General features: G+C 39.0%; 2 protein-coding genes across 2 annotated transcripts; one reads left to right on the forward strand and one right to left on the reverse strand.

Annotated features, from left to right (window-relative positions):
- Positions 1 to 1964: 1964 nt before the first annotated feature.
- Positions 1965 to 83112, reverse strand: fat2 (FAT atypical cadherin 2). Its single transcript, XM_063000612.1, has 24 exons — positions 83077 to 83112; positions 71150 to 74440; positions 69744 to 70055; positions 63252 to 63310; positions 61464 to 61775; positions 61099 to 61309; positions 54247 to 54386; positions 53624 to 53899; positions 50291 to 50501; positions 46037 to 50074; positions 44482 to 44678; positions 42913 to 43066; positions 41241 to 41474; positions 36545 to 36934; positions 25093 to 25304; positions 23004 to 23141; positions 22605 to 22748; positions 19518 to 19715; positions 17564 to 18353; positions 15171 to 15325; positions 8520 to 8943; positions 5625 to 5745; positions 4001 to 4440; positions 1965 to 2952 (listed from the first exon to the last, which is right to left on the reverse strand). Exons 2-24 carry the CDS (start codon positions 74409 to 74411, stop codon positions 2477 to 2479), a joined length of 12894 nt encoding a protein of 4297 aa, XP_062856682.1. The 5' UTR covers positions 74412 to 74440; positions 83077 to 83112; the 3' UTR covers positions 1965 to 2476.
- Positions 83113 to 117467: 34355 nt separating this feature from the next.
- gm2a (ganglioside GM2 activator) lies at positions 117468 to 122520 on the forward strand. Its single transcript, XM_062999964.1, has 4 exons — positions 117468 to 117685; positions 117766 to 117918; positions 120316 to 120498; positions 121905 to 122520. The coding sequence occupies exons 1-4, from the start codon at positions 117584 to 117586 to the stop codon at positions 122058 to 122060; spliced, it is 594 nt and encodes a 197-aa protein (XP_062856034.1). The 5' UTR covers positions 117468 to 117583; the 3' UTR covers positions 122061 to 122520.
- Positions 122521 to 131367: the final 8847 nt, after the last annotated feature.

A 131367-nucleotide genomic window follows, 5' to 3' on the forward strand; every position in this document is an offset into this window, starting at 1 on the left:
CGGTCTGTCTGAAATATGACTTTACACATAGGAGAAGCACTGAGCTCTTAATTCAGATTGGTTCTCCTGCTTAGGGATTTAAGCTGTGCAGTTTAAAAAAAAATATTAACATCCTTTTGCTAAACAGAATGCATGCTAAATCATCCATTCATTCTCTCCACAGAGCTTTAAATATACAGTTTCAAGTGTCAAATGAAACAAACCAGCTACTAGACATACATGACCTTAAAACTATTGGATTAAGAAGGAAACGGGTAGAAATAAAAATGTACAGATTATTTGAAGATCTAAAAAGAACTACAAAATCCCATAATGCATTGTGATTGATGTCAGAATCATGCTTCCTCTCCACCAATGCCGATCCCTGCTCTGATTGAGGAGAACAAAGCTAACCCACGCCCCCTCTGACACGTAGGCAGCATGCCATATGCATCTTATCACCTACACTTTGACGAATGCAGTGCAGCTCAGCACTGTGTACGGAGAGACACACCCTGACAGCACTCTTTTCTCATCTCTGTGCAGGCGCCATCAGTCAGCCAGCAGAGGTCGTAATTGCACTAGTTATGAGAGAGACCCTATCCGGGTTAATCCCACCCATTTCTGAACAACAGGCCAATTGTTGTTCATGTGGCCGCTCAGCCTAGTCGGCAGGCAGAGGTGAGATTCGATACGACGTATTCGAGATCCCAGCTCTTGTTCCAGCATGTGTTGTTACCGCTGCTCCACCTGAGCGGCCCAACAAATGGCTTTTTGATGTATTTTACTGTTTTGTAAATCTAGTTTACTGTGCAGTTTGCTGGATCTTGGTGAAATTCTGTGACGTTTTGTGATCATCGGAACTAAACTGGAGTGTAAGTTAGACAAGAATGTAAGCATAGAGTAAATATATGAAAAAAGATGTATGTAGAGGCCACACTACAATTTTAAAAAGAAAACTAGCTTGCAAGCTTGCATTTCCACTACAGCTGCTCTTAAGTCACATGACACACATCTACTCCACCCTCATATAGAAAATATTGGGACAAAAATACTGGCCTTAATGCTTTACCCTGTCTAATTTGCTTGCCAATTTGCTAGACAGCTAAGTAGCAAAATACTATTTGTTGTAAAATTTTAAAATCAAATGATTACAGCATTATATCTAACTGGTAGTGTAACATAGTGTCATTCATTTTTTCATATAGTGCAAAGTTCACACTACACGACTTTCCAGTTGTTCAGATCGCTGTACAGTTCACACTACACAACTGAATCTCTTGTAATCGGGAGTCTTTTAAGTCAGTGTGGATTTCACACTACACGACTGATCGGCGATAGGGGGTCACACACTACACAATCTACCATCAGGAGACTACGTTTTGTCATGAAAACACACACGAGAAGTCACGAGGGGTTTAATGATACCATGTCCAAAAATGCATGCCAGCAAGAAGCGAGCGATCAAAGTTGTTTGTGCTGATGTGCAGCGTTAAAGCAAGTAGGAAAAATAATTGAATACGAGTGGATTGGGCTACGCGACCAGCAGGGATCATCTGTTCTGTACTGAGTTGGAGGTTAATAAATATTTTTGCAATGCAGCGTGGGTATTGTGGTTTGGCGTGGACGATAAGGTCACAAATACTGTAAAGCTTGTGTGTGTGCCGATGTATTCTGATCTGATAGAACTATATTATGCCCCGTCCCACGTTTTTTACAACTCCTCCCCCGGGTTTGCCCTCACCCCGTATCTTGCGTTCTCATTGGCTGCCACTCGCAACCTGCCTTTTACACTACAGGATTTTGAGTCGCAGACTGGTCCAGATATTTAACATGCTAGATATTTTTCTTCAGTCGGCGAGTTGCTCGGATCGAATCGTTGAACGGTTCACACGTAACGATTGAGAGCCGAGTTTCCATCACCGAGCGAATGCAGAGTTGCTTCCGAGCTGCCACATCTAGCGACGAGCTGTCAGTGAGCGAGAAATCAGGGCAAAAATCGTGTAGTGTGAACTAGGCATAAGGTCAAATTATAGGTCGTATAAGGAGTGTAAACCATTTGAATAATTTGCTAACTCATGGTCAGTTGGTTTTTAAACAATATCACAGAAAACTACGTTTGGGATGAAAATAAATGGCAATAAAGTGGCATGAAATGTGTGTTTAGTTCCAGAACCTCACTAAACAGCTCTAGAGAGCGTCAATGCTACAACGTTAATGTGTAGCATGCAACAAATACTAAAGATGTAAACATGATGAAATGCTTCAGGTGGTAAATACACTGCCGCTTAGGTTGCGTGTTCTTAAAAATGACAGGTAGGACGACACAAGTGGTCAAATATTCCATGTTCATCTTCATACCAGAAAGAAAAGATAATACTGTTCAGTGTAGACAGTCTAGTTCTGGGTTTCCTCAACCATTAAACCCACTGAAATTCATACATGTCCTCATCCTGTTAAATCCAGATGGAAAAGTCTGAATGAGCAGTGTTAGGGACTAGAACATGACCTCCTCACAGCTCCCATAGTCACTTTCCACCATATCAGAGCCAGCACACCCCCGGGTAGCACGAGTACCCGGGGCAGAATGCGTAGACGACCCACAGTCCGCGTATGAAGGCTGGGCCACGCTCAGACGCACGCTCAGCCGTTTATACCCCGCCGATACGTCGTTCATACTGCGAGCGTGATGCGTAGGGTAATAGCTGATGGCCGTGTACTCGTTGGGACACTGAGCGCTGGGTAGTGGCATCCCGTCTGGCCCCAGGAAGTCATCCAGGTTCTGGTGGCTGTAGCAGGGTGGTAGCGGGGCACGACGCTCACTGCGCTCCAGAGGAAAAGGGAAACCCCCGAATCGAGAGTTCCTTCGGGAGTCTGTGGGCAGCATGGTGGGGTAAGTGCTCTCAACAATGTCGAACTGTGGGAACTCCTGGACGGAGGGGCGCCCAAAGTAGTCTGGATCAGCGGGGTACACTGTAAAGAGAGGGAAAAGGAAGTTGAAGGCATTTTTTTCGGAGTAAATTAGATTGTAGCATTTGCAGTCACCGGTGTTATAAACCTGTTTGGACACATGTGGAAGATTTTACTTCAGAGACTTTCAGAATCTATGTTAAGGTATATTAAAGCTATTTTTGGATGTCAGGCGACCTAAAACCTTAAATAAAGCAGTTATACACCAATCAGCCATAACATTAAAACCACCTCCTTGTTTCTACACACACTTGTCCATTCTATCAGCTCCACTTACCATATAGAAGCACTTTGTAGTTCTACAATTACTGACTGTAGTCCATCTGTTTCTCTGCATGCTTTGTTTGCCCCCTTTCATGCTGTTCTTTAATGGTCAGGACCCCCACAGGACCACTACACAGTAGGTATTATTTGGATGGTGGATCATTCTCAGCACTGCAGTGTAGTGTTGTGCTGGTATGAGTGGATCAGACACAGCAGCGCTGCTGGAGTTTTTAAACACCTCACTGTCACTGCTGGACTGAGAATAGTCCACCAACCAAAAATATCCAGCCAACAGCGCCCCGTGGGCAGCGTCCTGTGACCACTGATAGGGTCTAGAAGATGACCAACTCAAACAGCAGCAATAGATCAAATAGAGCGATCGTCTCTGACTTTACATCTACAGGGTGGACCAATTAGGTAGGAGTGTCTAATAGAGTGGACAGTGAGTGGACACGGTATTTAAAAACTCCAGCAGCGCTGCTGTGTCTGGTCCACTCATACCAGCACAACACACACTAACACACCACCACCAAGTCATTGTCACTGCAGTGCTGAGAATGATCCGCCGCCTAAATAATACATGCTCTGTGGTGGTCCTGTGGGGGTCCTGACCACTGAAGAACAGAGTAAAAGCAGGTTTGTAGAGAAACAAATGGACCACAGTCAGTAATTGTAGAACTACAAAGCTTCTATATGGTAAGTGGAGCTGATAAAATGGACAGTGAGTGTAGAAACAAGGAGGTGGTGTATCTTTACTTGCCTACAAATGGGTAAAAAATAAACTCACCCTCATAAGCAGGATCCCAGTTACTCTTCCTAAGTGACTCATTATCAGAGTTGGATGACGGAGGGTGAGGAAGGTTAGGGGCCACGCTGCAAACCACAGGACCCTGAGTCCTCTGGTACCTGGAGCTCACCTCTCGCTGATCGCTGGGCTTTAGAGAACGGAAAGGGCTGTGGTCCAGGTTATTCCCATTGATCAGCGTGTTCATCTCCATGGGCGCCGTGTCTCCTCCATCCTGCAGCATGCTCTTGGTCAGGCCCGTTGGGAAGTAGCCGTTGGAGTCTTGCACACAAACTGGCTTGTGTTTTTTGTGACTGACGTAGCGTTTTCGTATGCACACAAATATTGCACAGAGAGCAATAAGGCAGAGCAGGCCTGCGCAGATCTCTGCAATCTCTATGTATCCGATGGGTGCCATCACGTTCTTGTTCTCCACAATACATCTGCACAGTGAACACAGGACAGAATATAACTGAGAGATTTTTATTTACTATTGTATGAATTTACTTTCATATTTTAAATCATTTTAATTCAAGCATGGAAGTTGGGAACTACTAACCACATTTCCAGAAAAAGTTGGGACAGTTTGTAAAATGCAATTAAAGAAGAAGCTGTGGTTTATTAATTCTTATGAATCTTTATTTAATCGATAAAAGTAAAAAGAAAAATTTCTCAGTGTTTTTACTGATCAACTTCAATGTAATTTGATGCCGACACACTCAACACACAAGTTTGGACAGAGGCAAAATAAGACTGAGAAGTTTATAGAATATTTAAGCTACAGTGTTTCACAAAAAGCAGGTAAATTGGTAAAAGGTGAGGAAATCAAGATTGGGTATAAAAGGAGGTATAAAACACTTCTTTTTTTTTTTTTTTTTGTTTATGCATTTTTCTCCCCTTTTCTCTCTATTAGTGTGTCCAATTGCCCGATTGTGTCATGCTTCCTCTCCACCAATGCTGATCCCCGCTCTAATTGAGGAAAACAAAGCTAACCCACGCCCCCTCCGACACGTGGGCAGCAGCCGTATGCATTTTATCACCCACACTTTGACGAGTGCAATGCAGATCAGCACTGTGTATGGAGAGACACACCCTGACCACCATCAAGCAACCAGCAGAGGTCATAATTGCATTAGTTAAGAGAGAGTCCCTATCCGGCTTTTTTAATACCCCACCCCTATATGAACAACAGGCCAATCGTTGTTCATGTGGCTGCTCAGCCCAGCTGACAGGCAGAGCTGAGATTCGATACAATGTATTCAAATCCCAGCTCTGGTGTTCAGCGTGTGTTTTACCGCTGCGCCACCTGAGCAGCATAAAACACACTTCTGTCCCAACTTTTTTGGAGTGTATTGCTAAAATACAATAAAGCTGATCAGTGAAAACAATGGAAATCTTTCTCTGAAGAAGCCACTGGAGTTCCCCACATCAAACTCTTCAAACCATGTCTGTATGTACAGAAAACAGGACAGGGTTGCCACACAGAGAAATAAATTGACATGTAATGTGTTGATTTTATAAACTTTTTAGCAATGAGTGTGACTGAAACACCTAAATTTAGAATTTTCAACAGAAGTGTCCACAAACCTTTAGTTTTATAAAGAATTAGTGTACGTGTGGCTCATACCTGTAACCTTGACCGCTGGGTACACACGAGCTGTTTTGTCCACACGGCTGAGATGCACAGGGATTGTCATTCTGCTGACAGTACATGCCGAAGAACTGAGGCGGACAGCTACAGTGGACGGCTGCAGTGAAGCAAATTAATAAACATCAGTGACTTTTTGCTGGCTTTAGGGCACGGGAACAAAGATCTACGAGACGTCTCTTCATACTAAAGATCAAAGAGTAGGATATACAGTACATTGCTATACGTTGGGGGTTATTATCTCACTAGTTTCATTTCCATAAATGTGTTGCAGTAAATAGGTCTGCTGCATACAAATGAACATAGCAATATTAAATTGGGGTTGTTATTATGGCACAAATTAGAAAAGCAGCCAAAGAAAGGCACACTACTTGTACTATAAAGTGTTTACTTTCTGGATATACAAATAACGAGTGTTGCATAATTGTTTTTTGCCTACTTTATCATTTTTCTCTATTCCATCTATTAAGGGTAAGAGTATCAATTCAGAAGTGTTAATGGAATTTTTAAACCAGCAACTCCTTTGATCATAAACAAACTTAAACTCTCAATAAAAAGAAAAAAAACCCGAAAACACAGCACTAAGGTCCACAAAAGTGCTAAACATGCTCATAAGAGACTAATGAATTATTGAATTTAGTAAAATGAACAATGTAAATATGTAGTGTAAAACCTGTAAATAAATATTAAAATTGGTGTACTGTACTACTGGGAAGACATTTCATTTACCTTGTGTGGTGAAGGAGAGGTTTTTTGCCATGGTCGTATAGTGGGGACTCAGAGTATCTATTATTCTGAGTCTAAAGCACTTCTGGTGGCTATTGGAGCAGTGCTGGTGCATAATAAGCACTAAAGGCGAGAGCAAAGTGAGCCTCCTTACAAAATTAAGCCTATTACTCATGTAAACGGGCAGCACGGTGGCTCAGTGGGTAGCACTCTCGCCTCTCAGCAAGAAGGTCCTGGGTTCGATCCCCAGGTGGGGCGGTCCGGGTCCTTTCTGTGTGGAGTTTGCATGTTCTCCCCGTGTCTGCGTGGGTTTCCTCCAGGAGATCCGATTCCTCCCACAGTCCAAAGACATGCAAGTGCGGTGAATTGGAGATACAAAATTGTCCAAGACTGTGTTTGATATTAAAGTTGTGAACTGATGAAACTTGTGTAATGAGAAACTATCGTTCCTGTCATGAATGTAACCAAAGTGTAAAACATGACATTACAATCCTAATAAACAAACAAACAAAGCATATCTTTGGACTGTGGGAGAAAACTGGAACTCCCTGAAAAAAACCCACGCAGCAGACATGGGGAGAACATGCAACATGACCTTGTATTCTGTTTTGCGAACATTGTTCTATTTTCTATTACTTAGTTATAGAGATGGGACGATCGGGGTTTTTGGCACCGATTCCGATCTCCGATCTCCTTTCAGGGACATAGCCGATAGCCGACTGCGACCGGGATGGGGGGGGGGGGGTTTAGCAGTAAATAAAATAACGCTTTGTTCACAGTATCGCTATAAGTGATTCATTGATTCACGAGTCATTTTTCGCGAAGCGTAAGTTTCTCTTCTCAGTTATCTCTCCGTGTTTACTGTTATTAATTAAATGTCATGGTTTTAAATAAACACCAACTACTACAGAACATTTTGTGTGACTCTCTTACATTAAAAAGCTTCATTAAAAAGCTTAATTAAACTGTTATTACCACAGATCTGTAACCGACCGTCAGACTCGTTCCGTCTAAGGAGCTAAAAGTTCAGCAGATGATCCTGAACTAACGAATTTGGTAATGAATAAATTTTTGCCTCTGATTGGCTCTGTAACGTTTTCTGTTCTCATCTACATCACAAGTAAGAACCGCTTACGATTTACCAAAGTGAACCAGGAGTTTATATAACGTGCTGATAGAATCGACTCAGATGTGACCGGGTTGAATTATCTTTTTAAAGTAAATATTACAATCAGCAAAATTACATCGTATGTATGATGCACAATGTTAATGATGTTATTTTAGGTCATGAAGAGCTTTCACGATGGTTTCTGTACGATTGTTGATGAATGGTGATGTGATGGTTGGCGCGTCGTAGCTCAAAGTCTGGATCAATCCACTGAGCTGTTAACTTAACGTGATCTTTATATATCACACGATCGGATCGGCTACTTTTAGGAAATATCGCCGATCGCCGATAGCATATTTTTATTAAAAATCGGCCGATACCGATTCATAGCCGATCGATCGTCTCATCTCTACTTAGTTAATAAAGCAGTAAGCCACGAGAGGCCGTGCATTACTGTGATTTTAGCACGGGGATGACGTTTTTGGCACGACGCGAAGCGGAGTGCCTAAAACTTCTTTCCCCGTGCTAAAATCATAACAGTAACGTACGGTCTCGAGTGGCTTATTGCTTTTATAAAACGGCGGTCAACATAAAATATAATAAATACAACAATGTTTAATTCATAAATGTATTTATTGTGTATAAACTTACAATAAAGCATTCTTCCGCGACGCAAAATAGTTCGATTAACAGTGTTGCTAGGCAACATGAGGGCGAAAATAACATTAACTTTTTCTATTCAGTGGCGTATTAATATGGAATGATGTGAGGTGGTCCTAGGTGTGCGTTTATCGGGGATTTTACAACGGCTTCGAACGCAGCTCAGCCAATCAGATTTTAGGACCGGAACTATCCGTTTTATAACACTGATTTTACACTTTTTCCACTAATAGACTTGGATTATTAAGCAATCTTTAAGCTGAGTGGGAAAACGTTGCTTCGAGCGCCCAAACAGTAAGAAACAGCCCTATACACAATAATTCTAACTGAACAGAGCTAATATTCAGAACATAACATCTACACACAAAATCAATGCTCACCTCCATTAAAGTCCTCTCCACATGTGCCTCCATTCTCACAAGGATTACTGGCACATCCATCCAATTCACAGCACTGATACTGTCCAAATAAACGACTTCTCTCTGATCCCAGACCCTCATGGCTTCTCACCGGCTGACCATTAAAATGAATAGTGTTCAAACAGCCCCTAAGGTCTGGCTTTTGGGCTCTGTGGCTGGTACTGGCGAGCATCAGGATTCCATTGGCCTGAGTCAGCCTGCACGGCTCCGACAAGGGCTTGAAGGTGGAGTGTGTGTGGTCTACAGTTAGCTTCACCATGGTTTTGTTGACCTCCAGGGAGATGTGGTGCCAACGACCATCAGCCAGCGAGTAATCCCTAATTGGAAGAACACCAACCGGCCCGTTCCCACAGCCATAATGGAGCACGAGCTCCTGCTCCACCAGCTGTACAGGTTAAAAAAAATAGTAAATATGATTATTACAACATTGTTTTGACTAAATAAATTATGTAAATTGGTTAAAACCGCCCGATCACTACCCATACACGGCCTAAAATGATTACATTTGTATTAAAATAGCTTGGCTATAACTCCACAGCTAACTAAATAAAGATTAGTCATGAAATACCTTCTTAAAAAATAAATGATTTATCACCACATATACATTTGTTGCATTTAGCAGACTCGTTTATCCACAGCATCTTCAGTCAAACAAATTCAGAGTTGTAGTGATGCTGGATACTTCAGTTAACATATCAAATACTGCCACAACATAGCCTGAAACCCAACCCGGCAACCATACTTCATTTTAACATAAAACCACAAATGTATTTTATACATGCTAACTTTGAAAATGCGTCTTACAATTGTGAGCATATATAATTCAAGCAACTAAGGGTTGAGGACCTTGCTCAGAGGGGCCCAACAGTGGGAGCCTGGAGGTGGTGGGGCTTCCTTCAAGTCCCACTAAATGCTAGACCTTATGTCCTTAAAACTAATACATATTACAGTAAATGGACAATGAGCTTTCAGTTTATTACTATGGGCCTAAAGGAAACAACAATACCCCTACACCCTAGTGTTCCATTAGCCATACTAATTTTAAGCCACAACTGATAGGATTATTTGCAGTATTAAATATGAACTGATGCAGACAGTTTAGACAGCTAGACCTTGAGGGGAAAAAATGCAAGCTATCATGATGCTGAATATGTGCAAAAATGCTTTGAGTGTTCACACCAACCTTCCTGGAGGCATAAACAAAGACAGAGACAAAATCCTCCATGACAATGTGTGTACTGTTTTATATAAAAGTATATCACAGTGAAGTACTTTTGTGAACGAGTGCCTGGAACAGCTTTTTAACTTCACAAACCATATTTTTGTTAAAGTTAGAGCTCCGTATGGATAATATTTCTTTGATCTGTGCATAATACGAGGGATCTTCAAAAAGTTTCCACACTTTTATATAGGGATGTCCCGATCACGTTTTTTTGTTCCCAATCCCGATCATTAATTTTGATCCCGATCTGATACCGAGTCTTAAACCGATACTTGTATTTTCTAGATATTGTTTAGATAAGAACTAGATAATACTGTTCACACAGTGCACACTTCAAGTACATTACAGTTATTCAAATTAATCCAATGTTTATGTTTAACAACTGAATAGCTCTGCAGTGCTGTAGGAAAAAAAATGCCTGCATCCAAGCTATTGCTTAATGTTCTTTTATTTTTACAAAATAAAAGTAAACAAACTTAGTGCAGCATTGTAGTAGTAAAACTAGAGCACTCAAAATGAAGTGAAGGTTCTTTTTGAGGAAAATCAGCATCTCTGCCGTGTTAGCGGACAGCCGGTTCCTCTTCTCATCATATAATAATAAACTCGCTGTATTCGGCTGAGTGTTTATTTTTTAGGTGCCGTATCAAATTGGTTGTAATTGTAGATCGTTTCGTTAAATGATATCTGGTTTGTTTCTTATGAGCCACCGTACTTGTATGCGTGTTGTAACTGTAACAAACTTTTCTGTGGTTGTATTGTGACAGTGGTTTGACGGACGTTTCTACGCGAAGTGAGTGTGTTTTGACCCTTTGGGGCTTCCATAGTGCATGGAATAGCATGCTTGGCTAACGCTAGCTGTCCACTATTCGGTACCGTAACAGAAGAAGTTAATAAAGTGTTATGCTCCTGACAATTTGTGAATATACCGTGTATTTATTTCTTTATTAAGCAAGTGCATCACTACGACGCTCGGTTACATAACTAAGCCAAAAGCTGTATGTTATGGTCCTGAAGTTTTCATACTCGGATTAAAAGTTATTGTTTTGTAAACCGGGGTGATCCTTGACTCACACACCATATAAATAGTAAAATTCTACATTAATGAACGCAGCTCTGCTCCTACCGCCTCGTGAAAAGCTTGCATTGCTTCCACTTCACTGTTGGACTCTCCGTTTACGACACCTGCTTGACCGCTGACGTAAACGAAGGATCGGCGCAGGATCGGGCTTAGTAAAGCCGATACCAATCAGTTAAAAAATGCCTTGATCAGGCCCGATTCCGATCTTTGAGATCGGATCGGGACATCCCTACTTTTATATTTTGGTTGGAAAAGGTAAGGGGGGGGGTAGTAATTGGTCATGTCTGAAAGATTGAGAGAGAGCTTATAGTATGGATTTAGTGCCATCTGATTTCCACCTTTTTGGACCATTCAAAGAAGCTTTAAGGGGAAGAAGATTTTCATGTGTTGATGAGGAGAAAGCAGTGGTGCATCAGTGGCTATGCACTCCACCTAAAACTTTTTTGCTGATGGCATTAAAAGGTTGGTACGATGCTGGGAAAAATGCATTGGAAGGTGATTGTGTAGAAAAGTGATGTCATTTGTTTTTGAAATTTTTAATAAATAAAGTTTTTTTAAAGTGTGGAAACTTTTTGAGGTTTCCATGTGTTTTTAACTCAAATTATATGAAGCAGGGCTGTATAGTAAAGCTCTGATCATGTATCAATAACACACATCTCTCACGCTTTCTACTGACACTTTTATTTTTAAACAATATAGACTCAGCAGATGACTCGGCTCTAGTTACAAGCAACTAAGGATGTACAGGAGACATATTGGATTGGAATGGGTCAGGGCCTAGTTCACTACCAACAAAACAAAGCTGGCAAAATACATACATACAAACTGTGAGTAAACTTTTCTCCCCAAGAGCTCACTTCAAAAAAAATTATTTTTTTTATATATTTACATAATTCTGACAAAGGTTGCCAGGTTTCAGTCAAGTTGTAATAAGGCTGGATGCTTCCATTGACTTTAAATGTCAAATACTATCACAACATAGTCTGAAACCCACTTGGCAACCTTACTTTATTTAAAAAATAAAACCACAAATGTATTTTATACATGAAAATTAAAACGCAGTAGACATTTATAGAGGAAAGGTGTATAAAAATGCATCAACCCGAATGAAATATTAAAAACACATTCCCTTTTGCTGTTGTTTTTTTTTTCAGTTTGAACCAGCCCAGCTTTATTTCGAATTAGTTTCACTGTGCTGAGAGAACACAGCCGTCATGCGCCAATCAGAACAAGTATCGGCATGCATGCTGACTTCTTGTTTTCTCTTAAACTATTCACACAATGAAAAATGAAATCATTCAGCTTTCTATTTTTCCAAGCAACACATCAGCTCATTTCCCTTAAATGAAAGTGAAAACTTTGTAAACCTGTCTAAACTCTGTAAGCACAACGCTGATGTAGTTGCTAACCCGTGTATTATTAATGGCGATCATGTTTGATCAGCAGTGTAACCGCTACGGTAGACTTCTGAAGTGTGTGCCCTGTGCTTTGATGTACGAGTGCTGAACCTCGTGGGATTTTTACTCGCTCGCTTTCGATAGACAGGGCTGCTGGGTTTCAGTTTTGTTGTGCTGGGCTGGACGGAGTTTGAAGAGGCAAATTTGCCCCAGAGGCCTTGTGAAGGAGGAGGCATGTTTGATCAGGGTTTAAGCTTTTGTGGGTGCTGCAAAGTCGACAAGTAAGAAGGTATGCTTTCTCTGTAGAGTCTGCATCAACAACAACAACAAAAAAAAGAGAAAGGACTAGTCTTCAGATAAATTGTCGTATGACTACAGAAACACCCTACAGCTAAAACTTTACAAGTTGGGACAGAGAAAGCTTTCGGTAAATACGAAGAGAAAAATCTACTGTTACATAATAATTAACAGAAAATAAAAGAAAAACTGGCTGGTTTTTTTTCTAAAAATAACTCATTAATTGAATGATAGATTTAACTGAAGCTACAATACACAGTACAGCCCACCTTAACATATCCGTAAATACTCGTCCGCGTTTTGACACCCCCCCCCCTGCGTCCCCAGAATTGTTGGAAGTTTTCCAAACTAAGTTTTAACCGAGTTTATTGAGTTTATAAAGAAAGAAAGAAACTACATATACAAACTATCAAGAACAAAATACTTTACAGTCTTGTTTTTTTAGCACACACCACAAAGAGATGATCACATGTGTAAAGAAGCGCACTTTTTTACTGGCTATGGAATCCCCAAAGGAACAAAATTCACTCAATATGTAAACACGTACATAAAACATTGTCAGCACACTACACCACAGAAAAGTCTGTTACATTAACTTAATTATAATGCCCTATGATTGCTAGGAGCGCCTCATATTGCATATTGCACCCCATATGTCATATGCTACGGCAATGAAAAATTTTCAATCGCTAAACACAAACTGGGAAACGGCTCATTTCACGAGACACGGCTCATGTGCTATTCTGGCACTGGTGCTATTCTTCTCACCTGGTTGACTGCACTTCACAAAGTTGCCAGGTGGGGGATTTTCCAGCCAAATTCATGTGAGGATACTTTCTTTATTTGCATTATTTATTTATTTATATAATGTTGTATTTGTTTTAAAATGTCATTTGTTTTTTACACAATAAGCATTATTGGCAAAGTTTGTACCTACCTGAAATAAAAGGGCGTTCATTATTTAGATAAATAAAAGATAAGCACAAATAGAGTATTATTTCATTTTTTAAGAGAAATAATAAAAAGAAACTTTTTTTAAACATTTTGTTTAAAAAAATCGGGGAAAAATCGTATTGTGAACCCAGTATCGTGAATCGTAGTTTGTAGAGTGTATCGTTACATCCCTAATAATGATAATATATTGCATAAATGTAAGATTTACTTAAACCAATTCCAATCGAAGGTTAAGGACCTAAAATTAGAGTGTCATTATTATGGTGTAAGTGTGGTGGTATTAAGACTTTAACTGTAAACCCTCTAATTAAGAGTCCATTCAATAGTCATGTTTTTTAGTTTGGGGGAAGTAGTTTTTTTTTTTTTTTTTGATGCATTTTCTCCCCATTTTCCTCCCGATTTAGCGCACTCAGTTGTGTCTTCCGCTGCTGAGAGATACCAGATACACGTGCACAGCTCTCCTCTTCTCACCCCTGCATTCTGCACAGGCGTCTCTTCCACCAATCAGGGTCCTTACACAGCATATGAAGAACCACCCACCCACACATAGTCCGGCCCCCACCCTGCAGATACGGTGGGCAGTTAGTATCTGCTGCAGGCACTGCCAATTATGCCCACCAAATGGCGCCCAGCCGACCGGTGACAACACCGAGTTTCGAACCGGGGAGTTCAGAAACTCGGTGCTGGTGTGCAAGCGGAATATCCCGTAGTTCTAAAATCTGTTTAATAATTTAACAATGAAGATAAACTTCTTTTGATGATTTGAGATTCTTGCTGTCAGGTTTCAGAGATATTACATCAGCTGAACTGACATCATATTTTCCTTGTTTTTTTACAATTTTCACTATTTTTACATTTGAAAAGTGATTGCAAACACAATTGGAAACAACTAGAAATGATTTACTTTCTAACTCTGGATGTTTCTGAAGTATAAACTTGAAACTTTTAAGGTTTGCTGGTAACTAGTGTGCTGATCTAACACATGTGCATTACCCAATTCTGTATGAAGAAGGTGTAAATGATTAATGATTCCTTTTGAAGGCTTGCTCTTGCTTCTAGTGGAGAGATGCATACATGCATGAGTTAAACCTTGGAAATACCGAGATGATGTTTCAGAGCCGCTGGCAACTTGGATTAAATATTCCATGATAATGTATAAATGAGACCCCTCTACGATAGGTCACATACACTGAATTTGATTGATGCTTCATTAGCAAGATGTGATCTTGATCTTTTCTACCATGTCATCAACCTGACTTTGTACATGCAGTTCAAACCTGTAACACTGGGAGCAATTAGATACGTCTTGTTTGGTTATGAAGTGGGTTCTTACTGAGAATGAAATGAAAAATGAATTCAGTGTAAATAACTCATAACACCTAGTCAGTCAATCATCTACTTAGAACTAAATCGACTTATCCACCTGAAGCCTAAATCCACCAATAAAGTCATGAGCAGTTTAAGCTGTACTGATTGTTTAAAAAGATCTACATGCTCTACAAGCATTCAATTAAGAGCAGACAAACAGAACACATACCCAGACTACATTAAACAGACGTGCCTGCAGTATGTATTGATTTTCTTCCAGCCAAACTGTCTTTCAGCCTCCTAATATACAGCTAAATAAATATCCCAGATGATTGCTGAATCATAAGATGTAATACCTCTAGTGTTGCCCAATCAGAAGCATTCGTTGTCATCAGAGTCCCTTCAGCATCAGACGTCTTTATCTGAAGCGACAGCTGGAAGTTCTGTTCTTCCTCGTTTGTCCAATAAAGATATTTTAGATAACCGTGTCCATCAAATCTCATAGCTGACTCTAAAATGAACAAAAGATTATTTGTTAGTGCAATCATAGCTGTGAGCAGCAAGAAGTATTTACTGTCTTGAGCCTGATCTCAAAATTTGTAAAGATTGGAAACACGAACCACTGCTGGTACAACAATCACATGGGACAGAGTGTCAGTAAATAGAGTAGTTTGACAAACTATTTTCAACAAACGTTCAGACTTAAGCTCTCCAGAAATTTACTGATTTTATTTTTTGCATTTCCCCCCAATTTTCCTTCCAATCTAGTCTTACAGGTCAGTTGTAGCATAGTGGTTAATGTACTGGACTAGTAATTAAAAGGTCGCAGGTTCAAGCCCCACCACTGTCAGGTTGCCACTGTTGGGCCCTTGAGCAAGACCTGTAATTCTCAGTTGCTTAAACAATATACTGTCACAGTACTGTAAGTCGCTTTGGATAAAAGCATTTGCTAAATGCCGAAAATGTAAATGTACCCAATCACCCTATTGCATTACGCTTCCTCTCTACTGATGTTCACCTCCACCCTGGTTGAGGAGAGCCGTGACTAAAACACGCCCCCTCCGCAGTAGCCGACTGCATCTTTTCACACACAGGAGGCGAGTTCATATTTGGATCAGTACAGAGAGACACACACTGTCCACATTATCCCTCGACTCTGTACAGGCGCCGTCAATCAGTCAGCATCAGTTCATTTACATTTTCAGCATTTAGCAGACGCTTTTATCCAAAGCGACTTACACAATGAGCAATTGAGGGTTAAGGGCCTTGCTCAGGGACCCAACAGTGGCAACTTGGTGGTGGTGGGGCTTGAACCGACAACCTTCTGTTTACTAGTCCAGTACCTTAACCATTGAGCTATCACTGGCCCTATGTTCAGTTTTAGTTCAGTTCAGTTTTAAATAATTAAAGAGACTGTTGGTAATAACTACCAGTGCTTCATTTTTAAATAATTAGTGTTATTACCAACGGTCTCTTCTATTATTTAAAACTAAAGCACTGGTATTTAGTAGGGATGTAACGATTCACCACAATACAGTTAATAACCGATTCAAATCGATTTGACATGTAAAATTAACTGATATTCACTTTAAACAGCAGAAGGCACTGGCGCTATTCACCTCGCCTTGTTGAACGTCACTGGCGCTATACGCCTGGTTGCCAAATCGGGGTTTTTCAGCCGAATTGGGCTTAATTCAAAATTGTTTTGCATAGTTTGTACCTACCTCAGAAATAAAAGGGCATTAATTAATTAGATAAATAAAAGATAATCACAAATACAGTATTTTATTTAAATTTTTAAGAGAAATAATAAAAGGAAACTTTGTCATAATTTGTCATCGCATCGCGGGTAGAGTGTATTGTTACATCCCTAGTAGTTAGTGTTATTACCAACAGTCTCTTCTATTATATAAAACTAAAGCACTGAGGAGAGCTGTTACTGACACATGCCCCCTCTGACACGTGTTCAGTAGCCCACTGCATCTTTTTACCCATACAAGGCGTGTTCATATGTGGATCAGCTTTGTGTATGGAGAGCCACACCCTTTCCACATTATCCCTCAACCCTCGATGTGCGGGTGCCATCAATCAGCCAGCATCAGTTATGAGGTACCATCCGGCACCCTGCCCTTGAACAACAGCCTGCCGACGAGTTTGAAATGTCAGCTCTGGTGTGCTAGTGTGTTTTACCGCTGCGCCACCTGAGTGCCCAACCATTCACATTTTAAAGGAAATAATGCTGTGTTATCAAGGTCAAAACAGAAAAGGACCACCGCGATTCATACCAGGCACATATTCTCGATAGAGTTGATGTTGGAAGTCTGGGAAGGCCATACCAAAGACTTAATTTTAGCCTGAATTTGTGGCTTGGCTTCCTTATTCTTTACTAGTCATTATGATTTACCATAGTAATTTTGGTGTCAGTATTAACAGATTTAGTGCAACTGTACCAGTTTAAAACAACATAACATAATAACAGTTTTATAAGGAAATATGTCCAGATCATCAGTTGCAATTCAAGAACTACCGATAAAACAATGATGTCATGAATTACAAACATGAATCAACACTGTCGACAGTCAAAAGAGCTTTAAATCGACAATCAAATTGGCACATTAAAATGAAACTGAATGTTGGCCATTGTATATTTTTGACTCTCCAGATTATGTAATATACAAAAAACACAATAAATGAATATAACGTAACTCAATACACACAAAGTATTAAAACTGTTCTACATTTTGCTTACCATTACAGCTGCAGACGCTCTCCCAGCTGTGTTGTGGAGTGATGAAGCTGGCCCGGGCTGTGCTGTAATGGCTCACTCTCTCCTCACTCATCAACACAGAGCTTTTACAGCCCGGTGGAGAACAGCCATCCCCAGTACATCCATCGTGCTTCACACTAAGCATACTCAGTCCCAGGGTAGCCTTAACATGCTCCAGTGTGGTACTTATGAACTGAGGGTTAAAGGTCCGAGCCGAGCCATGCTGAGCCCTGTGCACTAACAGGACCTGAACCTCCTGGCCTTGATCCTGCTGCAGGCTGGCCACATGAAGCTCCTGCGTAGAAACTCCCAACCTAGTGCTCAGGCTGCGCTGGAGCGTCCGCCAGTGATCAGCCAGAAACTCCTCGGCACTCAGGTTGGCCAGGCGCAGGGTGAAGCCTCTATCTAAATCCCGCTGGGATGCAGCCCACACATCAACCCGAACGCCAGAATGGATGGTAAATTTGCCATCGGATACTGTCACGTTAAGAGAGTACTGGCCTGGATGGAGGGCTTCGGCTACGATTTTTCCATCTGAAGAGTCAATAGAGAAGAGGCCACCGGTTGGGGATTCCAGCTTGTAACTCAGGATGTCTTGGGGGTCTTGGTCAGAGGCATGCAGCTTTCCAATGACCTGTCTGGGGAAGGTCTGCTCAGTCATGGTTATAAATATATCCAGTGGGGTGGCTGTAGGGGGGTACTTGCTTTCCTCAGAGACATTGATTTTAACCACACATATAGAGGAAAGAGGTGGGTGTCCACTGTCAGTGACCTATTGAGATATTCAAACAAAAATAGCCAAGCTATTAAAACCATTGAGTCAATATACACCGATCAGCCATAACATTAAAACCACCTCCTTGTTTCCACACTCACTGTCCATTTTATCAGCTCCACTTACCATCTAGAAGCACTTTGCAGTTCTACAATTACTGGCTGTAGTCCATCTGTTTCTCTACATACTTTTTCATACCCTGTTCTTCAATGGTCAGGACCCCCACAAGACCACCACAGAGCAGGTATTATTTAGGTGCTGGATCATTCTCAGCACTGCAGTGACACTGACATGGTGGTGGTGGGTTAGTGTGTGTTGTGCTGGTATGAGTGGATCAGACACAGCAGCGCTGCTGGAGTTTTTAAATACCATGTCCACTCACTGTCCAGTCTACTAGACACTCATGCCTAGGTGGTCCACCTTGTAGATGTAAAGTCAGAGATGATCACTCATCTATTGCTGCTGTTTGAGTTGGTCATCTTTGAGACCTTCATCAATGGTCACAGGATGCTGCCCATGTGGCACTGTTGGCTGGATGTTTTTGGTTGGTGGACTATTCTCAGTCCAGCAGTGACAGTGAGGTGTTTAAAAACTCCATCAGCGCTGCTGTGTCTGATCCACTCATACCAGCACAACACTACACTAATACACCACCACCATGTCAGTGTCACTGCAGTGCTGAGAATGATCCACCACCTAAATAATACCTACTCTGTAGTGGTCCTGTGGGGGTCCTGACCATTGAAGAACAGCATGAAAGGGGGCTAACAAAGCATGCAGAAAAACAGATGGACTACAGTCAGTAATTGTAAAACTACAAAGTGCTTCTATATGGTATGTGGAGCTGATAAAATGGACAATGAGTGTAGAAACAAGAAGGGGTAGTTTTAATGTTATGGCTGATCGGTGTATACATTAATAGAATACAAAACTTCAGGACATTTAACCCATGAACCAGATCTAATTTAGCATTATTAAAACTGGTACACCCATTTCTACAATCTAAAAAACTGTAATTAATCATCTAGTCACAGTTCAATTAAAAAAAAATTTTAATTCCAAAGCCGTCATGAGATACAGAATGTGTTGCTTGGATATATGTAAACATGTGACCTTAAACATATACAGCACGCTGCAGTTTATCACTTCATAAACCTTTACCTGAATTTTAAGCAGATGCTGAGGCTTTCCTCTCTTTGTGAGTGGAGAGGCGATGGACAGAAGCCCCCCCTGGTCGATGTGAAAGCGTTTGCCTTCATTTCCAGACACAATGTGGTAAGTGAATGGAGGGCCGTTTTGAGGTGTGTCTCTGTCGCTAACCGAAAGCTGCATAATGCTACTCCCGACAGCCTCCCCTTCCTGTCACAGAGCAGAAAATTGGGATTGAAAACAACATGAAAACAAACCATTGTATTTTACTTTTTCATTCCCATACCAGAGCTTCAGTTTTAAATAATAGAAGAGACTGTTGGTAATAACACTACCTACCAGAGCTTCAGTTTTAAATAATAGAAGAGACTGTTGGTAATAACACTAACTACCAGAGCTTCAGTTTTAAATAATAGAAGAGACTGTTGGTAATAACACTAACTACCAGAGCTTCAGTTTTAAATAATAGAAGAGACTGTTGGTAATAACACTAACTACCAGAGCTTCAGTTTTAAATAATAGAAGAGACTGTTGGTAATAACACTAAACTACCAGAGCTTCAGTTTTAAATAATAGAAGAGACTGTTGGTAATAACACTAACTACCATATTTAAAACTGAAGCACTGGTAGTGTTATTACCAACAGTCTCTACTATTATTTAAAACTGAAGCACTGGTAGTGTTATTACCAACAGTCTCTACTATTATTTAAAACTGAAGCACTGGTAGTGTTATTACCAACAGTCTCTACTATTATTTAAAACTGAAGCACTGGTAGTGTTATTACCAACAGTCTCTACTATTATTTAAAACTGAAGCACTGGTAGTGTTATTACCAACAGTCTCTACTATTATTTAAAACTGAAGCACTGGTAGTGTTATTACCAACAGTCTCTACTATTATTTAAAACTGAAGCACTGGTAGTGTTATTACCAACAGTCTCTTCTATTATTTAAAACTGAAGCACTGGTAGTTAGTCTTATTACCAAGAGTAAAACAAGTGAGTGTGGCAGTGATCAATATGTTTAGAGCATTTCATTGTTTTTTTTACATTTTAACTCACATCTGTAAGACCATATTATGATACTGAGAGCCTTGTTGATGAATTAAAGGAAAATCCCACAAGCTGTCAGAACAGTCCTAATGCAGTTTAGCAAGTCTCTACAAGGTCTGGAACACCCCTGTACAGGGCAGAAGTCTAGCACAGGGTACCACACGCTAACCCATTCACTCACTCAGTCACACTCAGCGACAATTTACAATAGCCAACCCTCATATTTCACCAACCCACCTAGCACACCCCATCAGTTTTTGGGATGGTGAGAGTAACCTGACACATGCTGGATTTCTAACAGACAGTGGAGAGTTGACTTAAGAGGTCAAAACATTTAATCACAACATTTTCATACTCTTTAGACCATTATAGAATAACTATGTATTGATTTCCTATAATGATTTCTGCTTCCCAGAAAGCCTCCTGATTTGCTTACTGTAAAGAACAGGCTTTCAGGCCGTGCAGTTGTCATGATGGACACATTATATGCCATGACATGTAGAATAGTTTAGCATTTATTGCTTCTATCATTCAGGCCCCAATTATTAAGCCTCTTTTCATGTATGCAGTTTCTATATTCATTTTGATCCAAACTGGTCCTGATTTAAATTTTTAATAAAAGAAAAAAAATAGCATATGATTTTGCAAATTGCATATTTGTATATGCAAGCACCTGTGCCTGTTTTGTTAATCACTAATTTGTTTATTTGTCATTAGTTTAATCTGAGATCTGTCTAAAAAACTGGTCATTGAAATTGAGTGCTCAGTTGGAGACAGTGGTAGCCTAGTGGGTAAAGCTTTGGGCTATCAATTGGAAGATTGTCAGCCACCATTGGACTGGCCCTTAAGTCTGCCTGTTTTAGGGGTGCTGTACAATGGCTGACCCTGCACTCTGACCCCAGTTTCCAAACAAGCAGATACACAGCACACCAATCAGCAATAACATTAAATCCACCTCCTTGTTTCTACACACACTGTCCATTTTATCGGCTTCACTGACCATATAGAGGCACTTTGTAGTTCTACAGTTACTGATTGTAGTCCATCTGTTTCTCTGCATGCTTTGTTAGCCCCCTTTCATGCTGTTCTTCAATGGTCAGGACTCTCACAGGACCACTGCAGAGTAGGTATTATTTGGGTAGTGGGTCATTTTCAGCACTGCAGTGACACTGACATGGTGGTGGTGTGTTAGTGTGTGTTGTGCTGGTATGAGTGGATAAAAGTGGATGTCACTGCTGGACTGAGAATAGTCCACCAACCAACAATATCCAGCCAACAGCACCCTTTGGGCAGCATCCTGTGACCACTGATGAAGGTCTAGAAGATGACCAACTCAAACAGCAGCAACAGATGAGCGATCGTCTCTGACTTACTAGGTAGGAGCGTCTAATAGAGTGGACAGTGAGTGGACACTGTATTTAAAAACTCCAGCTGTGCTGCTGTGTCTGATCCACTCACACCAGCACAACACACACTAACACACCACCACCATGTCATTGTCACTACAGTGCTGAGAATGATCCACCACCTAAATAATACCTGCTCTGTGCTGGTCCTGGGAGAGTCCTGACTATTGAAGAACAGAGTGAAAGCAGGTACAAAAAAGTATGTAGAGAAACATGGACTACAGTCAGTAATTGTAGAACTTCAAAGTGCTTCTATATGATAAGTGGAGCTGATAAAATGTACAGTGAGTGTAGAAACAAGGAGGTGGTTTTAATGTTATGGCTGATTGGTGTATAAGCCCAAACATGTGACCATCTCAACTGGGTAAAATAATTTAGGTCCTCTGTTGATAGACAAAGTGGGTGGAGGCAAACAGCTGTCAAAAGGTTTTCCAAGTAAGCAAAGCTAGCTCTGTACTTAAAAAAGATTAATGATGCTGCATCCAAGAAGGTTAATAGCAAGGGGTAAATACCACTGTGAAATAAATGCCAAATGAGCAAATCCCTTGATTTATTAAGCATGACTGAACAGGTCCTCAGGCTGCCATCTATTATGTGGGATTGTATTATCTCAGGATGAAGATGGATTTCCCCAATACCTGCAGAACGAGGCTGTGACTGGTCTGAGAGAAGACAGGTGGGTTGTCGTTGACGTCTGACACCGTCAGCGTCACCTGGACAGCCGAAGACAGAGAAGGCTTGCCCTCATCAGCGGCTTGAACAGTTAACGAATAGTGTGTGATCTGAAACAGAAATGTCACCGGGATTAACTCAGCTCGTTTTGAACACTGCACTCACACGGATTCGTGTGAGTATGGTGAATTACATAAGCCACCTTAAGTTGAAAAATGAGCAATCTATTGTCCTATCATGAATCAGACAACTGAAACCACGAGCAGAAGAAAACAAGTCCGAGCCTGTCGGGAGGAGACGCAGTAGGTACACGGCAGTAGGTACTCGCCTCCTGCTTCTCGTACCCGTGGATTAAACGTGCTCACCTCTTCCCTGTCCAACTCAGAGCGCACTTTGATGTGTCCGCTCCGAGGATCGATACTGAACTGCTGTCTCGAGTCGCCACTCACGATGGAGTAGTGGATGAGATTGTTTAGTGGTCCATCAAGGTCGATTGCCGTCACCTGAGAGAGGGTGGAATAGGGAGGAGGGAAGGGCAGTTAGGAATAAAATCCGCTTTTAGCACACATGACCAAAACTTCTATGATAGATTACATTATAGCCTAGTTTACACTGTGTCACATGGCCTATTAATTCCTTGTCAGCAAGGTGGAGCTTGTTTGTCTGCACTCCAATATCGTTACAATGTGGAATCTTATTTATATTTCACTCAGGTCAGGAATGTCACTGGGAGCCACATCTAATCACATTCAGGTACCAAGATCAACTGGACATAAGTACAAAGTACATGTTTCACCATGTGTCATGTTCTTATACTTGGAACCACCAAAGAACCACCAAATCTGGTCTGCAATTAATAAGCTCATGAAACATGTTACACTGTCAATCATGCTTTACAATGTTTTGGGTGTGTAACGATGCGACGATTTTCTAGATTTTCAGGGACCTATTTCTTGTCTGACCGCATGTGATTTAAGCTTGCTTGACATTGAGATGGCGGCAAAGTACTAATATTATTTGCTTTGGTTTCATGATGGCTCATTGGGTAGCACTATCGCCTCACATCGGCACGTACAGGTCCTGGGCTCAATTCCCAGGTGGAGCGGTCCGGGTCCTTTCTGTCTGGAGTTTGCATGATTTCCCCGCGTCTGTGTGGGTTTCCTCCAGGTGTTCGGGTTTCCTCCCACAGTTTGAAGACATGCAGACAGGTTACTTGGAGCTACTAGAAATTGCCCAAAGTGTGAGTGTGTGGGCCCTGTGATATACACCGATCAGCCATAACATTTAAACCACCTCCTTGTTTCTACACTCACTGTGCATTTTATCAGCTTCACTTCTTATATAGGAGCACTTTGTAGTTCTACAATTACTGACTGTAGTCCATCTGTTTCTCTGCATGCTTTGTTAGCCCCCTTTCATGCTGTTCTTCAATGGTCAGGACTCTTCAGAGTAGGAACTACAGAGCAGGTATTATTTGGGTGGTGGGTCATTCTCAGCACTGCAGTGACACTGACATGGTGGTGGTGTGTTAGTGTGTGTTGTGCTGGTATGAGTGGATCAGACACAGCAGCGCTGATGGAGTTTTTAAACACCTCACTGTCACTGCTGGACTGAGAATAGTCCACCAATCAAAAATATCCAGCCAACAGCGCCCCGTAGGTAGCGTCCTGTGACCACTGATGAAGGTCTAGAAGATGACCAACTCAAACCGCAGCAATAGATGAGCGATCGTCTCTGACTTTACATCTACAAGGTGGACCAACTAGGTAGGAGTGTCTAATAGAGTGGACAGTGAGTGGAGACAGTATTTAAAAACTCCAGCAGTGCTGCTGTGTCTGATCCACTCATACCAGCACAACACACACTAACACACCACCACCATGTCAGTGTAACTGCAGTGCTGAGAATGCTCTAGAACCTAAATAATACCTGCTCTATGGGGGTCCTGACCATTGAAGAACAGGGTGAAAGCAGGTTAAAAAAGTATGTAAAGAAATAGATGGACTACAGTCAGTAATTGTAGAACTACAAAGTGCTTCTATATGGTAAGTGGAGCTGATAAAATGGACAGTGAGCGTAGAAACAAGGAGGTGGTTTTAATGTCATGGTTAATTTTATGTATATTTCTATAGATAGTGGAGTAGGTACCACAGAATGTTGCCTTTTATTTAATTACCATATAGTTGGCTGTACTGCCCGTGCTTCACAGAACACAAACAGATTCTGTAAATGTATTCAATAAGTTCATTTCGCATGATAAACGTTAGTGCTGTAGTGAACATTAGGGATTAAGTTGTTCAATGACTGGCTGAGCGTGTTTGGCTGAATGTAACTGTCACTGTGACCAGAGGCGTGGGAAAAGGGCAGGTTGGATCAGAAAGCAGTTTACTTGGCTCTCATTGATAGTGTTATCGTCATGCAGAGAGGACAGTTAAGTGAAAATCTTCATGATACCTGCATCACTGTGGTTCCAGGAGAGATATCTTCACTGATCTCAGCGCTGTAGTCTCCACGGCTAAAGGCGGGCGGGTTGTCGTTGATGTCTGTGATGTTAACTATAACCATGGCGATGTCGGTGAATGAGGGTTTGCCTCGTGCACCCTCCACTGATAGCTGGTACTCGTGACACAGCTCGAAGTCCAGCGCTTCTTTCAACCATAATTCACCTGCAGGAAACACCAAGTATATCAGAGCTTACACACTTTTCTCTGGAGGAAAGAGAAGCGTACATCTGCATCAACATCAAACGCCCAAAATGTAATCATTTTCTATCTTGGATGAACGCCTCTGTGTTATATAGTATGGTCGTTAATGTTCCTACAAAAGTTAACACACCAGAAAAGCAACTAAGCTAAAAGAGCGTAGTTAGCAATTCCCTAGCAATGCCACCCAATTAAAAAAGTGCAAAGCTTGAGAAAGATCTAAGGAAAGAAAGAAATGGGTGATAAACTCAGCTTGAATAACCATGAAAAATATGCAAGATCTGGATATGACTTTTGCAGACTTTGATTTGTTCCCAGGCGAGTCAGCAATAACGTGTACTATTTAAATTAGTCGTAAGTTCGATCTAGAGTTTGATCATTTCTCTGATCAAAGGCGTACAAAACTTGATAATGAACTGGCTACTTCATTTATGGTATCACCAAGCTGTACTGTGCTGTTTGGGTTTTTTGACTCAGCGCCTTGTTTTATTGTTACTTCATTTAACATATTAATATTATATATAATTGAAGGTGTGCGCACTTTATTCGTTAAATGTAGGGATGTAACAAAGCACCACAAGAGGGGTGCACGTGTGCCACGATTCGAATCGGTTATTCATTTAAGATGAATCGATATTCACTTTACACAGCAGAAGGCACTGGCGCTATTCACCTCGCCTGGTTGACGTCGCTACAGGGTTGCCAGGTTCGGAATTTTCCAGTCAAATTTATTTATGTAAGGATACTTTCTTTATTTGTATTATTCATTTATCAGTTGGATGTTTTAAAATTTCATTGCAGCTTTTTTTTTTTCCCTTTTTTCTCCCACTTTAGCGCATCCAATTTCTTGCCCGTCAATCATCCTCTCACTAATGCTGGTCCCTGCTCCTGATTGGGGAGGACAAGGCTGCTCCACACCCCCTCTGACACGTGCACAGCAATCGAACATCTTACCACCTACACTTGACGAGTGCAATGCAGCTCAGCGCTGTGTACATTTACATTACATTTACATTTTAGGCATTTAGCAGACGCTTTTATCCAAAGCGACTTACAATTATGACTGAACGCGATTTTGAGCAGTTGAGGGTTAAGGGCCTTGCTCAGGGGCCCAACAGTGGCAACTTGGCAGTGGTGGCGCTTGAACCGGCAACCTTCTGATTACTAGCGCAGTACCTTAACCACTGAGCTATCACTGCCCGGAGCGCCACACCCTCTAACGCACTCCTTTCCCATCTCCGTGCAGGCGCCACCAACCAGCCAGCAGAGGTCGTAATCGAACTAGTCTGAGAGAGAGTCCCCATCCGGCTTAATCCCGCCCCTTATCTGAACAACAGGCCAATCGTTGTTCATGTGGCCACTCAGCCTCAGCCGGCAAGGCAGAGTCGAGATTCGATACGATGTATTCGAGATCTCAGCTCTGGTGAACAGCATGTGTTTTACCGCTCACCACCTGAGCGGCTCCATTTCAGCTTTTTTTTACACAATAAGCATTATTTGGAATAGTTTGTATCTACCGCAGAAATAAAAGGGCATTCATTATTTAGATAAATAAAAGCTAATCACAAATACAGTTTTTTTTTTCTAAAGAGAAATAATAAAAGGAAACTTTGTCATCATTTGTCTTCAATTTCATTTTGTTTAAAAAAAATTGGGAAAAAATCGTATCGTGAACCCAGAATCGTAAAACATATTGCATCGTGGGTAGAGTGTATCGTTACATCCCTAGTTAAATGATGTATGACAATAAAATTAGGCAGCTACAGAAAAAAAAAAAAATCCACACTATATGGCCAAAAGTATATGGACACCCGTTCCAGTTATCAGCCTCACCCATTGCTAACATGTATATTAAATTAACTCAGTGGGTGGCACTGTCACATTACAACAAGAAGGTCCTGGGTTTGATCTCCAGGTGGGGCGGTCCAGGTTCTTTCTGTGTGGAGTTTGCATGTTCTCCCCATGTCCACGTGGGTTTCCTCAGGGAGCTCCGGTTTCCTCCCACAGGACGATGGAGATACTAAATTGCACCAGGTGTGAATGTGTTTGCCTTGTGATGGACTGGCGACCTTTTACCTGGTGAATTGTACCCACCAGGGCGGCACAGTGACTTAGTGGGTAGCACTGTCACATTACAGCAAGAAGTTCCTGGGTTTGATTTCCAGGTGCAGTGGACCAGGTTCTTTCTGTGTGGAGTTTCCATGTCTGTGTGGGTTTCCTCCGGGTGCTCCGGTTTCCTCCCACAGTCCAAAGACATGCAAGTGAGGTGAATTGGAGATACAAAATTGTCTATGATGGTGTTTGACATTAAACTTGTGATCAACTACTGTTTCTGTCATGAAAGTAACCAAAGTGTGTAAAACATGATGTTAAAACCCTAATAAATAAATCAATTGTACCCAGCACGACCCCAAATTTGTTAAAGCGGCATTAAAAAAAATCAATCAATAAATAAATTATATTCTTTTAATTCATGGAAATACTTTAGGAAAGGCAGTTTTCTGTTCCAACATCACTGTGTGTGTTTGGTGAGAGGAAACTCCAGTGTCATAGACAGATCCTTGACCTCAACACCAATTCAACACCCTCAGGATGAATAGGAACGTTTACTAAAAGTTTGGCCTTCTCATCCAATGTCAGTGCCTTAACTCACGTTGCTTTTTTTATTTAATGGGCACAAATTCCAAGCAACACACTCCAAAATCCTTTCCTCCCTATATTAATGCTCTTGGTTTTGGCTGTATAGTATATCAAAAAAATGGTTGAATGTAGAAATGGAGTCTGAACACAACCTACATTTATTGAACTGATGACTATATGCTGCTCTGTAGACGTACAAACAAAGTTTACCACGTTTTTAGTAATTTTCAGTTTTTAGTAACTTCTACACAAAGCCTCAGACTGAATCATCAAGTAAAAACTGGGTCAGTTTTACAACAGCTTTCTATGGTTGAGTGTTAAAATGTAATGACTTCTCAGAACTTTTCTGTGTTAGGCATACATTTATAAAAAAGGATATATTTAAGTGTAAATGCAAGCCATTAAACTAAACCACACAGACAACACAATTATATATGGTTACAGCCTGTTGTCACGCTTTCTCACATTAGCGCTTATGCTATTGTTAAACTCACACCCACTTCGTGTCAGGCTCCGAGCACAAAACATGAAAGCATGCAGTGGGTATTAGTGAGAAGAACAAAAACCTTTAGTGTAAGATATCATCTCTTTCAACAGGCTTAATCCTAATATGTGCATTTACATGCAAGATGTGGACACCTGTAATAGTCACGTATGTTTTCTTTACATATTCAATTACATTCTGTTATTTTGATGTTACATAAAAGTGAAAGTCAATTAACCTATAAATGATACAGTTGATTTGGCACAGTTTCTGATGCAACCCACCTTATTTTTATCTGGGTTTGGGACTAGCACCAAAAGTGCAATGAGAAGTGCAACCAGTGGACTGGCTGCTCGGCCATCAAACCACCCTAGCTCTCTCTCTCTCCAGCATAGCCAATCATGTTTCTGTAGATGCCTGACCAGTAAATAGCACCGCTGGGATTCAAACCTGAGTCTCTGTGGTAGTGGGTTAGGAATATGTGCTAAGTTCTCCTCTCTGAGTAGGTTTATTGATTATAAGTTACACCTGAATTACAGGGGCATTGGGAGTAATGGCTCTCCTAATTAATACCCCAGTTCGGGAGGGTAGAATATATATATATATATATATATATATATATATATATATATATATATATATATATATATATCAGTGGCGGCTGCTGGTCTTTCAAAGAGGGGAAGCTCATTGTCGGCTTACATCATAAAATTTGTCAATTTATTTACACATAAATTCTGCCCTCCGTTCCTTTTACAAGAAAATGGCCTGAAATGGGTTGCATTTTGTCTTTCGACTTCACTCGCAAAATCCACGATGGGACTGAAGCGCCTAGTGATTAAGTGACTAATGAAGTGTATTGCTTTGGCAATACGAATGTCCCTATTTGTCATGCCAATAAAGCTTCTTTTGAGTTTGAGTTTGAGAAGTGACGGTGTAGCGCTCAAACTAGCTGTCAATCAAAACGGGATTCAGCCTTTCCACTGATCCTCCAATCATCTTGCAGAAGCTCCGCGTCCACACCCGCCTACAGCTACATTCACCCCCAGAGACGCTCAGCGTCCGGGGGCGGGACAAAATCGAGGCATTTATCCAATGACCGGTGAGTTTCGGAGCATAAAAAAAATACCTCAACGCAGTCCCATAGGAATGAAGAGACGCTCAGTTTCTGCGAGCAAATGCATTGACGCTACGGGAATGTATGAGTTAAGTTAAGAAAATCGAGTCGATTTGTGATAAGTAGCTGATTCTGAACGAACTCGTCTTCGAGATGAACGTGTTCTAACGCATTTGTAGTCAATGAAATGTTAACACAACTGTACATATTTGACCATTCAATTTTGGACATTTTAGGGGAAGCTGAGCTTCCCTTGCAGTCTTAGAGAAATCGCCACTGATATATATATATATATATATATAAGGTCGTTAGTTAGCCCACCAGTTGTCACTGTATAATTCACACTCTTGCCATACAGAGAAACAGAGAAACTACCTATCAACTTTAGCACATCGGCAGCTCTTTAGATCCCCAGGTGGGGCAGTCCGGGTCCTCTCTGCGTGGAGTTTGCATGTTCTCCCCGTGTCTGTGTGGGTTTCCTCAGGGAGCACCGGTTTCCTCCCACAGTCCAAAGACATGCAGTCAGGTGATTTGGAGATACTAAACAGTCCATGACTGTGCTTAATATTAAACTTGTGAACTGATGAATCTTGTGTAACGAGTAACTACCTTTGTCATGAATGTGAAACATGACGTTAAAAATAAAATAAAATAAATCAATATTATAATGTTGTCAAAATTTTGGTCCATAGATTAAAAAATGAATGCAATTATAAATATTTTACAATTAAGTTTGCATGGGAACATAAGAAGTCATCAAGCTGTTAGATATAGAAATTTATTAGATATTCTAGATGCAGAATATCCTAAAATATAGGTGTAAATGTAAATTGCAGCCTGCATCCAACTTACATTTATTAAACTCAAATGCTGCTTTTTAAACATACGTTTCTTTTAATATATCAAAGATATATTTATACATTCAACAATGGCTTCATGATTTTTTTCCAGAACGTCACTCACAGTTTGTATACAAGGCTTGTTTTTTCCCACACTTATGGACAATGTCACTCCTACACAAAACCTCAGAGAGAACCATTAAGTGAAAAACCAGGTCAGTGTCACAGCAACTTTCTATGGTTGGGGGTGAAAATGTATCGACCTTTAAGAGCAGATATGTAAGACCTGGAAGCTATTGAAAAAAAATAGTCCACATTTATAAAAAAGACAGATACGTCAAAGCCATAAATTATATAAGTTGTTATCCTTTGTTATAATAAGGTTTATATTAGGGTTTATAGCTATTGTCTGACTTATACCTACTTTCTCCCAGGCTCTGAGCAAAAATTCCATGAGTATTAGCAAAAGAAATGGATAAAACAAAGTAAAACTGTGACATCTACTGGAAAATACCATCTTAACAAGCTTAGGCTAAATATTTGGCTTTGAAATGTACTATTCATTTGAGTTGAAATATGTGGACACATTATGTAATTGTGTTGTTGATACATGTTCTAAATGTAAAAGTCAATTAATGCATAAATGATTCAGTGTCACACCAGTATGACTCATATCATCGATACATGAGTCATTCTATGAAATAGTCCTACATATATAACTATATAATTGAAAAAATAGTGATGAACATTAAATATTTTTAAATTAATTCATGTATTCGTCTTGGGGTTTGTACCTCAAGTTCAAAAGCTGGTTAGTTTTGGATTTAGCTGGTTACTGTTTTTACCTCCTTAACAATGTCAGTTAGGCACACCTTATTTACCACATCTAGCTTACGAGTTCTTTTTTTAACAACATTTATAATGCTCAAAAAAAGTCTTGGTATATTGGTAAATGCTGATGGCAACAGGCCAGAATTTTAACAGGGCGGATTAAACACCTCACCACTGAAGCTCCAGATGGAGCCTCGAACCTGCAATAATTTAAAATGAACCCAACTCGTCCAGGTAGGTTCCATCGTGACAGCCAAAAAGAGCTGCGATGCGAGCTGAATTCCCAGAAAAGACAAAGGGTGTGTTCAAAAACCTAGTGAGCTACCTTGCTGTCTACTGCTTACGTAGGCAGCTGCCTAAGTAGGAGAGGATTCTAATAAGTCATTGACTTATAAGTGAGGTTATTCGGATGCGCTACTTAGACAGCGATTACAGTGATTCCATTAGTTTTTCGCTTACTAAGCTGACACAGTTAGCCTCATGCTATTTAAACCAATGGGATGAAGTGGGACAATGTGCTAGTATTTTAACTAACATCTCCATCCCTGTACTGAAAATGGTAAAATTGACGCGGACAAGCCCGAATTTGCAAATGAATGACATTTGTGCATGTGTATACAAATAGGAAATTAATGATAATTAATTTTGCTTAAAAATAACTCAGTTTGTTGCTCCATATTCGTCCGCCATATTTGTAATTTTTTGTGAGAAAAGTTGTGCCGCATTGAATGCTGGGTTTGCCTTCACCGCTAAGGCAGCATCGGATGCTCCCTTGTTATTCAGTCAGAATATCGTTCAAATTTAAGGTACCTTACTAGACAGCATCTTAGGGCATCTAAGAATTTGAACAGCCTTCTTCTCGGGAGCACACATAAGATGACGTAAAATGCTGTCTATGTAGAGCTCACTAGGTTTTTGAACACACTCAGTGTGCTGGGATCAGGCACCAGCAGAAAACCAGATCAGATTAAACTGTGATGCCGGGTCGAGTTTTCTGTGCCAAAGACAAAAAGAAAACCAGGACCATCCTGACTGTTTTCAGTGAAAGGTGCAAACGCCAAATTATGTCACTGAATAGAGGTGCATCAGGGCCTACAACATGGATGACTTGCATGTGTGAAGGTACCACTGACTCAGAGGTGTATATTAGGATTTTGGAGAGACACAGGGTGTGTTCGAAAAGCTAGGGGGCTGTCTACATAGACAGCATTTTACGTCATCCTGTGCGCGCTCCCGAGAATGAGGCTGTTCGAAATCCTAGATGCCTTAAAATCCTCACTACTGAGGTATTTTATTATTTCAATGTTATTTTGGCTCAAGAACGAGTGAGCATCCGACGCTTCGAATTCATTGCGGGTCGGGTGCTCTTCTCTCACAGAAAAATAAACATGGCTGACGGGGCGGAGAAACGAATGGAGTTATTTTCAAACGTAAATAAAATATTACTGATTTTTAACTTGTATAAACTTGTACTGAGTGTTTTTATTTGCAAGTTCGGGCTTGTCAGGAAATTTAACCGTTATCGGTACATGAAGGAAGATGTTATATTGACGTTAGCATGCTGTGCTACCTCAGTTTATTGGTTTTATTGGCAAGATGCTAAATGCTAAACGCGAAATGCTAAACCCGATGGAATCGCTATCTAAGTAGTGCGTTTGAATAACCTGCCTTATAAGTCATTGACTTATTAGAATCCTCTCTACTAAGGCAGCTGCCTATGTAGACAGTAAGACAGCAAGGCAGCTCCCTAGGTTTTTGAACACACCCACATACTGCCATCAAGGTGACATTTTTCCTGGGAAGTTTACAGGAAATAGAATAGAACACAATTCCATTTATTTGTCATTTATACATGTACAGGTGTACAGTACAATGTAATTCTTCACATATTCCAACTTGTTTGGAAGCTGGGGTCAGAGTGCAGGGTCAGCCATTGTACAGCGCCCCTGGAGCAGAGAGGGTTAAGGGCCTTGCTCAAGAGCCCAGCAGTGGTGGGTAAGCTGTTTAAAAGGCAAAGGTTTAAAAACAAATGTGTTTTTGAGATTCATTCATTCATTTTGTTAAGATAAGACTAATGAAAGACTCATGAATAGTCTAACAGAGAATCAGTTTTATTAATCATATTTAATAGTTAGTTTTGAAGCCCTGTCACACCTAAAACTTGCTATTCCAGTTGTTTTCCAAAGTGGCTGTTGTATGGGCGATTTCTGCCATTGGAGTTCTGCCATGGTGCATTGACCATGACTGTGCTCTTTGCCTATACCCAACGTTCAGGTTTGCCTGCTTCAGAAATGCATTTTATCCTCATGAAATTAATTTGGGAGACCAAATCAGGACCTATATGTTCTCAAGGTTTTGTAAACCTGGTCCCAGTAAACAACAAAAGAAGTAAACAACACAGTTTCTTATTAAGCCTCCTAAATTACTACATTTTTATTGGACAATTTGTAGTTTCGTAAATTCTGACCAGCGTTATTTTCTGTTATTATCTGTTACTGTCTTTAAAGAGTTTTGTATGTTCCCTCAATGTCTCCACGGATTTCCTCTGTGTTTTTCATGGTGAGAACACCATGCAGAATGTCGCCTAGGCTTATTTTAGACACACAATTTCCTTTTCATAAAGCATGTCATTTTTATAAAGAAATCCTGGCAGTAAGCAGGATTTGCTGAACCAGCTATAGAAAAGTGGTGTAGAATAAAGGCTCTTAGAGGGTAAAGATAAGAAAGCAGGTTTGGAGAAAGGGGGATGTAAGAGATGGTAAACAAAGGAGAAGGAACAAATATGAGTCTGTGCTGTTCAAAAGCGTGTTGGTACAGGTTCTCCAGCTCTGCCCTTACTAATCCTCACGAGAAAAGCTTGGCAGACAGAGCAATGTACCTATGAGGGCACATACAGACAAGAGTCTGCACGGCAAATACGCATTTAGCATTCATGCCATTCTTTGGCACAAGGTCACCAATTAAATTTAATTATGCTCACGTCTGTTACATGTATAAAAATACAGAAAACACTTAAATGTGTGTAAACCTGTTAGAATTACCTGGGTTTCAGCTTTAATGAGATGCTTATTAAAATTAGAGAAACACGTTCTGTCTAAACATGTAAGATAAAAGCTGTTGTGTTTTTATTTGTATTTAAACATCTAAACATATTTCTTAGTATTTTACAGTGTAAGCTGAGTTTATACAACTACTACTAACAAGTTAGTAGTTAATGATAACACTTCAACAAATTTGTAGCAATCAAAGTAGCCAAATGTGCCTTTGCTTGTTGCTAGGGTGGTACGAATAAGCCTTCTGTACCTTACTTTTTAATTAAGAACATAGTGTGCATGTTGGGCACCTTACTGTACCGTATTAGGGCAGTTGTAGCCTAGTCGTTAAGGTACTAGACTAGCAATCAAAAGGTCGCTGGTTTAAGCCCCACCACTGCCAGGTTGTCACTGTTGGGCTCTTGAGCAAAGCCCTTAACCCTCAATTGCTTAGCCTGTATACTGTCACAGTACTGTAAGTCACTTTGGATGAAAAAGCGTGTGCTAAATGCGGTAAATGTAAATATAAATATGTTCCAGGTATAGAAAACACTGTATTGCCTAAAATGACATGTACATACTTTTCAAGGTAAGCACTGTCACAGGTATAAATGAATCAAAAAAGGGAACTGAAGGTACCACCTTAATAACAAGCAAAAGTACGTTTTACTACCTCCATTTTTACAGTGCAGGAATGTTCCTGTGTTTGATAATCTGACTTGCACAATGGTGACAGTGATAGTGGTGAAATTTGCTTCCAACAGTACGGCTGAATGCAAGGCTGGGGGCAAAATCACTCAAATAGGAGCAAAATAGATTTAAACCACCTTGTTCCTGTGTGTTTTTGAAAATGTAAGCATTCTAAAAGATGAAACAGAAATGTCTAGGAAAAGCCATTAAGGGGGCCTGGAATAAGATTGAGAGCAAACACTATTTTCTGCTGACCATGCTCTGTGTTTCTAGGTATAAGTAGGTCACACAGACATGGTGCTTTTAGTATTTTTATATTTTAAGGTATGCACTGCCTTTGTCCACTAGTGTTGCATTCCATTCCAGATCATCCCCTTCTGATTAAACCATTTTAAAAATAATTCTTTTGTTTGTTTGTTTGAATATGAATGAATAAATATAGACTTTAGGAAGTTTCAGGGATTTCTAAAGGTCTTTAGTTATTACTCTTATCTCTGTTCAAATGCATGCTGTGCTCTTAGTGTGATCTTTGCAGGACAGAAATTCCTAATTGTCTTGAATTACCCCCTAAATCAGTGGTCCCCGACCACCGGGCCGCAGACCAGTACCGGTCCGTGGGCCATTTAGAACAGAAAGAATAAATAATTAGAGACCACTACTTTTTTATGGGTGTTATTGTCTCCAATCACCCCTAGGTGGGAGCAGCGTCTCGTTGCAGCGATAAAAGCTCATTTGTGAGTAAAACAGTTATTCTGTTTTAAATCCCCCCCGCCCCTGCCAATTTGTAAAATTATATCTTATATAAAACCGGTCCGTGGTGCAAAAACGGTTGGGGACCGCTGCCTTAAATGGTTTGCTCAATCATTTGGTTGAGCTTACTTTGAGTCTAAATACTTGGGGATATCTTGTTTGGGTCATATCTACTCCTTGGTTGACGTGTGTTTATCTGAAAAATATTGGTAGATGGTTTCAAGAAAACAGCATTTCTAACCTATATGTCAACTTAAAGCTAGAAGCTGAAAAATCCATAAAAGCTGCATCATTTTGTGATCATCTCAACGTTTGGTAGAGGCTCATAAGAAATACTGTGTGCACTAGTAAAAAATATGAATAGTTTGTTGTTGGTATAGTCCCAAGAAACTAAGAAATGCAAAGAAATAATTTTTTAAACATTATTTTCTTGGTGAGACCATTAAATAGTTAAGGTCATTGTATTGCCTTGGTAAAGTTTAAGGCCCTTAGAACTACTTTTGCAGCCCTTAGGGTCTTTATTAGAGGTAAGAGCATGTCTACAATCTTTTACTCTTTGATAAGTTTCTACCATAGAGTTCACAAACTTTTTTGAAGCTGCACAGTGACCGGTGAATCAAGAAATGTGTTTAACAAGGCCAAAACAATTATAATTTTAAGTGTTATTAGTTTAGTTTAGGCAGAATAAGGCAGAACATCATATGCAATTACTGCAGAAATCCAGGTAATTCAAACAGGTTCACAAACTTTTTCTCTCACTCTTCTGTTCTTCAGCTCATATGGATGAAAGCCAAACGTTTATGAAATATAATCTGTCTCACCTGTCTCTGAATTAATCTGGAATCTCCTGTCCTCATTGCCCGAGATGATGGAGTATCGGACAGGCTCACTTCCAGTACCGTCTCTGGTGAGGGCAGACACGCTGAGCACCTCTGTCCCAACAGCGGTGGACTCTGGGATGCTGACCGTGTATTCCGAGCTCAAGAATACAGGCTTGTATTCACTTAGGTCGACCACTTGCACTGTGACCCTGGCTGTGGAGTGGAGGTGGCGAGGAAGACCTCGATCTGTAGCTTTAACAGTCAGATTAAAGACAGACTGAGCCTTGTCCTCCAGAGATCGCTCCAGTCGCAGCACTCCTGAAATCTCATCCAGAGAAAAGAACTCGCTGCTTAAGCTGTGCAGTGAGTACCTCACCTCCGAGTTGATACCTAGCAGAAAGAGAGGGTAGAATGCAAAATAGCATTATTATTTTTTTTATTTCTTCATTAATTTTGAGCAATTGCTTTGGCATGAATAGAGGCTACTTGCAAACACTGGTCACTTTTATGCATTTCCCCCCAATTTTCTCCCCTAATCTAGTCGTATCCAATTACCCTGGTTGCGTTATGCTTCATCACCTCTACCGATACAACCCTCCACTGCTGATTGAGTAGCTTCGCAACTGACACCCCACCCCTCCAACATGTGAGCAGTACCGACTGCCTCTTTTCCACCTGCACGAGGCGAGGTCATATGCAGACCAGCTTTGTGCACGGAGAGCCACACCCTGATCAATGCATTATTCCTCAACTCTGCGCAGGCGCCATCAATCAGCCAGCAGAGGTCGTAATTGCACCAGTTATAAGGAACCCTGGTCCGGCTTTCCCATCCCTGAACAACAGCTAATCGTTCTTCATATAGCTGCCCAGCCCAGTCGGATGGCAGAGCTGAGATTCGATACGGTGTATTCGAAATCCCAGCTCTGGTGTGCTAGCGTGTTTTACCACTGCACCACCTGAGTGGCTTGACTATTTTTTATGCATTTTTTCACAACTATGTTCCCAATCTAGTCATATCCAGTTACCCAGTCACAGTTCTTTTCCTTTACTGCTGCTAACCTCCTCACTCCTGAAATCCTGTGTAATACATAAAACTATAACTAATGCATCATCATTATTATTTTATTATTGTTATTATAGCATTGATATCAGTCGGCCTGCATCTACATACAGACATTATTGCCTATGTCTGTGGTTAGTGACTAAGGCCCCGCAATGGACTGGAGACTGGTCTACAGTGTATAAACTGCATTGCACCCAGTGATTCTGGGGGGACCAGAATCTTAAGACTAAATTCTGAAATTAACCTCTGATTTCTGGATTAAACAATGTTAAAAAGCTCAGATTGTTCACTTCAGATTATACAAAGGTCTAAAAGATAAACATTTTTCTATAGTAAATTATTTAATTAAAAGGAAATACTCCAAGAAATGCTGAGATTGTACTTAAAAAAGTTACTTTGAGTTCATTTTGAATAATTAGCAATTGTTGTTATTATTATTATTATTTTAGGTTTATGGTTATTATTATTTTAGGTTTATTATTTTTTTATTTTGGGTTTATTATTTTTATTATTTTGGGTTTATTATTTTTTATTATTTTTAGGTTTATTATTATTATTGTAGGTTTATTGTTATTTTAATTATTTTAGGTTTATTATTATTATTTAGGTTTATTGTTCTTTTTATTATTTTAGGTTTATTATTATTATTTTAGGTTTATTATTATTTTCATTATTTTAGGTTTATTATTATTATTTTAGGTTTTTTATTATTATTATTTTAGGTTTATTATTATTATTTTAGGTTTATTATTATTTTTATTATTTTAGGTTGATTATTATTATTTTAGGTTGATTGTTATTTTAATTATTTTAGGTTTATTATTATTATTTTAGATTTATTGTTATTTTTATTATTTTAGGTTTATTATTATTATTTTAGGTTTATTATTATGTTTATTATTTTAGGTTTATTATTATTATTTTAGGTTTTTTATTATTATTATTTTAGGTTTATTATTATTTTTATTATTTTAGGTTTATTATTATTATTTTAGGTTGATTGTTATTTTTTTTATTTTAGGTTTATTATTATTATTGTAGGTTTATTATTATTTTTATTATTTTAGATTTATTATTATTATTTTAGGTTTATTATTATTATTTTAGGCTTATTATTATTTTAGGTTTCTTGTTATTTTTATTATTTTAGTTTATTATTATTATTTAAAAAGTTTTAAAAGCTAAACAATGAGTAAAGTTTTGTTGAATTTTGTATGTGGAATTAACTGTATGGTAATCAGATTTTAAAAATTCTGTTGAAAAAGCTGCAATTTTTTTAAGTGAGAGTGCATAACTTCTTTGGTATTTTAATGCTTTAAATAGGGTCAGAGCAACTAGCCACTCTGGGCTGGTAGCCGCAGCTGATACATGATGAAACGGAGAGGACTGAATGCAAAATAGCAACATTATTTATTTATTTAATTAGTTATTTTCACTGCTTTGCCTTGATTAGAAGGTTCCTGGAAACAAGACATGGCAGAAATAGAAATAGTCTGTGTGTGTGTTTGTCTGTCTATCTGCCTGGCTGGCTGAAAGGCATCAGATGGCTGTGTTATTGCAGGTGGTTTTTAAACATAATGTGTAAAAAAAAAAAAAGTGAGTCCTGTCTAATACTAGTGTCAGGTTACAAATATCACTAAAATAGTCACCCAAAACATCTCAGAACTTGTGGGTTAAAGTGTTGTTTGTGGTATTTGGTGAAAGGCCTACCTCAGAATGTTTTTGTAAATGGAAAGATCTTTTGTATGATTTGCAAAACTTGTCTGGTTTGAGGCCCAGCAAATTGCAACAGTAATTTAACCCTTTTATGCACAAGCTAAGCAAATCCCTTCTAATGCACAACATGGGTCAAAAATGACCCATATTCATCCATTGAAGAATATTTATATATGCACATGTGTCAGTTATTCATGTATTTGCTGTCTTAGCTAATAAAAGCTATCTATACTAGAATATGTAAACAGCTAGCAAGCAAATAGTATTGGACATATTCAAGATTCAAGAGCCTAATCTTTGGTTGTCTTTCAAAAGATCAGTAAATATGTTTTTGACTACAAACACTTACAAATGTCAGTAGTTTCTGTCAAATTCCATAGTAAATACATAAGGGTCCTTTTTGACCCATGTTGTGCATTAGAAGGGTAGTGATACAAAAATGATTTTTATTAAAAAAGTAAAAAATGTAAAACTGAAATAAGGATTTGTGATGATCAAAAACAAGTTAATTGAGGAATTCATGGAAGCTTGAATGACGAAATTAATTTATTGCAAAGATGTAGAAAATAAAAACTCAGTTGGGTCACTTTTGACCCAGGTTGTGCATCAAAGGGTTAACAAATGACAACAATTATTTGGGTTGATCAGGATTTAAGCCAAGCTCAGTTTTTTTTCCACAGTGGTGAGAATGTAATGTTCTTGTAGCACTGAACATGATTAACCTTTAAAATAAAGCAAGCTGAACACTAAACACTAACTATTTTGTATCTAAAAGTCTCAAAGACAACTCTGTTGATGAAAATATTACTTTGAGTTCATTTTGAATAATTAGCAATTGTTATTATTTATTATTATTATTTTAGGTTTATTGTTATTTTATTATTTTAGGTTTATTTTTATTTTAATTATTTTATATTCATTCTTATTATTTTAGGTTTATTATTATAATTTTTTCATTATTATTATTTTAGGTTTATTGTTATTTGTATAATTTTAGGTTTATTGTTATTTTTATTATTTTAGGTTTATTATTATTATTTTAGGTTTATTGTTATTTTTATTATTTTAGATTTATTGTTATTTTTATTATTTTAGGTTTATTGTTATTATTATTATTTTAGGTTTATTGTTATTATTATTTTAGGTTTATTGTTATTTTTATTATTTTAAGTTCATTATTATTATTATTTTAGGTTTATTATTATTATTATTTTAGGTTTATTGTTATTTTTATTATTTTAGGTTCATTATTTTAGGTTTATTATTATTATTATTATTACTATTATTATTACTATTATTACTATTATCCTCCCTGTTCCAAATGTCCAATATACTGGACACTGAATAACTCACAGTCCCCATGCAAAATGTATTTATTTTTTTGTATAATGTCGTTTAAAAGGCTGAAATGAACAAGTGTTGTTACAGGATATTGTTTGTTTTTAAAGTGTTTAATCTCGGGAGTGAGGAGGTTATTATTATTATTATTAATATTATTAATATTATTATTATTGCGATTTCTGAATATAACAGTCTTAAAAAAACTTAAATTGTTCTCCTAAATCCTAGACTTTTTATTCACTGTATATGAGAACATCAGCTCTGGGCCAGCAGCTACAGTTGATCCTAAACCCTGTACATGTTCCCACACATCTGACGGTGTGGCCTGACACTCCCTTGCAGTTCTCTGTACAAATCTCAATCCCAGATCAAACACAGCACACCTTCGTTTTGCTGCTTTTTACTCTGGAATGAGATCCTTAAATGCGTTTAGCTGAAGATGATCCTCAGTGATCTTCTCATTCAGTACCATTGCTAAAGATGATACTACATGATCCTGACATGGGATAAATCACTGGGTTCAGTAATTACTGTTCTTTCTAGGTTTTTTCCCATGAATATGTGTACAGTGCGTACCTGTGTCTGGGTCTTTGGCGTAAATGACGGTAATAGGGGTTCGAACGGTGGTGTTGTCGAACACGGTGATCTCGTAGTGGTTGGTGGAGAAGCGAGGTGGATTGTCATTTATATCCTGCACCATGAGCATAACATCTGCCTGACACGAGCGTCCACCTCCATCTGTTGCCTTGACGACCAGGTCGTATTCTGTTTCCTTCTCCCGGTCCAAGATGGCAAGGGTAAACAGCTCCCCTGTTTAAAACACAAGCATATGTGACACGAGACCTGACACATTTAAAAATGAAGTTGAAGTGAAGTTATTGTTTTTAATGTTTAAATCAATGTTAACTTTATCTAAATGCTACATCTATACACTGTAAGATGTTTTAATAGTTTTAAAAGTTTCAAAAGTTTTATAAATATTTAATATTTATTTTAATACAAGTTTGTTCATTTATGTGTGTTTTAATTTTTGGCACCATTCTGTTTGCATCTGCTTTTCTATTTTATTTGCATTACCTTTAGATACAATTTCTTTGTATTTCTACAATTACTGACCATCTGTTTCTCAGCATGCTTTGTTAGCCCCTTTTCATGCTGTTCTTCAATGGTTAGGACTCTCCCAGGACCAGCACAGAGCAGGTATTATTAAGGTGGTGGATCATTCTCAGCACTGCAGTGACACTGACATGGTGGTGGTGTGTTAGTGTGTGTTGTGCTGGTATGAGTGGATAAGACACAGCAATGCTGATGGAGTTTGTAAACACCTCAGTGTCACTGCTGGACTAAGAATAGTCCACCAACCAAAACATCCAGCCAACAGCACCCTGTGGGCAGCGTCCTGTGACCACTGATGAAGATCAACAAGATGACCAACTCAAACAGCAGCAATAGATGAGCGATCGTCTCTGACTTTACATCTACAAGGTGGACCAACTAGGTAGGAGTGTCTAATACAGTGGACAGTGAGTGGACACGGTATTTAAAAACTCCAGCAGCGCTGCTGTGTCTGATCCACTCATACCAGCACAACACACACTAACATATCACCACCATGTCAGTGTCACTGCAGTGCTGAGAATGATCCACCACCTAAATAATACCTGCTCTGTAGTGGTCCTGTGGGGGTCCTGACCATTGAAGAACAGGGTGAAAGCAGGCTAAAAAAAGTATGTAGTAATTGTAGAACTACAAAGTGCTTCTATATGGTAAGTGGAGCTGATTAAATGGACAGTGAATGTAGAAAGAAGGAGGTGGTTTTAATGTTATGGCTGATCGGTGTACTGTATATAAAAGCACCAAACAGACCTCACTTCTCTGGATTACATTTAACGTAATTACAACATTTTGTCTTGATCTTGAGAAGCTGATACAGCACTGTAGTAACATTTAGGGCTTAGACCGGAGAGCTAAATAGATCTCTGAAAATCCTCTATCGTACAGTGTTCCTTTGTTTCCGGCTCTGCTTACATGAACCGTGTAAAAGTTAATTCAACAGGATTTTGATTCAAACTAGTCCAGGCAGATGAGGAAAGCCATATATTTAATTTCAGATGAGTTAGCAGAGAAGTGTTTTTTTAGTAGAGCTTGTATTAGTAGAACAATATAATATCTATTCTATTAATCTAACTAACACAATGCACTACTAAAAGGTTTCAAACCAGGTAAAATAACTAGATGGCGGTTTTACCAGTTTTTGGATCAAGATGAAACTTGTCTGCATTTGGTCCATGCAGAGTGAAAGAAACTTGTCCGTTTGTGCCAATGTCTGGATCTGATGCAGAGACTTTCAGAATGAATCTTCCTGTTGGGGAATTCTCCATAACTGCTTCTGTGTAAAGCAACTAAAAGAGAAAACAATACCAAGAAAATATAATACCTATAATTTATACCTTTTTATGGCACGAATATAAAGGCTGTGTTTCATTCCAAAATGATGAGCCCTACAAATAGGGACCAGTGATCGGTAAAAGTTAAAGCATTCCTTTAAAAGGGCTGTAAGAAGTGAACCACTGAAAATATTGCACTTTTTACTGGACTGTACCACCTCTATATGCATCTGTCCACAAAGCTCTGCCTTCCAGATTTCATCTTATACACCGTAAGTCCAATATCTTTATCCAGCTCTCAGATTCATCCTTGATTTATTCTGTTTGTTGTCATTATATTTTGCAGTTGTCTTCCAACAGTAAGTGGCTTTCCTATTTACTACAACCCCAAATCAGTTGGGACAGTATGGCAGTGTTCCTTACATTTACTTTGACTTTTATCTGATTGCAGACAGAATGAACCCAAGATATTTCATGTTTTATCTGCTCAACTTCATTTCATTTGTTAATATACCTCCATTCCTGCATTTTATGCTTGCAACACATTCCAAAAAAGTTAGGACGGGGGAAACTTAGGGCTAGTAATGAGGTGAAAAACTAAATAATGATGTGATTCTAAACAGGTGATTGTAATCATGGTTTGGTACAAAAGCAGCATCCAGGAAAGGCTGAGTCTCTGATGAGCAAAGATGATCAGAGGATCTCCAGTTTAGCCAATCATGTCTTTGTAGACACCTGACCAGCTGATAGCACCATTTAGCAAGGAAATCTGCCATGTTTCCATTTGTGAGCAGTACATTAAAAGTGGAGCGAAAGACTCTTAGGAGTCTATGACTGGCAGGAAAGATGTAAACAAACATTTTAAATGGGACAGTGGTAGCCTAGTGGGTAGAGCTTTGGGCTAGCAACTGAAAGGTTGGGAGTTTGAATCCCAGCTCTGCCACGCAGCCACTGTTGGGCCCTTGAGCAAGGCCCTTAACCCTCCCTGCTCCAGGGGCGCCGTATGATGGCTGAACCTGCGCTTTGACCCCAGCTTCCAAAATAAGCTGGGATACACAAAGAAAGAATGTCATTGTACTGTGCGTCTGTATATGTATATATGACAAATAAAGGCATTCTATGTTATCAGGTGTCTTGATACAGTTGCTTTAATCACAGTTATTTAACTATTTTGTTTAAATGTATTTCCCAGATACCTCTGCACCTTTAATAAAATGAGGGTAAGTAAACTGTGGTTAATAACTACAATATTTACAGTTTAGTCTGCTTTGGTGACTGTTAAACACTTACATTGAAAAGCATTCCGAATTGCTATTACATTCAGAGTGTTCCAGTACACTTCAGAATTCTATCTCAGAAGAATTAGGGCTCAGTCGTGATCATTATTTTTACATTGAAATTATCATGAGGTGAAATACTGAATAACTTACTTGTTCGCACAGTGGGCTGTTGTCATTGATGTCAAGGACGTGAATTTCTGCTGTAGCAGCAGTTTGAAATTTTCCATCTGTGGCTATTATCTTAAGGGTGTGTTTGTCTCTGACTTCTCTATCTAAAGAACCTTTTGTGATGAGCCGCCACTCTTCTCCCACTGCAGAGACAGAGAATTCTCCAAGGGGATCTCCATCTTCAGAGAAATGTACAAAGATCAACAGTTAGAATACAAACTGTGCCTTGAAATGATCTGCATGTAATTTGAGGTCTGCACTGTGTAATCTGTTTAACACAGCACGTCAAAAAATACAATAACAATACCAGATTTGATCGCTTTGGAATTGTCCAATAATTACTTTTTCAGGTTGTTACAGTTTTCTTGGTTTACAGAAACCTTTATTTCACTGTTTTTATTGATATTTTGCTCTCTGCAATACTGCAAAACAATCCTGTATTGATTGCTTGCTTCATTTAAAAGTGGTTGTTATTAGAACTTTTATTATCAGCCTTAACATTAAAACCACCTCTTTGTTTCTACACTCACTGTCCATTTTATCAGCTCCACTTACCATATAGAAGCACTTTGTAGTTCTACAATTACTGAATGTAGTCCATCTGTTTCTCTGCATGCTTTGTTAGCCCCCTTTCATGCTGTTCTTCAATGGTCAGGACTCTCCCAGGACCACCACAGAGCAGGTATTATTTAGGTGGTGGATCATTCTTAGCACTGCAGTGACACTGACATGGTGGTGGTGTGTTAGTGTGTGTTGCACAGCAATTCTGATGGAGTTTTTAAACACCTTACTGTCACTGCTGGACTGTGAATAGTCCAACCAAAAATATCTAGCCAACAGTGCCCCATGGGCAGCGTCCTGTGACCACTGATGAAAGTCTAGAAGATGACCAACTCAAACAGCAGCAATAGATGAGCGATCGTCTCTGACTTTACATCTACAAGGTGGACCAACTAGGTAGGAGTGTCTAACAGAGTGGACATTGAGTGGACACGGTATTTAAAAACTCCAGCAGCGCTGCTGTGTCTGATCCACTCATACCAGCACAACACACACTAACACACCACCACCAGGTCAGTGTCACTGCAGTGCTGTGAATGACCCACCACCCAAATAATACCTGCTCTGTGGTGGTCCTGGGAGAGTCCTGACCATTGAAGAACAGCATGAAAGGGGGCTAACAAAGCATGCAGAGAAACAGATGGACAACATTCAGTAATTGTAGAACTACAAAGTGCTTCTATATGGTAAGTGGAGCTGATAAAATGGACAGGAGGTGGTTTTAATGTTATGGCTGATCGGTGTATGATGTAGAAATTAGAATGATATACATACTGTATATCACACTTATGGGTAACTAAGGAAGAGGTTAATTTCAATGTATTTATTAACTTATTTGCATCTGTATAGTTAAATAGCTTAATAAACAGCTTTTCAATTAAGTTGAGAATGTAAATATAAATTTAAAATGGTAAACTTTATCCTCAGAAAATTGCAATAGCTGTGTGTAATTTCTCTAGATCATGACTGCACTCACCTGTAATATACAACGTGACTTGTCTGTTGTCTGATGACATATCATTATCTATAGTAGTCAGAGCAACTATCACCTCCCCTGGTCTGCTGTTTTCAATTATGGACCCGTGATAGATCTCCTCTGTGAACTGTGGTGGGTTATCATTTTCATCAGTGACCGTCACCTCCACAAGAGCTGAGGAGGAAAGCTTGACTTTGCCCCCGTGATCAGTGGCCACAACATAGAACCTGTACGACTGCTTGGCCTCACAGTCTGTCTCCTTCAGCGAGGTTATCCACCCCGTCTGTGGGTCAATTGTGAAAATCTCACTGACATCGTCTGCCTCTTGCTCCAAAATGTATGTCACTTCTCCATTAGCATCCCTGTCCAAATCATTAGCTGTGACCTGGATGACGGTGGTGCCAGCAGGCAAGTTTTCAGCCAGTATGGCCTGGTAAGGGTCGGCATCAAACATGGGCTGGTTGTCATTGACGTCCTGGACTTGGACAGTAACGGAGACTAGAGATGCAACGTCTGTGCCATTGTGATTGCCTTGAGCAATCACATCAATCTGATACCACTTGGTCTTCTCATAGTCAATATTTTTCTGCACCACAAGAGATCCACTTTCTTTATCCAGAGCGAACACTTGATCGCTGTTGCCTTCCACAGTGTTGCCATCTACTAGGCTGTAAATTAGTGGCATGTCGGAATCTGCTTTGACCGTACCTATTTCATAGCCGATGGGCAAATCTTCAGACACTGAGAATGTGTAAAGTGGTTCGGTAAACCTTGGTAGAGGAACCTCCGGTGGGACGACTTTAACCTGGACTGGGACTGTAGAGTTGTAAAATGGAAGTCCTCCATCTCGGGCCTGGACTTTAAAATTGAAGATCTTGTTGTCCATGCCAACCAGGCTTTCCTTGACGCTAACCACACCAGTAAAGGGGTTGATCTCAATTACGTCCTCTGTCACTTCCTCTGTTTCATCAATGGCGTAAGTAACATCAGCGTTTTTGCCATCGTCTGCATCGTAAGCCATTATTTGAATAACTGGAGCACCTTTATTGATTGTGGACTGAATGGAAACCTGATACTGAGAGGCTTTAAATTGAGGAGGATTGTCATTCTCATCTGTAAGGATGATCTTAACAGTGCAAAAAGCAACTCTACCACCTCCGTCCTTTGCCATGACCTTGATGGCGATCACTCTCTGTGAGGGATCCTCTCTGTCCAAAGGCTGAGTGGTAACAATTTGTCCTTTACGGTCAATGGAGAATTTTTCATCTGCAAGCTTGTTGATAATGGTGTAGTCCACGCTTCCATATGGTCCGTCATCAGGATCGATAGCAGCCAGCCGAATCACACGCGTTCCCGCGTCTGAGTTTTCAGCCAGTTCGGCTTCGTAAACATCCTGTTGAAAGTGAGGGCTATGCTTGTTGCTGCTGCTCATGTCTATGTTTACGGGAGCGGTCTTTTGGAACACACCATCCGAGACAGCAACTGTAAGATTGTAGAATGGATCCAGATTCCTCTTGCAGACATTGGAAAATGAGATAAGACCTGAGGATTCATTCATTGCGAAATACCTTCCTTCATTGCCTGAGAGAATTTTATATTGGAGATTGTCCTTGCTGTCAGGATCTGAGGCCTGGACTTTAATCACAACATGACCACAAGTGGCCATTTCATCCAAAGAAGCCCGATATTGAGAATCGCTGAAGTTTGGAGGGTTGTCATTGACATCTGTTACCATCACTGTAATCTGGGCCTCGCTGCTCAGAGGTGGTGTACCACTATCTGTAGCTTTGATTTTCAAGTGGAACTCCGTTGTGGTCTCGTAGTCCAAGATCTGGGATGTTAATAAAATGCCACTCAGTGGATCAATTTTAAAAAAGGCTGTCTCTTTTTTCTCAGTTTCAACAATGTCATAGGTTATGTCTTTGTTTTTGCCTGAGTCTTTGTCTAAGGCTGAGACCTGGATTACAGATGTCCCAATGGGAAGACCTTCCAAGACATTTGCTACGTAAGAAGGCTTTTCAAAAACTGGCGCATTATCATTGATATCATCAACATCTATTTCCACCTTGGCTTGAGAAAAAGTGCCAGTCACGGAATCAGTTGCCCGAACGGTCAATATGTGCTTTGATTGGGTCTCATAGTCTAAGACATCCGTGACACTTAACATTCCAGTTTTGTAGTCGATGTGGAAATATAATGAGGCGTTTTCTTCTTCGAGATTGTAGATAAGACGGTAGCCCTCTGGGTTTTTTGCTTGTACATGCAGGATGGTTGTATACAAAGGAATGTTTTCAGGTATCCTTAAAGGGTAATAGAGACTTTGAAAGATTGGATGGGTACGGTTTTGCACTTGAACGTATAATGTTCCTGATGTTGACAAACTAGGCTCGCCCTCATCGGAAGCTTTCACGGTGAGCTCATACTTATTTAGGGATTCAAAGTCTAGGGGTCGTTGAAGGGACACGTCTCCTAGATACGGATCAATTCTGAAGAGATTAAAATTCTCCTCTAGGGTGAATATTATAGATCCATTTTCCCCTGTGTCTTTATCGGTGGCAAGTACTTGAAACAGAACATCTCCTGGTTCTGCCTCATCGGATATCATTAGTGTACGAGGGAGGTTTGATATGACAGGTGCGTTGTCATTGATATCATCTACGTAGACTTTGACATACGTAACAGCTATACGCGGTGGATCTCTCATGTCCCGGACCTCTACGGCTACATCATACTCATTCTGTTTTTCCTGATCGAAGGGTACACCAGTCGTCTGCAGCACCCCTGATGACTGAATGATTGAAAATTTATCCCTTGGGTTGAGAACTGAATAAATCAAGGGTTCATTGAGGTAGCTACCCATAGCTCTGAGTACTGTCAAAGTCTTTATAGATGTAGTGTTTTCCAGAACTGAGCCCACATGCGTCCTTTCTTCAAACTTCAGCCCGGTATTTTCAGATGTAGTCACGTTTACTTGCACTAGAGCAGTGTCTTTGTATAAACCATCTGAGGCGGTAACTGTGAGCTCATAATAGGACTGTAAGTCTGACACATCATTCAACAAAATTTCTCCAGATGATGTGTGTATTTTGAATGCCTCACTTTGACTCATTTCATAAGAGACGGTCGAATCTAAATCATGGGCAGTTACCTGAATGACATTCATGTCTTTAAAAACAGGGGTCGTGATTGAAGCTGTATACACAGGAAGCGTAAATTTAGGAGGGCAGTCATTAAAATCGAGGACGCGAATGATCACTTTGCATGGTTTGACAGCACCTAATGAGGGCTCTCCAGAATCCCGGACTTGAACGGTGAAGACGAATTCAGGACTTGTTTCAAAGTCTACTTCAGATATCAGAAAGATGGTGCCCATGCTTGGATCTATTTTAAATATTTGTTTAGCCTCAGGCTCTTGTATTTGGAAGATAAGCAGAGAGTTGATGTCCTTGTCAGCATCCGAGGCTTTGATTACCAGAGGGGTGTTGTTCTCGCCCATAACCATGCTGTTCTTAGGTGCAGACTCACTGATCTGACCATAATAACTGTCTTGAATCAAAACCGGGGCATTATCATTTTCATCTATGATGTACACATATACAAGAGCATCTGAAGACACTCCTGCTGTATTAGTGGCGCTTATTTGGAGCCGATACGAGCGGATTTCTTCAAAATCGAGGGCTTTTTGGACAGATATGAATCCAGAGTTTGGATTGATGTGGAAAGTTCCATTAGGGTTACCATCTTTGATCTTGTAATTCACAGCCGATGGACAACTAGCTGAGACGGAGAGCACTGGAAAGCCTAAAGGACTGGCCTCACTTATTTCAGTAAAGTATTCATTTTGGTTGAACTTGGGTGCTGTGTGTTCTGAAAGATTTATATGGATATTGATGGGGCAGAGGTCACTCAGCTGGGGAAAACCCTGGTCAGTCGCCTTTACCACAAGGTGGTATTGTTCTTGGGGGAGTGTATCCAATGATTTAGCCACATGGATGCTTCCTGTGTCCTGGTCAATGTCAAACACTCCTTTTGAGTCTCCTGGTGGAAGAAAAATTTAAATCGTTTACTTTAACTAAGTAACCCTAATACAAAAAAATAATCACATGATATTGCTCTGCTTAAATATAAGCAACAAGCAACTATAAAACTGTGAGGTTAAATATATGCATTGATTTACCATAGTTGTAACTATGCATAAGCAATAACTTATGCAAGATGAAATCAAAACACTCTTAACAGCTTTTATAATCTTACCTGAATTAATAGAATAGACAATCTTAGCGTTACTGCCCGCGTCCTTATCCAAAGCTTTGACTTGAAGCACCTCTGTCCCAACTGGCGCCAAGTTGCTAACACCTCCTTCATAATGAGTACTCATAAAATTAGGTATGTGGTCGTTACAGTCCTCTACGTGCACCACAGCCTTTACAAAGTTCCTCTTTACTGGGATCTCCTGATCACGGACCTGCATAAAGATTAAAGGCTTATTAATTGTCCTTTATTTATATATATATACAGTATATACAGTATATATATATATATATATATATATATATATATATATATATATATATATATATATATATATATATATATATATATATATAAAATGCACAAAGAAAAAATATATATATATATATACACAGTGGGGGAAATAGGTATTTGATCCCCTGCTGATACCCCCTTACAAAGACTTGAACAGTCTATAATTTTTATGGAAGGTTTATTTTAACAGAGAGACACAGAATATTAACAAAAAATCCAGAAAAAAAACATTAAATAAAAGTTATAAATTAATTTGTATTTAATTAAGGGAAATAAGTATTTGATCCCCTACCAACCAGCAACAATTCGGACCCCCACAGACCGGTTATGTGCCCATGAGGCACACAAATTAGTCCTGTCCCTGTATAAAAGACTCCTGTCACAGAATCAGTTTCTTCCGTTCAAATCTCTCAACCACCATGGGCAAGACCAAAGAGCTATCAAAGGACGTCAGGGACAAGATTGTAGACCTGCACAAGGCTGGAATGGGCTACAAGACCATCAGCAAGAAGCTTGGTGAGAAAGAGACCACTGTTGGTGCGATAATTTGAAAATGGAAGAAATACAAGATCACAGTCAATCACCCTCACTCTGGAGCTCCATGCAAGATCTCACCTGGTGGGGTAAGAATGATTCTGAGAAAGGTGAGGTCAGCCCAGAATTACACGGGAGGAGCTTGTCAATAATCTCAAGGGAGCTGGGAGCACAGTCACCAAGAAAACCATTAGTAACACACTTCGCCGTAATGGATTGAGATCCTGCAGTGCCCGCAAAGTCCCTCTGCTCAAGAAGGTTCATGTACAGGCCCGTCTGAAGTTTGCCAATGAACACCTGAATGATTCAGAGAAAGCTTGGGAGAATGTGATATGGTCAGATGAGACCAAAATTGAGCTCTTTGGCATCAACTCCACTCGCCGTGTTTGGAGGCAGAGAAATGCCCAGTGGGGATGGTGTTCTTGGGGTCATATCCAGCATTTCTCTGCTCCCAGCTCCCTTGAGATCATTGACAAGTTCCTCCCGTGTAATTCTGGACTGACCTCACCTTTCTCAGAATCATTCTTACATATACAGTATACAGTATATATATTATTTTTTATTTTTTTTTTTTTTGTGCATTTTCTCCCCTTTTTCTCCCCTTTTTTAGTGTACCCAGTTATAGCGGGTCATGCTTCCTCTCCACCAATGCCTGCTCTGATTGATGATAACGAAGCTAACCCCTGCCCCCTCCGTTGGCAGCATGCCGTATGCATCTTATCACCTACACTTTGACGAGTGCAGTGCAGCTCTGCGTTGTGTACGGAGAGACACACCCTGAGAGCACTCTTTTCTCATCTCTGTGCAGGTGCCATCAATCAGCCAGCAGAGGTCGTAATTGCACCAGTCATGAGAGAGAGAGTGACCCCATCCGGCTTAGTCCCGCCCATCTGAACAACAGGCCAATCGTTGTTCATGTGGCGATACGATCTATTCGAGATCCCAGCTCTGGTGTTTTAGAGTAATACCTAGATCACACTACACAATTTTTGCCCTGATTTTCGCTCGCCGACTGGTCGGCGCTAGATTTGCCGGCTCGGTAGCAACTCTGCGTTTGCTCGGCTTTCAATCGCTATGTGTAAACTACTCAACAACTCGATCCAAGCGAATCGAAGAGAAATATCTAGCATGTCAAATATCTGGATCTGAGTCACCCAACTGGCAATGAGTGTGGTGTCGAACAGCCAATGAGAACGCAAGACACGGTGTGATACAGAGTTGTAAAAAGGTGAGACAGGGGCACACACACAAGTTTTACAGTATTTCTGACCTTTTCGTTCTCTACAAAACATAACACCAACGTTGCATTGCAAAAAATACTCACTATAGAACAATCCACACTGTTCTTGTAGCCAAATCCACTCGGATTCATTTGTTTTCACTCCTTGATTTTACGCTGCACATCAGCGCACAAACTTTGTTCGCTCGCTACTTGTTGACGTGCATTTTTGGACGTGGTATCATTAAACCCCTCGTCACTTCTTGCGTTTGTTTTTGTGACAAAACGTAGTTTGGGAGACCAGAGAAGCTCGTCTGCGTTTCCAGTTGGTGATAGATTGTGTAGAGAGAAACCCCCTATCGCCAATCAGTCATGTAGTGTGAAAGTCACACCGACTTGAAAGACTCAGGATTACAAGAGATCCAGTCATGTAGTGTGAACTGTACAGTGACCTGACGACTTGGAAAGTCGTGTAGTGTGATCTTGGCATAAACAACAGACCTTCATTAAAATCTGGTTTGGCCAGTTTACAATACAATGCAAAGAAGCTTGTTTTAAATTCAAAAATATGCACTATAGTTTGTTTAAAAATGCTGTTCCAGAATAGACATCATGTAAATCATTGCTTTCCCTGATTCAGACTACTGGATATGGCATTTTTTAAATATGCCTTTGTAAAGAGAAAGAAAAAGCTTATTATTAGTTATTCAGGTTTGATTACATGGTTTTACAGTTTAAAAAAAAAGCCTTTTTATTAAAACCAATGGCACACAACAATGCAACTAAATGAGATCAGAAAAGCAAAAGATGAAGATGATAAACAGAAGATTTTTTTTTTAATCAATAATTTTTCCCACTCCCCCCCCCCCCCATTTTCTCCCCTAATCTAGTCGTGTCCAATTACCCTGAATGCGTCCTCTATACTGATTCGACCCTTCACCGCTGACTGAGGACGCCTCTCAACTGACATACACCCCTCCGGCACGTACAGTCAGTACAGACTGCATTTTTCACCTGCATGAGTCGAGTTCATACACCAACGAGCACTGTGTACGGAGGGCCACACCCCCATCAGCATTATTCCTCAGCCCTGTGCAGGTGCCATCAGTCAGCCAGCAGGGGGACCTATGATCCAACTTTTTAGCCCTAACCCTGAACAATAGCCAATCGTTGTTCATGCTGCCGCCCAGCCCAGACGGAACAGAAGAAGTTTTTATGTATTAATGTGTACAAGGTCTTGATTTAACCAGTAGTTTAGTAGTCAGTAGTGTTGTAGTTTAGTAAATTACCATCACAGTGAGACTGTGAGTGGAGATAGCTTCGTAGTCCAGCTGCTCGGTTAGAACCAGGACTCCGCTCTTTGGATCCAGGTGGAAATATTTAAGACTTTCTGGGTTCAGACTGCTGTGAATGGAGTAGATTATCCTGCTGTTGGTGTCTGCATCCCGGGCACTAAACTGCAGGATCTCTTTCCATGTAGCTGTGTCTTCTGGAACTCTGACTTCATACATACTCTTTAAGAACATAGGTCGATGTTCGTTCATGTCAAGCACTCGGATGTATGCCTGGGTGAAAAGAAAAAAAAACCCTTAGCAACGCATTGATTTGTTTAAAGAATCCATGATACATTCAATCAATGGCATTTAACAGCCTTCAAGTGGGAGGTTTCAGGACCTGGAAGTTTTCAGCATATAGTCCTTCCCTGTAAAGATTGATTTAGCTATGTTCACATGCTTTGATGTGCTTTTAAATGACTAGGAAAGGCATAAAGTTCATGTAACAAATTTCTGCTGCCTAAGGCAAATTTACATGTTGACTTTCTGAAATCCCTTTACGCTCCCGTTTTGGAAAGAATGTATGTTCAAGTCAATCATCTTTAAAGCATCGAAGCATACTGTACACAGGATCTTACCTGGGTGGTTATAGTCTGAGATCCGTCCATTACACTGATGGTCAGATTGTAATTGGATCTTCTGCCAGCATCCAGGCGTCTGGCGATTACAATGCTACCTGTGTTCTTCTCTAAGTCAAAGTCCTGGTCTTTATCACCGCCTTAAAGAAGACACCAGCTTTAGTTAGCACCTGTGTGTAAATGAAGTCATCTAAAGTGGAACTGTCAAAATCTCTCATGGGTTCAATGCATGAACATACCGTATATCTAAGTGGATAGCATAAAATATCCTGACAAGGTGCAGGTGGTATTCCAACCAAACAAAACCTTTTCAACTGACTTATAGGCCTACGTATTGTCCACAACCAACTCCTTTAACTGGCAGCAACTCTTGCATGAAGAGTGCAAATATTTGTAACAAAAGGCAAAGGTGAACATTCCATTGGCATGTAAAAGCACATGATCCAACATGTAGATTTAATCCACCAAAAGTGATGACTTAGCACTGTTATACAATTCTTAGAACATCCTATACCCATTTAAATGACCAAAAATTCTCCAATGATTTTTATATGCCATGGTCAGATCTTGTCTTTAACACTTACAGTTGCAATCTACAGAACAGCTGTATTAACATCCACAGTATAGGCTTAAAAGTGTATGTTAAATACCATCAGTAGAGATAATTTTCTGTTGCTACTGATCAGACTTGCACATTAGGGGTGCATGATCAGAATGATTCACTTCATTCTATTTTCATGTTTTATAATTGCTGTATTCTGGTCATGGTCACGAAGGTCCAGCTTGCCTGGAATCACTGGGCACAATCCAGTAACACACCCCAGACAGGACGGCAATCCATCCCTGTTCCGCAGACATAGCTAATCATGTCTGCATGTAGACACATGAGTGTACAACATTGCTCGGGATTCAAACCCTAGAGCCCAGCAGTATAGGGCTAATATTATTTACTGCTGTGCCACCCTATTAGATTAACTATGTTTTGCAATTTTTCTGATACAAATACAATGAAAGGTATTCATATCATATGTATGCACCAATGTTGCATTAAAATATTACAGCCATTAGTAAAAATGTGCTTTTAAAGTTTTGTTACTTTAAAAAATGCTGTGGCCAAATTGGCTGTATAGAAATCTTAGTTGGCCATGTACACAATTCTGGAATTCAGGGCAGCCAAGCATAATCTTCTCTTTACAGCTAGTATGAATTATTATTCTTGGAGTAATATGGTGTTTCTTTTCTTACTAAAAAAAAGGTATAATGCAAGTCTGCTAAAAATTAGTTTATCTATCCACATGATAATGAAATACTGCTATCGGTCAACTGGGTGTCCCTAGCAGGCACAGTTGACAGTGCCTGCAGCAGACAAAATTAGCCACTAGTCTGCTGTGTGGGAAAAGACCAGACTAAAAAGGGAGGTGGGGTGTTTAACACTGTGTAAGAACCGTGGTTAGTAGCCCGAGGTGCCTGTAACAGAAGTTGAGGAACAAGGAGATCAGTGCACGACTATCCGTGTGCGAGACTGGCCTAACGTGCAAAGCTATCAAAGTACAGCTGAATAAGAGGGGGTCGGTGGACTGTCGGGCAAATATATCTTCCTTGGACATGTTGTCCCTAGCAGCGGAAGACTAACTGGTTATTATATATTAAAGAAAAAGGGGGAAATGCATAAATTAAATAATTGAATAAATAAAGAAAATTAATTCAATATAAATAAAAATATATTAAAATAGTAGTTTTTACAGTGTTATGCTTGTTCTTAAAGAAAGTGCTCATTTTACTCCAAAAAATAAAAATTTGTAAAATTGATAGGCAATTAAAGCAATTCTTAAATCAGCTCTATAAATATTGTCATTGGTGCAACATAACCATTAAGAACAGGCTGTAGAGTAAATAGAAACAATGCAATTGTTTTAAAGGACATTTTTGGCATGTGCACACTCAGAACAGACACCTCAGTCAGTAGGGGTAAACTCATGCTTGCTTGGCAGATGGTATTTATTAAGAAATCCACCTTCTGAAGGCTCCCTGATTTAATTTTAGAAAAGCTACACCTGAAGCTTCTGTCTATTAATTCTACTGTTATCAGTTTAGAGCATTTTAATGTGTTTATGCATAGAAATTTTATTTAATAAAATAAAATTATTCATTTATTGATCCATCACCTGTGAGAAGCTGTATCTAATGCTAACTGATACTGATTACAGATTTAAGAGATTTTCTAAAGAAACACAGAGTTTCAAATTATTAGATTGGCGCCTTCAAATGTTTACCAATCTAAGCTCCTACAGTGAAGACACAGTAGTTTTTCAAAAAATAAATATGATCAATATGGCTTTCTAATCATCAGTTCATTTTGATGTAGGTGCTAAGTGAAAGTTCTGCCACTCAGTGACTCAGTATTACTCTGAGTGATTAATGTATTTAGCTTTGGGGAACTGGCAAGGACAATAAATTATATTTAAACATAATAGTATGCTGCATGCTGAATCATTTTCACAACATAGGAAAATATTACTATGTGGAATCATATTGAGAAATATTTTATTCTTACTTCCTCTTATCAACTGAAGCCTTGTATCATTTTGCAATCAATCAAGAGTTTACCATAGGCAGCAATCTTTCATGCTTTACTACATCCCACATTTCCATACCCGATCAACAGGTCAACCTTGATCATACCAGTTTACTCTTACTATCTGCTCACAAGGCTTATCTCAACCTGTAAGCTGTAGTTGGTTGTAGGGAAATGCTGCTTTAGGCAGTGGACAAGGGTCAGCATGGGTACACTCTAGGGTTGGGCGGTATGACGGTATTACGGTATACCGCAGTATTTAAAAATAGTGACGGTATTCAAAAATGGTGACGGTATTTTTTAAATGTGAAGCGCCAAATTTCTGCTTCAGGTTTACCTTGAACCCTGAGACTTTAGGACATGCGCGCATCCACAGTAAGGGAGGGGTGGGAGGGGTAGGCGGTTGGAGCTCGCTGATTGGCTGTGGGGTGCTCACTGGTGATAACACAGAGAGACGAGTGAAGAGCCCAGTGTTGCCAACTTAGCGACTTTGTCGCTATATTTAGTGAGTTTTCAGACCCCTCTAGCGACTTTTTTTTCAAGAAAGCGACTAGCGACAAATCTAGCGACTTTTTCTGGTGTTATTGGAGACTTTTGGAGACTCGAACGTGAAAACACATTGTTCTGCAGTTACTGTCCTCAACGAGCAGCGGGTCCTGCCGTGAGTCCCTCCACCGTCCCAAAGCACTCACGGGCGGTCAGTATCACAGTCAGTGTTGCCAGATTGGGCGGTTTTCCACCAAAAGGGGCGGATTTTGTTGAAAATTGGCAGGGAAAAACACTTTGGCAGGTGGACAAAATTTGGGCTGGTTTGTATCATTTTGGCGGCTTAAAATGTAAATTAAAAAAAACTATTGCTTTCTAAAGCAGGTGGAATATAAATAGGTCTACCTTCTCCCACCACATCCAACCCGTTGTCAAAAGTTTGATTGACAGGTTATTCTTTCCAGTCCAAGACATTGTTGCCACGCCCATCAATACACTGATTCATATGTAAGACAAGTGATTTGAGTTGAATATGAAGGAAAGCAAGTCTCGTACATATAACCTCTCATATGTACGAGAGGTTAAACTTTCATTGCTTGCAAGTTTACTCTCATTTACTTCCAAAGGTTTGTGTGTCCTATCATAAATAATACATTTTACAAACATGGTAGGCTACTTCAAAGACATGCAAGCAAAAATAATTTGTCCTTTATAATGTATAATTACTGATCTGTGCATTTTAAGATATTAATTTGTAGGTCATGATGGTTTAACTGGTTTATTATTTGTGAAATGCTAAACATCATCTGCTTATCCTGTGTTTTGGGTGGTTTTTCATGCATTTTGGCAGAAAATTACTGTCGCAATCTGGCAACCCTCCCCAGCGTAGCTCAGTGTTGTCTTAAAAAAGAAAAACAAACCACGAATCAACAGAAGAACGTTTATTTGTAGTTCTAAACATATTTAGGGTGTTTCTTTTTTACCCACTTTATTCCTCTCTTCTACAGCGTCGATTACACGCAAATGGACCTTATGCAAATTAGGCGATGACGTCATTTAGCGACTTCTAGCGACTTTTAGGACAGCCAATAGCTACTTTCCTTACTGAGGAGTTGGCAACACTGGAAGAGCCACACTGGCTAGCGTTAGCTGTGTGCTAACAAGCAGAAACTGATAAACGGCTCGTCTTTTAATTTTTCAAAATCAACATTTTTTATCAGTTCAACCGGAAATGAACACAAGCGCGTGCATGCGCGGACATGTAGTTATTTACTAAATATATCTTCAGTGTAAATCGAGCACAAGTGTTGAGAAAAAGGAGCAAACAGTAATAATAACGTTACGCCCAATCCGCTGTTCTGACTCTTGTCTGCCATAGATTTTCCTGCCTATGTAAGAACAATTTTTCCTAAATAATAGCGCTATATTAAGAAAAAAGAATGTCTCACCTGTCGTGTAATGTGAATTATAAAATATATTGTCTGGCCCTTTAAGAAAGTTAAGCGCACTATAGGGCGTAGGGAGCGAGTGTGTAGGGAATAGATCGGATTTGTACCGTTTCCGTGCTCGTGTTTTGCACGGCGGTTGTGTGACATTTAAAGTAGCGTCCTCGTTAACCACTCAAATGTTTGGACTTTGAATTATTTTAACATTACTTTACATCACCGTCATCGCAACATGAACATTTAAATTCATATTTTTTGTTACGGTATAGAACTTAATTCTGGATTACAGGCATAACTAATCGTACACGTTCATACACTTTTAAGAAATATCTGTAACTATAAACTAAGCAGTTAACTTTTGAAATATATTGAAGTGTTTAGCCTGCTATTATTCTGTTTTGTGTGGGCAGAGAGAGAGAGTACAATGCCAAAATGTTGTGTTAATGTTTGTGTTAAAGTGTAATTGATACACATGCATTTATACTTATGCGTATTTATTATAGATCAGACAAGATAAGCAATGTTTGACGTTCAGATTGTTAAATCTTTTTATAATAAAACATTGAAATATTGTAATTACACTCGTGTGTACACTGTAAAGTTTGTCCCCCCCCCCCCCCCCCCCCCCAATGCACTATGTGTTCTGACACCTTTCTATCATAGCCAATGAATGATCCTGCATGTGAACCTTCTCATTAATTTAGCACCAGAATTCTGTGTAAACAGTGCCAACTCCCGTATAGAGGCTAGATCTAAAGCCCCTGAAACATGTAGTTTGTATAGAACTAGTGCTTGTTGACCTGTGTTTCCCTCCACTGGCAGCACAGTGTGTAACAGGCAGATTTGGTACACATTGTACATCCTTTAGGCAGTGGACAAGGGTCAGCATGGGTACTCTAACTGGTCTGTGACTATGCAGCCCCATACACAGAATGCTGTAATGCACTATGTGTTCTGACACCAATCGTCTATCCATCACAATTTGGTTCTTGTCAAAATTGCTCAGATTCCTATGCTCACCCATTTTTCCAACACATCAACATAAAAACGAAAAAGGAAAGATGTGGCACTAAAATAACTTGTATATCTGCCCTGCATCCAGTGTTTCAGAGTGGCACCTGACACACAGTAACCCTTATCAGGATTAAATTTACAATTATAAATAAAAATATATAATTTATCCCAGGTGGCGCAGCGGGATATTCTGCTAGCACATCAGCACCAAGATTCTGAACTCCTCGGTTCAAAGCTAGGTGTTGCCACCGGTCGGCTGGGCGACATCTGGCGGGCATAATTGTCAGTACCTGCAGCAGATACTAATTGGCTATCTTATCTGCAGGGTGGGGGCTGGACTATGTGTGGGTGGGTGGGTCTTCATACGCTGTATAATGACCCTGATTGGGGGAAGAGATGCAGAATGCAGGGGCGAGAAGAGGAGGGCTGTACACGTGTCGGAAGAGGTGTGTACAGCGACGTGCTCTACTTGGATGCAATCTGGTATCTCTCAGCAGTGGAAGACAAAATTGAGTGTGCTAAATCAGGAGGAAAATGGGGAGAAAATGCATTTAAAAAAAATATATATATATATATACGTATATATATATATAATTTATAAATAAAATTAATAATCTAATTAAGAGGACTAATTGTGAATATTTTTAAAAGCTTCTTTTACATTTATTAACTTTTAGTAATCACTTTATTCTGGTCAGGGCCAGGATGAATCCAGAGCTCTTCTTGAGAACAGCCATCACAGGGCACTATGTACTTAATTTATGTTATTTCACATTTAGAGCCCATTTAGAGTAGTAAATCCACCTGCTTGCATGCTTTTAGGAATTGGAAGGAAAACAATGTCTAACAAATTACACACAGTGATCAGTAGCCAAGTAATTAATCCTGTGCAGCAACTGCACAACCTGTTGATGTACCATCGTGTCACTCAACTCAGCCATTTAATGGACTTTGTGATGCAGATTATTCATGATCGGACTGAAAGAATTAATAATTGCTAGATCAAATTACAATTCCTCTTACTGCCTTACATTGTCCTGCTTTACATGTCACACCTGTGTTAAATCCTCTCCAATGTAGTATAAACAAGAAAGTGATTCCCACCCTTACTGAATACCGTAAGCCGTAAAAAGCATTGCATTATTATTTTCTGGGTAAAGTAAATACTTCTTAAGCACTTTTATTTATCTTTGCTTTGCCAGTGTTGGCATGTTCACAGATACAGGATTATAGTGAATAAAACACTGTACTGTGTTCATGCCAAGCTCTTTTGTTTATGGTAACCGAGTCATCCTGCAAGCAAAGGCAGGATGATCATCGCAGTGTACTCACCGATGATGTTAAACCAGAGGAGGCTCTGAGGGATCTCGGTGCTGATGATTCCTACCATGTGAGTGACAGGGTCTGTCTCCATGACTGCAAAGGTAAAATGTTCCTCGTCAAAAGCCAGTGGCACCGAACTGGGCTCCAGTGTTGGCAACCATTCTACATCCAGACGTGACTTGGACGTTTTGGGGGGACTGCCATGGTCTGTGGCTTTTATCTGGAACAGAACAGAAATGGTGCATATTTTAAATTTAAATAAAGTGAATTTTCAAGAAATATTTCTATAATTCTATGGACGGAATTATGTTTAATAAGTAAACTTTTAAGAATATCAGCTCTAAGAGCAGCATCAAATCAGCATTCTTATTTACCGTTAGGATGCTGTAGTTTCCAGATCTAAACTCTCCCCTGGCAGTCACTACCCCAGTTTCAGAGTGGATTTCGAACTGTCCCTCTTTGTTGTCGTCCAGGGTGTAGGTAATCATGCCGTTAGGCCCCTCGTCATCATCACGAGCAATCATCCTGTAGACCTCCTGAGGCTGTGCTGTGTCAAGTTGTTCAATCAGTTTCACCTGAAGGAGTTTGTGACTGAACTGAGGCCTGTTATCGTTCTCATCTAGCACCTGAATGACCACGGTGGCCGTAGAACGCAGCGCAGGAGCACCGTTATCAGATACGATCACCTACAAAACAGGGTTTACAAAGGTAATAAAGTTTAATAATACATATGCATGCTTTTTCTTTATATATGTAATCTGTAGCTACAATCCATGATTTGCCACTTATGATTACATGAAGTACAATAGTTCAATAATGATCAAAGACTTTAGTTGGGGGGAAAAGTATGCATACATAAGTATAAACAGATTGAGACCTAATTACATTTTTACTAGATGAAATAAGGAAGGCTGTCATTTAAATATTCAATAGTCAATTAAATTATATTTTTGTGTCTGATTGCTTTAGCATTCAGAATTTGTGTATGTATTATACACCGATCAGCCATAACATTAAAACCACCTCCTTGTTTCTACACTCACTGTTCATTTTATCAGCTCCACTTACCATATAGAAGCACTTTGTAGTTCTACAATTACTGACTGTAGTCCATCTGTTTCTCTGCATGCTTTGTTGGCCCCCTTTCATGCTGTTCTTCAATGGTCAGGACCCCCACAGGACCACTACAGAGTAGGTATTATTTGGGTGGTGGATCATTCTCAGCACTGCTGTGACACTGACATGGTGGTGGTGTGTTAGTGTGTGTTGTGCTGGTATGAGTGGATAAGACACAGCAGCGCTGCTTGAGTTTTTAAACACCTACTGTCATTGCTGGACTAAGAATAGTCCACCAACCAAAAACAGCCAACAGCACCCCGTGAGCAGCGTCCTGTGACCACTGATGAAGGTCTAGACGATGACCAACTTAAACCGCAGCAACAGATGAGCGATCGTCTCTGACTTTACATCTACAAGGTGGACCAACTAGGTAGGAGTGTCTAATAGAGTGGACAGTGAGTGGACACGGTATTTAAAAACTTCAGCAGTGCTGCTGTGTCTGATCCACTCATACCAGCACAACACACACTAACACACCACCACCATGTCATTGTCACTACAGTGCTGAGAATGATCCACCACCTAAATAATACCTGCTCTGTGGGAGAACAGACCATTGAAGAACAGTGTGAAAGCAGGCTAAAACAGTATGTAGAGAAATAAATGGACTACAGTCAGTAATTGTAGAAGTACAAAGTGCTTCTATATGGTCAGTGGAGCTGATAAAATGGACAGTGAGTGTAGAAACAAGGAGGTGGTTTTAATGTTATGGCTCATCTGTGTATTTGCACTTAAAGTTACTTTAATTAAAGTCTGATGACAGTTACCAAGGCATATAAGCCAGAAACTTGGGATATATTGGGAAAAGTGTATATTATTAAATGGTAAAGCTGTAAACTTTAACTGTAAACTATCTAAAATTACTTATTATAAAAGGTTGAAGATGTTAGCATATTTAAATGTAATTTAAATGTATGTAAATGAATATTTTAATTTTAAGTTTAGAACTTGGCCATGTAAATCTTTTAAAGCATACAAAACATTCAACAATCAATAAAAAAGGTGTTTGGACTTTTCCAAGCTAAAAAACAGGGTGGGCTCACCTCAATAATGTGCTCTGGTTTTTGTTCTCGGTCCAGGGCTGAGAGAGTGCTGATCACACCTAAGCAAACACAGATAGAGTGAAAGGGTAATCAATAGCATGACACTCAGATGGACGGCACACCTGTTTGTGTACTACTGAATGAAGTTTTACTCTCGCTTCCCACAGTTTTACTTTCAGTGTTTATCTAGCTCGGTTGTTTACACAAGGTCAGCTTCTCGGACGTAGTTACTCTTCACCCTCTTTATTATGGTCAGTATTTGACCACTTTTGCAGTTGTCAATAAAAGCTAGTTGTAAAGATCTAACTGTACATAAGCTGAGAGCTCAATGGAGGCTGAGATGTGTGAACAAATAACTCGCCCTAAATAACTGTATTTTAAGTAAGAAAGCCTTTTATAGCTGAGTGTGAAGTGACAGGTTAGGTGAGTCTTCAATTGCAATAGCAGATTCTTGGCTGAGGGAAGATAAAATACGACAGCAGTTTACAACCACGGTTATAAATGTTTAAGCTGTCGTTTCTGCAGAAATAGTGGGAGGGAGATATCTGTGGGGGGGCTTCTGTTTTTACAGCACTCAAACTCAGCCGGGATTTGACAACTCTGTGTTTAGGCAGATGTCATTTTGGAAAGACTAGTTTTAGCACTGATGTTTTTTGTATGATATAACAACATCCAGAAGTATACAGTAGTATACAGTTTTCCCTACAGTCAAAAGTAAAGCTGTACATATTCTTGCAAATGACATGTATGTTATGAAAGTAAGGAGATGTCAATGATTAAATTGTCCTTTTTAAGTTACAGAATAATAAAAAATATATACTTCTTTGTTGTAAAAATGATAACCACTGTTTACTGTGTTCTTTGTGGACCTTAGTTTATTAATTTGGCGCAGTAATAAGTACTATATCATTGTAGCCTAGTTGGTAGAGCTTTGGGCTATCAGTAGGAACATTGTCAGGTCAAATCCAGGCTCTGCTACACAGGCACTGTTGGCCTCCTGAGCAAGGCCCTTAACCCTGTCTGCTCCAGGGCCGCCATACAGTGACTGACCCTGTGCTCTGACCCAAGCTTCCAAACAAGCTGGGATATGCAGAAAAAATTATTCCATTGTACTATACAAGTGTATATGTATAAATGACAAATAAAGGGATTCTTCTTTTTCTTTACCTATGTAAATACAGATGCTGACTTCTCTGTTCCCATATAAATAAGGTTAGTTTGATTGTTGGTTGGTTAGTCTTGTTGGTCTTGTTTTAATCATTCTGCACAGGACAAGACTATTATGACATACACTGATCAGCCATAGCCTTAAAACCACCTCCTTGTTTCTAAGTACACTGTCTATTTTATCAGCTCCATTTACCATATAGAAGCACTTTGTAGTTCTACAATTACTGACAGTAATGACTCTGACTCTGCATGCTTTGTTAGCCCCCTTTTATGCTGTTCTTCAATGGTCAGGACTCTCCCAGGACCACTACGGAGCAGGTATTATTTGGGTGGCAGGTCATTCTCAGCACTGCAGTGACACTGACATGGTGGTGGTGTGTTAGTGTGTGTTGTGCTGGTATGAGTGGATAAGGCACAGCACCTGTGACCACTGATGAAGGTCTAGAAGATGACCAACTCAAACAGCAGCAATAGATGAGCGATTGTCTCTGACTTAACATCTACAAGGTGGACCAACTAGGTAGGAGTGTCTAATAGAGTGGACAGTGAGTGGACACGGTATTTTAAAACTCTGTGTCTGATCCACTCATACCAGCACAACACACTCTAACACACCACCACCATGTCAGTGTCACTGCAGTGCTGAGAATGATCCACCACCTAAATAATACCTGCTCTGTGGGGGTCCTGACCATTGAAGAACAGGGTGAAAGCAGGTTTAAAAAGTATGTAGAGAAATAAATGGACTACAGTCCATTACATATGGTAAGTGGAGCTGATAAAATGGACAGTGAGTGTAGAAACAAGGAGGTGGTTTTAATGTTATAGCTGATCAGTGTACGACATTTATGTGCCAAGTATTCTTTGGAATTTTACACATTAAACCACCCTTTTCTTTTGCCTTTTGCAGTTGTACGTATTAATCTTATCTTAAATCACACAGAATAGCTACACCAAGTTGTGAAAGCCGTTATCCTAGTCAGAGTGCTCTCTGTGGAAATGAGTCATGTTCATCATGGCTCTGTTCTAACATGGAGGTATAAAGATCTCGGGCTCATTTTGCCTGAGGAACAGATCTGAGCAAGCACAGTAAAATGTCTTGACGATTGACACATGCTGTAGATTCTACTTTGAAGCAAGCATGTTTCATCAACCATTTAATATCCTTGATGCTTTGATGGTCTTTGTAGTCTTTACCAGAAGTCTGTCTTTTTCTCTTAATTATTTTAACGTGTGGGCTTAAAACAGTCGTTGTGAAACACAGTTTTTTGGTTTATGATATATACAACAATTTATCATAAAGCATAGATTGTTACCTACATGGCATAATTAAATCAGTGTTATTTTCTGTACTTCAATGTAAAGAAGTGCACATTTTAGAGATCGTTAGCTAAACAATTTTCTTTTTTTTTAAAGTTTTTTTTCCCCCTAATCTAGTCGTGTCCAATTACCCTGATTGCGTCCTCTATACTGATTCGTCTCTCAACTGACATACACGTTGTCAGTACAGACTGCATTTTTCACCTGCACGCGTCGAGTTCATACACTGACGGGCACTGTGTATGGAGAGCCACACCCCGATCAGCATTATTCCTCAGCCCTGTGCAGGCGCCATCAGTCAGCCAGCAGGGGCCGCAGTTGCACCAGTTATGAGGACCTCTGATTCGACTTTCTTACCCTATAACCATGAACAACAGCCAATCGTTGTTCATGCTGCTGCCCAGCCCAGTCGGAAAGGCAGAGCTGAGATTCGATACAATGTATTCGAAACCCCAACTCTGATGCGCTAGCGTACTTTACCGCTGCGCCACCTGAGCGGCTAAAGTTTATTATTTTTACTAGGGATGTAACGATACACTCTACCCATGATGCGATACGACTCACAATACTGGGTTCACAATACGTTTTTTACAGTTGTAGAAGTGCTATTTCTGTTTTTTTATATCTATCAACAACCAACCAACCAGGTGCAAACTACTTAATAGATGAGCCTTGTAATTCAGAATAACTCGAGCAATGTATTTAAATTTTTGGCATAAAGCGGACGCCAAAGCAACTTACAGTCTAAGCAATTTAGGGTTAAGGGCCTTGCTCAAGGGCCCAACAGTGGCAACCTGGCAGTGGTAGGGTTTAAACCAGTGACCTTCTGCTTACTAGTCCAGTACGTTAACCACTAGGCTACAACTGCCAATGCAAGCTTAATATAAACTGTGCAGCATTATGTGACTAAAAAAATGGACATGTAATGAATTAAAATATGATATGCAAAAAGTTTTTTAATAATACTTATAGACAGTGGGTGTGTTCGAAAAGCTAGTGAGCTCTCTACATAGACAGCATTTAACGTCATCCTACGCACGCTCCAGAGAAGGAGGCTGTTCGAAATCCTTGATGCCTTAATAAGCTGTCTAGTTAGGCATCTAAAAAATTCTACGTTATTTTGACTCAAGACTGAGTGAGCATTGAAAGCATCCTTAGTGATCAAGGCAATCCCGGCATTCAGCATTTTTCTCACAGAAACATAACTTGAAGGGAGATGTTAGTTGACATGCTAGCGCGCTGTGCCACCTCATCCAACTGGTTTGAATGGCAAGAACTGTGTTAGCTTAGTAAGCGAAACCCGATGGAATCGCTGTCTAAGTAGTGCGTTCGAATAACCTGCCTTATAAGTCGATGACTTATTAGAATCCTCTCTACTGAGTCAGCTGCCTATGTAGGCAGTAAGACAGCAAGGCAGCTCACTAGGTTTTCGAACACACCCAATAAGTATAGACAAAGTTCTGTATTGTTTTAATACAAAAATAAAAATGCAAATTTTAGAATCATAATTATTAATTTTATATTAATGTACATTTTATAGACTAGGGATAGTGGTAGCCTAATGGGTAGAGCTTTGAGCTATCAACTGAAAGGTTGAGAATTTGAATCCCAGCTCTGCCATTCAGCCTCTGTTGGGTCCTTGAGCAATGCCCTTAACCCTCTTTGCTCCAGGGGTGCCGTACAATGGCTGACCCTGTGCTCTGACCCCAGCTTTTTAACAAGCTGGCATATGTGAAGAAAAAATTTAGTTGTACTGTACATTTGTATATATAACAAATAAAGGCATTTTACATTTTATAGATTATATATGACAGGATTATATTGTTTTGCTATTACCGTATATGACAGAATTTGACTGATAGTTCAATTGATTTTTCAAAGACTCAGTGTTGAGGAATGATCTTTCAACTGAACACATTAGCATTACAAAGAGAGCAATCAGCACTGTGCAGCGTTCATACTACAATGCAAACAGCACTTAACATTATCACCTCAACAAGGCAGTCATAACATGACCAGTACTTTTATCTTAAAGCTGCACATCACAGACGCTTGTTGGTCTGAGGTAAAGCTAATGAAGCAATAACAAATTAAGAAGCTGTGAAGTGACAAGTGCAAGCTTGTGATGCATGCTAATGTCATTCTAATTTACTGAGACACACTTCAAAGATTTTGACTAACCTGCATTGTAGTCACTGGTTTAAAATAAGCCCTTTTAAAGCTTTTGTGTTCAGGGGTCTTACATTAAAGGTTTGACAGATATTTTCAAGCAGTTAGTATTTAGCATCTGTTCCTTTTGCAACACACCTCGGTTACACCTAGTTTGTGCCTGAACTTGTTTGAATTGTCATTTGCTGCAGGTTATTTCTCTGCCTGCTGCCAAGACCTGTCATTATGAAGGTTTGTACCACATCAAATGAAGAACACAATTGCAAGAAAAACTTGGTGAACAGTTTGGAATTAACTGTATTTCTGAATTCATTACTCGTTAAATGTGATCTGATCTTCATTTAAGTCACAACAACAGACAAAACATTTTAACTATTAACCGTATTTTTCAGGTATTTTGAGAATACATGTAATCATACAGTATTTAGCTTGTGAGGTGGCAAGGTGGCTAAGTGGGTAGCGCTGTCACCTCAGCAAGAAGGTCCTGGGTTTGATCCCCAGGTGGGGCGGTCTAGGTCCTTTCTGTGTGGAGTTTGCATGTTCTCCCCCGTCTGTGTGGGTTTACTCCGGGTGCTCCGGTTTTCTTCCCACAGTCCAAAGACATGCAAGTGAGGTGAATTGGAGATACTAAACTGTCCATGACTGGGTTTGATATAACCTTGTGAACTGATGAATCTTGTGTAATGAGTAACTATCGTTCCTGTCATGAATGTAACCAAAAGTGTAAAACATGACGTTAAAATCCTAATAAACAAACAAACAAACTATGCACCCTGTGAAAGATGTGTGAACCATGGTATTTAATTGGCAAGAACCTTTCCTGTAGCTGCTGATTTGTGTGTGCAATGAACAGTCTTCTTTAAGTAATGCATTTACATCTGAATTGGGTTAATATTCTAAATTGTTACCTGATCCCGTCCAAACACAACCCTCTTTTTTATCTGGGCTTGTGATAGGCACTGAGAGTGTACCTCCCAATGGCTGGGCTGTTTGACAATGCCCTCCTCAGACATAGCCGTTCATGTCTATGTAGATGCCTGAGCAGCCAACAGCCCTTATGCGATTCGAATCCCTGTGCCACCCGAGCATTCGCTTCCCATCGTTGATGAAACTAATTTATTTTTTGGGTTCTACAAAAGCCATCACAAACCATAAAGTGCAATTTTCAGAACATTTAGATTAGGGATGTAACGATGCACCACAAGACGGTAAAAAATCGATTCACACATGTAACGATTCAAAACATGTATAATGAATCAATATTTACTTTAAACAGCAGAGGGCACTGGTGCTATTCACCTCGCCTGGTTGACGTCACTACAAGGTTGCCAGGTTCGGAATTTTTCGGCCAGATTTATTTATATTTATATGTATTATTCATTTATTTATTTAATGTGGGATTTATTTCATATCAGGTTTTTTTTACACAAAAAAGGAAATGTGCAGCATTGTTTGGCATAGTTTGTACCTACCTCAGAAATAAAAGGTCATTCATTATTTAGATAAATAAAACATAAGCACAAATACAGTATTTTATAATTCTTTTTTAGTGAAATAATAAAAACTTTGTCATTTGTCTTCAATTTCATTTTGTTTAAAAAATCGGGAAAAAATCATATCGTGAGTCACATTGCATCGTGGGTAGAGTGTATCATTACATTCCTAATTTAGATGCTTTCTGTCTAGATGCAGATTTGTTTGTCCAATAATATAACCTGGATAAAGATCAGACCACACTCTATGAGTAATTACAAATCTGGGTAATTTGGGAGGTTTTATCTACTTTTTACCTATAACAGTAAGACACAAAGCAAAAAGAAATATTCAAAATACCTGTTTTTGAGTTGATGTTAAAATACGTGCGTTGAGAATCCAAGATCTGAAAAGTTAACTTCCCCTTAGAGGATTTGTCCTGGTCAGTAGCGTCCACTTTTAAAACAGATGTGCCTTTGGGCAGATTTTCTTGGACTGAAGCAAAGTAGATAGGTTGAGACGGCTCAGGGGGGTTGTCATTAATGTCCAAAACCTCAATATACACTTCGGTCCGGGACATCATGGGGACAGTGCCCAGATCAGTGGCATACACGGTCAGCCAGTAGTGTGGTACAGCCTCCCTGTCCAAAGTGTCTGCCACCTTAATAACTCCTGAAATAGAGAACAATGCAGTTTTAAATACATATATTATCAATATTATATATTATTATTATATTATACACCGATCAGCCATAACATTAAAACCACCTTATTGTTTCCACACACACACTGTCCATTATCAGCTCCACTTACCATATAGAAGCACTGTGTAGTTCTACAGTTACTGACTGTAGTCCATCTGTTTCTCTGCCTACTTTGTTAGCCCCCTTTCATGCTGTTCTTCAATGGTCAGGACCCCCACATGACCACCACAGAGCAGGTATTATTTAGGTGGTGGATCATTCTCAGCACAGCAGTGACACTGACATGGTGGGGGTGTGTTAGTGTGTGTTGTGCTGGTATGAGTGGATCAGACACAGCAGCGCTGCTGGAGTTTTTAATCACCTCACTGTCACTGCTGGACTGAGAATAGTCCACCAACCAAAAATATCCAGTTAACAGCGCCCCGTGGGCAGCGTCCTGTGACTACTGATGAAGGTCTAGAAGACGACCAACTCAAACAGCAGCAATAGATGAGCGATCGTCTCTGACTTTACATCTACAAGGTGAACCAACTAGGTAGGAGTGTCTAATAGAGTGGACAGTGAGTGGACACTATATTCAAAAACTCCAGCACAACACACACTAACACACAACCACCATGTCAGTGTCACTGCAGTGCTGAGAATGATCCACCACACAAATAATACCTGCTCTGTAGTGGTCCTAGGAGAGTTCTGACCATTGAAGAACAGCATGAAAGGGGGCTAACAAAGCATGCAGAGAAACAGATGGACTACAGTCAGTAATTGTAGAACTACAAAGTGCTTCTATATGGTAAGTAGAGCTAATAAAATGAACAGTGAGTGTAGAAACAAGGAGGTGGTTTTAATGTTATGGCTGATCAGTGTATTTCTTATTGAAATGTACATTAACATTTATACATTGGATAGATACTTTTATTCAAAGCATCTCACAGTTGATACAATTTCAGACACTGAGAGTGTCTGCCACACAGAAGCAGTTAGCATGCAGTAGGTAAATATTTGATGGTTCTTTTAACCAACTGGGAATATTTGGGTAGAGTATTTGAGTATTAAACCTACCTGTCTCTTCATCTATGACAAAGACACCAAGTCCTGTTCCATCATGAATGTAGTATCTGACCACTCCATCTCTCCCCAAATCTTTATCCAGTGCAGTCAGGGTCAATACTGGAGTGTCAACTTTGGCATCTTCCTGAACGGTAGCATTGTATACAAAGTTGCTAAACAGTGGTTTATTTAGATTTTCATTCACATCCAGCACTTCCACCTCTACGAAACAAGAGGATGACAGGGACCTTGGGCTTCCATGGTCTACAGCTCGAACAGTTAGGTTATAAAACTTCTTATTTTCAAAGTCCAGTTCCTTCTCAAGAGTGAGTAATCCTGTAGACGAGTCTAACAAAAAGGTCCCCGACACACTGTTTTTCAGATTATAGCTTATGAGGCCGCCACTGCCCAAATCTAAGTCATAGCTTTCAACCCATAATAACACTGTGCCTGCAGGGGCATCTTCAGGGACTTTAATCTTGTAGACTTTGGGCACAAATACAGGTGGATTGTCATTTATATCTTCTAGGACAACCACTAGATCTGCTGTTGAGATAAGCTGAGGGTCCTCTTTAGCTTGATCCCTGGCTTCAATCTTTAAGTCGTATCTGGGGAAAGCCTCTCTGTCCAAACGTCCAGCCACCCTTACTTCTCCAGAGGTTTCATCTACTTTGAATAGGTTTGTAAAAGTTAACAAGGTATACCTGACGATTCCGTTGTCATCCTGGTCATAATCTACAGAATGGACTTTAAATATGCTTTTGTCAATGGCCGTGTTTTCAGAAATTCTCAAAACGTATCTAGGTTGAGAAAATAGTGGTGGATTGTCATTAGCATCCAGAATATTGACGGCAAGAAATTTCCATGCAGATATTTGTGGAATGCCTAAATCATACACAGTTATGTTGAGAATATAGAATGCTTTTGTTTCTCTATCCAGCGCACATATTATTTTTAATTCTCCTGTGTTCATGTCTATCGAAAAGCATCCGTCTTCATTCCCACTTGAAATTGCGTAGACAAGTTTGCCGTTAAATGAACTGTCATTATCAGTGGCCTTAAAGTGTAGAATGGACTTGTGAAAAGCGAAGTCCTCCCTGATGTCGATGGTGCTCGGAATGTCCTGAGCAAACTTTGGAGAGTGACGATTGATTATGTAGACATCAGAGAAGGTCTCATCCTCTGAGGCAGTAAGGACAGGCTTCATTGATTCAATAAGCTTCTCTCTTAACTGCTTGAACACCCCAGTTTCCTGACAGTCTGCTATGACTTTCTTTCCCTGACCTGTAACATGCACAGTGACGGTAGTTTCCTCAGCACTATATTTTCCATCAGTTACTTTTATTTTCAGGGTATACCAGAGACTTCCTCTCTTCAAGGTGGCTAGGGGAAAAGGACGAGCGAGAGTAATGCTTCCCGAGACAGGGTGAATGGCAAATAATTTATCTTCATTTCCTGACACGATTGCATACCGTATTTGCTCCAGCTCATCCAAATCGACCGCAGAAATATCAACAATGCTGCTTCCGGCTTTGAAGTCTTGAGGTATTGAGACGTTGCATGCTCCTTTATCAAAAACTGGAGCATTGTCATTGACGTTGGTCATCGTAATGATGGCTTCACACTCACTGACACGGCTAAAAGGACTGCCACTATCAGAAGCCCAGATCCTAAGGTGGTACCTCCTTTTCATTAGCTCATAGTCCAACTCTTCAGAGGTTGAGATGATCCCTGTCAGTGCATCTATGACGAAAGGTATTGGGGCTGTGTTTGCAAGTGCGTAGGTCACAAAACCATTGTTGTCCTTGTCCGGATCAACGGCAGAAATGCTTAAGATGCTGGTTCCTATCGGGGCATTCTCAGGCACAACGGTCTGGTATGAGGGTGAAGTAAATCTAGGAGCATTGTCATTCTCATCAATGATGGTAACTATGAGATGAGCTTCAGCTTCACCAGGAGTTACCCCAACATCAAACTCATAATGAGACTGTTTTTCAAAGTCAAACTTCTCTGAAGTAATAATAATGCCAGTTTTTGGATTGATTTTAAAGTTTTGACTGTCTGAATTACTTCTGATGTGGTAGGTGACATTTGCTGAAGTATGATCCAGAGACACTTTAACAACATGGGTTTTTGGAGGGGAAAATTCACTAAGGTTAACTTGATATAAATTCTGCTCAAATTTCAGGGACGTAAATTGTGCAGGGATATGGATGTTCTTAAGTGGTGATAGCAAAGGGGGGCTGCTTTTATCCTTTGCTTGAAGAGAGATATTCAATCCGAATGTGTTGTGTGACCAGTTAATCCATTTTGTTGAGACCACTTGAAAGTCATTACTCCCGAAGCCTGACGGAATAATGTCAAAATTCTTCTCTGGATCCCCGGCAACTATACTTACAGAGGAAACCCGTGTCTTCACGTTAGGCTCAACATTGACACCAATACTCATTCTTTCTCTGTCTGTTTGAAGGGGTTCCAGAGTGATCAGTGAGGTCAGATTAAAATTATCAATCACCTTTTCGATAGTTACAACAACAGTTGCGACGTTTCCAAACTTCCGCACTCCGGAAATTTTCTTGGTCCTGTCTTCTGCCAGAATGGTCAGGTCATACCTGTCTCTCAGGCTGGCATTAAGCCTTTTAACCAGTGAGACGGTACCCGTGCAAGGATCCACTGCAAACGGATGCGATCTAGTGGTAAAGGAGTAATAAAACTCAGCATTGCTGCCAATATCAGCATCCGTCGCGCTCACTCTTACCACACTTGTTTTAATCGGGGTGTCCTCTCTGAGAACCACATTGTAAGACGCAGGGTAGAAAAGAGGTTTCAGGTCGTTTTTATCGAGCACTTGAATCAAGACTTTTGTTTTGGCTTGGTACTCGTACGTGCTTTCTGTAGCTTCGACGGTAAGCGTGTAGGTATCTCGAACCTCCCGGTTGAGCAGGACAGGAGAGAGCGAGCTCCCGCTGCCGGTTGCTATTCTCAGGAAGCTAAAGTCCCCTATGTGTACTTCTTCTGCTTTGAAAAGGCCATCTTCATTACCAGCGACAACTTTGTACTTGATGTTCCAGAGGGGATCGGTAACTGTAATGCCCATTCGAATGAGGCTGTCAACGTAGGTCCTGGGGGCAGAATTCTCATATATAGTGGCATTATATAGGTGATGGGTGAATCTCAGAGGAGAACTGTCCTTTTCCAGGCTCTTCTGGCATCTGGCTACGTGCAGAAGAACTGTTATGATGCCAAGCAGTTTAGCCCCGTATGTCAAGGCCATTCTTATTGGCTCCACATGGACCCTCAGTTCTAGAAAAAAGGTATAGAGAGATGATTGTGTGAGTGTTGAATCATGGCTTCAAATACATTGATTTTGTTATTAAATATGTAATTTATATTTATTTATTATTTAATATGATAAATTCAGTTAATTATTAGTAAATGTATTACAATGTGCAGAATTGTGTTCCCTACACAGATCAGCCATAACATTAAAACCACCTCCTTGTTTCTACACTCACTGTCCATTTTATCAGCTCCACTTACCATATAGAATCACTTTGTAGTTCTACAATTACTGACTGTAGTCCATCTGTTTTTTTGCATGCTTTGTTAGCCCCCTTTCATGCTGTTCTTCAACGGTCAGGACTCTCCCAGGACCACCTCTGTTAGTGTGTGTTGTGCTGTTATGACTGGATGACACAACAATGCTGATGGAGTTTTTAAACACCTCACTGTCACTGCTGGACTGAGAATAGTCCACCAACCAAAAATATATCCACCCAACAGCACCCTGTGGGCAGCGTCCTGTGACCACTGATGAAGGTCTAGAAGATGACCAACTCAAACAGCAGCAATAGATGAGCGATCGTCTCTGACTTTACATCTACAAGGTGGACTAAAAAGATATGTAGAGAAATAGTCTTAATAATTGTAGAACTTAGTGCTTCTGTATGGTAAGTGGAGCTGATAAAATAGACAGTGAGTGTAGAAAGAAGGGGGCGGTGTTAATGTTATGGCTGATCAGTGTATGTTTAAAGTATTTAACATAGTTTACAATACTTATTTCACACACACACACGCACACACACACACACACGTTCAGTTTGCGTTGCCCACTAAGTGAAAGCCCACTGGCAAATATGTGATCTCCTGTTCTAACATGTCTTGACAAAAGCAAATTTTATTGTGCAACTTTGCAAAGCACCTTTACACTCTTTCAGACACACCGGTTCTTTTTAAGTCTGCTTTTCACATGGTGAATTAAGTTAAAAAACCTGTTGTTGTTTTTGTCTGCATTTTCCAAGGAAATCAACCAGTATTCAGCGCCTGAATTTACTCTGCCTTAGGTTAACTTGCACTATTTGGTTATGGTACCTTTATAGTGTCTGAACAGCATGAACAGCTGACAATTCTATTTAATTATTAGATTATTTTTTATATAAAATATGTGACATTAAGAAACCTATTCAACAAGTAAATCATCTACAATATTTAATTTTTGTTTCTAGTCGATCTATATGCATTGTTTCAAATAAAATAATACAGTTTATTACCATTTGAAAAAGGGAATTGTGACATTTAAATATATACATATATACACGCCCTGTAACTGTAAGAATAGATCTGATCTCATGCTACACCTGCCAGCTTACTGAATCTGTTCATAGTCAATGCCTGTTTAAGAAATGTGTGGCTGAAGTGTTTCAACTACTTCATAAGGATTACCATATCATTTTCTAGTGAGGTCTGTTAGTACTGTAATAACTAGTCTAAAACAAGCTTTTGAAATAAGCCAATCATAGACAAAACATATCTGGAGACAAAACATATCTGGAGAAGGATAATGATCTTCTCAGAGGCACTGAACATTCAATCAATGCACCAAATTAGTCAATTCACCCCTCAAAATCTATTACTGTGTTACTCTGACTGAATTGCAAATGTCAATGGCTGCAATTGAAAAGATGGTCATGGATTAACTATGTACAATATGGTGCAATCACATGCCTTCATGGAAGAGTTGTAAGGAATCAAACCCTCAAAAAAGCATATCCATGCTCACAAAGTATTGCGAAATACAATTTGAATGTCTTCCCAATAAAATGGCAGAATGCTCTGTGCTTTAATGTGACATTGGAGCCTGAAAATTAAGCTTTATGTATAGGATCAGGCAGAAAACACCACACCCAGTAAATTATGGTGCTGCTGACGCATCTTTTTAAAAGCAAGAAATGGATAGAAAAATAGTTCTTAATTCAGGGAGAAAACTTAAGATAAAGCTGCCAATGCAACACTGTAATACTCCTACATTTAATTTGAATTGCCTGTAACATCATCCAGCATGACCGGTTTGGCGGTGGGTCATTGGCGGTCTGCGGAGGCATATCCTTGGAAGGTTGCACAAACCTCCATGTGATAACCAATTGTACCCTGACTGCTGTTTGGTACCAGGATTTAATCCTCAGAGCCACTGTCAGACCTTAGGCTGGTGCTGTGGGCCTGGGGTTCTTCCTGGTGCAGGATAATGCCCGGCCGCTTGTGGCCAGAGTGTGTAGGCAGTTCCTGGAAGACGAAGACATTGATACCATTGACTTGCCCTCATGTTCCCCAGACCTGAATCCAATTAAGAACCTCTGCGATGTTATGTATCAGACTGTCCGACACCGGCAAGTAGCGCCACGTGTCTGGGAAAAGCTCCCCCAGGGCACCGTCCTCTGTTTTATAAGGAGCATGCCTAGATGTTGTCGGGAGTGCATACAGTCAACGTGGGGGCCCTACACACCACTAAGTCACAATATGAGTTGCCATGATAAATTTGATGCTATTTTGATTAGCCTGCGATTTCAGAATTTTAATTCAGGCGTCAATGGGTTGATGATTCCATTCACAGTTGTTACTCTATTTTGTTCTCAACAAATAACACAATTCAATATCAGTAAAGATTTTTAACTTGAATCTTTTGTTAATTGAGATCCAATGTGTGATTTGAGTGTTCCCCTAAATAGGACAGGTCAGGGCTGGTCTATTTATGTTGGATTTGTAGTAGCAAAACCCTAAAATCGCTGTCCAGGATGGCTCAACCAAGTACAAGAAAGGTAGGTTATTATTTGTTAATTGTTCACATAACATTTTACATTAACTGCTACAAATACCAAAATGTGGCAAGTGAAAGGGGTTCAAAACTATAAAAACATGAACAAAAAAGTGAAGTTTTCCTCAACTGAAGTTTCTCATGTGACCCATCTTATATACCATTTGTAACTATGTGTGTAATTTATGGAAATGCAATTCAAATTCCATCTCAAGGTGAAGTTTGTTTCCTTGAGACTTTTACCTGTATAATGGTAAAATAAACAACAGTTGAGGTTAAAAGATGTGAACCCCCACAGGGAAAAAAGCTGGTTAGAAAAGTGGGAGAGCAGGTGATCGTATCTGTGACTAACAGGATGTGTCAGAGTCTACAGTATCGCCTACCTGTAGCCACATGCTTAAGCCAGCAGCGTAACCTCACAGATTGGGTTTCACCATGTGGGCAGAAACGCATAAAAAAATTAGCTGCTGATCCTAAATCTGCTTCCTCTTATTTATATAATGCTGCTATTTTGTACAAGTTGGGACATTTGTAAAATGCGGTTACAAAATAATCTGTGATTTGTTTTTTATCTTACTAAAATTGAAAGTAAAGATTTCCAATGTTTTCACTGATTAACTGATTGTATTTTCTAAATAAAAACACATTTAGAATTTTATGCCTGCAACACTCAAAGTTGGGACAGGGGCACGTTTAGCACTGTGTTCCATCAGACCTTTAAATGGTTTGGGAACCGAGGACTCTAATTGTTGCAATTTTGCAAGTGGAATTTTTCTTCATTCTTGCTTGATATGAGACTTAAACTGCTTAGCAGTCCATGGTCACCATTGTCTGATTCTCCACTTAAAGATGCAATATACGTTTTCATCAGAAGACAGATCGAGCATACGCATGTTGTGTCTCTGAAACCACACTGTTGTAGTGCATACAGAATTAGACCTGGCATTGTGTCGCTAAAATAACCACAAGAAAAGATGTAATCTTGTCATCTTTTAGTCCATCTGAGATGAGCTCAAGCCAAGAGAACTCTTGACTTTGTCTTAGTGTAATAGAGTTAAATGTTGCATTTTTTTTTGAAGAAGTGGCAGACTGTGTTAAGTGACAACAGTATTAAAGTACTCGCGAGCCCATACGGCTGTATTTATCACAGTAGCATGAGTTTCTAACAGAATATTGTCTCAGGGCTCAAAGCTTACGCACGTTCGGAAGTAGTTTCCATTCTTTCTTTACATGGACTGAGATTTCTCCAGATTCCCTGAATGTTTTTACAATGTTATATAAATAAAATAGACAGTGATAAATATTTTTAACTAATTGATTTTTTGTCATTAAGTTTGGAACACAGTTATGAGCCATGGCCCATCAGTACAGACTGAGCCTTTCATGGATCCTCCTTTTATACCAAATCGTGATTCCCTCAACGATTACCAGTTCATCTGCTTATTGCGGGATGTTTTAACACTGTTTCTTTATTATTCTATCAACCTGTTCATTTTATTTTGCCTTTGTCCCATTTTTTTAGTCCTGTATCAGTATTCTCCCACCATTGGCTTTTGGTGAAATACATTTAAATACAATTAAAAATGTTGCATGGTATATAAAATAAATAAAATGTTGCATGGTATATAAAATGAATGGTATATAAAACATTTTTAATTGACATGTCACAATTTAGTCTGGACTAATGACTTCTACAAGCTACTGGGGTAATACATTTACATAAATTAGATGTTTCTCAATTAATAAGATCAATTAAAAAGATCAGACTGAAGGAGTTGTAAATGTGACCTGAACTATAAAAAAAGAGTACACACAGTCTAAATCTGCAATTTTTGGACTAGATCTATTCATTCAGACCAAGTTCATAGCCATGAATCAAACATTGTGGGGGACCAGTTTTTGTTTTTTGGCAAAAAAATACTGTATACTGAAATCAAAAACAAAAAAAGAACATTATGGGTTAGTTTTGGCCTATTTTTAATGCATATTTCTAATTTCCCTCAGAATAAATTATCTATCTATCTATCTATCTATCTATCTATCTATCTATCTATCTATCTATCTATCTATCTAAGTCAAATTATCTCTAAATCCTTAAATTTACAAGGATCTTTTTAATACATAAGCAATTATACACAATTTATAAATGTTTAGTAGGATTTAAGTCAATATATTGGATAGACAATGCAAGTACGTATATTTACGTTCTTAGCCAACAAGATTAAATTTTTTTGTAATATGTTATATGTCCTGGTACATTTGCTTATTCATGTCTTTGACGATAATGTGTTTTACCCCAGTATATATGCAGAAAGCTGCCCCATGTCATGATGCTCCAACCTTCATACTTTATGAAGTATGAAGGATATGTTGTTCTTAGGCTAATACACACGAACAATTTTTGTCCAGTTATGATAGGATAGACCAAATAAGTACAGAAAAATCTCTTTTTGTTTTACTCAAACATTGTTCTGATTTGCTCCAGATTTTTAGACATGCTACTTTTTATGACCCCAAATCAGTACGGAAAATGCATACATTTCTTTTGTTACTTTTATTTCATTGCAGACAGTATGAACCCAAGAGAAATTTTTTCAGTTTGTTCAGTCAACTTCAGACAATTTCATTTTAACACTCTCCAAAAAGACAGGATGGGGTAATTAACGGCTAGTAATAAGTTAAAAAAAAAATAATGATGATGTGATGAATCAGGTCAGGTCAACAAAAACAAAAGCAGTATCTAAGTAAGGCTGAGACTTTGAGAATCAAAGATGGGCAGATGATCTCCAGTTTCTTAAAAAAAGGGATTCACAAATTGCCCCTTATACAGTACATAATATCACTAAACAATTCAAGAAATCTAAAGGAATTTCAGTGCATAAAGGTCAAGGATAAAACCTAAGCTGAACACCTGTGATCTCTGTTCCCTCAGACAGCACTGCATTAAGAACCGCCATTCATCAGTAATGAACTGCTGAAAAATGTGGCGACACCTGCACACCTTAGGACATGTGTGCAGGAAGAATGGGACAAACACCTGAAACACTTCATCGCTTGGTGTCCTCGGGGCCAAAATGTCTGTCAAGTGTTATGGAAAGAAATGGAAACATAACAAAGTGGTAAATGCTTTATCATTCCAACTTTTTTTGGAATGTGTTGCAGGCCTGAAATGCAGGAGTGTATGTATATTAACACATGACATATCTTGGGTTCATACTGTCTGCAATATAATAAAAGTGAAACTCAATGTAACACTGCAGGTTTTCTTACTGTCCCAACCTTTTGTGACTTGCGTGGGGTGTATCAATGAGGATAATTGCATTGCACTACATTGCTTATTGTTCTAAGGTGTGATCGTTACTTTTACCGTTTTAACGTTCTCTATTTCCTCATCATTAGTCTAAAAGCACATTTGAAATCTTGCATGGCACATCAGTACAGGTTTACAATTTGTGCTTTCAGGACCTTTTTACCTATTATTTCAATTTAGAACTAAAATAATACACAGATACGTAGTAAAGATTATGTTGACTTTAATATAAAATAAAAGATAAGTTACAGTGTAGAACTTTCTACACTAAAATTAATGATCCAAGTTGCTATATGCATCATTTGATTAAAGAAACCCACAATAAATTAAGGAAAGAAGTTAATGTTATTAGGTTTTTTACACAAAGATGTATGTGTACAATTATCTAGTCACCACAAAAATGGCATATGTCAAAAATCTCGGAAATTTTGGGACTTTTTGACCTTAACTGTAATTGTATATATTGTACATGTCAGTGGTTTTGTTATACAATGCATACTATAGTAAGAATTACAAGTTTAATCCAGTTTTCTTAAATGTAAATGAAAACAGGAATCACAATATGTTATTAAAATAATATACTTAATATAATTTAGTTTTTTGTAGATACATTAAATGGCATTTACAGGTACTGGTAGAACAGGTAGACAGATATATATTAAACATTAGGTATTTTTTTGTTATTGCTATTTAAAGCAACTTCAATACATTTATGACATTTTGCAGATACTTTTATCCAAACAAACTTACAATTATGATTTATTACAATGTAAGCAATTAGAGGTTTGCTCAGGTGCCCAACAGTGGCAACTTGGCATTGGTGGTTCTCGATCTAGTAACCTTCCGACCAATAGTCCAATACCTTATTTAACATTAATTCTGTAAATGCACCCTTCTTAGACTGACCTGTCTCCCCACCTAGTACTATTTGGAATTACACAGTCCAACGAGTGGACACTTAGGTCAAAGGCCTTAACTGTTGTGTTTGAGTCCGTGTTCCATCTTTAGCTTTCAGAGTTAAAAAAAATTTTGGGATACGACACTTACATGGACTTTAAGATGAAGTGAAATGTGATTGTATTTGTGAGAGTGTGAGCAAAAGCAAAAGAGATGAAGAACGTTTTTACTTTCCATCTTTTTAACCTTGCTTATTAATTTTTTCATAGCAGGACAGATCTTACCAGCATGTTACCATACTTTAAAGTGTCTGATTGCTAACCCTAACCCGAGTCTTTTGTTATTTGAAGATATTTATGTTTTATATTGATCTTCAAGTCACCATTAACACTTTGTTAAAGTACAAATTAAGCCAGAGCCATTATGTGCTTTAAAAAAATAATTTCTACGACCTCATCGGTCTAAACAGATGTCATGTGTGGACTGGAATGAGGTATTTTATGGCCAAGTTAAAATGTTATTTCAAAACATCAGGAGTATGGTTATCTACAACGTTAAACTCAGGGCATCTTAACCCTGTATACAGATCAGATCGCTTTGTCAGATTAAACATGAAGTAGGTTTAACTGTGGTCTATATCTAAAGTGCATTATTTTCTGTTATCTAATTTACAAAGTCATATTTTTAGACTGCGATGGATTGGCGCCACGGCCAGGGTATTTCTGCCATGCGCCCAGTGTTTGCCGGTGGAACTTGCCCTGCCGTACCAGGATAAAGCAATTAATAAAAATGAAATAATATTAGAAACTCAGTCTTCATTTTTGATGAATGGCTGCAAATTTCACATCTCATATTTCAAATTTTTCCAAATGCAATTGTATTTTTTTATGTTTTTGTTATACCGCATGACAATTAAAGGCTGTAGTACACAACTAAATATGAAAATAGCATTATGGTAGCATTTTGACAGTAGCCGTATGTGGTGATAAAATACTGTTAAGTGTTTCTGCACAGTCGCAAGTTGCCCTAAAAAGTTTTAAACAATTTGTTGTACATTTTTAGAAATGAGCATCATACATGATCTCAGACTACCAGGACATACTTTTAAACAAAAGATTGACTTATCAGATTAATTTGTATGTAAAGAGAACTGTGTGACAAAAATACAACATGTTATTCTGCACGTTTGTTAAAATTTGAGCGTATATCTCGACTAGATATGTTCTGTAACTTAACATTTCATTTTTGTGTTTAAAACAATAAAAAGCAAAAGGTATGTTGTGTGGGATAACCTTGCTATTTCTGCTTTAAATCAGTGTTTAGAATAAAGTTCATTTAAATAATGTAGCAATTAAAAAGCTGAATAATAAAACCCCTCTTTTAAATTCCATTAGTGCATAAACTCATTAAAACAGAGCACAGAATCTTTTCAGACACTGCATCTTTTTACCAAGTGTGAAGTCATAGCAGATATGTCTTCATGCAATTTAATTACAATAATACTCTAACAAAGTAAAAAGAGGGGGGAAAAACAAATCTGCCCTCATCATGTTTTACAAAATATCGCAGAAAATGAGCCCCGAACTACCTAAAAGTTAAAGGTATTAAGAGCAGCCCACACACCTCTCATCAGAGTGAACATACCTGAGGTCCTGAGTGAAAACTCCTCATGAAATACTGCCTACAGTTTCCTACAGCTTCAGTAAATTCCAACTTATAGTACAAGGTTGTTGGTTTTCCATTATTCAAACAAAAAAAAAATCCGACAAAATCCTTCTAATCCAAACTCCTGACTTGTTTTACACCACAGTGAATGGTGAGTGTTACCGTTCTGGTGTGACACCTTGTTCCCTCAGGGCGTTCATCCCCTCCCCAGTGTGTCCCGCCCTCCACCTTCCACCCTCCTCCCATCTCTAACACCCAGCCAGACACCATGGCACATGTCTGTCTTCTCTTTCTGTTTCTTTCCCTTTTTTTCCCTCCCTTTCTGAATTTGGGCTTTGGGCCATGGGTGGATATGTGTGTGACGCAAAGCCTTTTCGTTTAGAACAGTTTTATGCAGGTAGCTGGGATTAAACTCTTGGCACTGTCTTTAGTACTTAAAAGAACACCTTAAACGTGTATTCTTCGCTTTTCAACGATACACTGAGAGAGATTAAGATCTTACAATGGCAGGAGTTTGTCTTCTGAAATGTGTTAGATGTAGGGTGACCAGAAGCCTGTTTGTCCCAGGACTATTTGGTATTTGGGATTTGATGTGGGTGTCATAGCTAAAAACTGTTGTTTTTTATTTTTATTTTTATTTTTTTCTGTATTTTCATTGTTGGTTGTGCAGAATACACACCACATGCAGTTAAATATAAAGTTATATGAAGTTTTCAAACAATTGTAAGAGACATAATGACAGTCTTGGAATTTCAATAATAGTGGCTAATGGATTGAAACTCATTGGAACCCACCTTCTAAAGTTCCAATCAATTCTTATTAATTATAATTAAATAATGCTGGTGATTTCTCTTTGTACATATACAGTATAGGAGTAGTCTGACAGCACCCAAATATTGTATTACTATATTTGTCCATGAGATCAAAACTAGACTTCATTTTACTGTTAAAGGTGCTGTTATTGGAGCTGCCGTATCATTCCTGCATCTCAGTCCCTAAGACTTCTGAAATTTAGTAGAATTAGGGTAACCACTCATAATATAAATGAAAACGCAAACTTATCTAAGATGGTAAAGACTTGGACAAAAAAGAACAGCAGATCTTATAATCTACAGGATTTTTGATATAAAGCTACTAACTTCGTCTCCCAAATGGAAATTTATTTGACTTTTTTAACAGTCTAGAAAGGCAGCTGTTGACTCCTTCATGGCTGATTTATGGTAATTGTGTTTGTTAAACCTAAGCTGTGGTGACACGGTGGCTCAGTGGGTTGCCCTGTCGTCTCACAGCAAGAAGGTCCTGAGGTCCATTCCCAGGTGGAGCGGCCCGGGTCCTTTCTGTGTGGAGTTTGCATGTTACATACAAGTTAGGTGAACTGGAGGTACTAAAAATGTAGTAAAAGGGAATGTGTGTGTGCATGTGTGTGTGTGTGTTTGCCCTCTGATGCGACCTGTCCAGAGTGCTTCCTCTAGGAACCTTTCACCCATTGAAACGCTTATTTTATTTTTTAATGAGTATGTCAGAGCAATAAACTGTGATTGTTTATATGTGACCAATTTAAAAAATGGAACATTAATTGTTTGTCTCTCCACCATTATTTCAATGACTCTGTCCCAAATAGGGCTTTGAAGGCCAGGTCGAAATAGCAGTGGATGACAGGATACTAAATCATTTTTTGGATCATCAGTTGGACTTTTTGTCAGGGTTTTTATCATTTGTAATATTATTTACTAGACAAACCAGTGATCCATATGGCCAAACAGTTCCAGTTTTGATTTGTCATGCCAAAGAATCTTGTCCCATATTTCTGTAGTTCTATCCAAATTCCTTCTGTGTATTGGTATGGTGTATGGTCCTGAAGACAACAGAGACACTAAGGACAAGATTTTGGGGCTTTTTTATGCCCAGGCAGGTGTGCTAGTACACCACAAGTTTGGAACTTTCACACAATACCCCCAATGGTGTCTCTAGAAATTTTCATGGTCTTGGAAATCTTTTTTGTGCAATGAAATGATCTCCTCTCTCGGCTTGTCAGCTTGTGACAACTCAAGATAGTAATAGATGCCATTTTGGAGGAGGAATTTTTGCCCTTTCTTGCTGCAGTTTGCAGTCACTGTTGTCCGGTTCTTTCTGACATGCTGCTACAGGAGACAGATCTGTAATGCGGACAGGCTAGTCAAGTCTGTATCTGTGAAGCCACACTCTTAGAGAGTGTGCAGAATGAGCAATGGCATTGTCTTGCTGAAATAACCATGGACTTCCCAAGATATGTCTCTTTAAAATCCCAGTAGAAGCCTCTGTGTCAATGGTACCTTCACACATATGCAAGTTACCCCAGCTGTGGGGACTGATGCACCCCTGTACAATGACAGATTTTGGCTTTTGCATCTATCTCTGACAACAGTCTGGATGGTTATTTGGCGTTAAGAACTTTTTGTCCCAGAAAAGCTGAAACGTGGACTCAACTGACCAGAGTTTTCACTATCTTCTTCCATCTGAGATGAGCTTGAGCCCAGAGAACTCAGCTGTGTTTCAGCTGTCTAAAAATATAGAACTTTATTGTAAAGTGTAAAGGATAGTTAATTAAACAATATTTTTTTTCTTTTCTTTGAGTATTTGTGCTTAATAACTAAGGATTAGGCTTATGCATAGTCTTAAAAAGCTCATAAAGTAGAGTTATTATTACTATAAATTAATGACTGACCTGCAGCGTGACCTGCTTTTGCCCAAAGTTGTGACCAAGCTAATAATAAGGTTAAGAACCACTGCCCTAAAGCCAGTTATCTTTGTTTAATTGTTATGTAAACACAGACCACTGCTCACTCCTAGACTATTCATCGTGTGAGGCGTGTGAGCCTAAGCAAATTCTAAAAAGAGCTCAAACCTTCAGGTTTCAGTATAAACCTGAGCCCCAGCCACTGCTCCAGGGAGAGTATTGTGTTGATAAGATCAGTTTTTCTTTCAGCAACCTTAACCCTGGTCAGTCGTTTTAATCTAAAAAGTCAAGCCGGGATACAAGGTGTGTCTTCCCAGCCACAGAGACACACAACCAGTTCTACTAATTAATACATGATATAATTAGGTGTCTACCAGGTAAATAGTACCACATATAAAGAAGCTTCAATTTACAGTGACTGAATTACAGTTCCAAACAGAGCAGTACTGATAAATTGTATAACATTGCCAATAATCGGCTAACAAAGTTCCAAGGAAGCCAAATATTGGGTGTTTAAATTGCAGGTTTATCAGTCACATGACAAAGCTGAAAATATTTAATGTTGAAAGGAAACAGTCCTGACTGTATAGTTAGAACTCATTGATTAGTCACCACTAGGCAAAGATGTGAGATTTGTTGTAGTGGGAACACAATCTGATCCCCTAAGCTAAAGAAAAGTAGTTACATCATATTACCTTAATCTAGATGAAAATGTTTCAAATGAGGCCAAGGCCTTAAGTCTACAATGTCTTCTGCCAACTGTTTATTACATTTGGGGTTCTATCATAGTACATGGATCATCTCATCAAAATTTATAAGGTCCTTAGTGCTTTGCATGACTATATAATACAGGACTAAATACAGGGCAACTTTACAACTTTACTGGTCCATGTAACTTTACTAGTCCATGCACCCTATAGACCAGGGGTGTCAAACTCATTTTCACCGAGGGCCACATCAGCATTATGGTGGCCCTCAAAGGGCAGATAGTAACGTATCCTGCTGTGATTGCAGTCTGTTGTTTTTCTTGGAGGCCGAATTCTGCTTTTATATTGTCCTACTTTACCACAGACACAGCCTCATAACACAAGAGACGCACCGGTTTCTCTTCCTGAAGCACAAACTTGTTTTCACTTTAATAAAATTTCCTCCTTATGCTTAATTTTCTTACTTATCTTCTTGTACATTTTAGGATCATGTGTAAATATGTGTAACATCATCTACTGGCGGGCTGTGTCACTTTGCAGGTCACAAAATCAGCATGCATTTTGAAAGATGCAGTTTTTTTAGGATTTTACAGTGTATTTTTAAGACAATCATTCTGCCCTCACTAATAGTTTATCCCCCTTTCCCAGCTAGACAGACAGACAGACAGACAGACAGACAGACAGACAGACAGACAGACAGACAGAAAGACAGCTTCCTTCAGAATACAGTCGGTTTATTTGCTCGCCAGCTGTGTGATACACTGTGTGCATCAAAATGAAGTAAAAATACAAACAATAAAGAACTTAATACAGTAAAAGCACACAGTAGTAGTCAAGTGTTACATCTGGTACAATATGAGATTTAACCAAACGTAAAATAACACTAATGAGTTAAAATTTTGTGTAAAGATACTAATTGATATAGTAATGTAACAACAGTATTTAATTACGGTAAATTTGTAACTGAAACGCTGTGATATACTCACTAAACATTTACTAACAACTGAGAATATAAATGGCACTACTTACAGACGATGCTTTGGTATTATATTGAAAGATAATTATTTGTATTTATTTATTATTGTTTACATTACTGACTACGCTACTTCGTGTTCTCTTTGGCGTAAAAGTCACATGGCTTCTTAGCGAAGGTTAAAGTTAGTTGACATGACTACGATGTCACTAGTTGCCTGTGACCACTGATAAAGGTCTCGAAGATGACCAACTCAAACAGCAGCAACAGATGAACGATCGTCTCTGACTTTACATCTACAAGGTGGACCAACTAGGTAGGAGTGTCTAATAGAGTGGGCAGTGAGTGGACAGTGCTGCTGTGTCTGATCCACTCATAAAAGCACAACACACACTGACACATCACCACCATGTCATCGTCACTGCAGTGCTGAGAATCATCCACCACCTAAACAATACCTGCTCTTTGGTGGTCCTGACCATTGAAGAACAGGGTAAAAACAGGCTAAAAAAGTATGTAGAGAAACAGATGGACTACAGTCAGTAATTGTAGAACTACAAAGTGCTTCTATATGGTAAGTGGAGCTGATAAAATAGACAGTGAGTGTAGAAACAAGGAGGTGGTTTTAATGTTATGGCTGATCGGTGTAATGCCCCCATTCATATTGCAAAAAATATTTAAAAGTTGAAGCAACCAGTTCTAAAAACAGACTTGTTCACCACTTAAAGAAATGTTCCTCTTTAACATCTTTAACATCCCATCACAAACCTTTCAGGACTTGTATGACAGCTTTCAAAATAGGATCAGGACTCGTGAAAGATGGTGAGCCAAATTGTTATAAGCTTTACCATCCCTAATACATCAAAGAGTAGAAATAGATGAGCACATGGACCCAGCAAGAGAAGGACTGGACAAAGGCATGGACCAGAAATAAGACTCAACAGAAGGTGGGCATTGGGCCACTGACAGCAGGTGGATTTTGCAGAAGTGAGATTTTGAAGTGAAAAATGTGCAACCCTTAGGGCATGATAGGCCGATTTAGAGAGTGAGACACCTGAATCTTTCTGCACTTTTTTTGCACAGCTTTTCAATCAAGGAAATATTTGCATTGGATTACGACCTGTTTTCATGGCAACATTTGAAGTGCCCATTCAACACTATCATCTCCTGTGCTCTGTTGATGCCTGATGATTTAAACATCCTAAATTATTCGCTTTATTATTCTGCACCTTTGAGTTTGATTTACAGATATTAAACAGTATTAAACCACCAAACCCACTATTTACATACCGAATCATCTCTTAATATGTCTTGTAACTGAGAGGATCATTGTTAGGATTCAAAAGAAACATTCCGCGTGTCTGAATGGTGAGTCTTGTTTGAATTACAGTGCACTCTCACTCTTGTCCTTCCTGAAGTGTTCTAACATGCCTTCGACAAATAATGTCTTTCCTTTCTCAGGATCTGTATGATTTATGGGCTAAACTACATTTACCGTAAACTACATTTACCGTTGTTTTTTTATAGCTTAGATATAATACCATACTATAATACAATATGTAGAAAACCCGCAATGTTATAAAAAATCAAAGTCTCTTTGTTTAGCAGACTTTCAAAGTAAGCGTGTGGTAAATAGGTGGATTATAAAACCTATGAGTCAGTTTTTGAGAACAGTTTTTAATCCATATTATTTCATAAAATGTTGATGAAGCAACAATCTGCTAATAAGTGTTTATAAAGCATAAATCTATTCATTTAAAACACTGTTTTTTTTTTTTTTTTAATCCAGTTCTTTTGGAAAACTCAAGTTCCCATAGTTGTACGTACAGTATTATACAACCACAAATCAGTTGGGACAGCATGGAAAATGCAAATAATAAAAAAACACAGCATTTCTTATGTTTACTTTGACTTTTATTTGATTGCAGACAGGATGAACCTGAGATATTTCATGTTTTGTCTGCTGAACTTCATTTCATTTATTAACAAACATCCATTCCTGCATTTCAGGCCTGCAACACATTCCAAAAAAAGTTGGGACAGTAAAGCATTTACCACTTTGTAATGTTGCCATTCCTTTTCACCACACTTAAAAGACGTTTTGGCACCGAGGATACCAAGTGATTTAGTGTTTCAGCTTTTATTTTGTCTCATTCTTCCTGCAAACACGTCTTAAGAAGTGCAACAGTACGGGGTCGTCGTTGTCGCATTTTTCATTTCAAAATTCTCCACACATTCTCTATTGAGGACAGGTCAGGACTGCAGGCAGGCCAGTCCAGTACCCGTACCCTCTTCTTCCATAGACACGCCTTTGTAATGTGTGCAGCATGTGGTTTTGCATTGTCTTGTTGAGAAATGCACAGATGTCCCTGGAAAAGATGACGTCTTGAAGGCAGCACATGTTGCTGTAAGATCTCAATGTACTTTTCTGCATTAATGCTGCCATCACAGAAGTGTAAATGACCTTTGCCAATGGCACTGACACAGCCCCATACCATGACAGACCCTGGCTTTTGGACCTGTTGCTGATAACATTTTGGATGATCCTTTTCGTCTTTGGTCCGGAGCGCACAGTGTCCATTTTTCCAAAAAAGACCTGGAATGCTGATTCATTTGACCACAGTACATGTTTCCACTGTGTGATGGTCCATCCTAGATGCCTCTGAGCCCAGAGAAGTCAACGCTGCTTCTGGACATGGTTAACATAAGGTTTCTTTTTTGCACAGTAAGGTTTAAGTGGCATTTGTGCATGTAACTCTGTATTATAGTGCTTGACAAAGGTTTGCCTAAGTAATCTCTTGCCCATGTGGTTATATCAGCTATTGTTGAGTTCTTCTTGATGCAGTGTCGTCTGAGGGATTGAAGATCACAGGCGTTCAGCTTAAGCTTTTGCCCTTGGCCTTTACGCACTGAAATTCCTCCAGATTCGTTGAATCGTTTAATGATATTATGCACTATAGAGGGAGAAATATGCAAATCCCTTCCAATCTTTCTTTGAGGTACATTGTTTTCAATCATTTTCTTAAGCATTTGCCCCGTCCCAACTTTTTTTGGAATGTGTTGCAGGCCTGAAATGCAGGAATGGAGGTATATTGACAAATGAAATAAAGTTGTGCAGACAAAACATCTGACATGTGAAACATCTTGGGTTCAAACTGTCTGCAAAGAAATCAAAGTCAAAGTAAATATAAGAAAACTGCATTTTTATTTTATTTGCAATTTTCCATACTGTCCCAACTTTTTCTGATTTGGGGTTGTACATTACATAACTGAATGTATGTTTTACAGTCTTATTAAGTTATTAAGTTCAGGTGTTTTAGACTCATCCAGTGTCAACAGGTTTATGAAAGACAATAAATATAATAATTTTATGCTTTTAACATTTTGGCAACACTTCAGGGAAGGCCATTTGCTGATTCAGCATGTGTAGCTTTGTATAAAGCACGGCCCGTAAAGACATGTCTGCACAGAGCCCTGGCCTTTACCCCATTAAACAGCTTTGCAACGTTTTGGAATGTCATTTACAAGCCGGGACTTCTCGCATAAAATGAGTGCCTTTGATATGATATTATACTTTCAGAGTTGTTCTATCTAGTAAAAAATACATCATGTTCTCTTGAAGTACACGTCGATCTAAGCTATCTAATCTAACTACCTAAGCATTATCTTATACCTGTTATTACTCAGATGCTGACAAAATTTGATTTCTTGCTGTTATTATTTTGTGTTCTTAGTTCTTAGTGTTTATTTATTTTTATTTTAATAGGATTTTAATGTCATATTTGGTTACAACTTTGGTTACATTCATGACAGGACAGGTAGTTACTGGTAACACATGATTCATCAGTTCACAAGTTTTTTTATATAAAAGACAGTCATGGATCGCAATAAAACACGCTAGCACACCAGAGCTGACATTTCAAACTCGTCCTTTTGAATCTCAGCTCTGCCATCCGGCAGGCTGGGAGCCTACAAGAACAACGATTGACTGTTGTTCATATGAGTGCCGAAGGGGATTCGTCATAACTGAGGCAATTACGACCTCTGCTGGCTAATTGATGGCGCCTGCTCAGAGATGAGGGATAATGGGATCAGGGTGTGGCTCACCATACACAAAGCTGATTTGCATATGAACTCGCATTGTGCAGGTGAAAAGATGCAGTCGGCTACTGCACAGAGACGTGCACAGAGACGGCATGTGTTAGTCTCGGCTCTCCTCAACCAGGGTGGAGATCAACATCAGTAGAGAGGAAGCATAATGCAATTGGGTAATTGGATATGCTAAAGTCAGGAGAAAATGCATAAACAAAATAATAAAAAAAAGACAGTCATGGACAATTTTGTATCTCCAATTCACCTCACTTGCACGTCTTTAGACTGTGGGATGAAACTGCAGCTCTCTGAGGAAACCCTTGCAGATACGGGGAGAACAGTCAAAAAATCAGTGCACATGTGCCACGATTCGAATCGGTTATTCATTTAAGATTAATCAATATTCACTTTAAACAGCAGAGGGCACTGGCGCTATTCACCTTGCCTGGTTGACGGCACTTCACAAAGTTGCCAGGTAGAGGATTTTCCAGCCAAATGTATTTTTGTGAGGATACCTTCTTTATTTGTATTATTCATTTATTTATATAATGTTGGATTTGTTTTAAAATTTCATTTCAGTTTTTTACACAATAAGCATTATTTGGCGTAGTTTGTACCTACCTCAGAAATAAAAGGGCATTCATTATTTAGATAAATAAAAGATAAGCACAAATACAGTATTTTTAAAGAGAAATAATAAAAGGAAACTTTGTCATAATTTCATTTAGTTTAAAAAATCGGGGGAAAAAATCGTATCGTGAACCCAGTATCGTGAATCGTATCGCATTGTGGGTAGAGTGTATCGTTACATCCCTAATTATTATTACACTGAGCTGTGATGAATTGGCACTCTGTCCAGAGCTATTTCTATCTTAAATCCAGTGTTTTCAGACCTACCGCAACCCTAAACAGGATAAAGCAGTTGGTGAAATTAATTAAATGAATAAATAAATAAACAAATAAAAAAGGAAAAAAATGTTTAAAGACCAGATTGCAGTATTTAGTATAAACCCATACACATTTTGTTATTTTGCTCTGCCTGGTTCACACAGTCAGATGGCCTTAGTCTTCAGGTGTCTGTCAGAGTAATGAAGATATTGACTGAGGCCCACAGCTGTCCACACTAGGTAACCACTGGCCAACAATTACAGGCAAGTCACTCTCTTCCCGACAGCTGGGTAGATGTCAGTCTGCAGGATGAACCAATCTCAAATAACATTCAGTGCTCACCTGTCCTTGTATGTAATAAAAACATGATTGTTCATGTAATAAGAAACATGACACTAACTCTTTTCAAAGAATTTGCAGTGCTAGACGTGCCAGAACATTTTTAATGTTTGCTTAAGTTTTTCGATTTGAGTGAATGGACACTGATTATAACTTGCAATGTGAGTTCATCCACAACAATCTAACGTATTTTTAAACTGTCATGATTAATCAAAATACAGAGGGACAAGTGGCACATCATTGTAATATCAAATATTGTGGTACACAATATATCATCCAGTAATTGTGTCTATATTTGTATAAACATAGAGTTTTTGATTGGTTGTTTAATATAAAATGACACCCCAGACCCGGACATGAAAACTTTTTTGGGTGTTTTAAAGTATTAATAAGTCAAACACTCCACACTCCTTTCCTTTCACATGAGTATATATTAATATAGTCTGCCTGTTTGCATTCATAATTCAATCATTTATATTCAGCAGCCAGTTCTGGGGAAAAAAGCAAAAATCACCCTTGTCTGATTCCTCTTACGATGTCTTCCTTGTAATATTTAGGGTGTTTTTTTCTTGCCACCGTTGCCCACAACTTGCTCATTGGTGGTTATTGGTCCTGATATCTCACACTGGGCTTTAACTAACTTTTATTGTGTTTTACTTAAAACCAAGTTAAATATCACGTTATATACTAAGTTTGCAAGCTTGTCAGCTGCCTAGACAACTACGGTGATGTGTGATATTGCCGGTGTACAGTCACTGTTTAACAAGGTTTCATTTCCGAGGTTAAAGCATCTCTGATTCTCTGAATTGCAACTAACGTAGTACAGCAGCAGTAAAATAATAAATTAACACAAGCACAAGCATGCTGCTTATTAAACTCTTGTTAAGTCTTTTAAGTAAATTGTATGCTTATTTTTGACTGCCATTAAAATGTGTGGTGCATTATGAGGTGCAGAATATGACATCAAAGTCCTGGACAGTTGGGCAGGTCAAGAACAGCATAAAAGAATAGCAAAAATTACGTAAATCAATAAACAATGAATAAGTTCAAGCTTAGTTGTTAAGGTCCTTGGTTTAAGCGCCTCACCCAGAGGCCTTTAACCCTCAATTGCCTGGACTGTATTTGGTCACCAATACAAGTTGCTTTGGAGAAAAGCATCTGCTAAATACCATAAAGATAAATCTATTTGAAGTCTTCTTTCCTTAAGTAAGTACTGTACTTAGAGCTGTTCAAAGAAACTATCCTCCTGTCCCAACTTTTTTCTGAAAATTATATGAAGAAAAAAGACGCGTGGCTCAATAACAATCCACCCTCTCTACTCTATATTTAAACAAACCTTTTAGCATGTGTTAATTCTAAGCAATTACAGCGTAGCACTCTGTTATGCATGACTTAAAAGGAATGCATTAGCTGTCTTGTAATGTCATTGACAGCGAGTGACCACATGCACCATGCATACTGACCTCTCCTAAACTGCCAGACACAGGACAGGCATTCAGCATCCTAATGCATCAGCCTGGCAGAAAGATGATCAATAACAGATACTTTTGCTGCATGTTTATGTTAAAAAGGAATTAACATTCCAGCAGCAACTCTGATGGTATAACTGTTTATGCACCGGATGGTCAAAAATATATGGACACCTGACCATAAGTTTGTTTGACATCCTGTTTTAACATCATGGACATTGATAAAAAGTTAGCCACCCCTTAGGAGCTAGAATAGAATAGAATGGCTTTAATTGTCATATATACATATACAGTATATGTCTACAGCACAATAAAATGCTTTTTGTTGCGTATCCCAGTCAGCCATTGTACAACACCCCTGATGCCAAGAGGGTTTAGGGCCTTGATTAGGGTCCCAACAGTGGCTGCTTAGCAGAGCCAGGATTCAAACCCACAGCCTTTAAATTAATAGCCCATGGCTCTACCCTCTGAGCTACCATTCACATAGATCTGTCCCTATATAGGTGTTAGCCACTTTTTAGCCCTTAAGCAAGGGGCTCGATAGATGTATGGATGGATGGATAGATAGATGGATGGATGTCAAATCATGTCTTTTTGGATCTTGATTTGTGTAAAGTCAAGCTGAACAAGAAAGGGACCCAAAACCTTTGCCTGCCCACAATATAGGACACATATAATGTATGGGATTAATTTAATACACTGGTTTGCATTAGGCATTGCTAAAACACCTGGACTCAATAATTGGGAGGGGTCCCCACATATTTTTGGCCATATTATTCAGACTGGATTTGGTATGTAATCATGATTATCATTTGATTAGACAGACAGACTCTCATTAATTTTAACCCCTCTATAGTCTGTTGTTTGATACATGTGGGGGCAAGAGGGCGAATTAGTTGAGATTGCAAACATATAGCCGATGGGCATATTGTATCTAACAGCAGCAATTTTAATCATTTACATTTTGAGTGAAAAGGAATTCTCACTTCCAGTGTAGCCCAGAACCTTATGACCTGGTCTTATTAAAATTCATAGAGCAAAATATTTATGTATGAAATGTGTCCAATTCCATACAGATAAATTCATTAAAAACAGCATGTATGCTATACCTGCCCCCGGCCTAAATCCTACAGGTATTGCACTGAAAGCATGCTGACTGAGTGCCTGCTGCCTTATTTTATTATACATTTATTTGAAAGATAAATAATATTGAATCAGCATGAAGATCAGAATAAGATCAGTAATTATTTTTGATATTTTATCAATAAAATTCCTTTATTACAATGTTTTTTTAAGTGACTTCACATAATCATTATTATTTATTTATTTATTTATTTATTTATTACTAATATTTATGCATTTTCTTCCATTTCTCTTAGAATTTTGTGTAGCCAGTTAGTCTTCCGCTGCTAATAGTATCCAAGGAGTGTCCGAGGGGGGCATATATTCCTGAGATACATTCCCTGTGACACATCCACCGACCCCTGGATTCACGCATGAGGCCAGTCTCGCACACGAGGGGTCACACTCTGACCTCCGCATTTCTCCACTTCTGTACAGGTACTTTGGGCTACTAACCAGGGTCCTTACACAGTGTCAAAGACCCCATTCCCATTTTTAGTCCGGTCTTTACTCACCCAGCTAGTGGCCAATTTGTTGCTGCAAGCACTTCCAATTGACTGGCTGATTGGTAGCAGAGCTGAGACTGTATCCTTGTGATTGTAGTTTTACTTGCTTGTTTTCATTTAAGTATTTGGACACCTGACCTTGAGCTTGTATATCCCAACAAATAGTTTAAAATAGAGTGACCGCTATGTGATCTTTTCAGCTATTAAAGCATGTCTGTGGAAACTTGTGCCCATTCAGTCGAAAGAGCATTTGTAGACTGGGCACTGATGTTGGTCAAGAAAGATTAAATTAATGTTCCAGTTAATTCCAAAGTTGTTTAGTGGGGCTGAGGCAAGGGCTCTGTGCAGGCCACTGGAGCTTCTCTAAAGCAAGATTTTCTACATGTGTTTATAGGGCTTGCTTGGTGCACAGGGACACAGTCATACTGGAAAAGTAAAGGGCGTTTCATAAACTGCTGCTGCAAAGTTGAAAGCATGTAATTGGTTTATCATTATCTAGTTGATTTATTACACCTGTTAGCAATTCAGCAGCACTAAGCTTCAGTCATTTGCCTGCTGGGTAAGTAAATGAATGAGGATGTGCTTTCCTGCAGTGGACTGGCAACATGTCAGTGGTGTTTTTCCATTTTCCGCTCAGTGCTTTCACATTGTCTGACCACCCACAAACCTGACTAGGGTAAAGTAATTACTGAATAAATAAAGCAAACAATGTATTCATTTAACCTTAATGGATAAAGTATTGATATAACATAAGAGAATTTAAAAAGTGTTTTTGGTTCTTTAAGGTCAATCCAAAATGTGAAGTTGAGACTGGGAGATAATCCTTTCCCTCCAAGCCATGGCTTTTGTATGTCACCACGCAGGAAACAGACCGAGTTCTTCATTGTTAAACATCTGCAATATGTGTTTGCTGACACTCAGAAAAGTGAATTGAAGTCCCAGAAAAATAGGACTTCTGTAAACGTGTATTGTTTGTTTGGATTGTGACTGGCTGAAATATGAAACGCTAAGTTAAGCCTGTTTGAAAAACTTCAGAGAAATGCCGCCCGCCAAGCCTTCCCAAGTTCTGCAGGTTCACAAACAAAAGTGCCAATTCAACTTTACACAATTCATCATTGTACAGTTAATGCCTCGAGTTATAAAATCGAGTCTAAAATCAGTAGGCATCTTTAAAGATTGATTGGGAAAAAAAATTGTTTATAAAACATGATAAATTACCATCAATCAGCATGACCTCAATTACAAACTGTAATAACAGTCTTATCCACAGTTTCTCTCAATATTGACTCAGGCGCTCAGGTAAAGTTGAAGGAGATTAGTAGATGGGAAGGTAAAAGCTCTGCCTCGGGATCTAACCACACGTGCTTTCACGGTGCCGCACACTGAATAGGATGTAATTATTGGATAGAAGCCTGGTTTAAATTTACCCAACACCCTATTACGGTAAAACCATGGAACACAGAGACTGAATTCTTTAAACTTCATGGGATCCTCTAGTACCTCCTATCAACAAACAGTTCCTCGGGAGCGCTGTTCGTTCATGCTCGGTTTAAGCCTATAATTAAAAAAGGTTTTAACCAGAAGGAGGAGAAACACAACATGTAAGCCTAATGTTTAGGCTACCAGCTTTACAATGTGTACATTGATTCTGATACAAATTAATCATGTCTACATTAAGCTGAAAGCACCGATGAGCTGGATTGTTCTGGTTTGATGTTGGCTTGCACAAGCATTTATTATTTTTTATAAACCATATGAATTATTATGAACAGAACAATTATTTTGGTCCTGCAGATTTTAATATTGCTAAAGTGATGTTGAAACTTTTGTCAGTCATTAATATTAGGTAATTAGATCATTAATCAAGTATCCACTTAGATAAAGCAAAATACAATCCATGTATTTCATTTTTTTCCCCCAATCTAGTCGTATCCAATTACCCGATTGCATTTCACTTCCTTTCTACTGCTGCTGACCTCCACTCCTGACCGAGGAGAGCCGTGACTAACACACGTCCCCTCCGACACGTGCAGTAGCCGACTGCATCTTTTCACCTGCACAAGGTGAGTTCATATAAGACTCAGTCTCACGCACGTAGAGACACGCACTGATCTCCATTATCTTCATTATTGGGGCATTACTGGGGCATTATTGTGGTTAGAGAAAATGAAAAGTTATTTTAGAAATTCTTCAACACAGACTATTATGTTCCCGCTCCGGTACATAAACAAGCACTGGGCACTTCTTTTCACCTGCCAGACACTCAAAGAGAGGCGTATCATCTTTGGAGATATTCACAAAAGGAACCCATTCAACCTCCTCCCTCTGGCACAGCCAAGTGTGCCCACTGGAACTTCAGAGCTCATGGTTTCACCAACTTGAGCTCCCGAAATGATTTCTTTACAACCTGTAATAATATAACTCTTAAGGGAAGCAACAGGTTTTTAATGCTACATGCCAGTTGGAAAAAAAATGGAATACACTTTCTTTATTTTATATTGCACCGACCAGGCATAACATTATGACCACTGACAGGTAAAGTAAATAACACTGATTATCTCTTCATCACGGCACCTGTTAATGGGTGGGATATATTAGGCAGCAAGTGAACATTTTATCCTCAAAGTTGATGTGTTAGAAGCAGGAAAAATGGGCAAGCGTAAGGATTTGAGCGAGTTTGACAAGGGCCAAATTGTGATGGCTAGACGACTTGGTCAGAGCATTTCCAAAACTGCAGCTCTTGTGGGGTGTTCCCGGTCTGCAGTGGTCAGTATCTATCAAAAGTGGTCCAAGGAAGGAACAGTGGTAAACCGGCAACAGGGTCATGGGTGGCCAAGGCTCATTGATGCACGTGGGGAGCGAAGGCTGGCTCGTGTGGTCCGATCCAACAGATGAGCTACTGTAGCTCAAATTGCTGAAGAAGTTAATGCTGGTTCTGATAGAAAGGTGGCAGAATACACAGTGCATCGCAGTTTGTTGCATATGGGGCAGCAAAAGGGGGACAAACACAATATTGCCCTTTTGTGGTTAAGGTCATATCTCGTAAACAGACAACAGTTTGTTAATATCAACAATTGTAGTTCTGCCATTGCTCCACTGTCCCAAGGCGTTCCCCAAGGCTCAGTGTTAGGTCCCCTTTTGTTTATTCTTTATATGCTCCCCCTTGGTGACATCATACGTCGGCATGGTTTACATTTCCACTGCTATGCTGATGATATTCAGCTTTACATCTCCTCCAAATCCATTAATACTGAACTTCACTCCACTCTGACAAATTGCATCACTGAAATGAAATTGTGGATGAAAGCTAATTTCCTCAAATTAAACTGTGAAAAATCAGATATGATCATCGTAGGTCCTACAACCCTGGCAAAAACCACAAAAAATTTTCAAATTACCATTGATAATGACACTTTGTCTCCGTCTTCTAACATCCGAAATCTTGGTGTAATTTTTGATAGCAACCTCTCTTTTGACCGCCATGTAAATCACATCACCAAAACTGCTTTCTTTCATCTAAAAAACATAGCACGTCTACGTCCATCACTCTCCTTTTCTGCCGCCGAAACCTTGATTCATGCTTTTATTACATCCAGAATTGATTATTGCAATAGCATCCTTTATGGTACATCTAACAAAATCCTAAAAAAAACTTCAGTATATCCAGAATTCAGCTGCTCGCCTCCTTACTCATACTCGCTCCCGTGATCATATTACACCTTTTCTCCAAAAACTTCATTGGCTTCCCGTTGCTCAACGCATTCAATTCAAAATTCTTCTATTCACTCACAAAGCTCTCCATAATCAGGCCCCATCCTACCTCACCGACCTGCTCCATCATCACATTCCCTCCCGTAGCCTTCGCTCTTCTGAGGCTAACCTACTGTCCATACCCTCTAGGACCAAGCACCGGACCTGGGGTGACAGGGCCTTTTCCATAGCTGCTCCATCTTTATGGAATGCTCTCCCCAAACACCTACGAGATTGTCCTGACCTGTCCAAATTCAAGTCACTTCTCAAAACTCATCTATTCAAAATGGCATTTAACTTGTAACAACACGAAATAAATGCTTTTATTTTTGCTATTCTTTTTAATAGTTTTTATACTTAGATCACGACAGAAATGTGAAGTCCTAGATCCTAAAACTTGTAAAGTTTTCAGTTTCCTGATTGCATGTGAATCTGTCCTGTTTCTGTCTAATTTTAAGAAATTTTTCTATATTTGTTGTTCTCTCTCATAATTTAGCTAATTTTTAATGAACTGTCTTATGCTGCTCTCTTTGTTTTTATCTTAATTATTCTTGATGTTGATGTACTATTTTGATTTTGTACTATGATTTGTATGGTGTATGTACTTATTTGTTTTGATTATTTGTCTTATGTAAAGCGTCTTTGAGTATCTTGAAAAGCGCTATATAAATAAATGTATTATTATTATTATTATTAATATTAGGAAGGTGGTCTTAATGTTATGCCTGATCGGTGTAGCTTTTATGCAGTAGTCTAATTAAATTATAATTGGACATAATGTGTAACTTTATTACTGAACTTTTGTTCCTCCTTAGTCCAAAGTTTGATGGCTTCATAGGATTAGCATTAGTTTTTGAGCACTCATTGCAGCAAAACAAAATTAACTACTTTTTTATCACTGTGACTAATCAAGTTTTTTCTCAAGTTCTGCAGGTTCATTTTAAGTCTGTATTGTTTTCTTGTTGAATGTGCAGCAAAAAAAAAACGTCCATAATGAGCAGGTGACCTTTTAATTTTCTTTTCCCATCTTGCAATGGTTCATTAGGACTGGGAGCACAACAGTGGACAACATTATCACCTGCTCCTGACCTGAGCTGGACATGATGACTGGTGGGGGAGCTTCTGTGAGCTGGGTGTGGGCCAGCACATGGGCGGAGAGGGGAGGTGAAAGAATGGAGTGGGGGGAGGATGGGGAGAGGGCAAGGCAGATGGAGGAAGGTAGGAGGAGAGGGGACAGGATTCAGCCCAACTCTGCAAGCACAGGAAACACAATCAAACTCCCAGCAGACCTGCTGAGCCTGACACACTACAGCTTTCACAAAACACACACACACACACACAAACACACACCACACACACACTTGGTCCTTCTATTTCCCTTGCTATAGATTTGCTTACAGGTCATTAGGATTGCTTGGTTAGCTTATGGAAACATTGCCTTATGCTTCTCAGTGAACATATTGCTAACCACCGGGGAAACTCAAAGAAAGCTCAGATAAGTCATGAAATCAATATGTGTTCCAGCTAAATGAGATCTGCCATTACATTAATAATTAACATTCATACACTGAGTTACAAGCAGAAGTTGCTACAATTAAAGATTTGATGTTGTCCATTAAAAAAATGAACAAATTTGCTACTCCGTCATTCTGTCAAACATCATCCTCTGTCATAAATATCTTCAATGGTCAGGACCCCTACAGGACCACTACAGAGTAGGTATTATTTGGGTGGTGGGTCATTCTCAGCACTGCAGTGACACTGACATGGTGGTGGTGTGTTAGTGTGTGTTGTGCTGGTATGAGTGGATCAGACAGAGCAGCGCTGCTGGAGTTTTTAAACACCTCACTGTCACTGCTAGACTGAGAATAGTTTACCAACCAAAAATATATCCATTTAAAAACTGCAGAGTGCATAGGTGAAAAAGGGTTCCGGGTCGTTGGAGATGTGAGCAGCAATATACCCACCTCACCTGCTATTAGGGATCCCTCAGCAGCAGAAGACAAATTGACTACGCTAAATTGGGAGAAAATGCATAAATAAAATAGAAAAATTAACTTGTAAATAACTTTAACATTAATAAAATGTATTACATATACATTACAATAATATACAGTATATTGCTAAATGTAACTAAACTACAAGCCCCAATTGTGTTAATTTATATTTTTAATATTCTTTACATGAGGAAAATTCTATTGACTGGTACTTGAATACTAAATTTAAAGCAACCAATTATTCAGACTTCTAAGCTTTTCTTTGTCTTCCTTTCCAAGAAGCCGGTATCATACTTTTGGCTATATAGTATAAGTTAAGTTTCTTCTACGCCCTCAGGTGTATGTATAATAAAAGCCGTTAAGACCACTTATTTAAAACCATCATGTGACAGTAGACCTGCTGTAGAGAAACGTTAACTGACAAAGTTTTTTTTTTTTTTACTATTTGTTTGTCAGCCATTTATTATTTCTTTTTTTATCTTGTCACTACAGTCATGATGAATCAGAAGCATATCCTGGAAACAGAAAGTAATACTCCCTGGCCAGAGCACCAGTCCACCTCAGGGCATCACATACCATGCACAGAAACAATTCAGAGTCTATTTCATGCTGAGATTGTTGATTTATATCTAAATAAAAAGAATTATAAACTGGAGCAGACTCTTGCTTTAGGCTCTAGTGTTTGTTGACAGGGGGAAAACTGGTTTAGCCAGAAACTTCATCTCTTCAAATTTGCATTGTATGTTAATATGCCAACATAGTTTATGGATAATAAGGGTTGAATCATACTACAATTTTAATTAAGTTCTTATCAGTGAAATATCAGTATGAGTGATAGTGGTAATTAGTCATTACTTTCCATGAAACCAACTGGCATTTAATGTTAAATTATATAATAAAATATGTTCTTTGGTATCATCTGTAAACACTCACTCACTCACTTTCTTAACCGCTTATCCAATTAGTGTCACCTTACACACATCTATTCACCTATAGGGCAATTCAGTGTCTCCAATGAACCTGACTGCATGTTTTTGGACTGTGGGGGAAAACCGGAGCTCCCGGAGGAAACCCACACGGACACGGGGAGAACATGCAAACTCCGCACAGAAAGGACCAGGACCGCCCCACCTGGGGATCTTGATGTAAGGTGACAGTACTACCCACCGAACCACCGTGCCGCCCCGTTTAAATAAACATCAGTCACAGCCACTGACTAAATCAGAAAGATGGCTGACGTAAGAACATAAACTATGAAACCAACTGGCATTTAATGTTAAATTATAGAATAAAATATGTTCTTTGGTATCATCTGTAAATCGGGATTGAACCCAGGACCTTCTTGCTGTGAGGCGACCGTGCCGCCTCTGTAAACACTAAGAGTTTAATGTGCAATATTTATGAAAATATTCTACAAAAAAGAAATGAATGATTGACTCCTGTAGTACTTATTGATCATATTGTTAGCGCAGATTTCTTTTAGTCAGCTTGTTTTGTTCACACTCAATTATTCTTTTATTTTATTCTAAATAAATAACTGAGTAAATGTCCTGTGTTCTGTGTTACTGTGTGCCTTGCGCTCATTGAATAGCTGGGATAGGCTCCAGCACCTCACCATTACGATTATCATATTGCGTTAGTCTTAAAGATCCATTACTATCATTCTGTTACATACCAGGATTAATGATGCCTGTCATTTTTTGTTTATTTTCAGATTGAACTGCTGCTTGTTCCCATTTATCATTCTTGGTGTTGGGCACATGGAAATGTGTCATTTGTGTTGAATACACACGGCTTGTTGTAGCACTGATGACTACTAGCAAACAACCTTGGTTCTAGAATTTTGGCTTTTGCTGGTAACGACAATGTAGCGTAGAAGCAGATGGTCAGAGTGTGACTTGCATAAGGTCCGGCAAGATTAAGTGATTATGTCTGGATCTGAAATAAAGAGGCTCTCTGTGTTGATGCTGTGGGCATTGGCTTTTGCACTGATAGCAGCAAAAAGGGGTGCTTGTGTGCCGAATTAACCAGATAAGGACGAATGTTTATGGCGTGCAGATGTTTCTGAGGGTGCTTGTGGCCATGAACTACAGACACTAGCATCTATCACCACACACATGCAAAAACAAATACACATTTTCATGCTTTGAGACTTCAAGGGCAAAGGTTTGACATTAAATATTTTATGCCTTTTAAGGAGGGAATGATTGTATCCTCGGCAAGCTGTTTGGTTAAAGTGATAAACTGCTCTGGCATGCTGACTGATATGGTCACATTTCTACAAATTAGCTTTATGTCTGACAGATTGACAGTATTTTTCCATTTCGTTGTCCTCCAAGATGGATTTCGCAATATCATTCCTAATATTATATTTCTCCAACGCTGTCTTATCTTTACTGTTCGAAGACTCTGGCACCTACAGGGCAGTGTAATTAAATTCACACATCAAACTTTAAAAACGCCAGAGTCACCACAGAGTACAATAATTTATTTTTCATTGTGTATGCTAGCTGGGATAAGATCATAACAAGGCAGATTGTGTTGAAGGAAATGTTTTTACAAGATCTCAACCTGAGCAGAGATATATGAGCACCCTGAGTTGGGAGGATAAGGAATGTGAGCTTAGATTAAAGGGTGTGATCCTTTTGCCCCCCTTCATTCTTCACAATGAGAACGTGCACCGCTATTGGAGTATCTGTTCCCTCCGAAGGCCCCGACTTGCTTTAAGATCATCATGCTGGCAGAATAAACTCCTGCTATTGCAAAATCACAATCAAAATGGTTGGCTGACAGTAAATCATTTGAAGCACAACCAAGTTATTAAAAAAAGCAGATGTAAACTTTAGAGAAGCATTTCAGAAACGTGCAATGTCAAATTCTATGAGCAATCAAGCAGAAATAAAAACTTTGACACATTTAGATTTGCCTGTGAAGGCATTTTGAAGAATCTACCACCGCCAACACCCACTGCTAAAAAGCACCTCTATAACATGCAGCACCATTTTTAAAGTGTGGATGGTGTTACCACTGATGTTTCAAAACTTTAGTGTCATCAGACAATAAAACATAAATTTTTTTTGGAATGTCTTTCAAATTATGTTTTTTTCAGTATGGGCTTCTTATTATACAGCTGGTTCTAAAAGGCACCATAATATTTTTTTTAATAATTTAAAATGCATAATTTGTAATAATTTTGATATGATTGTTCTTCAAACATCAGTCGGGCAGTGGGTAGCACTCTCGCCTCACAGCAAGAAGGTCCTGGGTTTGATCCTCTGGTGGGGTGGTCCTGGTGCTTTCTGCGTTGAGTTTGCATGTTCTCTCCGTGTCTGTTTGGGTTTCCTCAAGGAGCTCCGGTTTCCTTAGGATATTTAGGATATGCAAAATTGCCTATTTATGACTGTGTTTGATATTGAACTTGTGAACTGATTAATCTTGTGTAACCAGTAACTACCTGTTCTGTCATGAATGTAACCAAAGTGGGTTGACGTTAAAATCCTCACTCACTCACTTTCTTAACCGCTTATCCAATTGGGGTCGCGGGGGTGCTGGAGCGTATTTCAGCTTTTCAATGGGTGCAAGTCACACAGTAACACCCTGGATGAGGCGCCAGTCCATCGCAGGGCACACACACATACAGACATCTACTCACCTACTCACCTGACTGCATATTTTTGAACTGTGGGAGGAAACCGGAGCTCCCGGAGGAAACCCACACGGACATGGGGAGAACATGTAAGCTCTGCACAGAAAGGACCCAGACCACCTCGCCTGGGGTTCGAACCCAGGACCTTCTTGCTGTGAGGCGACAGTGCTACCCACCGAGCCACCGTGCCGCCTCGTTAAAATACTAATAAATAAATAAACAAACATCAGTCACAGCCACTGGCTAAATCAGAAAGATGGCTGACATAGGAACATAAACTATGCTTTAAAAGATGTTTTTGGTTGAAATGATTTTGCTTTCCTCTTTAGGTATGTGCATCTCTATGACAAGCTCAATTTACTTCATGTTGATTTGTTTTCTGGACAGTTGCCAACGTACTGTTAGACCTCACAAAGAGTTGAGCTATTTTTGTACTTTTGTGAGTTTAATAAAGGTTAAAAATAATTAACTAAAAGGGGAATTCACAGAAATTTTAGGTTTGTTTAAATTATTTCCTAAAACTAACATAAACATAACTAAAAGCAAAGGGGGCATCCACCCTGTGTACATTTAGTGTTCATAACCCAGCTAATACATGCAACCTGCACAAGCTGTCCAGGTTTAAAGTCAAGACATAAAAACTACAAATACTCTACATGCTATTTTTATATTAACTTTTTACTACTCTTACTACAGCATTTTAACTCTAAAAATGGCTGAATGTAGCTTGAATGTGTTTTCATGTGTGTCCTGAAAGAATTTAAAAAAAAAACACTCACTGAGAGATTATAGAGTAAAAAAGCCTAGGGCCTAGTCACCTTCTCAAACAAGTCAGGTCTGGTTTTGAGAAACTCCACCACGCAATGGTATTTTACTGTGAAAATTCAAAAATACAATGGGTAATTGTGTTAGGATTGCTTTTATGTTCTTGCACCATAGTACCCAGGTACACAGGCATTTTCCATGTTTTGTATGAATTTGCATTTTTTAAGAAAAGTTCAGTGCTAAAGCATATTTATTATCTATATTTTGAGCATCACAGTAAATCAGAGTGTCTTTCGGCTACCTGGGGGCAGTGGTCACTATGTTTGAAGGGTTCTGGGCTACTGGATAAAGAATGGGATAAAGAAACATAAGATTGGGAGTTTAAATCATGGCTTTGCCAGGAAGAATTTTATTTAACAAACTAAATTCATTATTCCGGTGGGGTATTAGTGGTTCTAGGGTCTACTATGGGCATGAGTAGTTACTAAATGGAGTGCCAGCTCATTGCAGGGCATCACACACTTATGCACTGACTTACTTATTCACAACCAGGTGTAATTTAAAGTAGCCAAAGCAGCTAGTAGCTAGTTTTTCAGATGTGGGAGAGGGGGGTGAGAATAATATCCCAAACTCCACACAGTACCAGATGGAAAGGATCGTACCCAGGTCCCCAGGACTCTTTTATGGCACCATTACTACCTGCTGTGCTACTATGCTGACTAGAGCTGTTTAGTGGGAATTATTATTATTATGAGATATAAAGTTATCATGACAGTATAGACTATGACAGTTTTTATGGCCATTATTATACAGGAAACATACACTAAATTGCCAAAAGTATTCGCTCGTCTGTCTTCACATGCATATGAACTTGAGTGACGTCCCATTTTCAATCCATAGGGTTTAATATGATGTTGGCCCACCCTTTGCAGCTATAACAGCTTCAACTCTTCTGGGAAGGCTTTCCACAAGGTTTAGGAGTGTGTTTATGGGAATTTTTGACAATTTTTCCAGAAGGTCAGACACTGATGTTGGACGAGAAGGCCTGGCTCACAGTCTCCACTCTAATTCATCCCAAAGGTGTTCTATCGGGTTGAGGTCTGGACTCTGTGCAGGCCAGTCAAATTCTTCCACACCAAACTCGCTCATCCATGTCTTTATGGACCTTGCTTTGTGCACTGGTGCGCAGTCATGTTGGAACAGGAAGGGGCCATCCCCAAACTGTTCCCACAAAGTTGGGAGCATGAAATTGTTCAAAATCTCTTGGTAAGCATCTCAAGGGGCCAAGCCCAACTCCTGAAAAACAACCCCACACCATAATCCCCCCTCCACCAAACTTTACACTTGGCACAATGCAGTCCAGACTCGTCCACTGGATTGCCAGACAGAGAAGCGTGATTCGTCACTCCAGATAACATGACTTCACTGCTCTAGAGTCAAGTGGTGGCGTGCTTTACACCACTGCATCCGACACTTTGCATTGAGCTTGGTGATGTAAGGCTTGGATGCAGCTGCTTGGCCTAGGTGCTTGGTTTTATACACCTGTGGCCATGGAAGTGATTGAAACACCTGAATTCAATTATTTGGATGGGTGAGTGAATACTTTTGGCAATATAGTGTACTTTTTATAGCCAAAAGTCCATGTACACCCCTCTTAATTATTGCTTTGAAGAGTGTTAGCCCCACCCATTGCTAAGTTAAATAAAATTAATTATATGACCATGTTTATTGGTATGTAATGGCAACAGCTTGGGAAGGCATTGTCCCTGTTCCGGCAGAACTGTCACTTTTTGCACAAAGTAAACTCCGAAAATACATAATTTGAAAATATTGTTTACATTTTGTATCTTTAAACAATATTTAAAGATATTGTCCAATATCTTTAAATCTCCCTTTAAATAAAGCGGCATAAATTCAAATGATTTTTATTTTCAGAATGTGACTTACTATATCGCAAGGTACCTATATAAAGATGATTGGATTGTTAACTATACTCGTCAGGAAAATTTCTATATGATAAAAATTGGAGTATTATGCCTCTATCCATGTATATATGTAGTTATTATTCTTTCAACAAACCATTAATCATAAAAAGAACAGTGAATGAATTTGAAGGTTTATTGTTACTGATGAATGTTTCTGCTGTAAATCAATATGGATAAAGGAATTAAGTTGCAGTAAGTGTGTTTAGGTTTCTTGCAATGTAGGAACTGATTTAATGTTCTATGTATTGTTTAAAGCATGATTTATAGGAATGTAAGAACAGTCATTTGTAAACGTACTTCTTCTTTAGCAAGATGGAGCATTTCCATCTGCATGAAGAGAAAAAATCCCCTTTTCTCTTTCATCCAAACATTTTAGATTTACAGCATTTAGCTGACACTTTTATCCAAAGTGACTTACAATTGTGACCAAATACAGTTTGAGTAATTGAGGATTACAAGCTTTGTTCAAGTCAGGGACTCAACAGTGGTAACCTGGCAGTGTTGGGGCTTAAACCAGCAGCTTAAAAACAAACCAACCACTGCCATTGTTTGTTATGCCAGCAGCTGGTTGGCTAAACACATACACTAAACTAATATGCAAATTTAACTCTGAACTTTTTGCTCCTAATGGATCTGTCAAGGGTCTCCACTAAAAACAATACATGAGATGAGCACGTGGCAAAGTACAAGTGGACACACACTGTCACAAAGCTACATGTGATGACCAAGGACGGATTAAGGATAGTCTGGGCCCCTGGGCAGTGAGCTCACTGTTGGACATATTGTCAGGCATGAAAAGAACATCAAATACAATACAAGAACATCAGTTAAGTGTGTGTATGCATTCAAACTGCTTGAAATTGCTTGTCTTTAATTTAAATAATTGCAAAATTGCTAAATTAATTTGTGTCTCTGCGCTTAAGAGAAATTGAACATAATAATTTTGAAACAATACAAATTCAGAAACATTAAGTAAGGGTCTGAATCGCATATTTGCAACAAAACGTCTGTTATGAAATATGGTAGCTTGCCTGGCAATTTGTAGGTCCCTAGAAAGTCAAGGAGCCATGGTAAACGACTTCTATGGAAGTCAAGGGCCCCATAGCAGGGGCCCTCGTGATCAAGGGCCCTCTAATGGTATGCCCTGCTCTTCTCTAGGGCCCCCTGGTAGGGGCTCTCATAACCAGGGCCCTCTAAAAATATGCCCCCCTCTTTCCTAGGACCCCTAATAGTGCCACAACGCCTCATCCATTTTCATAAGGGGCCCAAAAGCATGGCTAGGGCCCAAAAGCATGGCTAGGGCCCCCAAGAGGCCCTGGGGTCAAAGTCCCTAATAGTCAGAGGATCCTTAAAATGGAGGGCCCTCGGAAATAAAAATATATTGTATCATAAATGTTGATAGGCATCGCAAAATGTTTTGGGCCGGGGCCCCCTGACCTCAAGGGCCCCTGGGCGCTGGCCCCACTGGCCCGGTCAGTAATCCAGCCATGGTGATGACTCGCTGTCTGTTTCACCCTCTCAGCAATGTAAAGCAAAGCTGGAAAGCAGTTCAATTATTGGTTGAGAGCACAAAATCAGCCAGCATAATTGAGTCAGACCTTTGTTCACAAAGTAACCTTCCATTACTGTAAGTTAAGGTTACAAATCATACTGTTTAAATACTTAAAATGCAATATCTAACAGAAGCAATTGGGGTTGCACTTGAAAGAACATCCTTGCTGTCTACCCTGGTGTTAAGTATGCTGTTGCTTTTGTAGTCTGTAGAAAAGGTAGGTATAAATGTATGAATTCATGTGTTAGTATTTATTTATTTATTAATGTCATGTTTTACACACTTTGGTTACATTTATGCCAGGACAGGTAATCACTGGTTACACAAGATCAGTTGAAGTCTTTTAATGTCAAACACAGTCATGGACAATTTTGTCATCTCCAATTAACCTCACTTGCATGTCTTTGGGCTTCTGGAGAAAACCCACACAGACATGGGAAAAACATGCAAACTCCACACAGAAAGGACCCAGACCAATCCACCTGGGAATCGAACCCAGGACCTTCTTGCTGTGAGGCGACAGTGCTACTCACTGAGCCACCGTGCCGCCCACATGTGTTAGTTAATTATAAAACGAAACAAGCTTTTACTATTTACTTATTATTATTACATTAGTAAATGGACATCACATAAATTCCCAAAAGAGGAAAACCTGTAGTGCCATCAATGACTTGTCAATAGCTCTTGTAAAGACAGGGTAAAATTAAATAACAATAAGATAAAGTTAAAACAAACAGATAACTGCAAGAATCAAACTCAAAACATGGACGTTGTGTACACAATAAAATGCACAGGCAGGTGGCTGTAATTGTTATGCATGTAAATTTTGAATGCTTTTCAAAGCCAGGTTTACTCTTGTCTGTCTTGTTGTGCCAGCTAAGGATCAGTGGAGTCGTTTATAATCTGTTTAAACAATAAGGGCGTACACGATTTTTCAGTTTGGGCAAATGTAGGCATCTGTTAAACCAGCCTTGACAGGAACATGTGTACATTTACAGTAGCTTTGTCCCATGTATACTTACATTAAGACAAGATATAACAACTCTTTTATATAGCAGAACTTCTTACACGTGATAGAGAGTTTTACAAATAAATAAAAATATCATGCAGTTCTTTGTAATTCTGCTCTATTGGAGGGTTTTAAGGTCACAATGTGATTCAGGCCACTTTCAAAATCTTAGTATTGTTTCTTTTGAGCCATTCAGTAGTGGTTTGCTTGTGTGCTTCTGATTATGGTCCTGCCTCGTAATCCAGGTTCAGGTTCTGTTGAAGCAAAGCAGCACCAGACATCACACTTCCACCATCATGTTTGTTGGTATGGTGTTTCTATGGTGAAAAGTGGTGTTAGCTTTACTCCAGATGTAACAGGAGCTATGTCTTCCAAAAAGTATTAAGAATATTATCCCAAAATTCTTGGGGGTCATCTAGATGTTTTTGGCAACTTCAGTACAAGCCTTAGTATTGTTTTTCTTCAGCGGTGGTTAGCGTCTTGCAACTCCAGGAATGCATTTTTGCTCAGTGTCTTTCTTATTGTGGAACTGTGTACTTTAACGTTAACTAAGGCAAATAAATCCAGCAGTTCTTTAGATGTTCATCTGGGACCTCCTGGATGATCCATGCATTGATGCATTCTTGGTCAAATTTCAGTAGGCCAGCCTCTTCAGGGGAGGATCACCACTATAAGTTTTCTCCATTTATGGATAATGGCTCTTACTTGTTTACTGAAGTCCCAGAGCCTCACCAACGGCTTTGTAACTCTTTCCAGACTGGTGGATTTCAATGACTTTGTTTTGCATCTGTATTTGAATCTGTTTAGAAGGTAGTATCATGTGCTGCTTTTTGAGACCTTCTAACCTGCCAGACTGCCAGACAGGTTCTGTTTAAGTGATGTTTAGATTCAACATGTCTGGCATTACATTTTTCACCTAGGGCCAGGTAGGACTAAAGAGCAGTTTACCTGGAGTAAATTAAATCATCATTTAAGAAGCAATTCTTGTTTACTTGGATTATTTTTATCTTTTATATTAAAGTAAAAGCAAAAATTGGCAAAAAATCCACTTTCGAAACTGCAACAAATAGGTTCCTTAGTTCCCAAACCATTAAAAAGTCTCATTAACAGAAAAAGCAATGGAACACAGGGGTGAACACGCCACTGTCCCAACTTTTTGGAGTGTGTTGCAGACATAAAATTCTAATTGTCATTCTATTTACAAAATACAATGAAGTAGCACAGTATTTCTACTTTTATCTGTTGAAAAAGATTTTTGATAATTAATTATAGATTGTTCTTATTGTTGCATTTTCTAAAACGTCCCAACTTTTCTAAAAAATTTTAAAAAAACAAACAAACTCAGTGACACTTTTGAATGATACAACAATTAAATAAAAACAGTGACATATCACTACAGTTAAGGTTGTTTTATATCTTCCTCAGGCAAAGACAATCTACTTACCTCAAAGTGAAGGTAGTAAAACAGTGGAATGACTGGTACTGAAGGATATGAAAGGTCATGTGATTACACTGCTGTAATTATAATAATAAAGAGGCTTACTGACAGTTTAAATTAAAAAAATCAGGCAAACAACCACTTGTATTTTTATTTAATATACACTAAATGGCTAAAAGTATTGTAGCGTCGCCACTGGGGGGCCGGCACAGGCTTTACCCAGAAAGCCTTGCAGCAGTGGTGTCTAAGCTCACCGTAGCCGTGTATCCCGTTGTTGGGAGTGGGGTGGCTGCGGTGAGGGTTGGGTAAGTAGCTTATATGTTTGTCTGTTGTATGAATGTATGTGTGGATGAATGGGTGTCTGTCCCTAAACCACTGAATGAACTGCCAAAGGCAGCTCACTCGCGGCCCTGACGCTATCCTTCCTGCTCGCCGGCGCCACAGTATGTAGACATACTTTATAAATATTAAGTTCAGATATTTCAGCCACACTATTTCTATAAGGTGTTTATTTTATAAATAAATTATTTTATACAATTCATTTAGTACTTACTTTGTGGTAACAGTTAGGAGAAGGTTTATTCCTGTTTCAGCATGACTGTGCAAAGCCAGGTTCTTAAATTTATGTTTTGAGGAACCCCAGTGACCTGCCCTGACATTTACCCCAATAAAGCCCTTTGGGATGGAACCTTAATTGCAAGCCAGTCCTTTTTTTGTCCATCTAGGTGCTTGACCTTAGAAATGCTCGTAAATCTTGACTGAGTTCCAACAGAAACACAACATTTGAAGAAACATTAGTATAGTTGCAATAACATTGTATACTTGTCCCAGAAGTTCTGTTAGATTTTGAAACAAAAAGCCTGCAAAGATTTACTTCTATTCATCCACAAAAGCATTATTAGAATATTTACTGTCCATTTGTAATATTATAACAAAACAGGAACATTACATGCAGGTAAACTGGAACTATTTAAAACAAATAGTTAAGTCCTAACTGTATTTTATTTGCTGCCCCAGCTAGGACACTACATACATATATAATGTCTAAAAATATACGTTGCTTCAACAAAAAAGTTATACATGTGCAAAAAAATACCAGCATAAAACCCCATGTCTAGGAACAGATAATATCTCTGTGTGAGTCCATGTGTGTACGCATATACACATGTATAGTGTTTTGCTGTGATATACATCTCATTTATTTCAAGGAACATTAAACCTACACAAACCACCAGCAGTGCATGATTCCTCTTCACCTACACTAAGTGTTAAACAGTCTGTGTTAGTATGATGGTGGCTTGTTTGGAACAGTTTTTCTCTTTGAGTTCTTATACCAAAGAATAAGAAACTTATTTTCAAATATTTGCATGTATGCAAAATGTTCTTTTCACTGCCCCTACGTACAATGAATTCAGAAAGGATACAGACCCCTTGACCTTTTGCACACTTTATTGTGTAGTGAATTTGAATGTGATTTTATTGCTATTTTAACCAATCCGTTTACACTTAATCACTAAGTAAAAAGGAACTGAAATCTTATATTCACAAAAGTATTCAGATCATTTATTTAATAATTTGCGGAAGCCCCCTTGGCAGCAATTATAGATGCAGGTCTTCTTGGATACACATCTGCACACCAGTTTATCCCATTCTTTATGACAGATCCTCACAAGCTACATCAGATTGGATGACTAGTGTCTATAAACAGCCATTATCTGCTGTCTCCACAGATGCATGATAGGGTTTAAGTCTTGATAAGGACTAAGGGCATTGTCTGGGCCACTCGAGGACATTCAGAGACCCCAATGTCACTCCAGTGTTGTTTTGGCTGTATGCTTTGGGTCATTGTCATGTTAAAGGGTAAACTCTTTCCCCAGTTTGAGTTTGCACAAGCTCTGGAAAAGGTTATCTTCAAAAATGTGATTCAATTCTTACTAGTCCCCCTGTTTCTGCCACTGAGAAGCATGCCAGTAGCATGATGATACCTTAGAGATGGTATTAGCCAACTGATGTGCAGTGCTTATTTTTCGCCAGATATTGAGCTTGCAGTTCTGCCCAAAGATTAAAATTTTTGTCTCGTGAGACCAGAAAATCTTTTCCCTCATGTTGGCAGAGTTGTTTACATTCCTTTTAACAAACTCTAAGAGGGCTGTGTTATGCCTTTTACATAACACTGGCATGAGACTTTCCCCTCTGCCATAAAGACCTGATTTTTGGAGTGCTGCAGAGATGGATGTCTATGTAACAGGTTGTCCCATCTCTGCACAGGACTTTTTAAGTGACTGATGAGTTCAGCTTGGCCAGACAGCCAACTCTAAAAAGGTCGTGCCATGCTTGTTTGATATCAAAATTATTGAGACCACTGTGGCCCTGGGAACACTTAACCCCTAGATATTATTTTATTTTCTTACCTTGATCTATACCATGTCACAGTATGATTGTTGTGATCCACATTGATTGTTGTGTGCCTTTCCAAACCATGTCCCATCTATTTAAATTATAACAGATGGGAATCTAGACACGTCAAGAATAATTAAATAATTAAATGATGCCCCTGACCACCGTTTGTAGTGCCAAAGCAAATGGTCTGAATACTTTTGTATATTTTTTATTAATTTTAAAATGTTTTCTCTTCAGCACTATGGGTTAAAACTTGCATTTATATCCTTTCAAAGTCACATCCACAACCTAAAATAACTGTGCAGAAATTCAAGAGGTCTGAATAGTTTCCGAATTCTCTGTGGGTAAACAAGAGTGGGATTGCATGTTGTTCTTTGATAAAGTGATGCCCTGTGTGTTCCTGCCTTGTGTCCAATGTTTCCAAGCAACCCTAACACTAATGAAACAGATAATAAAAATAAATGAATGAATGAACAAGATGCCTATGGTGTGGAAGTATGGAATGCATCTCTATTGCCTTATTATTTTAAGGCCTTAAGAACTCAAAAGATTAAAGATTACAGGTGGTGTGTCACTGTGTTTAGTATGCATACTATTATAGAGAAACTACTTGTTTCAAAATACATATAGTCATACATATAGTCGGGGACTATAGTCTTAAACACAGCCAACATGTTGTACAACATACATTGCCTTTTGAGTCCCTGTATGAGGAATAAGTTTGGTTTTTGTCCTGTCATGTTAGTATGAATCAAAGTTTGGTCACTTCTGAACATGTAGGTTAATGGACTGGGTTCCTCTTGATTTTCTCTATTTTTGTTATTTTTTCATACTAAGTCATACCAAATGTGAACTGATGACAGGAAGAACACAAAGAAACAGTTATGCAACACCTACAGTATGTTACCCATACTGAATAACTGGTTTTAGCACCTTTAACTTCTTAAAACTTTGGTTGACTTTACTGGAGAATTGCTATAATTTAGCCACATTAAAGAGCATTTAAATATGAACTGGCAGTTGTCCTGTATTGTTTCTTTTAAGCTGTTTGGAGACTGATTTATATTTACATTACATGTAATGTGGTTTCACAGTTTATAGACAGCAAAGCATTATCCTCGGCTTAAGGGTTATTAAAGTGTTTTGGAAAATGTAATAGAAGCAATTTGGATGCTTTTGGCTAGCAGTGGTTTTTATCTTGCAACTCTCCCATCAACAAAATCTTTGCCCAATCTTTTTCTATTGGTAAAATTATAATTGATGCCCTTATCTGAGCTTTTCAAATCCTGCCGTTACCTAAATGCCCCCCTTGGTTCTTTGGTGACTTTTGGAAGAATTTTGGTAGGCTGGACACTTCTGGGAAGATTTTTTAGAGAAAACATATTTTACTGGTGTTTGTTGGAGTATCCTAGCCTCAGAAACGGGTTTGTAACACTTTTTAGACTAATATATTTAATAACTTTTATTTAACCTTTTTTTATCTTTTCTGAACAGTTTTTTTATTATTGTGGCTTGTCATATTGCTTGTTAAGGCTTTTTAAAAAATATTGTTTATGTTTTTAACTGAGCTGGCAGTAATAAAGTCTCAGAGTCTATAATTGTATCCAATTATGTTATGGGATTTGTGGTACATGATTTGTAATTATATAATGAATCACCCCTCTGGTTACTGTGTGTGTGTGGTGAACACGTCAGTAGTTGGATTGCCACTTTGTGCAAGTAAAAAATTCACTTTTTAATAAGTAAATAAATGAATGTTTTCTTTTTGGTAACTGCCTTATCTTAATTTGAGTCTTAGTGGGACTTTTCACACTCTGTGTGTGTGTGTATTTTTTATTTTTTTGCAAACCTTATCAAAACATATTGTGCAACGCTGGCATTACCCTTCTGGGGTGTGTAATCAGCTCCTTTGAAGTCAGTATATAGACGTGTGAAGATTATTTTGCACATATGGGCTGGCATTTACCTGTGCGCTTTCACACAGTGAGATTAAGGGTGATTCATGCACACGTGCAGTGCCATCATATGGTCACTATACAGCCTAATAACAGCTTTGTTCCTGCAGTTCATATCTGTCTCCCAATGAGTAAGTGTGGTACATTACCAAGCTCGGTATGCAACAGAGAACCCTAACTATCAAGCATTAATAAGAAAGAAATCCACTCCAACAATTGTTATTCTAAGGTTACAAATTATTAACGTATATTGTTAGGAAAGGCTGATACACGCTAGATGCACAAACCAGTGCATTGTAGTGCCGGTCCCAAGCCCAGATGAATAGGGAGGGTTGTGTCAGGAAGGGCATCCGGCATAAAAACTGTGCCAAATCCTGCCGGCGACCCCTAACGGGAAGAAGCCAGAAATGCCGACCCCGTAATCGAAAAACGGGACAAAGGCTGAGGAACAAGAAGAAGTTAGGAAAGGCTGATACAAAATATAAACAATTATATAACTATATTAAAATAAAAGAGAGAGAAAGAGAGAGCTATCATAGGTGTTTCTTGCTAAAACTGGCTACATGTTAGCTACATTTTTTATTAATTTGTTTACTATATATACTTTATTTTAATATTTAAGCATTTTGCAAGCATTTTATGGCATTTTGTCAGTTTTGCTTAACAGTTAAAGAAATAAAGTAAAGAAAGCTGTTGCCGCCACCTTAATGAAGGTTTTTATTTTATATAGGTTAAATATACTGTAGGCTTTTTATATATTTATATATATATTATATATATATTTTTTATAACAGATTCTATAATTATAATGCAGAAGCAAAAACTAACCATTTTACTTTCAACAAAAAATTAATTAATTATTGACTTAACAAGCATTTTGATTTTGGTTTTGCTTGCTGTTAAAAATCTAACATCTTTGACGACAGTGACATCTAGTGGCTTTTTAAGATTTTTCAAGATTTTTAAACACACGCGTGTTTAGTGCTTTTCAGTAGTTGAGACTCCACCAGCCTGTAGGGGGCTCTGTAACGCATTATACTCTCCTAATACGGAAGGCAAAGTAGTACATGTTTAAAGCAGCATTCCGTTGGATTGTTTGGCGTTTTGTGTGCAGATCAGTGCGATTCGTCCAGTAAGGTGTAAATTTGAGCTCTAGACTGAACTCGGATTTTAAAACATGAGCTCCATCCTTGTTTTTATTGCTTTCTGCACTGTGTTTTTAATGGAAGGAAGCAGCGCTGCTACTGTGTTCAGCATCAGACCTCTCAAACTAGCTAAGGTTAGAGAGAAGCATTTACAGCATGTGATGGTATGTATGTTAACATGTGAACTGACTTGTGATGAGTTATGTCTGATCAGATCGTAGGCTTTTCCTGGGAGAATTGTGGGAAGCCTGATGATCCAGCTGTTTTACGTACTCTGGATTTGTCTCCAGATCCCATTAACATTCCTGGAGATCTGACTGCAAGTACATCTGGTACCACATCTGTAGCCCTGGTGTCTCCTCTCTCTGTAAGTGATATTTGCATACAGTTAAAATGGAAAGTTTACACTCATTGTATGAGACAATTAGTTTCTGTGACTAAATAATTGGAACACAAAATAAAATTTGATTTCTGTTATATTTGCTTAGGAGGTTTTTATAGAATTTACTGAATAAACATAAATTATACAAACAGCAATGCTGATTATTAATTTGTGTTAAAGTTGCCCAGCCAGGGGGCGGCACGGTGGCTGAGTGGGTAGCACTGTCGCCTCACAGCAAGAAGGTCCTGGTTTCGATCCCCAGGTGGGGCGGTCTGGGTCCTTTCTGTGTGGAGTTTGCATGTTCCTCCCGTGTCCGCATAGGTTTCCTCCGGGTGCTCCGGTTTTCTTCCACAGTCCAAAAACATGCCACCAGGTTATTGGAAACACTGAATTGTCCTATAGATACCTAGCCGCTCGATGCACAAACCAGTGCATTGTAGTGTCTTTCCCCAGCCTGGATAAAATAGGGAGGGTTGTGACAGGAAGGGCATCCGGCGTAAAAATTGTGCCAAATAAATGCGGATCATGATCCCCTGAGAGCCGACCCTGGAACCGAACGGGACAAAGGCCGAGGAACAAGAAGAAGTAGCCCAGCCAGGAAATCAGTTACTATAAGCTATTAAATATTAAAAAATGTCATTATGTTCATTTTGTTCATTGTGTTTTATATTGGACCCTACCAATGCCACATGCCTTCTACTGTAATAATACAAATAATCCTAAAACAGACAAAAAATATATATTTTTAGTACTTATATGATATATGCTTTTCCGTAAGTCTTTTAAAATAATCATATTAACTTATAGTAAACTTAGTTTTTTTGACCAGTGATCTTGAACTAAATGTAAATATATGGTAGTAAAACTGAAATTTGATTCTGGAAACGAGCCCACCAATCAAAACTGGTCCAAGAAAGGAACAATGGTAAACCGGCGACAGGGTCATGGGCGGCCAAGGCTCACTGATGCACATGGGGAGCGAAGGCTGGCCCGTGTGGTCCGGTCCAACAGACGAGCTACTGTAGCTCAAATTGCTGAAGATGTTAATGCTGGTTCTGATAGAAAGGTGTCAGAATACACAGTGCATCACAGTTGCAGGGCTGTTTTGGCAGCAGAAAGGGAACCAACACAATATTAGGAAGGTGGTCAATATGTTATGCCTGATTGGTGTACAAACATACATACATACATACATACATACATACATATACATATAGTGCAGGGGGTATTAAGGGGCATTGGGGGGCTATGACAAAGACCTTGGATGCCTCATAGTCTTTCTTAGACTGCACTCAGACAGAGAGTAGAAAAAAGACTATTGAATTCACTGGTGGCTTGAGGAAGGCTTAAGAAACTGGCTAAATTGGGACCTTTTGAGAGAGTAAAGTGGCTATAATCAGTGTTGGTTACTCATTGATAAATTTTTAGATGTGCTGTCTTATTTTTTATATTCATTAATAATTTTTTTAAATATTAGATTTTAAAAATTCTATATTTTGCTCCTCTATTTTGCAGATATTGTGATGTATTGTGATGCCTAGCTTGTATAGGGCAGTTGTAGCCTAGAGGTTAAGGTACTGGTCCAGTAATCAGAAGGCTGCTGGTTCAAGCCTCACCACTGCCAGGTTGCCACTGTTGGGCCCTTGAGCAAGGCCTTTAACCCTCAATTGCTTAGACTGTATACTATCACAGTACTGTAAGTCGCTTTGGATAAAAGCATCTGCTAAATGTCGTAAATGTATATTTTGTAAATTATATTTCCCGTGCCTAGTTCTAGTCCTAGAATCTTTTATTATTAACATTGTTAGCCATTTAGCACCAGTGCAAAAGCAATTGATCCAAATATGGGAAACAAACATGGCATGTCTGAACATTTATAAATGTAATACTGTTTCTTTAACATCATTAATAAATGGAGCATTGTGCTGAAATTACTTTAACTCTGTTCCAAAAGGCTTCAGGCTTTTATATTAGTGTCACATGAGGCTAAAACCAAAATGAGTCAGAACATGCTGAAATGGATTATTTACTTCTGCTTTCTCCCCTGCCACTAAGTTTCTGTTCAAACTGTCTGAAACTGAGGTTTGTGTTGTTCTTGTTTTACTGTTTATTATGAGCCATAAAACTAGGATAGATTGTATAACTGTTGAATGATTAAAAACTCAACAACAAAATCACAAGTGTCACCTGGTTTAAGCATTTGAAATCTCAGCTGCTCCCTGGAACTAAATGATCTGTTGTTTTTTGCTTGTTTATATTGCCCATGTGACTGTCACTGTTTCTATGAACAGCTTGATTGTTACTTTTATGACGCCAGGCTGCGGGCTGTTTTGATTTTAAGTGTTACCTTGTGATTTTTAAACACTTTGTTTTGTATCTTAGGTAAATGTCACCCTGGAGAAAGATGTGGCTGGTTTCTGGGTCAAAATACCATGTGTGGACGAGTTAGGGAGCTGCCACTACCAGGACATTTGTGATATTTTGAACCAGCTCATTCCTCCTGGCCAGGACTGCCCTGAACCTTTGGTCACCTATGGCCTTCCATGCCACTGTCCCTTTAAAGCAGTAAGTGTCAGCATTACAAAAAACACATTAAATACATTTCAGATGGCATTGCATTTGACATGATATTAAATAAAAGTTTACTTATATAGAAGCTATTTTGTTTCAGCATCAGTAATTGCTAACAATTATACAATTATATTGAGGAAGCTCTGCAGCAGCAGTTTAGGGAAGGTCCTTTCCAGCATGACTGTGCCCCTGTGCACAAAACAAGGTTTATAAAGACATAAAGTAAAGCTTGGTTTAAAGAACCTCCAGAGTCCTGGCCTCAGCCCTACTGAACAGCTTTTAAATGAACTGGAACATCGATTAAGGCTTTCTTGACCAACATCAGTGCCCAGCCATACACATGCTCTTTTGACTCCATATGCACAAATTCCCACAGACATCTTGTGAGAAGGGTTGTCAGAAAACTGGCTGCTGTTACAGCTGAAAACATCACATAAAGGTCACTCTGTGGTAATGCCATTTGTTTTTAAAATGGGATGCATTTGTGAACGGTAACCACATGAAGTGGGGAACAAGCTCATTGTCTGGTGTCCAAATACTTTTGCCATATAGTGTATTTCTATTGTTGGCACATGTTTAAGTCCCTTACACAATGAAAACCTATTTAAATATTGGCTCACATTAACTGGTTATGACTCCACTTCTGGTTTTGTCATACATGTAGGCTTGAGGCACAAGCCATACAATTAGCCTTAGACTACATCCAAGATAACCACCAGCTGCACAAGTTTCTGCCTTCAGGATGTACCATCTTATAATTCCACACACCTGTTAATAGCAATCATCACTCAAAAACCAAAGCAACTAAAAAGCTGCAACCATGACAAAGTTCTGCTGGATTTTAGAACACTGCGGCCTACCCACCATCCACTCTCAGACCAGCCATAAAACCATACACCACAGAAGCTTGGCAAAAAGAATGCACGAGATGCCGCATATGATGCACCAAACAAACAAACATACATGTAGGCTTGTGTATCATGTTTTGTTTAAAGATCTTTTTTCAAGAAAGATGAGATTATGTGCATTGGGTTCCTAAAAACACAGCAGATTTAAAACCAAGAGCATATAGAAAGCACATAGTGGTTATTATAGCTATGAGTATTGCACATGTCAAAAATTTCATATAGTGATTATTACACGTAATAATTATTGCACGTTATGATACTGCACATTAAGTTGTTGCACATTACAATATTGCATATTAAGATATTGCACGAATGATTTACCCTTAAATATGCATCAGAATTTGATTATTTGTATCTGAAATTATTCAGTGTGACAGCTGAAAAGAATGATTACTTTTTTACATTACTGTCATGTGCTTAATAAACTGGCAACTTGCAGTATATCTTTCATCTATCTTTAGTCATTTTAATTTGTTTATTTCCTTTTTCAAGGGTGACTACTCTCTACCCCAGTCTGATTTTATCCTGCCAGATGTAGAGCTGCCTTCCTGGCTAACCAACGGCCAGTACCGAGTGCAGGGGATATTGGGGGGCTACGGCAAAGAGCTTGGATGCCTCAAAGTCACCCTCAGACTTCACTCAGCCTAATTAAGAGAGTATAAAAAAGACTACTGCACAGTGTATCCATAGAATTCTCAGGTGTCTTGAGAAAAGCTTAAGAAACTGGCTAAATTGGGAGCTAACGATCAATTCAGTTATGTTACTAACAGCAGACTGATTTAAAATGATGACTACACTTTAAATTGCTACTTACTACATCTGCTATTGTCAGATTAAAAAATATGAGGGAGCATTTTATGTTTTAATAAACATAGTTTTAGCATATGTTAATCATGTTTTTAATTCTTATAAATCTATATTGATAATTAGGTTTATGTATGGGTTTTGTTTACATTTAACTGTAAACCTGAAAAATGGGAGGACAGCTATAGCCTTAACGATTTTTTGTTTTTGTTTTTAGCTTCTGTGAATCTTATGATAATAAACTTTTAAATTATGCCTGTCAATTGTTTTTTATTTTAATAAAGACTTGGTGCATTACAATCAAGCATTGTTTGTTACGTGTGTTGATTGCCAGCATTAGTAACAATTTGCCAAAACCTTTAGTAAAATAGAAAGTGTTTTTTTTCCTCATTTTGTTACACAGTATAGTCTTATTCACTTAAGTTCAGTTTAACCTTTATTTCATCATTTTATTTATTTTCAATTTAGCCCAGCATACAGTTGAAATTAAAAGTTTACCAACATAGTGGCGTAGTGGTGAAACACGCTAGCACACCAGCACTGGGATTTTGAAGACATCATTTCTAATCTTAGCTCTGCCATCCGGCTGGGCTGGGCAGGGCAGCTACATGAACAACGATTGGCTGTTGTTCACAGTATGGGAAAGCCAGACCAGGCTCCTCATGACTGATGCAGCTATGACCTCTGCTGGCTGATTGATGGTGCCTGTGCAGATTCGGGGGAATATTGCGTTGTCCAAGGTGTGGCTCTCCGTACACAAAGCTGATCCGCATATGAACTCGCCTTGTGCAGGTGAAAAGATGCATTCAGTACTGCACACGTGTCGGGGGCATGTGTCAGTTGTGGCGCTCCTCAGCAGTGGAGGGTTGTATCGGTAGACGGGAAGTGTAATGCAATCAGGGTAACTGGATACGACAAGATTAGGGGGGAAATTGAGGGGAAAATTGCCCCAAAAAAAAAGTTGACCTACATTTCAAGGAAACAATAATGCAGTTCTGGAATTTCAATTATTTTGGCGTTTTTTTCAGTAATTGAATGAAACAACATTTGGCGAGAACCATGGTCTTCTACCAAGGTCAGGGGAAAAAATTCACTGTGTGATGACAGGAAGCTTTTCTAAAGAGTTTGTCCATACTGTTTTCAGTCAAACAAGCTTTACATCACCTAGGGTTTTAAATGCTGGCATGTCGAGTTTGGAGCAGAGACATTTTTTTTAGTACAGGAGCTCTTCTGACTGGGCAAAGTGTCACTCGTTCCAGCTGCCAAGTTGTAATTTATTGCAATCCTTTTTTATATAATTGTAGGATTACACCTGGCCATAATGACTAATTTTGTCTTTGCATAAGGTGACAGTTTTCTTCTCAACCTCAATGAGATGCCACTGTGTGATGTAATACTTTTTACAGGTGTAGTATAACTAGCTTATTCATATGGCCACAAAAAGTCACCAGTTGTGGTCAATTATAAACAAATCAGTCACTGGTTGTGATCAATCATAAATCATTTAAGTTGCTGTAGTTATATTTCTAAACCATGATAAATAAATGTATATGTTTTTATCACCCAGACTGATTAAAATAGTAAGATGCAGATCATTAAAACTGTAAAACTACAAAACCTTACAATCAAAGGCAAAGTGGTAAGAACTTATTTACTTCAAACTACTAAATACAGTCCCTAAGAGTGTTACATATCACTGCTGTACAGTTGTTCGAATGTTTTTCTAAAACCATGTACCACACTTGATCAAACCACAACCTCCAGTACCGCCTTTAAGTCATCTTTTAGGAACACCACACACACACACATCTATACAACACGCATTTGTTTACATTTACCACGTAAATGTAACAATTCAGTAAAAGGGGTGTGAGTGATCATAATCAAGGTTTTGCTTCCTCCTTTGCCTAAGCCGCGTCGTACTGATATGGCCAACCATGTTCTTATCTTTCTCTATAGGTCATCTAGAGCACCACCTGGTGGAGTTTCAAGTACCACAATACCAAACTCAAAGGTAGCTTAATTGGCATGACAAATAAGGACATTTGTATTGCCAAAGCTTAATTACAGCTTTATTATAAAGAATTAAAAGAAGAAGAAAGAAAAATAACAATAGAATAGTACAATATGTACAAAATAGTTATAGAAAAATCAAATAACAATATAAACAGTGCAAATAGTAACAACAATAAAATGGTAACAGTGACTAATAATTTGTGTATGTAGTAATGGATAAAACGTACTGTCTGTGTATGTGTCATGGTCAGCCACTATCCCTCACCTGGTGGCAGGTATGTGTGTGTGGTGCTGCTCCCCCAGTTGGTAGGGCAGTTTGTCAGGGTCTGGGTAGGGAATTAAAATCGGGGATGATGGTGTTATGGATGATAAATAGGCCATCCGTAACTACTTATAACATACTAATGCCAAGTTCACACTACATGACTTTCAAGTTGTCAGATCACTGTACAATTCACACTACACAACTGGACTGGCATCTTGCACTCAGGAGTCTTTTCAGTTGTTGTGTATTTCACACTACACGACTGATCGGCAATAGGGGTTTCACACTACTGTAAAAATGCACGCCAACAAGCGAGTTGTTGTGCGCTGATGTGCAGCGTAAAAGCAAAGAGAAAAAATAAATGAATCTGAGTTGATTGGGCTATGCGACCAGCATGGATCGTTCTGTAGTGAGCTGGAGATTAATAAATATTTTTTTGCAATGCAACGTTGGTGTTATGTTTTGTCGAGAACCATAAGGTCAGAAATACTGTAAAATGTGTGTGCCCCGATGTATTCTGATAGAAACTATATTATTCCCCTGTCCCACGTTTTACAACTCCTCCCCTGCCAGTCGCTCGACTGATATCCAGATATTTAACATGCTAGATATTTTTCTTCAAAGCCGCTCGGATCGAGTTGTTGAACACTTCACACATAGCGATTGAGAGCCGAGTTTCGATCGCAGAGCGAACGCCAAGTTGCCTCTGAGCCGGCACATCTTGCGCCAACCAGTCGGCGAGCAAAAATCAGGACAAAAATAGTGTAGTGTAAACTGGGCATAAGCTTCATATTCGTATTTAAAGACGCTACCAAGTGATGCCTGTCTTTTACGAGTTGAACACTTGATGGCATCAAACAGTCCTGAACTTACAAGCATATTCAAATGGCTAAGAAGGAAACTCGATTTAGTGAGTGGTGAAACATAATGAGTGCAGATGTTTTTAGACAGTTTACTGCATAAAATGCTTAATTCCTTACCATCATACCATGCTCAGTGGCATGCATAAAATGTCCATCTGGCCCAGTTGAACTTGGACCTGGATAGAAATAGCTTCCATTACCAAGATTGCTTAAAGCTAATTTTGCTAAAAAAGTAAAGCTAATTGCTACTTAACCACAAATACCGTTGCCTGAATCATCCTGACACAAAACACATTGTTGGTTAAGTTCCATTTGAGCATACATTTAGTAAAATACCAGAATTGTTTTTTTAAGTGAGTGGGACAATATTAAATCTGATCATGAGAGCTGGGTGGGATACAACTGACACTAGTCAATCATGGGTGACAGTGGGTTTGTATACCTAAAGGGCCAGTTAGCGCCCAATTCAAAACAGTTGACCTACTCTATATCCAGTAACGCCAGTATAAATTATGTGCCCCATGACAGATTAAAACACTGGTTACCCAGCTCCAACTATTTTATTTATTATCCTGGAGCATTTTTATCCTTTGTGGAATTCTTGAGCCCTTGTTCACTTAAGACCAATGGAATTCCTCCCCCACCTATCAGAATCCCTACATCTGGCATTGCATTTTAGCAGCATTTTTAAAAAGAGACATTTAATTATCTTAAAGGTTTAATGGAATCATGTACTACTGTAGTGTAAATGATGTAAATGAGTACGGTAACTCATTTAACTTTGCATGGAATTTGTAAACACTGTTTTGTCATAGTTATGAAAAACCTGTTTTTTTTTATTTAGTAACTGTCGACTGCTTTTGAAAACCATGAAGCTATTAAAAACCGTGCTGAAGTCTTTATATTAAAGTGTACAGGAGGGGAGGTTGTAAAACCTGAGCCAGGTCTCCTCTCTGGCTATCATCATTCCTTGCATTCCTGATTCTGCAGAACAGGTTTCAAGTCGTCCATCAGCGGTATTATTCCAGATGGTTAGAAGAAACTCTGACCAGGAAAAAGGTCACATTTTCTGTTTTAATAGTACATATCACCCTGTTACCATGTACCTAAATTTAGCCATATATAGTGTTTACATATATAGAATAATGTTTTCTTTCATTTTTATCAACCTCTTTATCCTGGTTAGGTTAGCAAGGCAGGAAAACCCTGGACAGGGTGGCAATCTAGCACAGGTCTTCAGCCACCCAGCTCCTTTGACATAACCAATCATGTCTGTGTAGACTCCTGGCCAGCTGATAGCACCTCTGAGATTCGAACATGGATCTTAGCGGTAGTGGGCTAGCATTATAGACTGTTGCACCACCCAAGCACCCCTTGGTGTAAACTTTTTTGAAAGTTAGCTGTCAATTATTATCAATTATTCTAAGAAAAATGGAAATGAATGTATTCAGCCTTTACTTTTATAAAGTTGCACTTTTTAAATGCTAAGAAACTCTAAAGGGGTCATGTAATATCAATAATGACAACTTGTTTCACTGAGGTAAAAATGAGGTTTGACACATCAGCCACAATTTTATAGTCTTTCATAAAAGTGAAATAAAGAATGCTCTAATGAAATAAGTGTACAAGTGTACAACTAGAGCTAAACCTGCCAACAAGAGGACAAATTTTCTGCCATTCACAGTAAAAAGGATGGCTAACAAGGTAAAAACAATTTCCCCACAGGCCATGATCGGAGGTTTACAGAAGATGGTAGCATTTTAAGGTGCCAAGTCTCCAAATGTACAATTAGAAATGCCTCCATGGCAACAAGCTATTTGAAAGGCACACAGAAAAAAAATCCCTTTCTTTCATCTAACCGCAAATGTAAACACCAGGAGTTCATTATATGCTGCTGAAACTTTGACTGGAATTGAGTTTTATGGTTAGATGAGACAAAAACTAGAGCTTTTTGGCAATGCTGAATGATTATAAAGAGGGGGAAACTAAGATCCACTGTTTGGTATGGTGGATGATCTGTGATATTTTGGGGCTGTTTCTACTTCAAAGGCTCTAGGATCTTAAATACAGTAGTTCATTAGACCAGTACCCTGATCTAAACTCAATAGAAAACCTGTAGTTGAAGGGGACCTGTTTCTAGGACCTAGGAGCCTGGAGGTTTTTTATTGAGCAAAACGTTTAAAACAAGAAATGCATGTTAATGTAATTACAGTACAGATGTACCACAGATAAGAAAATATTTTGCATTTTTAAAGATGATGCAAGTATTTTTCATGAAAAATTGGATACTTTAAAAGAATCTATCAAGTATTAAGGCGTCATGTTACTGTGTATCCACTATTCTCACCAGAACCATATACAAAGAAAAATACAAATCTGCACTTTTATTATTTGGGTTAAAATATGCTTTCAAAACAGATCTGACCCATTAAGACTCAACAAGATATCTGAAGGAGTTCTTTGGTATCTGGTACCAGGACTTTACCAGCAGGTCCATCAACTTCTGTATGTTGCAAGGTGGATCATCTTACAGGGCATCCTGGTACCAGCTATTTCACAGCAAAATGCCTGGCAATCCACATGATCTTGGAGAAGACAGGATTCTTCGGACCACTACCCAACCCAATACAAAGTGTTTGATGCACTGCATGTTGTGTCTCATTCACCTCATCAGCAGTATTAAAATTATCTGCAAGCTGAGCCCTAGTACCCCTAACATTCATGTGTCATCTGCTGCATTAAGCATATGTACTACAAGTAACTACTATCAGCCCAACATTTAATATATCCCTGACTATGACATGTACAACTGATACCTTATATACCTTGCCATGCACAAGTGATATGTCATCCTTATAACTGGGCTGATCAGAGTTTACCAAAATAAATATGTTTAAGCTGTGAGCCATTCAATTAGTAAACACACTACACCTTTAAAATGTGTGGGGTGCAATGGAAAGGGGATAAATAGGCATAAATTACATATATAAATATAAAATCTCTGCCCTATGTGATGATTAGGCCCAAGACAGAAACCTTAACAAACATTTAGACAGGTCTAATAAAAAACTATGCAGTTATGCTCTATTATGCTTTCATATAATTACAATTTGGGCAGTAATACACACTGGTTTCCTCCAGGTATTACTACCATTTTGTAGTTCATTTAAAAAACATACAATTGTCTACATATAGAATTGATTTTTATATGTGAGTGCACATACTATTTTCAGGCAGACTTCAAAAACACAATTCCCCTCATCAAGAGAAAAACAGAATCACATGGTCTGAGAGTAAGTGGAAAGAATTTTATCTCAAAGCTGACTATGAGGTCAGTTTAAGCTTTTTTAAGATCAGAGGTATAACAGAGGCCAAACCTTTCCTAGTCTGAATTACATTAAGTTAACCAGACAAAACATAAAATATATTGGGTTTATACTGTATGTAATGAAGCAGAAGTCAAAGTAAATGTAAACATTTCTTTTAGCATTTTTCCTACTGTCCCAATTGTTTCTGATTTGGGTTTGAACAAACCCCATTTCTAAAAAAGTTGAGGCATTTTGTAGAATGCAGTGTAAAGAAGCTGTAATTTGTTAATTATCTTGAATTTTTAACTGAAAAGAAAAGATAACTTAACTTCATGGTACTTTGTGAATATAAACTAAATGGATAAATGTAACCCCATGGGCTAGGGAGTACTTCAGAAAATCATTGTAACTTAACATACTACTAACAGTCTACAATACAAACTGAAACCCTATAACACATAAAGAAAACCATATGTTGGTTTTGTGCAAAAAAAAAAGCAATCGAGTTCTCTGGGCCCATGCTCATCTAAAATACAGTAGAAATCTGTGCTGTGGTCAGATGAGTCCACGTTTTAGATTGTTTCTGAAAAAATGAATGTCAAGTTCTCTAAATTATCATCCAGACTGTCATCAGTAAAAAGTGCAAAAGCCAACACCCATCATGGTATGAGGGTGCATTAAGGCCTATATGTGTGATTTTAAAGACACATTTGCTACCATCAGGGTGATGTCTTTTTCCAGGAAGTCGATGGTTTTTTTTGGTCATCAGGCCTTTATTGTGCACACAATATAACAGCACAGCTTTGTAGACACAGTGCAAATGCTTGACTAGCCTGTCTGCAGTCTAGATCTGTCTCCTATTAAAAATGCATGGTGCATCATAAGGAGATTCGGACAATGGCAACCAAGGACTGTTTATCATCTGAAGTCTCGTATCAAGTAAGAATGAACACATTCCACCCGTAATACTGTTATACGTATTACACGTGTTACACTATGTCCTCAGTTCCCTAACCTCTAAAAAAATGTCATATTAACAGAAAAGGTGATGTAACACGGTGTTACACACTCTGATGGTGATGTAACACACTCTGTCCCAACTTTCTAGAGCGTGTTGCAGGCTTTAAATTGTAAATGTGTTTATATGTTTGTATACACTGAAGTTGATCAGTGAAAACATTGGAAATCTTTTATTTCTACTTTTGTCAGTTAAATAAAGATTTACAAGTGCAGACCACGCCTTCAGCTATGGTGGATAAGAAGTGATTATGAGACAAAACGGGGGAGGGGACTCTGAGAATGTTGTGCTAGAGTTCAGGGTGGCTACCTCTTTGTGCTGGGCAGTCGACACACTGCCCCCCACTTGTTTATTTAGGAAAACAAGAACGTGAAGAGCTGTGGAGGAAATTAAGAAGGAAAAAAGGGAATGATGGATAAATATATAGGCAATCAGTTAGGAATTGGGAGGAGTTTCAGCCGTGTCCTTTCTTTAAAAATGTATTTATTCCATAATTCCATTTCAAGATAACTAACAAATCACAGATTCTTCTTTTCATTGCAATTTGCAAAATGTCCCAACTTTTCTGAAAATGAGGTTTATGTAAATACAAGTCAAAAATGTGTGCACAAGGGCTGCTCAGGTGGCACAGGGGTAAAAACACACGCTGGAACCAGAGCTGGGATCTCAAATGCATCGTATCGAATCTTAGCTCTGCCTGTCGGCTAAGGCTGAGCGGCCAAATGAACAACGATTGGCCTGTTGTTCAGATGGGCGGGACTAAGCCGGATGGGGTCTCTCTCTCATGACTGGTGCAATTACGACCTCTGCTGGCTGATTGATGGCGCCTACACAGAGATGAGAAAAGAGTGCTCTCAGGGTGTGCCTCTCCATACACCACGCTGAGCTGCACTGCACTCGTCAAAGTGTAGGTGATAAGATGCATACGGCATGCTGCCCATGTGTCGGAGGGGGCGTGGGTTAGCTTCATTCTCCTCAATCCGAGCAGGGATCGGCATTGGTGGAGAGGAAGCATGACGCAGTTGGGCAATTGGACACGCTAAAAATGGAGAAATAGGGGAGAAATGCATTAAGATATTTATAAAAATATTTATACAGTCATGGCCAAAAGTGTTGGCACCCCTGAATTTTTTACAGAAAATGAAGTATTCCTCCTAGAAAATTATTGCAATTACACATGTTTTGTTATACACATGTTTATTTCATTTGTGTGTATTGGAACAACACAAAAAAGCAGAGAACAAAAGGCAAATTTGACATAATTTCACACAAAACTCCAAAAATGGGCCGGACAAAATTATTGGCACCCTTTCAAAATTGTGGGTAAATAACTTTGTTTCAAGCATGTGATGCTCGTTTAAACTCACCTGTGGCAAGTAACAGGTGTGGGCAATATAAAAATCACACCTAAAACCAAATAAAAAGGAGAGAAGTTGACTCAGTCTTTGCATTGTGTGTCTGTGTGTGCCACACTAAGAATGGAGAACAGAAAGAGGAGAAGAGAACTGTCTGAGGACTTGAGAACCAAAATTGTGGAAAAATATCAACAATCTCAAGGTTACAAGTCCATCTCCAGAGATCTTGATGTTTCTTTGTCCACGGTGCGCAACATAATCAAGAAGTTTACAACCCATGGCACTGTAGCTAATCTCCCTGGACGTGGACGGAAGAGAAAAATTGA

Source organism: Trichomycterus rosablanca, chromosome 8 (genome assembly GCF_030014385.1).
Source record: "Trichomycterus rosablanca isolate fTriRos1 chromosome 8, fTriRos1.hap1, whole genome shotgun sequence".
Taxonomy (NCBI): Eukaryota; Metazoa; Chordata; class Actinopteri; order Siluriformes; family Trichomycteridae; genus Trichomycterus; species Trichomycterus rosablanca.

Excerpts from the sequence above, each read along its gene's own strand:
- fat2 (XM_063000612.1), bottom strand. The coding sequence starts at position 74,411 with ATGGCCTTGACATACGGGGCTAAACTGCTTGGCATCATAACAGTTCTT. Across the intron at positions 53,900-54,246 it reads CTCAGACTATAACCACCCAG|GCATACATCCGAGTGCTTGA; the intron begins GTAAGATCCTGT and ends CTTTTCACCCAG. Across the intron at positions 19,716-22,604 it reads GTCACAGCCTCGTTCTGCAG|GAAGGGGAGGCTGTCGGGAG; the intron begins GTATTGGGGAAA and ends GCTCTGTGACAG.
- gm2a (XM_062999964.1), top strand. The coding sequence starts at position 117,584 with ATGAGCTCCATCCTTGTTTTTATTGCTTTCTGCACTGTGTTTTTAATG. Across the intron at positions 117,686-117,765 it reads GACCTCTCAAACTAGCTAAG|ATCGTAGGCTTTTCCTGGGA; the intron begins GTTAGAGAGAAG and ends ATGTCTGATCAG. Across the intron at positions 120,499-121,904 it reads GCCACTGTCCCTTTAAAGCA|GGTGACTACTCTCTACCCCA; the intron begins GTAAGTGTCAGC and ends TCCTTTTTCAAG.